General features: G+C 35.0%; 1 pseudogene; it reads right to left on the bottom strand.

Moving 5' to 3' along the window:
• Positions 1–137,958: 137,958 nt before the first annotated feature.
• LOC100402481 (putative ribosome biogenesis protein RLP24 pseudogene) lies at positions 137,959–138,457 on the bottom strand (annotated as a pseudogene).
• Positions 138,458–144,179: the final 5,722 nt, after the last annotated feature.

Here is a 144,179-nt window from a genome sequence, read left to right as displayed (position 1 = left end):
TATCCCTCCCCACCTCCCCCTCCCACTTGCCCTCCCCTTTTCCCCCCAATAGACCCCTGTGTTTAGTACTCCCCTTTCTGTGTCCGTGTGTTCTCATTTGTCATCACCCGCCTATGAGTGAAAATATGCGGTGTTTCATTTTCTGTTCTTGCGTCAGTTTGTAGGGACATGGATGAATCTGGAGAACATCATCCTCAGCAAACTGAGTTTTTTTTTTTTATTCACTATTTTGTAGGTTCTTCCTATGTACCTTTCAAAACATAATTGCTTTCCCTGATTTCAGAAGCAATACATTTTCATTGCAGAAAATTTGGTATGTAGGAAAATCTCAAAAAATGAAATAAAACCATCCATAATCTTATTACCTAGAGATAAACCACAGTTAACATTTTGATTAAACTCTTCCATTTTCTGCCTATGTGTTTCCTTCTCTTTTTTCTATCTCTCTTACCCTTTCTCTGTAACATTTTTCTTTTTATAAAGTTAGGATAACAGTGTAGTTACTATTTGCCGTCATTCTTTTTCAAATAGTAATAACATATTCTTCAGTCTTAAATATTAAAACCATAATTTTTAATGATTTCTTGCATTGTGTCTTTTATGTACTATAATTCTCTAATGTTTAATATTGTTTAAACATGGTGTTGCGATGACCCTGTATATATTTTTTTGTGAGTATACTTATATTTTTCTTATGGTATGTGGAATGGCTAAAGAAAATGGATTCTATCATTTTAAGATTCTTATTAAATCTCAGCTGTTAAACCTAATTTGTCCTCAAAAAAGTGTGCAACCATTTATATTCCACAGTAAAGATTAGTGCTGTTAGCCCTATCAGATTGTCTATCTGTATAACAATTCACCATTTTCAAAACATATTTACATTTTATACTCAAATATTCTCACAACCCAGAAAGACTGATAATGTAGTTATTGCCACTTCCAAGTTATTTCTGAGGAAATGGAAGCCTAATAATATCCCTTAAAATAATTTTAATATTTAGTATTTGTTGAGCTCTCTGTTTTTCCAGAAATAGAAAGCAGAGAAAGCACTTATGTGTAGTACTTTACTATAAGAAAGTATGTTTGCCAGGAATATGGGGATCACAAATACAGAGCTCAATAATATTAGTTAAATTATTTAAAGAAATATTGCTAAACACCTATTTACCAAAAAAGAATATATCATTCCAAAACTAGCAAAATAAATATGAGTTGGCAGCACATGTCTTCATTATTAAGACATAAAGACAAAAATGAAAATAATAAAGTACTTAAATCTGTAAAATACATTGAAAAAAAAATAGCAACTCCTCTTGCTTAGGCCTAGAGAGTTAAAGATAACAAAAGCTCAAATTAACAAAATAATAAAAGTATTATATTACTTTAATGCTCTTTTAAGTGGTTTTTTTGAAGAGAATAGTAAAATAAACCCTTTAAAATTATTTTTTAAATTAGAATATCTACAAAATAAACAAGATTAGCAGTGAGTAAATATAAATCATTACGAAATGAAAAATAAAGCCATTAAGAACAGTATTATATCTGTGACTATGAAAGCAACTGTTAGGAAATATATAATTTTCTGGGAAAATATAAATAGAACATTATTATATCTTAACTATGGAAGCAATTATTAGAAAATTTATAAATTTCTAGAAAAACATAAATTATATAAAATTAACCCAAGGAGAAATTTTTAAAAACTTAAAAATTACCAGAAGAAATAAAATATTGGGAAAGAGATAAAATATCTAGGATAGAAAAGCATTAGAATAAATAGGTTCACTGTTGAATTTTATTTAAACTCCTTAATTCAGTAATAATGTCAATTATAGTTGGCAAGGTGGCAGAATAGAAACAACTCCAGTCAGCAGCTCCCAGTGAGATCAATGCAGAAGGCAGGCGATTTCTGTATTTCCAACTAAGGTACCCAGCTCATCTCACTGGGACTGGTTAGACAGGGCAGCCTACAGAGAATGAGCCAAAGCATGCTGGGATCTAGCCAAAGGAAGCCCAGAGGGATTGTGCCATGACAAGCAATGCGGTGTACCTTGTCCCAGGTACTATGCTTTTCCCATGGTCTTTGCAACTTACAAACCAGGAGATTCCCTCTGGTGCCTAAGCCACCAGGGCCTTGGGTTTTGAGCATGAAACTGGACAGCCATTTTGGCAGACATGGAGCTATCTGCAGGAGTTACTGAACAACCTGCTTCTGAATGACTACTGAATAAACAACAAAATGAAGGCAGAAATAAATATATTCTTTGGAACCAAGGAGAACAAAGACTTAAAGTACCGGCATCTCTGAGACACAGCTAAAGCATTGTTTAGAAGAAAATTTATATCACTAAATGCCCACAAGAGGAAACAGGAAATATCTGAAATTGACACCCTAACATCACAATTTAAAAAACTAGAGAAGCAAGAAGAAACAAATTCAAAAGCTAGTGGAACACAAGAAATAACTAAGATCAGAGCAGAACTGAAAGATTAGAGACACGAAAATCCTTTCAAAAAATCAATGAATCCAGGGATTTTTTTTCCTTAAAGATCAGCAAAATAGATAGCCCACTGGCCAGCCTAATAAAGAATAAAAGAGAGAAGAATCAAATAGACTTAAAAAAGTAATAAAGGGGATATCACCCCTGCTCCCACAGAAATGCAAACTACTATCAGTGAATACTATAAATACCTCTACACAAATAAACTAGAAAATCTAGAAAAAATGGATGAATTCCTGGACACATACACCCTCCCAAGTCTAAACCAGGAATAAGTAGAATCCCTGAATAGACCAATAATTAGTTCTGAACTTCAGGCAGTAATTAATAGCCTACCAACCCAAAAGAGTCTAGAACCAGATGGATTCACTGCCAAATTTTACTAGAGGTACAAAGAAGGGCTGGTACCATTTCTTTTGAAACTATTCCAAACAATAGAAAAAGAGGGACACCTTCCTAACTCATTTTGGTATGCTGAGGTCAGCATCATCCTGATACCAAAACCTGGCAGAGACAAAACAAAAAATCAAAATTTCAGGCAATTTTCCTGATGAACATCAATATAAAAATCCTCAATAAAATGCCAGAAAACTAAATCCAGCAGCACATCAAAAAGCTTAACCATCGTGAACAAGTCTGCTTCATCCCTGGGATGCAAGGCTGACATATGTAATTCAATAAGCGTAATCCATCACATAAACAAAACCAATGACAAAAACCACATGATTATCTCAATAGATGCAGAAAATACCTTCCTTCGATAAAATTAAACACACCTTCATGCTAAAAACTCTCAATAAACTGGGTATTGATGGAATGTATCTCAAAATAATAATGGCTATTTATGATAAACCCACAGCAAATATCAAACTGAATGGGCAGAAACTGGAAGCCTTCCTTTTGAAAACTGGCACAAGACAAGGATATCTTCTCTCGCCACTCCTATTCAATATAATATTGGAAGTTCTGGCCAGAGCAATTAGGCAAGAAAAATAAATAAAGTATATTTAGTTAGGAAGAGAGGACTTCAAATTGTCTGTTTGCAGATGACATGATTTTACATTTAGAAGACGCCATCATCTCAGCCCCAAATCTCCTTAAGCCGATAGGCAACTTCAGCAAAATCTCAGGATATAAAAATCAATGTACAAAAATCACAAGCATTTCTAAACACCAATAACAGGGAAACAGAGATTCAAATCATGAGTGAACTCCCATTCACAATTGCTACAAAGAGAATAAAATCCCTAGGAATACAACTTATAAGGGATGTGAGGAACCTCTTCAAGAACTACGAATGGCTGCTCAAGGAAATAACCGAGGACACAAACAGATGGAAAAACATTCCATGCTCATTGATAGGAAGAATCAATATGGTGAAAATGGCCATACTGCCCAAAGTAATTTATAGATTCAATGCTATTCCCATCAAACTACCATTGATCTTCTTCACAGAACTGGAAAAACCACCTTAAAGGTCATATGGAACCGAAAACAGACCGCATAACCAAGACAATCCTAAGCAAAAAAGAACAAAGCTGGAGGTATCATGCCACCTGACAAGGCTACACTAACCAAAACAGCATGGTACTGGTACCAAAACAGATATATAGACAAATGGAATAGAACAGAGGCCTCAGAAATAACACCACACATCTACAACCATCTGATCTTTGACACACCAGACAAAAACCAGCAATTGGGAAAGTATTCCCTATTTAATAAATAATGCTGGGAAAACCGGTTACCCACATGCAGAAAACAGAAACTGGACCCCTTCCTTATACCTTATACAAAAATTAACTAAAGATGGATTAAATACTTAAACGTAAGAACTAAATCCATAAAGGCCCTAGAAGAAAACCTAGGCAATACCATTTGGGACACAGGCATAGACAAAGACTTCAAGATGAAAACACTAAAAGCAATGGCAACAAAAGCCAGAATTGACAATTGGGATGTAATTAAACTAAAGAGCTTCAGCATAGCAAAATAAACTATTATCTGAGTGAACAGGCAACCTACAGAAAGGGAGAAAAATTTTGCAATCTATCCATCTGAACAAAGGGCTAATATCTAGAATCTACAAAAAACTTAAACAAATTTATTAAAAAAAAGCAAACAACCCTATCAATAAATGGAAAAAGGATATGAACAGACACTTCTCAAAAGACGACATTTATGCAGCCAACAAACACATGAGAAAAAGTTCATCATCACTGGTCATTAGAGAAATGCAAATCAAAACCACAATGAGATACCATCTCATGCCAGTTAGAATGGCTATCATTAAAAGTCAAGGAACAACAGATGCTGGAGAGAATGTGGAAAATAGGAACATTTTTAATACTGTGGATGTAAGGGTAAATTAGTTCAACCTTTGTGGAAGACAGTGTGCTGATTCCTCAAAAATCTGGAACCATAAAGACCATTTGGCCCAGCAATCCTATTACTGAGTATATGCCCAAAGGATTATAAATCATTCTACTATAAAGACTCATGCACACATGTTTATTGCAGCACTGTTCACAATAGCAAAGACTTAGAACCAACCCAAATACCCATCAATGATAAACTAGATAAAGAAAATGTGGCACGTATGCAACATGGAATACTATGCAGGCATAAAAAAGGATGAGTTCCTATCCTTTGCAGAAACATGGATGAAGCTGGAAACCATCATTCTCAGCAAAGTAACACAAAAACAGAAAACCAAACACCACATGTTCTCATTCATAAGTGGGAGTTGAACAGTAAGAACACATAGACACAGTGGGGGAATATCACACACAGGGTTCTGTCAGGGGGTGGGTGAATAAGGGAAGGATAGCATTAGGAGAAATACCTAATGCAGATGACAGGTTGATGGGTGCAGCCGACAACCTTGGCATGTGTATACCTATGTAGCAAACATGCCTGTTCTGTACATGTACCCTAGAACTTAAAGTATAATAAAATTAAAAAATAATAATGTCAATTACATTTAAATTATTTCATAACACGGAAATACAAGTACAACTCCTAAATTTGTTTTAGAAAGTCAACATAACATTTATATCTGAAAGAGAATAGAAAAATAAAACAAAATATCTTACTTTTGAATACAAAGATAAAATTCTAAATAAACTGTTTTTTCATGAAAGATATACAAATTTAGTGTTTAAAAATTACTTGACATGATCTATTTTACAAAAATATTAAAAGAGTTTATTCATATCTGTAGATATTAAAAATATACATAATATAATCAAAAGTTCAAATAAATACTGCAGTAATACTTAGAATATAATACAACCAAACCATTGAAACTTAATTTTTAGAAAACTATCAAAAATAACACATTATCCTACATACCAAATGACTAAAATAATTTCCACTTAAAGAGAAATAAATAATTCATAATCTCCACTGTTATTGTCAATATGGTCTTGGAGATTTTACAAAATAAAACATTTATAAAGTAAAAAAAACTCAATTTTGTAAATAAAGATATAACTTCCTCTTTTTTGTTGGTATGATTGTTTACCTACATAAGTCAAGAGACTCTAGTAAAAAGTTTTAGACTTAAAGAAAACATTTGATAACAAATTAGAAGGCAGTTTGAATTAACATAAGCATTCCAATTCAATAACCCTTTTTTTTTTGTTTAGAGATAAGCAAAATAAATCCAAATTAAAAAAAAATACTGCATATCTAATAGTGCCAAAGCTCTAATAAATTGAGAAATCATCTTCACAGTATAATATTGCTTCTATCACGACAGAATAAAAATACAATGATTACTAATTTAAATTGAGCTCTTACATTTCAAATAGCATTTTAAGCATATTATGTGTGTTTTCTCTTTAATTTTCAAAATAAACCATAGACTTGGTATAAGATAATCATGAATTATAATTTTAGCATTCCCAAATATTAGCTAATTGATAAAGAACAAATTATTTCAACTCTCTAAACCACCAATAGATTTTTGGAGGATTGAATACAATAGCATGCAAATACATTTCTTGAATAAATGATAGCTGCTATTTTTAGTAACCCTCTGAACAATCCATCCATAATATAGCAATTAGTTACCTTAAGTGTTTTTGCAAACAAGGATGGCTATAAGTAGAGTATTATAACCATCATTAATTTTATCAAAAAAGTTTTTGTCAATTGTAAAAGCTCTGAGTTAGAAAAAACAGAATTATCCTTATTTTATTTATAATAATTCTAATGGCTAAAGAGTTTAAATTACTTAACTATAACAAAGCCAATATATCCTGCTCTATTTATTACATACTTTTTACTTTAAGGTTAATATTTTTAAATTTTGAATATGACATTTTAAACATCTATGAGACTAAAAGTAAAATAATGTATTTTTAGTAAATGCATCCAATAATTAATTATAGTAATATAATCTTCAATGGACTTTCAATTACTAACTTAGGAAGATATGTATTGTTGGGAGCAGCAGCAAAGGAGAAAGGACTTACAGAGTGCCTACATAAATCGGTTATGAGTAACAAACTGGGAACAACAAACCATGGCAAACTGCAGGAGGCCTCTGGGGAGGCAAACTTCTCCATGCCTCATGTTCAGGTTCATGGTGACCTAAGCTCTGTTACCATAAACATTGTGCTCAAGGACATAAAACCCCTTTGTAGCACTATGATGTAGCCAGGCTTGTAGGCTCCTTGTGAAGCCCCACATTCCATCAGCTGCACATAGATAATAGGCTAAAGATAACCACATGTTCTTGTTTTGTGAAACTCCCAAACCACCACTGTTATCAATCTTTAGAATGACACACCAGTTTCGGCTCACTGATTCACTTCACCATCACATCTTCCTCTTCCCACCATTACTCCACCCCTGCCCTATAGATCAAAGTGATTGTAACCAATAAATAATGTGAGAGACCAGAACTCAGGGCCTTCACTGCCTCCAGTAATAAGTCATGGCCCCCCGACCCCACTTTCACTCTTAATCTTTTTCTCAATCCTTTGTTGCCACTGAACTCAGGGTACCCAAGGGTGAGGTGGGGGCTGGTTTCCAACAATATATTAAATAATAATAATATATTAAATAATAATTAGCTATGATAACATGTGCCAAAATTTTGCAGTCTACTTATGCTCTTCAAATATAATTGAAAGATGAGAGTGTTTTTTAGAAAAGCAAATTCTGAAGGAGTTTATTTTACCAAATTGCCAATGTGTACAGGTAGATAATTTCCCAAGACTATTACAAATTGTGAGACCTCACATAAATACTACAGTGAAATATAGGCAACAGAGAGTTAGCAAGGAATGGTTCTGTTTCTACCCACATTTAAGAAGAGAGTAAGAGTTCGGTTTTCTTTGAAAGTTATTCTTTATTCACAGGTTACCTCTCATTTGATATAATTTACCAAGTATTATGAATAGTGTCACCTTTAAGTTCTAATTTAATTTTACAAATTAAAATTAGGTCAAATGTTATACCTGATACAAACAGTATAACAAATGAGCTGAGAAATCTTTAAAATGAAAATAAATTTTATTAATTACAACATCTGTTTCAAAAGAAAATGTCTAGTTTTTACAGCCAAATATACTCAAAGAAATACAATTATACAAGACAGAAAGCTTTGAATGTAATTAAAAACTAATGCAATTTACAAGTAAATAAAGTTTCAGCACACTTTAATTGGAAGGATGGGATCTCTGTAGCTACTTCTGAGCACATCTCTTTAATTATGCTCATTTTCCTCCTTTCTAGATACAGTGAAATGATCTCTCATCATCTCTAAGCCCATCTGCTCAAGCTTTATTTTGTGACTCCAGTAAGCTAAGTGGGAAACAAAACTAATACAATTAAATTGATCAATTTTAACAGTGTAAATCTGGTCACTGTAGTTATTAGATTTTTTTTTTTCAATTACATCCTAAGGGGAAAAGGGAATGTATTTTACTTCTTGAAATAGATAATCTTACATAGAATGAAAATACATCAAATTAGTGAAATTACATTATTCTGCTTATGTGAACAGATGGAAATCTATAGATTCTAACCTATATAAACTTTAAAAACTCATTTACACTAAAGCATAGACCACCTAATTTGTGTGGGTGGGGAAGGCATCAAGTTTGACAGTTTAAAATTTTAGCCTTACATGTGTTTATGAACATTATATTTACTGTGGTATTACTTTAGAATTATACTTTCTTTTGACTCAAAACACAGTAATTTATTTACATCTAATTATTCAAGTCAGCAATTAGGGCTGGTTTCAGCTTGACTTAGTCGGGTCTCTTTAGTCAGAAGCAAGGTTACAAGAGACAAGAGTGTACCAGATTTCCTGAGGCCTAGGCTCAGACTGGAACACCGTCACTTCTGCATTCTCCAGAACAAAGAAAATCACTAGAGCAGCATAGAGTCAAGGAATAGGAAATCAATCAACTATACCTCTTCATAAGAATATCTACAAATTAAGTGGAAAAGGAACACAAATACAAGGAGAGGAATTACCAGGGCCATTTTTGATAAACAACATACCACAGATAGGTATTAAATATTGTAATAATACATGCCCATAATAAAAATTTCAAACAATACAGAACAACATTTCTTAAACTAACACTCTTAGCATTCTACATTCATAGATTTGTTTTCAACAAGCATATCAAAACTTTGAGAACTGAATCAATAAATAAAAAATTACACAAGTTGCAGAATGATTATTTGAATGGTACACATCGGGGACAAATCTAAAGAGCACTGCATACATTTGAAAAATCAGGTAACAATGAAACCAAAGCCCACATAAGGTGTGTTCAAAATTTTGACTGATAAGTCAACCAGATTGATTGCCTGCTTAACATTATGCAATGTTATGCACAGGACTTAGACAAGGCCCGAAGTATTAAAATGTATTGCTGAAAATAACCAGTTTACAATATACAATCACTTGGCATACAAAGAAACACACACACACAAATGAACTAACACCAAAATGTCACCCAGATAATCTATTCAATAAAGACTTTAAAGTGTGTATTAAAATGCTCAAATAAATGATTGTAAACATTCTGTTTTAAATGCAAAAAAATTAAATGGGTCAGTGTGTTAGCCCATTTTCAAACTGCTATGAAGAAAAACCTGAGATTAGGTAATTTTTAAAGAAAAAGAGGTTTAACGGACTCACAGTTCCACATGGCTGGAGAGCCCTCACAATCACAGTGGAAGGCAAAGGAAGAGCAAAGGCATATCTTACATGGTGGCAGGCAAGAGAACATGTACAAGGGAATTATCCTTTATAAAACCATCAACTCTTGTGAGACTTATTCATTATCATGAGAACAGCATGAGAAAAACCCACCCTTATGATTCAATTACCTCCCACAGGGTCTCTCCCACAACACATGGGATTGTGGGAACTACAATTCAAGATAAGATTTGGGTGAGGACACAGCCAAACCATATCACTCAGCAAAGAAACAGATTAGAGAAGAAGCAAATATAAACAGTAGGATTAAACTATTCAATAAATAAAGTAAAAGTCTCATTGGATGGTTTCAATAGAAGAATGGAGATGGCCATAGAAAGAGGCAATAGACACTTGACATAGAGCAATGGAATGTGTTTAAACTAATTGGGAGAAAATGATTAAAAAATGATAATTAGAGCAGAATTAAGTAACATGGAGACTAAAAAATATATATATAGAAAAGATCGATAAAACTAAGAGCTAGTTGTTGGAAAGATAAATAAAATCAACAAAGCTGGCTGGGTGCAGTGGCTCACACCTGTTATCCCAGTGCTTTAGGAGGCTGAGGTTGCGGATCACAAGCTCACGAGTTGAAGACCAGGCTGACCAACATGGTGAAAACCCATCTCTATTAAAAATACAAAAATTAGCCAAGTGTGGTGGAGAGCACCTGTAATCCTAGCTACTCAGGAGGCTGAGGGAGGAAAATCACTTGAACCTGGGAGGGGGAGGTTGCAGGGAGCCAAGATCATGCCACTGCAGTCAAGCCTGGGCAAAAGAGCAAAACTCCATCTCAACAACAACAACAACAACAAGCTTTAGCTTAGACTAACTTAGAAAAAAAGACAAATGATTCAAATAATAAAACTAGAAATAAAAGAGTAGACATTGCAACTGACAGTATGGATTTATAAAGAATCAGAAGAGACTGGTTTGAAAAATCATATAACATTAGATAACTTAGAAGAAATGGGAGAATTCCTAAAAATATGTAACATACCAAAATTGAATCACAAAGAAATAGAAAATCTGAGCAGAATAATATGGAGTAAAAAGATTGAATTACTAATAAAAAGTATCCTATCAAATAAAAGCCCAGGGCTGCATGGTTTTGCTGCTGTGTTCTACCAAACATTTAGAGGTCTAATACCAATCCATATCAAACTTTTCCAAAAACTGAAGAGGAGAGAACACTTCCAAATTCATTTACAAGGCCAGTATTACCCTCATACCAAAAACTTGCAAGGATACTACAAAAAACAAAATTAGAAGCCAATGTCCCAGATGAACATACATGTAAAACTCCTCAACAAAATCCTAACAAATTGAATTCAAAAGTATATTAAAAGTATCACTGCCCATTCTACTCTCATCTAGTAAGATTGATCCCAGAAATGCAAGAATGATCCAACAATGCAAATGTGTAAATGTGATACACCACAGTAACAGAATGAAGGCCAGAAATTATATGACCATCTCAGCAGATATAGAAAAAGCATCTAACATAATTCTACATCCTTTCATAATAAAAACTCTAAAAAAGGTGGGTATAGAAGGAATGTACCTCAACACAATAAAGGCCACATATTAAAAACTGACAGCTAACACCATACTCTAATGTGAAAGTTGAAAGCCTTTCCTCTAAAATCCAGAAAAACACAAGGATGTTCACATTCACTACTTCTACTTAACATGGTACTGGAATTCTAGCTAGGGCAACTGGCAAGAGAAATTAAAAAAAAAACAGCCAAAATGGAAAGAAGGAAATTACATTATTCCTGTTTATAAACATATTATATAAGGAAAACTCAACTCCAATAAAACCTGTTAGAATTGATTAACAAATTCAGGAAAGTTACAAGATACAAACATCAACATAGAAAAATCAGTAGTGGTTCTGTATATACTAATGACATACTATCTGCAGAGAAGAATGAAGAAAATAGTATTATTTACATGACTACCAAAAAATTGCTTGGTAATAACTTTAACCAAACATGTGAAAGACCTGTACACTGAAATCTATAAAACATTATTGAAGGTAATGAAAGAAATTGCAAATGAATGGAAAGATAACTTTTTCCTCACAGATTGGAAGAATTAATACTATTAAAATCTGCAAACTCCCCAAAATGATCTACAGATTTAATGCAATCTTTATATCAAAATTCCAATGACATTTATCACAGAAATTTAAAGAAATTATAAAATCTGTGTTGAACTACAAAAGGCCGTAAATAGCAAGAACAGTTTTGAGCAAACAGAACAAAGCTAGAGGCTCCAGAAATCCTAAACTCAAAATATAGTATAAAGGTATAGCAAATAAAACAGTGTGATACTGGCATAAAAACAGACACATAGACTCAAGGAACAGAATTGAGAGCCAAGAAATAAATTCACACATTTATGACCAATTGATCTTCAACAAAGGTAAAAAAGACACACATTTGGGAAAAGACAGGCTCTTCAATAATTTGTGTTAGGACTGCTGAATAGCCACATACAGGAGAATGAAGTAGACATGTCTCGTATAACATACAAAAATCAACTGAAAATATATGAAAGATACTAATGTAAGCCTGAAACTGTAAAACTACTCGAAGAAAACATAGTGGAAATGTTCCATGACACTGGTTTGGGCAATTATTTATACATACATATACTCAAAAGCACAGGAACTAAAAGCAAAAATGGACAAAAGGAATTATATCAAACTAAAAAATTTCTTCTCAGTCAAGGAAAGAACCCACAGAGTAGAAAGATAGCCTACAGAATGGGACAAAACATTTCATAACCATAAATTTGATAAGAAGATAATATCTAAAATATATAAGGAACTCAATGCAATAGTAAGAAAACATAGCTCATTTAGAAAGAGACATAAAATTTGGATAGATATGCTTCAAAAGAATATATACGAATGGTCAACTAAATAAAACAATGCTCAGCATCATTAATCATCAGAGAAAAGCAAACTAAAATCACTATGAGATATCACCTCATACCAGTTAAAATAGATGTGATGAAAGATAAATGTTGGTGAGGATGTGGGGAAATGGAACATCGTACACTGGTGGTGGTATTGTAAACTAGTACAGCGGTTCTGGAAAATGGTATCAAAGTTCCTTAAAAAAAAATGTAATTGCCACATTATTCAGCAATTCCACTACTGGGCATATATTCAAAGAAAATAAAATTAGTAGCCAGGCGCGGTGGCTCACTCCTATAATCCCAGCACTTTGGAAGGCCGAAGCGGGTGGATCAGGAGGTCAAGAGATCGAGACCATCCGGGTCAACATGGTGAAACCCCGTCTCTCCTAAAAATACAAAAAATTAGCTGGGCACGGTGGGGCGTGCCTGTAATCCCAGCTACTCAGGAGGCTGAGGCAGGAGAATTGCCTGAACCCAGGAGGCGGAGGTTGCCGTGAGCCGAGATCACGCCATTGCACTCCAGCCTGGGTAACAAGAGCAAAACTCCATCTCAAAAAAAGAAAAAAAAAGAAAAGAAAAGAAAGTTAGTATAATCCCAGCAGTTTGAGAGGCCAAGACAGGCAGATCTTTTGAGCTTAAGAGTTCAAGACCAGCCTGGGCAAAATGGCAAAACCCCATTCCCCCCCCACACACAAATAAAAATAAAATACAAAAATTAGCTGGGTGTGGTGGTGCTTGCCTGTAGAACCAGCTACTTAGGAGGCTGAGACAGGAGCATCCACTGAGCCTAAGAGGTCAAGGCTGCAGTGAGCAGTGATTGTGCATTGTGCTCCAGCCTGGGAGACGGAGTGAGACCCTGACTCAAAATAAGATAAAATAAAATATTGAATAGATGACTTTACCCCTCCCTGTTCATTGCAGCATTATTCACAATAGTCAAGATATGGAATTAACACAAATGTACATCAGTGGATGAATAATAGATAAAGGAAGTAAGGCATATATTCAAAATAGCATGTATTCCAAATTCAGCTGTAAAAAGGAAGGAAATATTGTTATTTGCAAAAAAAAAAAAAAAATGGATAAACCTGGAAGACATTATACTAGGTGAAACAAGCCAGGCACAAAAAAACAAATATCACATGATTGCACTTCTAGACCTAAAAACGTTTAACATGTAGAAGGAGAGAGTAGAATCATGGTCACCCGAGGATAGGGGTGGCATTGAGTTGGTAAGATATTGGTCCAAGTATTCAAAAATTCAGTCAGATAGGAGGAATAAGGTCCAGATATATACTGTACAACATAGTGACTATTGTCAATAACAATACATTATATTCTTAAAAATTGTTAAAGGCAGATTTAGAGTGTTTTCACCAAAAAACAATGTATTGTCATGCATGTGTTAATTAGTTGATGTAGTCATTCTTCAATGTACATATATTTCAAAATAATATGCTGTACATAATATATAACATTTTAATTTGGCAATTTAAAATAAATTAATGTAAAATAATTAAATATAAAGAAAGCTGAATTGACAATATGGGCCTTCATTTTTGCCATATTGACAATAATGAATGCCCTTCTTAGACACAAAAATTGGAGGGCAAAAAGAAATATCATATTTTGAAAGTGGTAAATGAAGATATCTATCAACTCAGAATTCTCCATTCATCGAAAATTTTCTTAAGCAGTAAAAGTAAATTAACAACTTTCTCAGATGAAAGAAAAATAAAATTATAGCCAACAGACCTGATTTAAAAGAATTGATAAAGCGTATCCCTAATATAGAAGGAAATGATACAAGAAAACCAGGAAAATTAAGGATGAAGGGAAATAAGGCAAATAGTAAATAAACTATGTAACTATGTACATAAAATAGACTATTCTTTTCCTCTTGAAATCTTCAATACATGTTTAACATTTGAAACAAAAGTTGAAACACTTTCTGATGGTGATTTAAAAATATGTACATACAATACACATGACACATATAGCATTAGGGGACAAGGTAAATACATGCCTATGATGGTAACAGTTTTATATTCTTTTTGTACCTAAGTACAAAAAGATTGATTTTTAAATAGCTTATGGAGAGTTTTTAAATTTTATAAACCCTAGAGTAACAACTAAAAACTATACAAAAATATATATTTAAAATTACAATATATAAATTAAAGTAGAAGAAAAAAGAATAAAAAACAATGAAATGATAATACATATTCACACCATAATTATTTCATGCATAAATAATCTAAAAACATCAATTAAAAGACAGAACTTGTCAAAATGCATTTAAAAAAAAAAATACATGATACCACTATATACTACCAACAAGAAATTCATAACCGTTTAGTAACATAGGGAAACAAAAAGCAAAAGATATACCATAGTAACACCATTCAGTAGTAAGCATGAGTGGCTATATTAAGACAAAGTAAATGTCAGAGCAAAAAAAATAAAATATTCCTTTTTATTAGGTAATTTATATTTCTTAAATTACTAAGAGTAGCTATAATATGTTACAGAATCTACTATTTAAATTATATCTCAACAAATATTTTACTGGTTATTGTTAAATATTTATTTTTTATATTTTTTATTTCTTGTATTTCTTTGTCAACTAGTTATCTCTAAGACCATTGACAAGAACACTACTAATTAACTACCAAAAATTAATGTCTCAGCCCTCAACACAGATTATTACAAAAAAAAGCTGAATTACTCTTCTATCATAGAGTAGCATAAAATGATAGAAATCTAATGAGATAAACACAAAGCATTAATAAAACCATTAATCAGTTCCAGTAGACTTTTGGTGGAGTTTTCTAAGTATAGAATCACATTTTCAGTGAAGAGAGAGAGTTTGACTTCTTTTCCCATGTGGACATATATATTTCTTTTTCTTGCCTTTCTTGATCTCGCTAGCACTTTCATTACTATGTTATATAGGAGTGGTAAGAGTGGGTATCCTTGCATTGTTCCAGCTCTCAAGGTGAACAATTTCAGCTTTTGCCCATTCACTATGATGTTGACTGTCAGTTTTTCATAGATGGTTTCTATTATTTTGAGGTATGTACCTTTGATGTCTAGTCTGTTGAGGGTTTTTATCATGAAGGGATGTTGAATTTTGTTGAAAGCTTTGTTTTTAGTTTATTGCAGTAATTTTTTTGTTTTTAATTTTCTTTATGTAGTGAATCACATTTGTTGATTTGCATATGTTGAACCAACCTTCTATCCAAGAAATAATGCCTACTTTATCATGTTGAATTAACTTTTTTTTAATTATACTTTAAGTTCTGGGGTACATATGCAGAATGTACAGGTTACATAGGTATACACATGCCTTGGTGGTTTGCTGCATCCATCCCCCCGTCATCTACATTAGGTATTTCTCTAAATGTTATCCCTCCCCAATCCCCCCACACCCTGCTATTTCTTTCCTAGCCCCCATCCACCGATAGTTCCAGTGTGTGATGTTCCCCTCCCTGTATCCATGTATTTCTCATGGTTCAACACACACTTATGAGTGAGAACATGCAGTGTTTAATTTTCTGTTCTTGTGTCAGTTTGCTGAGAATGATGGTTTCCAGATTCATCCATGTCCCTGCAAAGGACATAAACTCAACCTTTTTTATGGTTGAATTGCATTCTATGGTGTATATGTGCCAAATTTTCCTTATCCAGTCTATTATTGATGAGTATTTGGGTTAGTTTCAAGTCTTTGCTATTGTAAACATTGCTGCAATAAACATACGTGTGCATGTGTCTTTATAGTAGAATGTTTTATAATCCTCTGGGTATATACCCAGTAATGGGATTGCTGGGTCAAGTGGTATTTCTATTTCTAGGTCCTTGAGGAATTGCCACACTCTCTTCCACAATGGTTGAACTAATTTGCAACAGTGTTAGTGGTTAATTAAAAGTTAATTAACTTTTAATTTATGTATGGTAGAATTCGACTATGAATCTTTCTGGTCCAGACCTTTTATAGGTTAGAAGGTTTCTTATTACTGATTCAATTTCAGATCTTAAAATTGGCTTATTAAAAGGTTTCAATCTCTTTCTGATTCGATCTTGAGTGACTGTGTGTTTCCAAGAATTTATTTATTTTCTTTTTCTCCCCCCCTCCACTTTTTTTTTTTGAAAGTCTCACTCTGTTGCACAAGCTGGAGTGCAGTGGAGTGATCTTGGCTCACTGCAATCTTCGCCTCCCAGGTTCAAGTGATTCTCCTGCCTCAGCCTCCTGAGTGGCTGAGATTACAGGCGCCTGTTACCACGCCCAGGTAATTTTGTTATATTTAGTAGAGATGGGGCTTCACCATGTTGGCCAGGCTGGTCTTGAACTCCTAATTTCAGGTTGTCTGCCTTCCTCAACCACCCAAAGTGGTGGGATTACAGGTGTGAGCCACTGCACCTGGCCTTCTCTAGATATTCTAACTTGTGCACAGAGTTGTTCATAGTATTCTTTGAGGATCTTTAGTATTTCTGTGGATCACTTGTAATATCATCTTTGTCATTTCTGACTGTTTATTTGGCTCTTTCCTTTTTTACTTTGTTAATCTAGCTAGTGGTCTATTATACTTATTTATTATTTTGAAAGACAAATGGTTGGTTTTATTAAACTTTTTAACTGATGTTTGCATCTCAATTTCAGAATATAAAATCAATGTATGAAAATCAGTAGCATTTTTGTACACCAATAACATCCTGGCTGAGAGTCAAACTAAAAACACAAGCCCATTTACAATAGCCTCAATGAACATGGAATACCTAAGAATATAGCTAAGCCGGGAGGTAAAAATTCTCTTCAAGAAGAACTACCAAACACTTCAGAAAGAATTCAGAGACAATACAAACAAATTGTAAACACATTCCATGCTAATGATTAGGAAGAATCAGTACTATTAAAATGGCCATACTACCCAAAGCAATTTATAGATTAAATGCTATTCTTATCAAAATACCAATGTCATTTTTCACAGAATTAGGGAAAAATATTCTATAATTCATACAAAATCAAAGGAGATCCTGAATAGCCGAAGTAATTTCAAACACGAAAAAGCAATGCCAGAAGAATCACTACCTGACTTCAAACAATATGACAAAGCTGCAGTAACCAAAACAGCATGGTACTGGTATAAACACAGATACATAAACCAACAGAACAGGTGATATGACCCAGAAATAAAGCTGCATACCTACAACCATCTGATTTCCATAAGGCCGACAGAATCAAGCCAGGGAAAAGAATTCCCTATTCAATATGTTGTGCTGGGATAAATGGTTAGCCATATGCAAAGTGAAACTAGAACCTTATCTTTCACAATATATAAAAATTAACTCAAGATGGATAAATGATTTAAATGGATAACTTCAATCTATAAAAACCCTAGAAGAAAACCTAGGAAACACTCTTCTCTACATTAGCCTTGTCAAAGATTTTATGGCTGAGTTTCCAAAAGCAATTGCAACAAACAAAAATTGACAAATGGGACCTAATTAAACTAAAGAGCTTCTATACAGCAACAGAAACTGTCAGTAAACAGACAACCTATAGAATGGGAGAAAATGTATGTAAACTATGCATCCAACAAAGGTCTAATATCCAAAATCTGTAAGAAACTTAAGCATAAAACAAATAACCTCATTAAAATGTAGGCAAAATATATGAACAGACACTCAAAAGAAGATATGCAAGCAACAAACACATTTAAAAATGCTTATTATCCCTTATCTTCAGAGGAATATGACAAAAATCACAAGGAGATACCATCTCACAGCAGCCAGAATGGCTAATATTAAAGTCAAGTTCAGGTGCCATGGCTCATGCCTGTAATCCCAGCACTCTGGGAGACTGAGGTGGATGAATTACCTGAGGTTGGGAATTTCACCAGCCTGGCCAACATAGTGAAACCCATCTCCACTAAAAATACAAAAAATTGGCTGGGCAAAGTGGAGGACACCTGTAATTCCAGCTACTAGAGGCTGAGGTAGGATCATCACTTGAACCTGGGAGGGGGAGGTTGCACAAGCTGAGATGGTGTCACTGCCCTCCAGCCTTGGTGATAGAGTGAGACTGCCTCAAAAAAAAAAAAAAAAAAGTCAAAATATGCATGTTGTCACATAAAGGCTGAATATTCAAGGATATACAACATATAAGACATACTCATATATTGCTTTAAGATGAAAAACTGATGTGTTTTAAATTTTGTCATTTTAAGTTTTGTAACTTTAAAAGCTTTATTTAATCAATTTAAAAGCTTTAATCAATAAAACAAAAACAAATTTTTTTATTCTTCAACAAGGCTTAGTAAGAAAGTAATTTAATAGGCAAAAGAGATAACCTTGTTCAAGGTTGGTCTTATCTTTTGATCCACAAACATTGCTAATATCTTCAACTGGCATACTTTTGCACAAATAAACCACAATTCAGAACTGATTAGTACTGCAATTAGGAAGGCAAATTACTGTAAGTTGTTCTTTGCATAATATAAACAGATGGCAGATGTGTTACACACAATGTTTTTGTAAAAAGAAATACCTAATTAGTCTCTTAATAATTAACATCCTTTCATTAGATATCTAATGAGTAAAATTAATATAAATGTACCTAATACTGCATAGATTCTCATAATACAAAACAGAGAAGGTAGATATTGAAATTATATGTAAAATCAAGTATATGCCATACAAAATATATACTATTTGTCATACAAGCCAGGATAAAGAACAAGTGCTTACAATACAGACATTAGTAAAAACAGAGCTTTTAATATTTCAGATCTAGAAAAAATAATATTTCCTGTGATATCGAACTGTTCAGGGCAGCAGTTATTCAATTGGTTTATTTAATTCCATGTGTTTCTGAAAATCATACAAATTTCTTAAAAACCATTTCTAATTAAAAATTCCATTTTAACTAAAAAGAGACACTTGTATTTCTTTTCATAATTTATAAAGTAAACCTATGATGAAGACGAAAGGCTTTAAAAAATTATATAATTTTTCTTCATTTAAAAAAGAACATAAAATTGTATAATTCAATTATTTCTTACAGACATTATTATATTTCATCACATTCAAGCATTAAATATTTTTTCCTGCATATCTGAGTCAATTTGTGATATAGTTTGTTTTAGGTTTTCTAATCTACCAAACCTGAGTGTTTTTATAATGAAATATAGAAAGGTCTTTTTGACCAACTAATTTGTAATGTGAGAAATATAAAAATGTGTGATAAAATGTTTTTTCAATGTATCTCTCAATTAATTAGTATTAACTAATTAAAATGCAACTGAATACAACTTTTTTTTTTTTTAATTTTTATTGGATTTTAGATTTTGGGGTACATGAGCAGAGCATGCAAGACAGTTGCGTAGGTACACACATGGCAGTGTGCTTTGCTTTTCTTCTCCCCTTCACCCACATTTGGCATTTCTCCCCAGGCTATCCCTCCCCACCTCCCCCTCCCACTGGCCCTCCCCTTTTCCCCCCAATAGATCCCAGTGTTTAGTACTCCCCTTTCTGTGTCCATGTGTTCTCATTTTTCATCACCCACCTATGAGTGAGAATATGCGGTGTTTCATTTTCTGTTCTTGTGTCAGTTTGCTGAGGATGATGTTCTCCAGATTCATCCATGTCCCTACAAATGACACAAACTTATCATTTCTGATTGCTGCATAATATTCCATGGTGTATATGTGCCAAATTTTTCCAATCCAGTCTATTATCAATGGGCATTTGGGTTGGTTCCAGGTCTTTGCTATTGTAAACAGTGCTGCAATGAACATTCGTGTACATGTGTCCTTATAGTAGAACGATTTATAGACTTTTGAATATATACCCAGTAATGGGATTGCTGGGTCAAATGGAATTTCTATTTCTAAGGCCTTGAGGAATCACCACACTGTATTCCACAATGGTTGAACTAATTTACACTCCCACCAACAGTGTAAAAGTGTTCCTTTTTCTCCACATCCTCTCCAGCATCTGTTGTCTCCAGATTTTTTAATGATCGCCATTCTAACTGGCGTGAGATGGTATCTCAGTGTGGTTTTGATTTGCATCTCTCTGATGACCAGTGACGATGAGCATTTTTTCATATGATTGTTGGCCTCATATATGTCTTCTTTTGTAAAGTATCTGTTCATATCCTTTGCCCACTTTTGAATGGGCTTGTTTGTTTTTTTCCTGTAAATCTGTTTGAGTTCTTTGTAAATTCTGGATATCAGCCCTTTGTCAGATGGGTAGACTGCAAAAATTTTTTCCCATTCTGTTGGTTGCCAATTCACTCTAGTGACTGTTTCTTTTGCCGTGCAGAAGCTGTGGAGTTTCATTAGGTCCCATTTGTCTATTTTGGCTTTTGTTACCAATGCTTTTGGTGTTTTGTTCATGAAGTCCTTGCCTACTCCTATGTCCTGGATGGTTTTGCCTAGATTTCCTTCTAGTGTTTTTATGGTGCCAGGTCTTATGTTTAAGTCTTTAATCCATCTGGAGTTAATTTTAGTGTAAGGTGTCAGGAAGGGGTCCAGTTTCTGCTTTCTGCACATGGCTAGCCAGTTTTCCCAACACCATTTGTTAAACAGGGAATCCTTTCCCCATTGCTTGTTTTTGTCAGGTTTTCAAAGACTGTATAGTTATATGTATGTTGTGTTGCCTCCAGTGCCTCTGTTTTGTTCCATTGGTCTATATCTCTGTTTTGGTACCAGTACCATGCTGTTTTGATTACTGTAGCCTTGTAGTATAGTTTGAAATCCGGTAGTGTGATGCCCCCCGCTGTGTTCTTTTTGCTTAGAATTGACTTGGCTATGCGGGCTCTCTTTTGGTTCCATATGAAGTTCATGGTGGTTTTTTCCAGTTCTGTGAAGAGAGTCGATGGTAGCTTGATAGAGATAGCATTGATTCTGTAAATTACTTTGGGCAGTATAGCCATTTTCACAATATTAATTCTTCCTAACCATGAACATGGAATGTTTCTCCATCTGTTTGTGTCCTCTCTGATTTCGTTGAGCAGTGGTTTGTAGTTCTCCTTGAAGAGGTCTCTTACGTTCCTTGTGAGTTGTATTCCAAGGTATTTTATTCTTTTTGTAGCATTTGCGAATGGCAGTTCGCTCTTGATTTGGCTTTCTTTAAGTCTGTTATTGGTGTAGACGAATGCTTGTGATTTTTGCACATTGATTTTATATCCTGAGACTTTGCTGAAGTTGCTTATCAGTTTCAGGAGTTTTTGGGCTGAGGCGATGGGGTCTTCTAGGTATACTATCATGTCGTCTGCAAATAGAGACAATTTGGCTTCCACCTGTCCTATTTGAATACCCTTTATTTCTTTTTCTTGCCTGATTGCTCTGGCTAGAACTTCCAGTGCTATATTGAATAGTAGTGGTGAGAGAGGGCATCCTTGTCTAGTGCCAGATTTCAAAGGGAATGCTTCCAGTTTTTGCCCATTCAGTATGATATTGGCTGTTGGTTTGTCGTAAATAGCTTTTATTACTTTGAGATACGTTCCATCGATACCGAGTTTATTGAGGGTTTTTAGCATAAAGGGCCATTGAATTTTGTCAAATGCCTTCTCTGCATCAATTGAGATAACCAGGAGGAAGCTGAAACTATGAATAGACCAATAACAAGATCTGAAGTTGAGGCAGCAATTAAGAGCCTACCACACAAAAAAAGCCCAGGTCCAGACGGGTTCACAGCCGAATTCTACCAGACACACAAGGAGGAGCTGGTACCATTCCTTCTAAAACTATTTCAAACAATCCAAAAAGAGGGAATCCTTCCCAAATCATTTTATGAGACCAACATCATCCTGATACCAAAACCCGGCAGAGACCCAACGAGAAAAGAAAACTTCAGGCCAATATCCATGATGAACATAGATGCAAAAATCTTCAATAAAATATTGGCAAGCCGATTGCAACAGCAAATCAAAAAACTTATTCATCATGATCAAGTAGGATTCATCCCAGGGATGCAAGGCTGGTTCAACATACGCAAGTCTATCAACGTAATTCACCACATAAACAGAACCAAAAACAAAATCCACATGATTAACTGAATACAACTTTAAAAATGTTTTGGGAGTTATAAAGTATTTTTAATACAAAGGCAAAATAATAAACTCAAATACAAAAATAAAACACATTAACATATTTACCTTAGACCTATTTAAAGAAATAAAATATCACAAATGATTGAAAGTTTTCCTAATCATTTCATTGTTCCATGTCCCCTTCCTCTGCCCTGATCAATACATCTTCTTCCAATGAATCGTTGTAAGCATATATATAGATCTATAGGCAATGCAGAGTGTTTTATTTTTCACAATAATAAATTGTGTCAAAATTAAATTCTTGTAATTTTCATTCTTTTTCATCAGCATACTGCTGTTAAGATTTATCTGTATTAACAAACATACCTGATTTATCCATTTTGACTGTATTAAAGAAATAAATTATGGTAAAACAGTAGTATTTCTTTACACATTTCATTATATTTGGATATTTGTTTCAAAATAGGTTCCATTAAACATATATTGAAATGAAAATGCATCCATACATGTATTTGTACATAAATTCAGGCTTATCCCTTTGGGGTATATACCTCTGACTTCTGTTTTATACAATATATGTTCATCTTTACCATCACAAGTCTTGCCAAAAAATTTTCCAGAGAAATCCAATTATTTTATACATGTTGTAAATAATGTGTTAAGATTTCCTTTCAATGGACTCGTTAATAATTGTTACTGTATGATTATCTAATTTGTACAAAATTGAGGCCTGTGAAATAGTATCTCATTGAGAATAGGTCAATTTTTTTTTTTTTGAGATGGAGTCTCACACAGCTGCCCAGGCTGGAGTGTGGTGGCACAGTCTCAGCTCACTGCGACCACTGTCTATCGGGTTTAAGCAATTCTCCAGTCTCAGCCTCCCAAGTAGCTGGGATTACAGGCATCTGCCCTCATACCTGATTAATTTTTGTATTTTAGTTGAGAATAGGTTTTACCATGTTGGCTAGACTGGTCTTGAACTCCTAACCTCAGGTAATTTGCCTGCCTCAGCCTCCCAAAGTGCTAGAATTACAGGTGTGAGTCACCATGCCCCAGAGAATAGGCCAATTTTTATATTTTTATTTTACATATTGCTTTATCTTTTAAAATATTTATTATATTTTTATATTGTTACATATATGAGATATGCAGCTTATTTCTTGTTTCCTAGAGTGTGATGCTATGTAATTTGAAATTTCTAATTCAACCTTTCAATAGATAAAGATAATTGTTTTTATAATAATAGTTTTCAAACTAGCATAAGCCTTTAGGAAAATCATGAAATAACATACTTTTAATCAAAGTACCCTATCAGTCAGAGTTTTGTATAACTTTATTCTGCAAAATAAAGATATCTTATCCTTAGGTGCTTAATTTGAACATATTATTAAAAGAATGATAAAGCAGAATATTTAATGAAAGTCTGATTTGTTTCAAGGTCAATTTTTAATTCATGTCTTATCTGTAGGCATTTTTCTTCTGTTGTTCAAGGGAAGGAATCACATATTGCAGCTTATTTTCTAGCTTACCTCATCTCTTCTACAATCTTCCTGCCTAAAAATAAAGTCCAGAGAAGCACAAGATCCATGTGTGGCAGAAAGTAAAGAATCATGTGAGGCCCTGTTGACATGGCATTAGAATCAGTGTACTTCTCCTTCAAGTGAATGACTTTGATATTTTTGCATTGCAATATTACTTCGTATTCAAAGAAGAAACCTCAAAATTTCCATAGCACTCATTCCCTTTGAAATACAGTGATAAGAGATTAAAATATGAAGTGCAGATTATACCAGAATGATTCTATCAGAGAGGCATAAAATGATCTTCTTGCTACTACAAGCTGCTAGATTAATTTTATGCATATATAAATCCATCAGGGTTCTCCAGAGAAACATGACTAATAGGATTCATATACACAAACACATATAAACAAACTGACACATAGAGAGAGGTGAGACAGAGAGAGAATATTTTAAGGATTTGGCTCATGTGATTTGGGAGATGGCCAATCTGAAAACTGCCAGGTAGTTCAGCAGGCTGGAGACACAGGGAAGAGTTGATATTACAGTCTCTGGTCCAAGTGGTGACTGGACTTAGAGGAAAGAGCCAAGACGGCCAACTACATGCAGCCAGGAAGAGTTTCTCCTACTAAGAGAGACCATACCATCAAGTAGACTGGCATACTCCAAACAGGTCTTTGGAAAGAAGGCACTGAGAATTAATGAAGGGAGAATGCAGATCCTGGATTGAAAGGGGAGGAATCTAGATGCCCTGCATGGAATTAGTGAGCACCAGGACTCATTCCTGCCTTAAACAGCTCTTGAGAAAGGGGTGAGTGAAATAGGCATGGAGTGGCCTAGTCTTGTCAGTGACCTCTGGAATCCTTGCTGCAGGAGAGTACATGACCCCCACAGATATTTGAACTGGCAGAGAGATCTGCTTAGACAGTTGGCAGAGACAGAATTCCAGGCTGCACAGAGTCCAGAGGGTTTGGCAGGGGAATGGCTATAGTGGAAAATAGCCATTGATGCCGCTTGATTCCTCAATGCTCACTATGCCCCTCTATGGATCTTTAGCCTTTGTTGCCTGCTATACCTGGGCAGAGCAAGGCTATCTTGCCCATGGGAAGATGCTAATCTGATATGAGCACTACCCTCTCTGCCAGCTTATCCCAGAGTCACTGCCTGGCCATGCCTCCTTGCAGTGTGCCCTCAGCTGCCCAGCAGAGAAGCTTGCCATGACCATAGCTCTTTTGCCAACAGACGCCACCTAAGGGTCAGAGAGTTGGTGCAGACAGTCCTCAGCAGGTGAAAAACCACCCACAGCCCTTCCTTGCAAACATATAATTGCCCAAAGCCTCACCCTGCTGCTTCACCAGTGCACACTCACTTGCAGCTTCTCTTTGCTCCTTCAATGTATTTGCACATACCCACTACCCACTGCACCCCCACTGAAGAACTTTTGCTGGCATCCATCATTGGAGTGTTATGGTCGGTGGATTATGAACACCTTGGCCCCTTCAGTACAGTTGGTCCTTAATCTTGAGAAGCCAGGGGAAAAAGTTGCGAGCCTGGTCCCAGCTGCCTAGGGTGAGAACATGACACCCAGGAGGGCTGAGATGAGCCTTGGCCTCCTGAAATCATACAGAAACAAAGCCAACTTAAATACAGTCAAGCCCCCCAAAGGGCCAAAGAATATGAATAAAAATGCCCTATGCAAAGGACAGCAATTTCAAAGACTAAAGGAGCATCAGCTCACATAGGTGAGAAAGAATCAGTGCAAGAACTCTAGCAACTCTAAAAGCCAGAATGTCTCCTTACCTCCAAACAACAACTGTACTAGCTTTCCAGCAATGATTCTTAATCAGACAGAAATGACTTAAATGACTGATATAGAATTTATAATCTAGATATAAATGAATTTAGAGACTCAAGATGAAGTTGAAACCCAATCCAAGTAATCTAAGGAATCTTAGATTATATTTCATTTTCAGAAAGAAACAGAAATAGAAACTTTCAGAAATAAAAATGTCTATTTTCAGATATACATTTTCAGAAAGAACCAATGTGATCTAAAGCTGAAAAAACTCACCACCAGAATTTTATAATGCAATCGGAAGTGATAAAAGAAGAACAGGGCAATCTGAGGAAAGAATGTAAGAGCTCAAAGACTAGCTCTTTGAATCAACTCAGACAAAAATAAAAAAATATTAATGAAGAAAACCTCTGAGAACTTAGATTATGGAAACACACAAATCTTTGATTCACTAATATCCCAGAAAGGGAAGATGAGAGAGCAAGCAAGTTTTAAAATAGATTTAAAAATATTGTCCACAGAAATTTTCTCAAACTCACCAAAAAGGTCAACGCACAAATTCAGGATTTTCAGAGAACTTCGGCAAGATAATATACAAGAAAAGCATCAGCAAGACATATGGTTATCAGACTCTACAATGTTAATGTGAAATAAAAAATTTAAAGCCAGCTAGAGAAAAGGGGCAGATCATGTATGAAAGGAACTGCATCAGGCTAATGGTGGACAGTTCAGCAGAAACTTTACAAGCCAGAAGAGACTGGGGGCCTATATTTAACATTAAAGGAAAGAAATTTCAACCAAGAATATTATATTCAGCTAAATTAAGCTTTACAGGCAAAGGAAAAATAAAATCCTATTCAGACAAGTAAATGCTAAGGGATTTTTTTTTTTCTGCCAGACCTGCCTTATAAGAGGTCCTTAAGGGAGTGGTAAACATGAAAACAAAAGACTCTTGCCTATCACCACAAAAACACACTTAAGTACATAGCCCACTGACACTTTACAACAACAATACAGTCTGCATAATTGCCAGCTAAAATATGATGACAGGATTAAAAACTCATATAATATTGACCTTGCACATAAATGAGATAGATGTTTCAAGTAAAAAGGCACAGAGTGTCAAGTTGAATAAGGAAGAAAAATCCAACTCTATGCTGTGTTCAAGAGATTCATCTCACATGCAATGACAACCATAGGATCAAAGTAAAGGGATGGAAAAAGATCTATCAAGCAAATGGAAAATAAAAGGGAACAGAGGTTGCTATTATTATGTCAGAAGAAAAAGGATTTAAACCAACAATTATAAAAAAGGACAAAGAAGAGCATTATAAGATGATAAATGGTTCAACTTAACAAGGTGACTAATTATCCTGAATTAAATGCACTAAATAAATACTGGAGCACCAACATTCATAAAATAGTTCTTAGAGATCTATTGCAAGACACAGATAATCACACAACTATTGTGGGAGACTTCAACACCCATAGACAGATCATCGAAGCAGAATACTAACAGAAATATTTGGGGCCTACATTTGACACTTGACCATATAAACCTAACATACATCATAGAACACTCCACCCAATAACAACAGAAAATACATTAATCTCATCGGCATATGGCATATGCTCTAAGATTGACCAAATGCTCAGCCACAAAGGAATTTCTTATAAGTCCCCCCTAAAAATGGATATGACAACTACACTCTCAGACCACAGTGCAATAAAAATAGAAATCCATACCAACAAGATCTCTCAAAACCATATAATTACATGGAAATTAAGCAACCTGCTCCTGAAAGACAAATGAAATTAAAGTAGAAATTAAGAAATTCTTTTAAACTAATGAAAACAAATGTACAACATAACAGAACCTCTGGGAAGCAACTAAAGCAGGGTTAAGAAGAAAGTCTAGTGAGTCTTTGCACATGAGGTGGGTCTCCTGAATACAGCACACCAATGGGTCTTAACTTTTTATCCAACTTGCCAGTCTGTGTCAAGATTTACCAAGCAAATGGAGAGGAAAAAAAAAAAAAAAAAGCAGGGGTTACAATCCTAGTCTCTAATAAAATGGACTTTAAACCAACAAAGATCAAAAGAAACAAAGAAGGGCATTACATAATGGTAAAGGAGTCAATGCAACAAGAAGAGGTAGCCATCCTAAATATATATACACCCAATACAGGAGCACCCAGATACATAACACAAGTTATTAACTACCTACAAAGAGATTTAAACTTCCACACAATAGTGGGAGACTTTAAAACTCCACTGTCAATATTAGACAGATGAATGAGACAGAAAATTAACAAGGATATCCAGGACTTAAATGCAGATCTGGACCAAGCAGACATAACAGACATCTACAGAACTCTCCACCCCAAATCCACAGAATATACATTATTCTCAGTACCACATCACACCTACTCTAAAACAGACCACATAATTGGAAGCAAATCCCTCCTTAGCCAATGGAAAAGAACGGAAATAATAACATACAGTCTCTCAGACCACAGTGTAATCAAATTAGAACCCAGGATTAAGAAACTCACTCAAAACTGCACAACTACATGGAAGCTGAATAAACAATGAAATGAAGGCAGAAATAAAGATGTTCTTCAAAACCAATGAGAACAAAGACAATGTACCAGAATCTCTGGGACACATTTAAAGTAGTGTCTAGAGGGAAATTTATAGCACTAAACGACCACATGAGAAAAGAGGAAAGATTTGAAATCAACATACTATCATCAAAATTGAAAGAGCTAGAGGAACAAGACCAAAAAACTCAAAAGCTAGCAGAAGACAAGAAACAACTAAGATAAGAGGAGAACTGAAGGAGACATAGATATTAAAAAACCTTCAAAAAATAAACACAGGAGCTGGTTTTTTGAAAAGATCAACAAAATAGACAAACTGCTAACCAGACTAATAAAAAGGAAAAGAGAGAATAGTCAAATAGATTCAATAAAAAAATGGTAAAGGGCTATCACCATCGATTCCACAGAAATACAAACTACCATCAGAAATTACTACAAACAACTCTATGCACATAAACAAGTAAATCTGGAAGAAATAGATAAACAGCTGGACACGTACACCCTCACAAGACTAAACCAGGAAGAAGTTGAATCCCTGAAGAGACCAATAACAAGGTCTGAAGTTGAGGCAGCAATTAATAGCCTACCAACCAAATGAAGTCCAGGTCCAGATAGGTTCACAGCTGAATTCTACCAGAAGAGGAGCTGGAACCATTCCTTCTGAAACTATTACAAACAATACAAAAAGAGTGAATCTTCCCTAACTCATTTTATGAGACCAACATCATCCTGATACTAAACCCTGGCATAGATACCACCAAAAAGAAAACTTCAGGCCAATATCCATGATGAACATCGATGCAAAAATATTCAATAAAATACTGGCCAACTGAATGCAAAAACACATCAAAAAGCTTATCCATAATGATCAAGTAGGCTTCATCCTCGGGTGCAAGGCTCATTCAACATACACAAATCTATAAACCTAATCCATCACATAAATAGAACCAAAGACAAAAACCACATGATCATCTCAATAGATGCAGAGAAGTCCTTCCAAAAAATTCAACAGTCATTTATGCTAAAAACTCTCAATAAACTAGGTATCAATGGAACATATCTCAAAATAATAAAGCTATCTCTGACAAACTGACAACAAATATCATACTGATTGGGCAAAAACTGGAAGCATTCCCTTTGAAAACTGGCACTAGATAAGGGTGCCCTCTCTCACCACTCCTATTCAACATAGTATTGAAAGTTCCAGCCAGAGAAATCAGGCAAGAAAAGAAAATAAAGGGTATTCCATTAGGAAAAGAGGAAGGCAAATTGTCTCTATCTGCAGACAACATGATTCTATATTTAGAAGACCCCATCATCTCAGCCCAAAATCTCACTAAACTGATAAGCAACTTCAGCAGTCTTAGGATTAAAAATCAATGTGCAAAAATCACAAGAATTCTTATATACCAATAACAGACAAACAGAGAACCATATCATGAGTGAACTCCCATTCACAATTGCTACAAAGAGAATAAAATACTTAGGAATACAAGTAACAAAGGGTGTGAAGGACCTCTTCAAGGAGAATTACAAACCACTGCTCAAGGAAATAAGAGGACACAAACAGATGGAAAACATTCCATGCTCCAGTTAGGAAGAATCAATATGGTGAAAATGGCCATACTTCCCAAAGTAATTTATAGATTCAATGCTATTCCCATCAAGCTACCATTGACTTTCTTCACAGAATTGGAAAAAACCACCTTAAACTTCATATGGAAGTTTAAGAGCCCACATAGCAAAGACAATCCTAAGCAAAAAGAACAAAACTGGAGTCATCACACTACCAGACTACAACCTACACTTCAAGGCTAAAATAATCAAAACAGCTTGGTACTGGTACCAAAACAGAGATATAGACCAATGGATCAGAACAGAGGCCTCAGAAGTAATGCCACACGTCAACCACCAACTGATCTTTGACAAACCTCACAAAAACAAACAATAGGGAAAGGATTCCCTGTTTAATAAATGGTGTTGGGAAAACTGGCTAGCCATGTGCAGAAAGCAAAAACTGGACCCCTTCCTTATATCTTACACTAAAATTAACTCCAGATGGATCAAAGATTTAAACATAAGACCTAACCACATAAAAACCCTAGAAGAAGTTATAGGCAGTACCATTCAGGACATAGGCATAGGCAAGGACTTCATGACTAAAACATCAAAAGCAATGGCAACAAAAGCCAAAATAGACAAGTGGGACCTAATTAAACTCAAAAGTTTCTGCACAGCAAAGAAACAATCACTAGAGTGAACTGGCAATCAACAGAATGGTAAAAAGTATTTGCAAGCTACCCATCTGACAAAGAGCTAATATCCAGAATCTGCAAAGAACTAAAGCAGATTTACAAGAAAACAAAAAAAAAAAACCATCAAAAAGTGGGTGAAGGATATGAACAGTCACTTTTCAAAAGAAGACATTTATGAGGCCAACAAACATATGAAAAAATGCTCATTATCACTGCTTATTAGAGAAATACAAATCAAAACCACACTGAGATACCATCTCATGCCTGTTAGAATGGTGATCATTAAAAAATCTGGAGACAACAGATGCTGGAGAGGTTGTGGAGAAATAGGAACACGTTTACACTGTTGGTGGGAGTGTAAATTTATTCAACTGTTATGGAAGACAGTGTGGCAATCCCAAGATCTAAAGTTAGAAATTCCATTTGACCCAGCAATCCCATTACTGGGTATATACCCAAAGAATTATAAATTGTTCTATTATAAAGACACATGCACACATATGTTCATTGCGGCACTGTTTACAATAGCAAAGACTTCAAACCAACCCAAATGCCCATGAAGGAGTGAATGGATAAAGAAAATGTGGCACATATACACCATGGAATACTATGCAGCCATAAAAAAAGATGAGTTCGTGTTGGATGAAGACAGCAAACTACCATGGCATGTGTGTACCTATTCAACTATTCTGCAGGATGTGCCCATGTATCCCAGAGCTTAAAGTACAATAAAAAAAAGAAGAAAGTCTATAGTATCAAATGCCAATTTATATTAAAAAGCCAAAAAGGTCAAAATTAACAAACTAACATAAACTAACACCAAAGCTAGCTGAAAAAACAAATAACCATTATCTGAGCTGAACTGAATGCAACTGAAATGTGAAGACCTGTATAAAAGCTCAACAAAATTAAAAGCTGTTACTTTCAAAGAGTAAATAAGATTCATAGACAGCTAGCTAGACTAATTAAAGAAAAGTGAGAAGGGCCGGGTGCGGTGGCTCAAGCCTGTAATCCCAGCACTTTGGGAGGCCGAGGCCGGTGGATCACAAGGTAAAGAGATTGAGACCATCCCGGTCAACATGGTGAAACCCCGTCTCTACTAAAAATAGAAAAAATTAGCTGGGCGTGGTGACGCATGCCTGTAATCCTGGTTACTCGGGAGGCTGAGGCAGGAGAATTGCCTGAACCCAGGAGGCGGAGGTTGCAGTGAGCCCAGATCGCGCCATTGCACTCCAGCCTGGGTAACAAGAGCGAAAACTCCATCTCCAAAAAAAAAAAAAAAAAAAAAAAAAAGAAAGAAAAAGAAAAGAGAGAAGATTCAAATAAACACAATCAGAAATGAGAAAGGTAACCTTACCATCTACCCCACAGTAATACAAAAACCCTTAGAGACTATTATGAGCCCTTGTATTCAAACTAGAAAACCTAGAAGAAATGGACAAATTTCTAGAAACACACATCTTCCCAAGATTAAACCAGGAAGAAATTCAGTACTTCAACTGACCAAGATTAAGTTCCAAAATTGAATTTGCAATAAAAACCCTACCAACCAGGAAAAGTCCTGGACAAAATGGATTCACAGTCAAATTCTAACAAATGTAAAGAAGAACAAGGAGCCATCCCATTGAAACCATTCCAAAAATTCAAGGAGGCAGGACTCCTCCCTAGCTTATTCTGTGAAGGTAGCATAATTTTGATAGCAAAACCTAGCAGAGATACAACCACAAAAGAAAACTTCACACCAATATCCCTGATGAACATAGATTTAAAAATCCTCAACAAAGTACTTGCAAATCTAATATAGCAACACATCAAAATGCTATTTTTTGATGATCAAGTAGGCTTTATTCCTGTGATGAAAAGTTGTTTCAACATATACAAATCAATAAATATGATTCATCACACGAACAGAAGTAAAAACAAAAACCATGCAATCATTGTAATAGATGATAAAAAATTTATTGATAAAATTCAACATTTCTTCATATCAATAAATAAGATTCATCATACAAGCAGAATTAAAAACAAAAAAAACCACACAATCATTGTAATAGATGCTGAAAAGGTTATTGATAAAATTCAACATTTCTTCATATTAAAAACCCTCACCAAACTAGACATTGAAAGAAAATACCTCGAAATTGTAAGAGCCATCTATCATACACAGCCAATATTATGCTAAACAGAGAAAGAAATAAAAAAACATCCAACAGGGAGAGAGGCAGTAAAACTATCTCTCTTTACATATTATATAATTCTCTACTTAGAAAACCCGATAGCCTCTGTGCAAAGGCTCTTATAACCGATTAACAACTTCAATAAAATTTTAGGATACAAAAATCAGTGGACAAAGTCAGTAGCACTTCTATACAATGATAAAGTCCAAGCTGAGAGCCAAATCAAAGGATACAATTACATTCCCAAAAGCTGCAAAATGAATGAGACACTGAGCAATACAGCTAACCAGGGAAGTGAAAGATGTCTACAATGAGAATTCTGAAACAATGCTGTAAGATTTCAGAGACAACACAAACAAATAAAAAACATTCCACGCTCTTGTTTAGGAGGAATCAATATTGTTAAAATGGCTGTACTACCCAAAGCAACTTATAGATTCAGTACTGTTCCCATTAAACTACCAATGTCATTCTTCACAGAATTAAAAAAAGTACCTATTCAAAAATTCATATGCAAGCATAAAATTTCCTGAATAGCTAAAACAATTCTAAGCAAAAAGAACAAAGCTAGAGGCATCACACTGCCAGTCTTCAAGCAATACTATATGGCTACAGTAGCCAAAACAGCATGGTACTGCTACAAAAACAAACACATAGACCATTGAAACGGGTTAGAGAACCCAGACATAAAACCACGTAAATACAGCCATTTCATCTTTGACAAAGTTGACAACAGCTAACAATAAAGGACTCCTATTCAATAAAAGATGCTGGTATAGCTGGCTAGCCATATGCAGAAGATTGAAACTGGACCCCGTTCTAACATCACATACAAAACTCAACTCAAAATTAATTAAAGACAAAACATAAAACCTAAAACTATAAGAACCCTAGATGGAAATGTAGGAAATGCCATTCTGGACATAGGCCTTGGCAAAAATTTTATGATGAAGACTCTAAAAGCAATCTGTAACAAAAGCAAAAGTTGACAAGTGGAGCTTAATTAAACTAAAGAACTGTACAGCAAAAGAAACTATTAACAGAGTAAACAGATAACATATAGAATGGGGAAAATATTTGCAAACTATGCTTCTGACAAATATCTAATATTTGGAATCTATAAGAAACGTAAACAAGTTTACAGGTAAAAAACAATCCCATTAAAAGTGAAGCAAAGGACAAAGACAGTTTTTGAAAGAAGACATACACATGGCCAACATGTATACAAAAAGAGCCTCAGCATCACTAATTATTAGAGAAATACAGATCAAAACCACAATGAGGTACCATCTCACACCAGTCAAAATGGCTGTTACTTAAATATCAAAAAATTACAGAGAGAAGTGAAGTTGCAGAGAAAAGAGAACACATACACTGCCAGTCGGATCAGTGTATGTGTATTATTTGGTTCGGTCACTGTGAAAAACAGTTCAGAGATTTCTTAAAGAACTTAAAACAGAACTGCAATTCAATCTAGCAATCCCATTACTGGGTATATACCCAAAGGAATACAAATTATTCTATTATACTATAAAGACACATGCACGTGTGTATTTATCACAGCACTCTTCAGGATAGCAAAGACAAGGAATCAACTTCAATGCCCATCAACAGTAGACCGAATTTTTTAAAAATGTGGTGCATATAAACTATGGAATACTATGGAGCTATAAAAAAAGAATGAGATCATGTCCTTTGCACCAACAGAAATGGAGCTGAATCAATGCAGAAACATAAAACAAAATATCACATGCTCTTACCACCACAAAAACAAATTAGTAGGAGCTATACATGGAATACACATGGACACTAAATGGGAAAAAGTAGTCTAATATTCACTTTTGGGTTGAGGGCAAGAGGTCGGTGAGAATTTAAAAACTGCCTATTAGGTAGTGTGCTCACTACCTAGGTGACACAGGCCATATCTCAGTGACATGTAATTTACACATGTAACAAACCTGTACATATTCTCCCTGAACCTAAAATAAAAGTTGGAAGAAAACAATGCTATTTGAAGGAAAAATTCCTTCTTTTTTGGGAAAGTCAGTCTTTAATCTTAAGGCCTTCAACTTATTAGACAATGCCCATCAACATTAGGGAGAGGAATCTGCTTTAGTCAAATCTACTCATTTAAATGTTAACTACATTGAAAAAAAAATCTTGATAGAAATATCTGGAATGATACTTGACCAAAAATTGAATAACATGGCCTATCAAATTGACACATAAAAATAATCATCACAGGGATTTTCAATAAAATTCCATAGAAGAAATACTATATGATATTTTCACTCTAATATTTGTAAAACTATATTTATAAAAATAATTGAAGAATTTGATAAACTTTAGTCCTCACAGACCTTGTTTCGGAGATTTTTTTTTTTTTTAATTCTAGGCTGTTCAAGATTTTTCTTATTTTGTGGAATGGGGTGTTGTAAGATGCTGGAGAGCCTCAGGAGGGTGTCAAAAAAGTGCACCTAATGGAGTTAAATAACCAACATTTTATTCAAGATTTTTGCCAGAGGAGAGAGAGATTAAACTCAATTCTGCCGAAACAAAATTCAGGCGAGTTTTAAGCACTGCAATTAACTACTGAAAAAGTACTGGATGACATTAAGGTAGAGTGGTGGTTGAGGGGGAAGTTGATCAGTGTGATTATGCCATCAGTGTTTGCTAATGGTGCTAACTGACTAACTGAATTTAGGCTGCTACCCTTACAAAGACACTAAAAAATAAAGGCTCTTCCTTCTTTTCTTTTTTTTTCTTTTCTTTCTCTTTGCTTTCTTTGCTTTTCTTTCTTCCTTTTTCCTTCTTTTTAAAATCAACTTTTATTTTAAGTTTTGGGTTACATATGCAAGATGTACAAGATTGTTACATAGGTAAATGCATGAGGCACTCTCTTTCTTATGAAAACATTTCATAGTGATGACTGAAAATCCTTGAGAAAGACAATCCTGGCTTGTAAAACTTGCAGAAGGCTGCAAGATTTACATCTTAAAGAGGCAGAGAAAAAAATTGCAATTACAATTTTTCCAAAATAAATGCTTTAAGAAAAGGAAGATGGGGGGTATAGGAAGATATCAGTCTAAAGTTTAATCAAGCTGACAAGAAGCTTAAGACTGCCACAGTCAGGGGTATGTCACAGTGGCACAAGACAGTGAAAAAAAAAACCAGGAAGACAGCCAGTTTATGTCTATTGTGTGTTTATCATTCAGCACTGTGCTACATTTGGGAAATGACTCCATTTCAACAGTCTTATAACACACATACTTCAGGTATGTAGCCCCCAAAATTGCTACCAAAAATGATACCAATGTGTAAAATAAGATTGATTACTGTAAGATTTTTTTTAAGTAAATTTTTCTTTTGGACATATAAGTATCTGGATTAATTAGATGATTGAATGTACCTAAGATCTAAGTCCCAAGGGTAAAGATAAGGCCTGGTAACAAATTTATTTAAAAAATAAACAAAAATTTTAAAATCAACCCTGAAATAGTATTCTCTATATGCCCAATGTAAATGGCCAATAAATCTCCAAAACAGTTTTTAAATGATTCTTACCTTAGCCATGACATTTTTTACATTATTATTGGTGCTTTATTGATCTAATGTAACAAAAATAAAGTTGTGCCACATGTATCTAAATAAGAATGTACTTGCTAACTATTTTTAGGGAATTTATTCATAGGATATTTCTAAAGAAAAGATAAATAAGCTATTGTTTATTAAAGTATTGTGGCAAAATAACAATACATACATAACTGGAAATAAATAAACACATTTTTCTCATTGTAAAATTAATTTCATGGAACATTATGTAAATACTAGAAATGATAAATATGAAAACTAGGTATATATTATAGAACATGATGTAATAATAATGTGTTAAAAATTCAAGCTTCACCACTTGTATTTGTGACTAAACCTGTTAAGGATGAGGGTGATTGTCATATTTTGTACAAAATTTTGAAATAATATTTTAAGGATTCGTTTTTAGTATCACAGTCATTAGTATTACTACAGAATACTGTTGCATGAACTCTACATTTTATTTAGCTTTTCATTTAAGAAAAAAATTGGAAAACAGTTGCATGGCACTCCCTTCAGGGGTGGGAGATACTTAACTATTATGGAGGCAATGTGTCAAGAAACTCTAAGGCCTTTTACTTTCTAGACATATAAGAACTGCAAAAGGCCTTTAATTCAATAAAAATGTTTTATATCTATTAAATACTGTGGTGGTTAATATTAAATATTAACTTGATTGAAGGATGCAAAATATTGTTCCTGGGTTGTCAGGAGGCAACAGATGCTGGAGAGGATGTGGAGAAACAGGAAAAATTTTACACTGTTGTTGGGAGTGTAAATCAGTTCAGCCATTGTGGAAGACAGTGTGGTGATTCCTCAAGGATCTAGAACTAGAAATACTCTTTGACCCAGCAATCCCATTACTGGGTATATATCCAAAGAATTATACATCATTCTATTATAAGGACACATGCCCACTTATGTTCATTGCACCACTGTTTACAATAGCAAAGACTTGGAACCAACCCAAATGCCCATCAATGATAGACTAGATAAGGAAAATGTGGCATATATACCCTGTGGAATACTATGCACTCATAAAAATGGATGAGTTTATGTCCTTTGCAGGGGCATGGATAAAGCTGGCAACCATCATTCTCAGCAAACTGACACAAGAACAGAAAACCAAACACCTCATGTTCTCACTCATAAGTGGTTGTTGAACAATGAAAACACATGGACACAGGGAGGGGAACATCACACATCTGGGACTGTTGGGGGGTGGGGAAACTAGGGGAGGGTTTAGGAGAGCAATGAGCCAGTGGTGGGGGCATTGGGGAGGGAGAACATTAGGAGAAATACCTAATGTAGATGACAGGGGGATGGATGCTGCAAACTACCATGGCATGTGTATACCTATATAACAATCCTGCACAATCTGCATATGTACCATAGAACCTAAAGTATAATAAAAATAAACAAACAGAAATAAAATTCTGTGGTGCTGCCACCCAGAAAAAAATAAGGAAAACAGTATAGAAGCTCATCAAAGATTAAAAATAGAACTACCATATCATCCAGAAATTCCAATTCTGAATATATATCTAAAGAAAATGAAATCAGTATGCAGAAGGAATATCTTCACTTTCATGCTCATTGCAGCATTATTCACACGGGCCATGATATGGATCCAACCTAAGTATTCATCCACAGATAATGGATTTAAAAATGTGGCATGTATACACAATAGAATACCATTCAGCCTCAAAAAGAAATCCAGATATTTGTAACAACATAAACTAACATTAAGGATATTATATGAGACAAAACAGCCAGGCACACAAAGACGAACACTGCATAATCTCACTTATATGTTGCATCTAAAAAAGTTGAATTCATACTAGTAGGGAGGTTACCAGGGGCTGTGGTGGGGATAGGTGTGGGGAAGCATTATTCAAAAGATACAAAAGTTCACTTACATGGGAGGTGTAAATTCAAAAGATCTATGGTACATCATGATTACTATAGTTAATAACAATGAATTTTATTTTTGAAAATTGGAAAAAGGGTAGGTTTTGAGTATTCACATCACAAGAAAACAGTGTGAAATAAAATACGTTAATTAGCTCGTTAGCCATTCTATAATGTACACATATTTCAAAACCACATTTTACATGAAAATATATACAATTTGCATTTGTCAATTAAAAAATGAATTAAATGTGAAAAAGGACACATGGATTCCTAAGGGATAATTTTTAACTACACTGCAGCTGTAGAAAAGAATAATTGAATACGATCTTATTATGTCAAATAATTATTAGACCAAAATTTCCTACTAAAATTATAGCTTGATAATGGAACAGATTTCTAAGGCATTAAAGCCTCAAAGCTCACTAATAAGTTACCTAAAAGTAAGCTACTCTAAATTTATAAATAACCTGCTACACAGAAGAATTAACAGAAAGCTTCAAAATCACTATTTATTAATTTTATGTTTGCTAACAAGTTTATCAGCTGAGACAATTAAATGGCAATTTAAAACTTAAGCTCTGTTATACTGACATAATGTAGTTAGCCTTGTCATAAGGCACACCTATAAGCCTCAGAGTATTGAAATTCATTCACAAGGCTGACATTTACATGCCTTTGAAAATATTAAAATTCCTCTCAGTGTTCTTAATTCATCTTTTTTTTTAACACAGTAAAAAATATGTGCTTTCTAAATTGAAAGTACCCTGGCTTGAGAGAAGTTTAGTTATTCCATTCATTCTTCCAAGATTTTCTTTTAGAAATCCAATTTAAACAAATGTTTCAGATGATTAATTTCTTAAGCTTGTTATCTCTAATATTTGAACTAATTGGCAGTTATTAACCATAAAACACATACCATTTTGCCACCTAATATCACTAACAAAATATAATTAAAATATGGCCCACTGTGTCACTCGTGCCTGTAATCATAGCACTTTGGGTGCCTGAGTCAGGTGGATAACCAGAGGTCAGGAGTTCGAGGCCAGCCTGGCCAACATGCTGAAACCCCTTCTCTACAAAAAAAAATTCAAAAATTAGCCGGGCATGATAGCACACACCTGTAGTCCCAGAAACTAGGGAGGTTGAGGCAGGAGAATCACTTGAACCTGGGAGGTGGAGGTTACAAGGAGCTGAGATTGTGCCCCTGCACCTCAGGCTGAACTAGAGAGTGAGATCCTGTCTCAAATTAAAATACATGTATATAAACAAAATAAAATTTTATTGAAATAGATTTTCTTCCTTTTTGGGAAGTGGTGGGGATTTATTTTCATATCAGAATTTCTTAGAGACCTGAAAATATAAGTTATCAATTTTCAAAGTATCTTTTTTTATAACTGCATTCCATTTCTTTATAAATGTGTGCATATTTACAGGGTACACAAAATATTATGTTACATGCATATAATGTGTAGTAATAAAATCCAGGTATTCAGGGTGTCCATCACCGAACTACAAGACATTTTTAAATATAGTCATTCTATCAAACATTGAATTTATTCCTGATACGGTTTGGCTGTGTATTTAAATTTTATTTTTAATTCCCACATGTCGTAGGAGGGACTCAGTGGGAGGAAATTGAATCATGGGGGCACATCTTTCCTGTGCTATTCTTGTGATAATGAGTAAGTCTCACAGATCCATTCCCTTGCCTTCTGCCAAGATTGTGAGGCCTCCCCACCCACATGGAACCGTAAGTCTATTAAGCCTCTCTTTCTTTTGCAAATTGTCCAGTTTTGGTATCTCTTTATCAGCAGCATGAGAACGGACTAATATAATTTCTTCTATATTACTGTATGTTTGTACCCATTAGCCATTTCTTTTTATCCTCCCCCACCCCACTCCCTCTTCCCAATGTATAGTCTCTGTTTTTTACTCTCTACCTCCACGTGATCAAATTTTTTAGCTCCCACATATAAATGAGAACATGTAATATTTGTCTTTTTGTGACTGGTTTATTTCACTTAAAAGAATGACCTCCAGTTTCATCCATGTTGCCGCAAAGGACATGATTCCATTTTTGTATGACTGAATAGTATTTCATTGTGTGTACACACCACATTTTAATTTTCCATTAATTTGTCGATGGATGCTTAGGTTGACTCCATAGCTTTTATATTGTGAATAGTGCCATAATAAATGTGTAAGGTTAGTCCAATTATTTCTTTGATATACTAATTGATTTTTTTTCTTTCAGTAGATACTCAGTACTGAGGTTGCTGAACTGAATGGTAATTCTATTTTAAGATTTTTGGAAAATCTTCATACTGTTTTCCATACTGGCTGTACTAGTACATGTTCCCAGCAACACTGTGTAAGAGTTTCCTTTTCTCTTCATCTTTGCCCACTGATTTGTTACTTTTTGTTTTTTTAGTAATAGCAATTCATAATGTCATTTTCTAAGTTATATTACCTTTCTCCACCAAATACATTTACTGTAAAAAAATAATTGGTAGAAGCATCTACTGTTAGTTGACTGTTTGTGGAAAATAAACAATGCCAAACTCAAGTTAAAGTAGTAGGACAAATCTTATGCAATAATGTATTATTGCAATAGAAAAAAGAGCACAGCATGAACCCAAATGAATTTAAATTTGTACAGGGGTGACTCTATGTTTTTTAACTAACTTATTTTTATTTGTATTGACACATAATAGATGTACATATGATATTTTGATACATTCATATAGTGTGTAATCAGAGTAATTGGGATATCCATCACCTTAAACATTTATTTTTTCTTCATGCCGGGAACTTTCACATTATTCTCCACTAGCTATTTTAAAATATACAATAGATTATTATTTACTATAATCATCCTACTGATTTATTAAACCCTAGGTATTATTTATTCTATTTACCTGTATTTTTGTACATAGAATCCTCAAAGGAGAATGAGAGAATAGGGAGAGAGTTGAGTGAGGACTCAGTAGAATCAAACTTTTAGAAATTACAAAAACTGGAACGGTTGAGGGTTGCACCATGTAAAACCAGTCTGAGTTTGCTGGCTGATAGTCATCAAAGTTACATCCTTGCTCTCTCACAAAGGCTGACAGACAGGGGCCCTATCTTCAGGTGGCAGCTGAAACAAATGGCAAATTCCTTCAGTAACCTTGAGTTTTTCTCATGCAGTTACTTTTGGATCAGCCTCAGGGTATGGTCTTGAGGAGTTAGAAACTATGTCGGTACTTTGCTAAAGACTTTACAGGCCAAGGTTGAAACCTAGTTGACAACAGGGCTCAAAGGAGCCTGACAAGAATTTGGTCAAGGAGAGGATCATTTTGAGACGTAAATTTTAAAATGGAAATAGAATGTGGCCTAATCCTCATATTAAAACTATATATACAGAAGGTAACATGAACCTCTTAAGCTTCTATTTTCTTTCAACATTAAATTTAGAAATTATATGGCCAGGTGCAGTGGCTCACATCTGTAATCCCAGCACTTTGGGAGGCCAAGGCAAGAGGATCATTTGAGATCAGAAGTTCGAGACCAGCCTGGCCAACATGGGGAAACCTCATGTATACTAAAAATACAACGATTAGCCAGGCATGGTGGTGAACTCCTGAAGTACTAGCTATCAGGAGGCTGTGGTAGGAGAATCATTTGAACCCGAGAGGCAGAGGCTACAGTGAGCCAAGATTGCACCACTGTACTTCAGCCTAGACAACAAAATGAGACTCCATCTCAGAAAAAACCTAGTAATTATCATTTAATGTCAGTAATTTGACATGAAAAATGTCATATTTTCTAAAATGAAAATGGGTATATATTGTTTATTCTGTTAACAAATATATATTGGAGCATTCAATATGCACCAAACTACATGACTGAGATGTATCATTGAACAAAAGGAATAGTGCCATGCTTCATGAGCTTATATGAACCAAAATAAAAAGTGTAAATATTATTTAAAAATACTTCCAGAATATTGAAATTCATATATCAATAGAGAAAAACACTGATATATGTTCCTAGAATATTAGGCCTATACAACATTATTACATGGAAATATTAATAAAAATATATTAAAGAATGTTTCCAATTATCAGGAAAGAATCCAATTAATGCTTAACTTTCTAGGTTTTGTTCATTGCCTGTCTGTAATCAGTTAAAACAAATAAGGACAATAACTAGTAAATTGTTAAATCTGCCAATTACAATATACATATAAATTCAGCACAAATGTTTCTTACAGCTAAGAAAAAGGCAAGAAAATATGAGCAGTTAATATAAGCATTAATTTCATTGTAATTGAAATAACTAAATTTCAGAATATTCAATTTTGTGTTCAAGACAAAGTTATATCTCATTAAACACAAGAAGATCTGGCTGGGTGAAGTGGCTTGTGCTTGCCAGGTAGTCCTAGCTACACAGGAAACTGAGGTGGGAGAATGCTTCAAGCCCAAGAGTTTGAAACAAGCCTGGGCAACATAGCAAGATCCCATCTCCAAACAAAGCAAAACCCCAAATAACCAAGATGATCTTAACAGGTATCCATCTCCAAAGTGCTTACCTATATTTTGCCTTTCATACATTCTGATCAACGTATCAAAGTACAGCTAACATTTCAGGACACATTTCAGAGAAAAATAATTTTTTTGCCACAGATTTGTGTGCAAATGACAAAAAAAATTATTTTTTTTCTCTTTCTCTCATACTGTGGTTCATCTTACTCAGTAAAGTACGGAAACATTTTTGTTAGATATCATCATTTGCAAAAGCATTTTGTTTTATTACCAATTTTCAGTATGCTTTTAAATTTTTGAAGTTCTTATTTTTATAAAAACTGACTCCATGTAAAATGTATCAAAAATTTTTATATTGCACATCATTGCATCTAGAAAAAGTCTTGTAAAAATTATTTAATAAATTGTGTATAAAATGTAGTTTCATAAGTATTTATCAAAGCATAAGAATTCTAACTTATCAAAAACTGAGTGTTAGTTAAAATAACTTAGATACCTACATATAGTAGAACTTAGGAAATCATTAAGACATGAATATTTTAAAATAGTGAAGCTATTCATAGTATATTAATGGGTCAATGATAAGTATTCACAGTAAAGTAAAAAAAAAGAAAATAAATTTCCTCAGTTTTATAACAAAATCCATGAAAAGCCTCCAACTAATATAATACTTAAAGTGAAAGGCTATTTTCTGATGAGACTGGAAAGGCAAGGACAACTACTAATACCACATTCATTCACCACTTCCCTGGAAGTCTTAGCTACTACTATCATAGAAAAAAAGAAATGAAATGAATAAAAATTGGAAAGAAAAATAGGAATTAATTCTCTTTTTTTAAATGACATGATTACATAGAAAATTACTAAGAAGTTCTTAAAAATTTACTAGGATTAAAAGAAAAATAATTTACTATAACTAGTAAGTAAATTTAGAAGGATTGGAAGTTTAGCGAAGTCAGGTTTCAAAAAGTCAATTGCATTTCTGTATCAAGTCAAAACTAATCAAAAAATAAAACATAAAATAACTGCAGCAATATCATAAAATATAACATACTTCAGAATTAGTTAGGCAAACCACATACAAGAACTCTACAACTAAAATAATAAAATATTCCTGATATAAATTATTAAAAACTTCATATATTGAGACATGCATTGTTCATGGGTCAGGAATCTTATGCGTATTACCTCCAAATTTGTCTAAAGTTTCAATGAAATTATTACATAGTACTTCAGCAGTCATTTTGAAGTAATTAATAATTTACTTCTAAAATACACATGGAAATACAAAAGAACCGTAGTCCCCAATATAACAGTTCTAAAAAGAACAAAATTTGAGAATGTTTTGGCAATTTATTCCTGCCTGACATGCCAATACTATGTACCTAACCAATAACTTCAGACTCAATCTAAGATGGCTTATTTAATCCCCCATCTGGCATTTTGGTTGGGGGTGCCTGGAAAATCTGAGATGGATTGACTATCTCTCTTTCTACATAAAACTTCATGATGTGCTTGAGCTTTTTCATGCCCTGATATGATGTCTGAATAGACATCTGCTTTTTTGAAAAATTTTAACATTTATTTCTACATTCACTCAATGTTTGTCATTAAAGAGAGAAAGAAATATTTTAATCATACTGGGATTTTCAAACCTTCCAGTATTTAGTACCAATTATTCATTCAACAAATACATTTAACATCCCTACTACATGCTATACAAAATCAGACATTTAAATGTCCATAGAATTGATTTCTTTACATCAAAATATTTTGAATTTGATATTATAGATGATTGAAAGTTATTGGCTTACAGAAAATATGCAGCAATCAGTATCTGATCTTTTGAAAGGAGTAGGCTGTGGTTGTTTGCACCTCTCTGGTGCCCTCTCTCACCATTCCTGTTCAATATAGTATTGGAAGTTCTAGACAGAGCAATTAGGCAAGAAAAAGAAATAAAGGGTATTCAATCAGGAAAAGAGAGGTCAAATTGTCTCTATTTGCAGACGACATGATTGTATATTTAGAAGACCCTATCATCTCAGCCCAAAATCTCCTTAAGATGATAAGCAACTTCAGCAAAGTCTCAGGATACAAAAATCAATGAACAAAAATCACAAGCATTCCTATATCTCAGTAATAGAGAACTAAATCATGAGCGAAATCCCATTCACAATTGCTACAAAGAGAATAAAATACCTAGGAAAACCACTAACAGAGGACGTGAAGGACCTCTTCAAGAAAAACTACAAACCACTGCTCAAGGAAATAAGAGAGAACACAAACAGATGGAAAAACATTCCATGCCCTTGGTTAAGAAGAATCAGTATGGTGAAAATGGCCATGCTGCCCAAAGTAATTTATGGAGTCAAGCTACCATTGACCTTCTTCACAGAACTGGAAAAAAACACCTTAAATGTTGTATGGAACCAGAAAGATACCACATAGCCAAGACAATTCTAAGCAAAAAGAACAAAGCTGGAGGCGTCATGCTACCTGACTTGAAAGTATACTTTAAGGCTACAGTAATCAAAACAGCATGGTACTGGTACCAAAACAGAGATATAGACCAACGGAACAAAACAGAGGCTTCAGAAGTAATGCCTCACATCTACAACCATATGATCTTTAACAAACCTGACAAAAACAAACAACAGGGAATGGATTCCCTGTTTAATAAATGGTGTTGGAAAAACTGGCTAGCCATGTGCAGAAAGCAGAAACTGGACCCCTTCCTTACACCTTATAGAAAAATTAACTCCAGATGGATTAAAAATTTAAACATAAGACCTAACAGCATAAAACCCTAGAAGAAAAACTAGGTAATACCTTTCAGGACATAGACATAGACAAAGGCTTCATGACTAAAACACTAAAAGCAATGGCAACAAAACCCAAAATAGACAAATAGGATCTAATTGAAATTAAGAGCTTCAGCACAGCAAAGTAAACTATCATTAGAGTGAACCAGCAACCAACAGAATGAGAAAAAAATTTTTGCAAGCTACCCATCTGATGAAAGGCTAATATCCAGAATCTAAAAAGAAAGAAAACAAATTTACAAGAAAAAAACAACCCTATCAAAAAGTGGGCAAAGGATATGAACAGGCACTTTTCAAAAGAAGACATTTATGAGGCCAACAAGTACATGAAAAAATGCTCATCACACTGGTCATTAGAAAAATGCAAATCAAAACCACATTAAGATATCATCTCACACCAGTCAGAATGGTGATCATTAAAAAATCTGGAGACAATAGATGCAGGAGAGGATGTGGAGAAATAGGAATGGTTTTACACTGTTGGTGGGAGTATAAATTAGTTCAATCACTGTGGAACAGAGTGTGACAATTCCTCAAAAATCTAGAACTAGAAATACCATTTAACCCAGCAATCCCATTGTTGGGTATATTCCCAAAGCATCATAAATCATTCTATTATAAACACACATGCACAAGTATGTTTATTGCAGCACTGTTTGCAATAGAAGACTCCAACCCAAATGTTCATCAAGGATAGACTGGATAAAGAAAATATGGCACATATTCACCATGGAATACTATGTAGCCATAAAAAAGGATAAGTTTATATCCTTTGCAGGGACATGGATGAATCCGGAAACCATCATTCTCAGCAAGCTGACAGAAAAACAAACACAGAGTGTTCTCACTCATAAGTGGGTGTTGAACAATGAGAACACATAGACACAGAGAGGGGAACATCACACACTAGGGTCTTTTGGGGGGTGGGAGGCTAAGGGAGGGATAGCAGGGGGTTGGGGAGATTGTAGAGGGATAACATTAGGAGATATACCTAATGTATGTGACGGTGGGGGATGGCAATGGCAAACTACCATGGCATACATATATCTATGTAACAATCCTGCAAGATCTGCACATGTACCCCAGAACTTAAAGTATAATAACAACAAAAGTAGAAGAAGAAAAAGAGACACCCAGGGCCTTTTCACACAGAAGAAGCCATGGAGAGAAGGTGACCATTTGCAAACTAAGGAACTGGGCCTCAGCAATTACTAGCTCTGCTGACAACTTGATCTTGGACTGTCACCTTCCTCAACTGTGGGAAAATAAAATTCTGTTGCATAGACATCTTCTATAGCAGCTCAATTCTGCGAAAGCAAATGAGCCAAAAGACTAAGGTGTAAGCTGCAAGAGTTCTCATTATATAGACTCTGATGTTTCACAGCATCACTTTTGCAATACTCTCTTGATAACACAATGGTAGCCCAGATCCAAAGTGGAAAGAAACATATTAAGGTTTGAAGGTCAAACAGTAAGGTTGTCTTGGGTAGCAACCTTGAAGACTAACAATCTTACCTTTGGTCCTGAGTGAAGCATATTCTTTCCACACTGAAAATACAGACACCTCCTTCAATGACTTTCAAATACTATTACAATACTAGTTTAGGCTTATCGTGCATGATATGATTATATACATCAGGTCTAGGGTGAATTAAGCTTTCTCAAGTGTGGTTATGTAGGTGGATTGATTTTTTCAATCTGAACATTGATAAATACATGAAACATATTTTTTTGCTGTATTCATACCCAACTTACAATTTTGAGACAGGGAAAATAAAAGCACAATAGACATGGCCATGTCAGAAGGAGACTAAAGAGAGGCACATGGTATCCATTGGTCTGCCATTCTGAAATACAACCAGGCACAATATAGTTAGTTCCAGAATTAGTATTAATGGCTTTGCCGTATGAATGGTTATCACAGGTTCTGACTCTGCACTTTAGTCTATTGACTCTACACATGAAATCATCCTTTATTGTCAATTAGAAATGGTTCATGATTGCAGCTGAATTTTTTCTCAGCCACCCTGCTTGTTGAAGGTTAGAGGCTCTAAGGAATATTTCCATTTTGAACTGTATCTAAGTGGGCCGTGATTTTACCAATATAATTTTGTAAAACTTTGAGTTTTCTATACATCTTATTGGAAATCCACTCTATTAAAGTCACCCCCATGAATCTTTTTGACAGGACTTTTTTGTGTTGAGTGGCAGGGTGCTACATGTAAATGCCCTTAAGATCTGTATAAGCCTTCTTGTCTAGCAGAGGGATTCTAAAAGGCACAGTACTAGTACTCTCTCTTCACATTATTTTCACCAATGCTGAATTTCTAGTTGTTTCAGGAACATACCATACTATCTTTTGTATTGGGATATTTGGAAATGCTGTTATCTCTATTCTGAAAAATCTTTCTCAATCCCTGTATTACCCTTAAGTCTTCTATGGTTGCACCTCTTAGTCTCCATGTACCTTCATAAATGTTGTTAGATGTCCTTCCAATGTGCTTGTATAGAATTTGGCATTTATATGTGTCATTGTACATTTTATTACTTCTTCTTCTCATGATATAAATTATTTGAGGACTAAAGCTGTACCTTATTTACTATTATATACCAAAGACCTCACATGCTTTCCACAGATATTGTGTACAACATTTGTGCTGTGAAATTAATATTCTTGTATATAGTCTATTGAACTTCAAAAAAATTTGCCTCCTTCCAGCATTCTTGTATTTGATAAATAAGTGATGGTTATGCATATATTTTATATATGTACAGATTTTTACAATTTTACTTAGTCTTTGAATTTTCAAGTGCTTTTCACTTTTCCTTTTTCATCATATGATATGATGGTTTAACTCATCACTTTAGGGTTTTTTGCAAAATCCATTATATTTTCCTACAAATAATTCTCCAGGAATGCATACAGAATTCCAACTATGTTTTTGTTGCTTTCATTATTGTATTAGCCTGGTTTCACGCTGCTGATAAAGACATACCTGAGACCAGGTAATTTATAAAGAAAAAGATATTCAATGGACTCACGGCTCCACATGGCTAGAGTGGCCTCACAGCTCCACATGGCTGGAGAGGCCTCACAATCATGGCAGAATCCAAACAGCATGACTTACATGGCAGCAGACAAAAGAATGAGAACCAAGTGAAAGAGCTTTCCCCTTATAAACCCATCAGATCTTGTGAAACTTATTCACTACCACAAGAACAATATGGGGAAAACTGCCCCCCATGATTCAACCATTTCCCGCCAGGTCCCTCCTGTAATGTGGGAATTATGAGCACTACAATTAAATATAAGATTTGGGTGGCGACACAGCCAAACCACATCAATTATATAAAGTGCATAAACTCAGCCAATGAGAAAATTAATCTGAAGCCCCCCCAAATAAGAGATAAGATGAACATTAACAGATAGTGTTAGTCTAATATATTAATTTCCCAGATTTATACATTGTCAATGAATTATTATTAGACTCATGCTTTTGCTTGATAGACTCTTTCAGAAGCCATGTAGATTTCAATAGCCATGTTCAATTAAGGTAGCTATGGAAAAATATTCTTGAGATTAGCTCACATTTTAAAGAGTTTTTTGATTTGTTTCCATTATTCTTCACTATATATTACTTTGCACATTTTAAGCCATTCTTCTTTGTCTGTGCCCCTGAAGAAAGTAGTTATCTTATTCCTCATTTCATCCTTTTACAGTGTACATATTGAACACTTTTTACCTTGGCACATCAATCAATTCTCAAGGTTCTTCAATCACTTCACTCAAAATATTCACTCAACTTTCCCCAGTTAGCTCATAAATTTTTGATTACACAGTGTCCAAATTTAAATGCAGAAATGAAAACATGGTCCTACAGGAGTACTGCAGACTACAATTTCTTGCCATGACTATGCTCAATAGGATAGGAGCATCTTCAATTACTCCCAATATATGAAGGCTTCAAGAGAGGTGATTTAAAGGTTAAAATTCAATCAAATAATTTATAACTGCTTTTTAATTGGTAAAAAATTTTCATTTTTATATCTTGCCTAATTTAATTTTTTTTTGATGTCTTGTTTTGCAATAACGAAGTGAACTTATTTTATTAGAATCTAGTCCTCATTTCTAACTTTTCTAAATTCATTAATAGAAAAAAGTCACTGTTTCTCAAATTAATATATATTTATATTATCAAAGAAATTGTGTCAGCATAGATAATTCCCAAGTTGTCTGTTGTTGTTGTTGTTGTTGTTTTAAACAATTTTCTTCTCTTTCTATTCCTTTGGAAACTGGTCTGCATGAATGATGAATTAGATGCCTATGGTTTCTGACTTCTGATTAGTTTGGCCAAAGGAGAACTCAGGAAGGAGTTAAAATAAAATAAGATCAGGTTATTTATTCCCTTGATTCTGTCCTTATAGAGTTAACTATTAAAAGCTAGTGTCTCTTGACTGAACGTCACTCCTGTTACTAGAAGAAGTCTCTACAGAGAGATAAACTTTCAGAATGGTGGAGGGAGGATCTCAGTGAACTTGTTCTCCCTCTAAAACAATTAAAATGTGGGCAAATCAACTAAAATAAACCATTTTAATATTCTGACAATTAACACAACTGCATAAATGTAGGAAAATAATCTATCCAAAAGATCCTACTGAAGCAGCAGTGTCTGTAATGTTTTCCCATTCCCCTTCCTTTTCCAGTTCAGTGGTACAGTAAACAAAAGCTAGAAATATAGCAAAAAAGAAAGACAGACAGAGAGAAATATATTGAGAGTGAGAGAAAGATCTCTAAACACTCTTAGACCTCTGTTAAAAGCACCATCCCCAGAGGACTACCAACATTTTGTCTACATTTGAAGTTCACTGGAAAATATATCTTCTTAGAGTACAGTGGTTTTTTGATTTTATTTTGAATTCTTCTCTAAAGGAGTAGAGTCTAACACTGGGACATTACCCATAAAACAGCAAACCACTGGTCATATCTCATATATGTAAAGTTGTGATTTTAGTTGGGCCAAACAAGAGCCTGCACTATCTTTAAAAGGAAATCCTGGAGAACAAATGCATAGGATACTATGAAAAGTGTCTAGTTATTCCTAGGAATCTAAAGGATTATATGTTTGTGCAAGCCAGTGAACATGCCGAGAAAGACCTGAAAGAGAAGACCGCACCAGCAGATCACTGTTAATTGGCCCTGAAGCTCTGCAGAAGAAAGTGAAAGCTAAGTTCTTCTTGTAAACTGCCTTAAGTCTGAAGGCACACCTTATCACTCAGGTCATCTTTTCAAAGAGTGCAATACACCTAGACAATGAAATTTAAAAAAAAAATCTCCAAGTACTCATCAGCTCACACTAAATTACACTGCATAAGGCATGGCACCTGAGAAGTCAAGCTTAAAATTAAAAAAATAAAAATTAAAAATTAAACAATAAAGCCAACAGAGAACTCAGGGATAAAAGACTGCAAAGAATACAGAATCTACAAATTTGTTGCAAGAATTATACTAAATAATCAGTAAATATTTTAAAAAGAAAAGTTAACCCAGCAACAAATAACAAAAATGAAAAAAAAAAAGTAATAATACAGACCTAGATCAGGGTGGGGCATGAGGGTGGAGGAATTTGATGCCAACTCATGATGATTCAGTATATAAAATGTCCAATTTTCAACAAAAAATGAAGTCCAATGTGACAACAAAGTATGAGTCGGGGGCTTAGATCTTTGAATCATTAATGGTCCCGTCACCCACCACCACTAGGCATCCCTGGGGTGGTTCTCAGCTGCCTTCTCCCCTAATCCAACTCAGTGTCCCTGTAAGGATGTACAAAAAAATTTTTCTACATCTTCTGTAAAAGATCTTCATTGCTTATTAAAAACTATGTTTTCATAATATAATCATTTTAGATTCAGGAAAATAAGCAAGTTATCATTCATTTATAACTTATTGAAAACTTTTCCAAACCAATTGTACCTATGTGACTACCAAATTGTATATGCTCAAAAATTAAATTAAGTTATCAAATAATACATTAATAATCACTGAGTTTTTCATCTCAATTGTTAGCTGAAATCACATTGCAAAAGTGAATAAATGCATGCAAAGGCTATGATAAACAAATTTTTAAATCAAAAAATGCAAATAAATCATGAAGTGCAAAGAGATAAAGTGTAATCAGGGTTTCTAAATATGTAGTAAACACTAGTCAAATGAGTGGTATCATATAAGCAGATGTATACAAAAAAGATAGGCAATGATACTTATTAGAAATATAAAATAAAGTCAGGAAGGAATGTGACTATGTCTTAAACATAACTTCTACCTTAGTTTAATTTTATAGAGCTTGCTGCTTTGGGTGACCTAAAAGTAACCAGCAATGCCTTTGGCATACATGCTATATATTGGCAATGGTTTATATACACTAATTTGGAAGGAAAGAATAAAAACAATAGATAAAACATTTAGATGATTTTATACAGAAAACTACTGGTATTTACCTATTAACTGTTTATATGCTATGAGGGCAAGTAAATAAGTAATGTATGTTAAAATTTGTTTTCTCCCATAATATAAAAAAAGAAGTTGAGGTATTTTTTTATACCCAAAATATGCTAGAATTCACTACTCTTCATTTTTATAATTTTATTAGAAAACAAATCCTCACTCTGATTTTAGATTCAAGAGACTTTCGGTAATAAAACTTGTCAGAATGGCATTAATATTCTTGTGGTATTTTTATTGCTATATCTCATTTAACATGTCCAGTAATGAATCTTTTTTATTATAACACATATCTATTTTTTTAAATGCATTCTCTTGGTATAACAGGTTTGAAGTTGCTTTTATTTACTTTTCATAGTAGAGGGAGCATTTTAGTATATCATAAAAAATATATAAGTAAATGAAACTGTAGACATGAATTATAGATTCTTCTGCCATTTTGTACCTCTTTTCTTTGCTCTACTTAGAATTTTTTATAGTTTGGTGAAATAAACAGAAGATAACTTCGATGAAAGTAATTGAAGCATACAATAGTTACCAGGTAGGAGAACATGTGTTCACCCAGTACTAGCTATGGTCAAGTGGTGAATTATGTGGTTGGTCTAGCATTTTATTACATTCCTCATTGTGTTCAGATATCTAGAGGGCAGGGCTTTATATCATTGCATATTAGAATAATTTAATCCTAACATACACATAAATATAAGTTCTACCTTTAGGAGTATATTTTAATCCACTCTCTAAAAATTAATATTTAAAAGAAATTTGTAAACTACTACTACATGCAAGACTTTCAAAGGATGTTACTGTTTGACATTTTTCCAATAGAAGATAAATATTTCTTTTTTTCTGGTGAAAAGACATATATTTTAATGTATTTATAGTTAGCCAGCTGGACTCAGCTTAGATTATCCCAATTTTGTTGGTGACATCCAAAGCACTGTAATCAGGAGCCAGTGGAACATATGCCTTCTTCTCTCCATCAGACCAAATCAGGGTGTTGACCTTGGCCACATCAATGTCATAGAGTTTCTTCATAGCCTGTTTGATCCAGTGCTTGTTGGCGTTAATGTCCACAATGAACACAAGTGTGTTATTGTCTTCTGTCTTCTTCATGGCAGACTCAGTGGTCAGCAGAAACTTGATGACAGCATAGTGGTCAAGTTTGTTTCTCCTGGGGGCACTATTCTGAGGATATTTGGGCTGCCTCTGGAGTCATAGTGTCTTGGACCACCAGAGGTGGATGACATGAAACTTCCTTTTTTTGTAACTGTTGACACCCTTCAACACTACCTACTTGATTTGACCTTCAAAGTCTTCCCTTTGGCTCTGGCTTTAGGAATGGCAGGAGCTTCCTTCTTCTCCTCTGATGCCATCTTGTGAAAAGGGTCTCTGAGGTCCATTTTCATGGGCTAACAGTGTTCAAAGATAAATATTTCAATTGAGGTAATATAAGTCTAATAAATACATGGCAGAAAAGAATGCACAAAGAGAAAAATGATTGAAAAGTGACAGTAGAAAAGGCTATGCAAAAGTAAAAATAATTAAATGTATATGAAACAAAAGTTTTGCCAAAAAAAATAAAAATAATGATTGAAAAATCATGAATTTTTGAGTAATAAATGTATATTACTTAAAACAGTATAATATATCCACTATAAGTTTCTTTTATTCTAAGATATAAGGCTAATTTTTCTGAAATAAACATGAAACATTCTTTCCTCCTCCATGAAATCAAACAAAATATGCAATTCAGCACAGTTGTGCCTGGTGAAGGCACACACTTTCCAAGATGTTTATCACTACTGAGAATGGTGAAAATGTAGAAATTGTGGACTTCATAATTCAATTTTCTCTATGTAAATGTTATAAATCTTAATTTATTTGTGAATGGAAAGAAGTGTAAGAAAAGGGGCCTCTTTTTGAATTTCTATGTGATTAAGATTGGCATGGTGGTCAGCGCCTGTAATCCCAGCTACTTGAGAGGCTGAGTCAGGAGAATTGCTTGAACTCGGGAGATGGAGGCTACAGTAAGCTGAAATGGTACCACTGCACTCCAGCCAGGGTGACAGAGTGAGACTAGGTCTCAAAAAATTGTAATAATAAGAAATGCATTTATTAATAAACCATGGGTCAAAGAAAATATCACAATGTAAAGTATAAAATAATTTGAACTCAAGGAAAAAATCTACATATGAAAATATATGGGGTGAAATTAAAGTTGTACTTTAAAGGAAAACACTTACTAGAAAAGTAATCACCAGCACTGAGGTCCTCTTAGAAACTAGGAGAAAATATCAGGTAAGCAGCAAGTGCTTTTAAGTTTACTGAACATGATAGCTCAGTATTGGTTAAAAATTTTAATTCCTGTATGGAAAAAAACTTTGTAGTAAAGAGGAGCAGGTATTAATACATCTATTATTAATTCTGCTAAATACAATAGCAGTTGAGATGGTATTTATCAATTTTTAAATTTTCTCATATCTTCATATCAATTATAAAGTATTTTATCCCTATGTCATCTCCAGTTTTATTTAAAAATAAACATATGAAATAATTTTAAAGGTAAAAGGTTCTGTTTATGAATTGATAATGTTTTCAGAAACTAGTTAAAACGGTTTTCTTGTTTATTAGTTATATTTAGCACACTGGGAAATAATCAGGAATAACAATTACATAAAATAAAAGGAGCTGCTAAAATAATTAAGAAAACAACTGAGTTTTTTCTACTGAGATGATATTCAGATTTATACAACAGTAATTTTCTGCCTAGCTATGGTTGTCAAGGACTTGATCCTGATCAAATAAGACTTTAAAATAATTCTAGAGGAAAAATAATTTAAAAGCCAAATATGACACTTTAATAACATTGTGGGTGGATCACTTGAGGCTAGGAGTTTGAGACCAGCCTCGCCAACATGACAAAACCCTGTCTGTACTAAAAATATAAAAATTAGCCAGCGTGGTGGTGGATGCCTATAATCCCAGCTACTAGGTGACTGAGGCATGAGAATTGCTTGAACCAGGAGGTGGAGGTTGCAGTGAGCCGAGAAAGCACCACTGCACTCCAGCCTGGGTGACAGAGTGAGACTCTATCTGAAAAAATATATAATTTAAATTTAAAAAATAAATAGTGTTTATGTTACTAAAAAGAAAAATTATTTGGTATCTGCTTTTCAACAGATTATTGTGATATTACTTTTAATTAAAAATGAAGTTTCCTCCAGTGACTATTCCTGGTCTGCTATACCCAATGACCCATTTAGCAAGACCTAAAAATTAGAGAAGAGATCACTAAAAAAACAAACAGGATAATGAAAAAACAAAAACAGCAAACCCACAGTCAGTAAAACAGAGTGCTGGAGGAAATGCACAGCAGTGTACAAGTTTAAAAGAAATGCAATCAGAGCAAAATATATGACTTTCTAGATTAAAAATTAGCTATTATTTTTTAGTCAGTAGTATAATACATAGAGGAAAGAAATGTCTGGCCTCTCTGGGAAATGGGCTGTTGAAGACAAAGGGATGAATAGAATATTCTTGTACACATAGCACTTGGTCCTATGTGGGATATCTGAGTCTCAATTGGAAAATAGAGAGGGTGTCCAAGCATAACAAAAGCTTCATGCATGGTTTGGAAGACTGGGTTGGGTATGAAGGTCATCTATGTGAAAAAAGGGAGTGGGATGAGCAGCCTGCACTGGTTGTTGAAGCTGTGATGGAGAGTGAGGGACAGGGTTTCAAAGTGGGGTGATGAAGATTTGCCAGAAGATGCATCAGTGGTGATGGGAGATTGGTACATTCTCATTCTAATGAAGTACATTAACTATAAGGGAAGCCAAGTTTCTCAGTATAGAAGAAGGCAGTCAAAAATATGGAGCAAGCAAAACAAAACATGGTGGCATAACATTGGAAGTATTGGTATATATCTACTGCTTTCCAAAGAAATAGATAAATGTATACATTTTAGACATGATGTGTGTAAGCGTGTATATACACAATACACATGTATACATAACTTTCTAAGTTCTGTCCAATGAGAAGGTTTGAAAGCAGAACATTTTATAAAAGGACTACGTCTAGCACTCAGGTATTGGCTTCTGAATGCCATTCTCTAGAAAAATAGCCAGGGCAAATTCTAGGCATTGAATAGATGACAGACACTACCTTCCACCACTTTTGACTCAAATTCTACATAATAAATTATAAAATAAGAAAATTCAGAAAAGTTCTATTTTTTTCCTAATATGACTACGTTTCTTCTTTGCTGAAAAGTGAATAAAACTAAGTTATTTAAAAAGAAAAATGTTCCTAATACTGTTGATGCACTGAGGACATACTTGGCCTGAGCATTGGATAATTCATCTCATAAATAGGGATTAACCGGTTGTCTCATTCTTCACCTTGTAAAAGCTGTTTATTTTCATGAGATGATCTATTTTGCAATGCATTTGTCCTCTGTAAGCCTGCTCTAGGAAGGGAAACCATAGTAGGTTTACATTTGTGACCATAAGTGTAAGGTGAATTAGGAACAAAGCTGCCATTTATCCAAGGGCAGGACAAGGCCCAGCAAAGACTACAATGTAGAGATACAACTCTTTTGTGGGCCTTCTCCTCATGGTAATAATATATTGATGAAATGAGTCACACATAAGTGATTACATTAATTAGGTACAGAATGATGTATAGCAAAAGGAGGAGATCTGGCTGTGTATAATGAATGAAATCACAGCTCTTTGGCCATAGGTGATATAAAAATGTACTGAAGTTTCAACAGAGAACTTCTCAGAACTTTACTCTGTGGATCTGTCTCCCTCTGCACCACAAACGTAGTTAGTGCATACATCCTAGGTGTAAATACATCAATGAGGCTTCCCTTGTGCTATCTAGAGGCATTGTAATATAGGCAGAAGCCCAAAGCCTGGATGACAGAAAAATAAACAATACATCCTCCAGGTGACTGTGATGAATTGGCTTGAGCTGTTAATGACTGTAGCTGCTTACTCCATTGATTGATTTTTCTCTTCTCTACCACAAAGGGGGACTGAGTGTTCTCCAAGGCATAAAGATTTGTAAAGACCTCATGAGAATGATGATAAGGATAGTGACAATAACTACAACTAGCATTAAGTTGTCAGTAGCAATACTGAACATTTCATGTAGTTTAATGTAATCCTCAAATCAATTACATGTCATCCATATCATCATTATAACCTTTGGAAAAGGCACAAATAAGGCTCAGAAATGTGAAGATCATGCTTGTAATAACAGGTTTAGTAATCAGTGGATGCTTAATAGTAACCTTGATCAACATTTGTGAATGTTAAACATTTAATTAATAATAACAGATGGGCTTTGTAGTTTGTAATGGGAGGCAGAAGGACATTTTCCTCCTATCTCTCAAAACAAGTCTGCAAACAGCTGTCTTTTCTGAATGTCTTCCTGATTTTGACTAAACTTACACTGAAGCCATTACAGTATGCAAAGGTAAGTTAAACTAAACAAAACAAAACAAAAAAACAGGTTTTTTCCAAAGGTACCAGAAAATAATATGCCTGGATTTCTTATAAATAATCTGCTTTTTCTGAATCAAAAGCTTAAAATTGCCTCACATAAGTATACAGCAAACTATGCCCTGATAATACAGATACAGCCTTGGGCTTTAAAGAGCTGCCCATGGTTGAAAAATTCTTGATCTATACTAGAGTGAGTTTATTCTTGTTTTAGTGAATGTATATAAATAAACAAACACTAGCCCATCTGTTTGGTTTACCATTTACCATTTGCAGCATATCTGCAGTTTGGAAGTCTAATCAATATAACCTTAGAATCATGCAGAGTCATCTTCCCCAGACTGAGCTTTACCCTCAGAACAACAACAACCAAAATGAGTAAGAGAAAAAAATGAGAATTTGGTTTATAAACACCAGTACATTTAAGGGCTTTGATCAGTGTGCAGTGGAAGTAAATTACCACCACAGGAAAATCCAGCATTTTCAAAAGAATGCTTCTTAGAATTTGTCTGCATTCATCAATATGCACATTCATTGTATTGGATAATCTCAGAGTTAGGGCTTATTATTTTAAGAATAGTTCTGGCAGTATTCTGGGATGTCAATTATGTAGGGGTTAAAACAAACCACAAAGCAAGACGTTCTGATTGCCCTTAAAATTTCTGTTTTTGTGCTTTTCTTCTCAGTTTCCAGCTATATCATTTAGAGGATATCCTCAGACTGGTTGAATCTAAAGACGAAAACAAGTGGGAAAATAGCTCGGAATTTGTTTACATGTAGACTTTGTCTGCTATTATTTTTTTCCTTCAAAAAACTGACTCCTTCAAAACAAGATACATGAATCCTAGCTTGCTTCCACACTCTGGAAGACAATAAGAGTTTTGTTTTGTTTTTGATGGCAAATATGAAAACACTGTTGTCTTAATGACATAAAAAGACTGCATTAGAGAGAGTTCCAAGATGGCTGATCGCTAACAGCTTGGGATTGTAGCTCCCAGTGAAAGCGCTGAGAAGAGAGGATGCCACACTTTCAGATGAATTTTTGCCACTCACGGATGAGAAGATTCCCAGTGGAGGAGCCCCACGGGTCACCAGCGTGACTCTTGTGGCCAGTGCAGCAGTTTTGCTGGAGCCTCGGCGTGACAGCTCTTGGTGCAGAGTAAATGAGACTGGTTCCCCTTCTGACCGACGTTTGGAGCTCCAGGAAGGCAGTCCCTATTACCAATTCAAGAAGGAAGCCAGACTGGAGATTCCCAGGCAGAAGAGCCCCATCAGTCTTAACGCCGCTGTATTGGCTGGCGCAGTGGGTTGCTCAGATTCCAGCACTGGGAATCAATAAATTGGACGTCCACTCAGAAACCTAATTAGAAAGGCGGTAATTGTAAAGATGACAGATGGATAAATTTATAATGAAGGGAAGAAACCAGCCTAAAAAGTCTGAGAATACCCAAAATCAAAATGCCTCTCCCTCTACAGGGGATTACAGTTCCTCATCAGCAACAGAACAAGGCCTGATGGAGAAGGACTCTGGTCCATTAACAGAAGTAGGCTTCAGAAGGTGGATGATAAGAAACTTCTGGGAGTTTAAAAAATCTTGTTCTAACCCAATGTAAAGAAACTAAGAACTTTGAAAAAAGGTTTGATGAAATGCTAACAAGAATAGACAATATAGAGAGGAATATAAATGAATTAACGGAGTTGAAACACACAACACAAAAACTTAGCAAAATATGCACAAGTTTGAATAGCCGAATTGATCAAGCAGAAGAAAAGATATCAGAGGTCGAAGACCAACTTAATGAAATAAAACAAGAAGACAAAAATAGAGAAAAAAGAATAAAAAGGAATGAGCAAAATCTCCAAGAAATATGGGACTATGTGAAAAGACCCAATTTACGTTTGATAGGTGTATCTGAATATGATGCAGAGAATGAATCCAAGCTGGAAAATACTCTTCAGGATATTATTCAGGAAAACTTTCCCAACCTAGCAAAGCAGGACAATATTCAACCCCAGGTAATACAGAGAACACCACAAAGATATTCCTCAAGAAGAGCAACCCCAAGGCACATAATCGTTAGATTCACCAGGATTGAAATGAAGGAGAAAATACTAAGGGCAGCCAGAGAGAAAGGTCAGGTTACCCACAAAGGGAAGCCTATCAGACTTACAGCAGATCTCTCAGCAGAAACCCTACAAGCCAGAAGAGATTGGGGGCCAATATTCAACATTCTTAAAGAACAGAACTTTCAGCCCAGAATTTCATATCCAGCCAAACTAAGCTTCACAGCTGAAGGAAAAATAAAATCTTTTATGAACAAGCAAGTACTCAGAGATTTTATTACCACCAGGCCTGCTTTACAAGAGCATTTGAAAGACGCATTACACATAGAAAGGAACAACCAGTATTAGCCTTTCTAAAAATATACCAAAAAGTAAAGAGCATCAACATAAAGAAGAATTTACATCAACGAATGGACAAAACAGCCAGTTAATATCAAATGGCAGTAATCCTAAATTTAAATTGACTAAATCCCCCAATCAAAAGATACAGCCAAAACCCAACGGTATGCTACATCCAGACCCATTTCACATGCAAGGATACATAAAGACTCAAAACAAAGGGATGGGGAAACATTTACCAACCAAATGGAGAGCAAAAATAAATAAATAAATAAAAAGCAGGAGTTGCAATTCTCACATCAGATAAAATAGATTTTAAAGCAGCGAAGATATAGTGGTAAAAGGATCATCCAACAATAAGAGCTAATGATCCTAACAGCCAGATACATAAGACCTATAAAGAGACTTAGACTCCCTAGACTCCCACACAATAATAGTGGGAGACTTCAACATCAATATTAGATAGATCAACAAGACATAAAATTAATAAGGATATCCAGGACTTGAACTCAGATCTGGAACAATTAAACTTAATAAACATTTATAGAGCTCTCCACTTTAAATACAAAAAAATATACATTCTTGTCAGTACCACATCACACCTACTCATAGGTTTAAATGAAATATTGATCGGCCATTATTAAGCACGATTATTGGCATAAAAGAGGCTTTCAATACCCATTTTTAGAATAAAGCAACATTCCCGTTCTCTCTCCCTCCTTTTCTTCCTTTTTCTTCCTCTCCTTCACTCCTTTTTTATTCTTCTCTCCTTTCTTAAAAAAAAAAAAAAGACTGCATTTACTCACATGAAATTATTTACATAAAAATTTCTAGGGAAATTAGAGTAGAAATTAATGTTTCCAATATTATGTCCCCATTTAGATCATCGACTCTAGGTCTGAGAAACCCTAATGCAGTCTAAGAATCCTGTTCTACAGAGCAGTTGACCAAAGAAGAGCCTTCAGGAATAAACAAAGTGGTTGAAAATGAAGCAGATTTTGATAAGAACATAAATGAGTAGCATCAGAAAACTGAGCCTACTATATATTACACATAATAAAAATTTCTTCTACACAGAGAGCTATCTTTCACCCACTCAGTAACGTATGACTAGCCTCAAATGTCCAAAACGCCAGGAAAGAAAACTAATAAAAGGTGAGAAGAAAATGAAGCGGAATAACAACAGCATTTGGAACATAAAAGCATAGGCAGTAAAATTTTGTTCTTAGTATACAAGAGAGATTTAAGAAGTCATGCTGCTATAAGTGCCTAGCAGCATCATTGTCAGCAGAATGAACCTCAACCCAGGAAGATGAGGACTACATGAGGAGGAAAGAGTGATTTACAGTCAGATGTGGACATGTTGGATGCACTGCACTCAATTTTCCATGTGTTTTGGTTAGCCATGAAATATATATTAAGCCATTACTATCATTATTTTTTTCAGGTTATTTGTTTAAAAATTAAAAGTTAAAGAAATTCATACCAGTGTCGCTTAAGCCAAAACACCAGGACCTACTATCTCATCATGGTCATGTAGCCCAGGTAGAAAATACTTTAATTTTCTTTAGTAGGCCATGAATTAAGAACTCTCTTAGGAATTACTCCTGGTTTGGGTCCACTTATAGGGTACACATATGTGTGTTTGTGTGTGTGTGTATACCATATAACAACATTTTGGTCAATGAAAGACAACATATGCAACAGTGGTCCCATAAGATTATAATAGAGTTGGACTTCTGCCAAGATGGCTGAATAGAAACAGCTCTGGAGCGTAGTTCCCAGAAGGTGAGTGATCTCCACACTTCCAACCAAGGTACCAGGTTCATCTCAATGGGACTGGTTGGACAGTGGGTATAGAAGAAAGAGGGCAAACAGAGGAAGGGTGGGGCACTGCCTTACCCAGGAAGTATACCAGGCCAGAGGGCACTCCCTTCTACCCATCGGAGGCCATCAGGGAGGTTTCTAGCCTCTCCAGAGCTCTGGTTCGGATGCAATCCTTCTCCTATGGTCTTTGCAGTCCACAGAGCAGGAGATTCCCACATGCCAACAGGTGCCATGGGTTTTGAGGATAAATATGGGCAGCCAATTAAGCCAGCACTGCAAGTTACCAGCACAAATCTGAGCAGCTGTTTTGACTGGCACCTGGAGTGCCTGCAAGACAAAGTCACCCATACCCCTGAGAAAAAGGGGGCTGAAGGCCGGGAGCCAGGTGATCTGGCTCTGTGGGTCCCACCCCCACAGAGATCAGCAAACCAAACCCCTTTTTCACAGCCAGCACAGCAGTTAGAGCTGGACCCTGGATGGTCAAGCTCCATGGGGTGAGGGGGGTCTGCCATTACCAAGGCAGCTCTAACCTTACCTGTGTAAATAAAAGCACAAAGAAGTTTACACAGCAGCTGGGGAGAGCTGACAGCAGCTCAATAACACCTCTGCAGGCAGACTGTGACTAGAATCCCTCTTTGCAGGGCAGGGCATCTCTGGAAAAAGTCAGCAGCCTGTCAGGGACTTATAAATAAAGCCACACCTTCCTGGGACAGAGCACCTGGAAAAAGGAGTGGTTGTGAGTTCTGCTGTGGCAGACATAAATATCCCTGCCCAGCAGCTCTGAAGGGAACAACAGAGCTCCCAGCATAACACTTGAGCTCTGACAAGGGTCAGACTGTCCCCTCAAGTGGCTCCTTGACCCCTGTATATCCAAAGAGTCACCTCATACAGGAGAACTCTGGCTGACATGTGGCAGGTACCTTTCTGAGATGAATCTACCAGAGGAAAGAACAGGCAGCAATCCTTGCTGTTCTGCAGTCCCAGCAGGTGATTCCCAGTCAAGCAGGGTCAGAAGCAGCAGTCCTGCAGCAGAGGGGCCTAACTATTAGAAGGACAACTAAAAAACAGGAAGAAATAATCTAAACATCAACAACAAGGACAGCCATTCAGAGACCCCATTCGAAAGTCACCAATTTCAAAGACCAAAGGTAGATAAATCCATGAAGATGGGAAGAAACCAGTGCAAAAATGATGAAAACACAAAAAATCAGAACACCTCTCCTCCCCCAAGGGATCACAACTCCTCTCTAGCAAGGGGACGAAACTGGATGGAGAATGAGTTTGATGAATTGACAGAAGCATCTTCAGAAGGTGGGTAATAACAAACTTCTCTGAGTTAAGGAGCATAATCTAACCCAATGCAAAGAAAAGAAGAACCTTGAGAAAAGGTTTGACATACTGCTAACTAGAATAACCAGCTCAGAGAAGAACATGAATGACGTGATGAAGCTGAAAAACACAGCACGAGAACTTCATGAAGCATACACAAGTTTCAATAGCTGAATTGATCAAGCAGAAGAAAGGATATCAGAGATTGAAGATCAACTCAATGAAATAAAATGAGAAGGCAAGATTAGAGAAAAACAGTGAAAAGAAATGAGCAAAGCCTCCAGGAAATATGGGATTATGTGAAAAGACCTAATCTACGTTTGATTGGTGTACCTTAATGTGACAGGGTGAATGAACCCAAGCTGGAGAATGCTCTTAAGGATAATTCAGGAGAACTTCCTCAACGTAGCAAGACAGGCCAACATTCAAGTCCAGGATACAGAGAACACCACAAAGATATTCCTCAAGAAGAGCAACCCCAAGACACATAATTGTCAGATTCACCAGGATTGAAATGAATAAAAAATGCTAAGGGCAGCCAGAAAGAAAGGTTGTGTTACCCACAAAGAGAAGCCCATCAGACTCACACAGATATCCTGGCAGAAACCCTACAAGCCAGAACAGAGTAGGGGCTAATATTCAACAAGAACTTTCAACCCAGAATTTCATATTCAGCCAAACTAAGCTTCGTAAGTGAAGGAGAAATAAAATTCTTTATGGACAAGCAATTGCTGAGGGATTTCATCACCACAGGGCCTGCCTTGCAAGAACTCCTGAAGGAAGCATTAAACATGGAAAGGAACAACCAGTACCAGACACTGCAAAAACATACCAAATGGTAAATACCATTGACACAATGAAGAAAGTGTGTCAACTAATGGGCAAAACAACTGCTAGTATCAAAATGGGAGGATCAAATTCACACATAACAATATTAACCTTAAAGATAAATGAGCTAAATGCCCCAATCAAAAGACACAGACTGGCAAATTCGAAAAAAAATCAAGATCCATCAGTGTGCTATATTTAGGAGACGAATCTCACATGCAAAGACACACATAGACTCAAAATAAAGGGATGGAATAAGATTTACCAAGCCAATGGAGAGCAAAAAAAAAAAAAAAAAAAAAAAGCAGAGTTTGCAATCCTAGTCTCTGATAATACAGACTTTAAACCAACAAAGATCAAAAGAGACAAATCCTTTTACAGAATGGTAAAAGGATTAATGCAACAGGAAGAGCTAACTGTCCTAAATATATATGTAGCCAATGCAGGAGCACACAGATACATAAAGAAGTTCTTAACGACCTACAAAGAGACTTAGACTCCCACACAATAATAGTGGGAGACTTTAACACTCCACTGTCAATATTAGACAGATCAATGAGACAGAAAATTAACAAGGATATCCAGGACTTGAACTCAGATATGGACAAAGCAGACCTAATATACATCCACAGAACTCTCTACCCCGAATCCAAGAATATAGATTCTTCTCAGCACCACATCACACTTACTCTAAAATTGACCACCTAAATGGGAGTAAATCACTCCTCAGCAAATGCAAAAGAAGGGAAATCATAACAAATAGTCTCTAAGACCACAAATTAGAACTCAAAACTAAGAAACTCATGCAAAACCACACAACTACATGAAAACTGAACAACCTGCTTAATAAATTCAGCATAGTTGAAATGTACCTCAACACAACAAAGGGCATATATAAAAAGCTTATGACAGGTAGGTGCCGTGGCTCATGCCTGTAATCCCAGCACTTTGGGAGGCTGAGGTGGGTGCATCACCTGAAGTCAGGAGTTTGAGACCAGCCTAGCCAACATGGCGAAATCTCCTCTCTACTAAAAATACAAAAAACAAGCTGGATGTAGTGGCGAGTGCCTGTAATCCCAGCTACTTAGGAGGCTGAGACAGGGGAAATGCTTGAATCTGGAAGGCGGAGGTTGCAGTGGGCCAAGATCGTACCATTGCACTCCAGCCTGGGCAACAAAAGTAAAACTGCATCTCAAAAGAGAAAAACAAAGAAAAGAAAAAAGAGAAGAAAAGAAAAGAAAGAAAGCCAAGCCAAGCCTATGACTAACATTATAAGATGAAAAGCTGAAAGCTTTTTATGTAAGATTAGGAATAAGACAGGGATACCCACTTTCACCACTACTATTTGACGTAAGAGGCTGAGGCATGAGAATCACCTGAACCCGGGAAGCAGAGGTTGCAGTGAGCCAAGATTTGCCACTGTACTCCAGCCTGGGTGACAGAACAAGACTCCAACTCAAAATAGAAAAGAAAAGAAAAAGAGGTCTACAATGAAAAGAAAACAATTAGCAGAATGAAGAGACAACCCACAGATTGGGAAAAAACATTTGCAAACCACACACCTCATAAGGGATTAATATCCAATATATAAGGAACTCTACTCCATAGCAAGAAAACAAATAACTGAATCAGAAAATGGGCAAAAGTTCTGAATAGACATTTTTCAAAAGAAGACCTGTAAATAGCCAGCAGCTATATAAAAATAGCTAATTACTGATTACCAGAAAAATGCTAATTAAAAACACAAGAAGATATCACCTTACACCTGTTAGAATGACTATTAACAAAAAGAGGAAAACTAATGTTGTTGAGAAGGTAGGAAAAATGAAACCTTTATGCACTGTTGGTAGAAATATAAATTAAAACAGCCATTATTGGAAACAGTATGGAAGTCCTTCAGAAAACTAAAAATGGAATTAACATATAAATTCTGGGTATATATCAAAAAGAATTGAAATAGGTATGCTGAAGAGCTATGTGTACTCCCATGTTCATTACCTCATTATTCACAGTAGCTAACATATGGAGGCAATCCAGGTGTACATCATAAATGGATAGAGGCCTGGCCCAGTGGCTCACACCTGTAATCCCAGCACTTTGTGAGGCCAAGAGAGGAGAATCACTTGAACACAGAAGGCGGAGGTTGCGGTGAATTGAGATCACATCACCGCACTCCTTTCAGCCTAGGCAACAGTAAGACTCCGTCTTAAATAAATAAATTGTAGTGTTCATACACAGTGAAACACTGTTCAGCCTTAAAAAAAGGTGGGGGACCTTGTCATTTTTAATAATGTGAATGAGTCTGGAGAACATTATGTTAAGTGAAATGAGGCACAGAGATACAAACAATGCATGATCTCACGTATAGATGGAATCTAGAAATGTTGAACTCACAGAAGCACAGAATAGAATGATGGTTGCCAGACAGAGGTAAAAAAGATGTTTTTCCTACTGAAACTATTTCAAACAATAGAAACAAAGGGAATCCTCCCTAACTCATTTGATGAAGCCAGCATCATCCTGATACCAAAACCTGGCAGAGACAAAACAAATAAAGAAAAGTTTAGGCCGATATCTGTGATGAATATCAATCCAAAAAATTTTCAATAAAATGCTGGCAAACCAAATCCAGCAGCACATCAAAAAGTTTATCCACCACAATTAATTCAGCTTTATCCCTGAGCTGCAAGCATGGTTCAACAGACACAAATCAATAAACATGGTTGATCATATAAACAGAACCAATGACAAAGGCATGGGCAAAAACTTTATGTCAATAACACCAAAAGCAATGGCAACAAAAGCCAAAATAGACAAATGGGATCTAATTAAACTAAAGAGCTTCTGTGTGGCAAAAGAAACTATCATTCACATTAACAGGCAACCTAGAGAATAGGAGAAAAATTCTGCAATCTATCCATCTGACAAATAGCAAATATCCAGACTCTATAAAGAACTTAAACAAATTTACAAGAAAAAAACAACCCCATCAAAGTGGGCAAAGGATATGAACAGACACTTCTCAAAAGGAGACATTTATGCAACCAACAAATATATGAAAAAATGCTCATTATCACTGGTCATTCAGAAATACAAATCAAAACCACAGTAAAATGCCATCTCATGCCAGTTAGAATGGTGATCATTTAAAAAGCCAGGAAACAACAGATGCTTGAGAGCATGTGGAGAAACAGGAAAACTTTTACACTGTTAGTGGGAGTGTAAATCAGTTCAACCATTGTGGAAGACAGCATGGCAATTCCTCAAACATCTAGAACTAGAAACACCATTTGACCCAACAATCTCATTACTAGGTATATACCCAAAGGATTATAAATCATTTTACTGTAAAGACCCATGCACACAAGTGTTTATTGCTGCACTGTTCACAATAGCAAATACTTAGAATCAATTTGAATGTACATCAATTATGGACTGGTTAAACAAAATGTAGGACATATAAGCCATGGAATATTATGCATCCATAAAAATGGATGGGTTCATTTCCTTTGCAAGGACATGGATAAAGCTGGAAACCATCATTCCCAACAAGTAACACAAGATCAGAAAACCAAACACCACATTTTCTCACTCCTAAGTGGGAGTGGAACAATGAGAACACATGGGCACAGAGAGGGGAACATCACATGCCAGGATCTGTCAGAGTGGCAGGGGAGATCCGTATACAAATTTGTATAACAAGATTACAAAACATTGCTGAAAGAAATCAAAGATAACAGAAACAAATAGAAAAATCATCCATGTACATGAATAGAAAGAATCAATATTGTTAAAATGGCCATACTGCCCAAAGCAATTTGCAGATCCAATGCTATTGCTGTCAAACAACCAATGACATTTTTCTCAGAATTTAAAAAAATATTATTCTAAAATTCATGTGAAATAACAAACAAAAAAGAGTTTGAATAGATAAAGAAATCCTAAGCAAAAACTAAAAACAGAAAGCAAAGTTGGAAGTATCATACTACTCAACTTCCAACTATTCTACAAGTTTATAATAACCAAAACAGCATGGTATTAATACAAAACTGGATACATCAACCAATGGAACATTGGATCTTCAACAAAGTCAAAAATATCAAGCAAAGGGGAAGGACTCCCTAATCAGTGGTGCTGGGATAACTGGCTAGTTATATGCAGAAGATTAAAAATAATCTTTTCACCATATACAAATAAACAACTCAAGATAGATTGAAGACTTAAATGTAACATCTAAAACTATAGAAAACCTAGGAAATACCATTCTGTACATAGGACCTGGCAAAAAATTTATGATGAAGACTCCAATAGCAATTGCAATAAAAATGGGACTTAATTAAACTAAAGAGCTTCTGCACAGCAGAAGAAACTATCAACAGAGTAAACAGATAATAGAAAGTGAGAAAATATTTGCAAACTATGCAACTGACAAACGTCTAGTATCCAGACGCTACATGAAATTTAAGCAAATCAACTAACAATACACAAACAACCCTATTAGAAAATCAACAAAGAGGCCGGGCATGGTGGCTCAAGCCTTTAATCCCAGAACTTTGGGAGGCTGAGGCAGGTGGATCACGAGGTCAAGAGATCGAGACCATCCTGGTCAACATGGTGAAACCCCATCCCTACTAAAAATACAAAAAATTAGCTGGGCATGGTGGCGCGTGCTGCAATCCCAGCTACTCAGGAGGCTGAGGCAGGAGAATTGCCTGAACCCTGGAGGCGGAGGTTGTGGTGAGCCGAGATGGCGCCATTGCACTCCAGCCTGGGTAACAAGAGTGAAACTCTGTCTCAAAAAAAAAAAAAAAAAGAAAATCAACAAAGAATATTAACAGATACTTCTGAAAAGAATACATACAGGCAGCCAACAAGCATATGAAAGTGTGTTCAGTATGACTAATATTAGAGAAATGCAAATCAGAGATACCATCTCACACAAAGGAGAATGACTGTTATTAACAATTCAACAATAACATGTTGCCAAGGTTGCATAGAAAAGGGAAGGCTTATGCACTGCTAGTGGAATTTGGACACTTGGGAAATGATTTCAGAGATGTTTCAAAGGATTTTAAAAAGAACTACTATTTGACCCAGCAATCCCATTACTGGGTATATACCCAAAGGAATATAAATCTTTTGGCCATAAAGACACATACACACATATGTTCATCAAGCACTTTTCACAATAGCAAAGACGTGGAATCAAACTAGGTCCCCATTAATATTGTGTGGGATAAAGAAAAAGAAAATGTGATACATATACCTAATGGAATACTATGAAGCCATAAAAAGAATGAAATTATGTTCTTTGCAGCAACATGAATGTAGCCAGTGGCCATTATCTTTAGTAAATTAATATGGAAACAGAAACTAACTACTGTGTGTACTCAGTGTTTAGTTTCTACTTATAAAGGAACACAAAGAAGGGAAGGATAGACACTGGGGACTACTTGAGGGTGGAGAATAGGAGGATGGTGAGAATAAAAAGAAAACTACCTATTGCATATTATGCTCATTACCTGGGTGACAAAATAATCTGTATACCAACAACCAACAGCATGCATTTACCCATGTAAAAAACCTGCACATATACCCTCTAAATAAAAGTTGAAAAATAAAACAGAAAACAATTATATGTCTAAATATTGTTCATAAACAATTGAAAAGTAAAATATCATTTATAACAGCATCAGAAATTTGAAATGCTTCAGATAATTTGGCAAAAGATAGAAAAGAATTTTATATTGAAAACTACAAGATGTTGCTGACAGAAAGTAAAGCAGATCTAAAGATGTAGAAAGATATATGGTATATTCATGAATTGGAAGACACCATATTGTTAACATGTCAATTCTCCACAAACTGATCTACAGATTTAACATAAGCCCGTTCAAAACTGTTAGAAGGCAGTTTTTCAGAAATTGACAAACTGGTTCTAAAATTCACATGGAAATGGCAAGGACTTAGCATGGCCAAAATAATTTTGAAAAAGAACAAAGTTGGAGGACAAATACTACCTAACTGCAAGATTTATTATAGAGTTACAGTAATCATGACAGAATGATAACGACAGCATTAAAATAAACACATATTTCAATGAAACTCAAAAGAGTACAGAAAAAGATCCACACATAAATGAACAATTAACTTTTGACAAAGACCCAAAAGTAATTAGGTATACAACAAATAGCATTTCAACAAATTATGCTAGTACAGTTGGATAGCAATATGCAGATACAATTACTTTAATTTATACCTCATGCCATATTCAACATTTTAATCTAAATGAATCATAGAACTAAATGCAAACATATTTATAAAACTTCAAAAAAATGGATTATACAAAGATTTGTAAGTAACAGCAAGCCATGACAGATTTTTGAACAGTTCATTATACTATGACCAAAGCTATCTATACAAATGGTCATAGAAGCTTTAATTTTAGAAGATAAAATTGAAAGCAACCCATATGTTCTTCGACAAGTGAGTGAACAAACAATTGTAGAGTATTAATATAATGAATTACTATTAAGCAATATATGCATCTGAACTATCAATACACATAACAATTTGTATTAACCTCAAATTATGTTAAATAAGAGAAGTCAGGGAAATAAAAGTAGTCCACACTACAACATTCTAAGAAAATCAAACTATCATACATAAGCAAAAAATAGAGATGTGGTTGGCTGGAAACAAAAGGATGGAGTCAGAGAGGAATAAGAATGAAGGGGAACAAGAAAACTCTTGGGAGTGATAAATGTGTTTATTATCTTGGTTCTATATTTAAGTCAAAACCTATTGAATAGTACACTTTAAGTATAAGAGGTTTCTTTATTGTATGTCAATTTTCCCTCAATAGAGGTGTTTAAAGTATACAAAGTACATCGTCAAAATGTATTCTTTGATACCAAATTCAGTGGTAACATCTATATCTTGTTTTAATTGTCAAGTCTGTAGCATTTGATAGACCTCTTTTTTTTTCTCTTTGAGAAAAGGAATTTAAAATTCTGTCATCATTCCTTTTCTTTCTCTCATCACTCTTTACCTGTCACTTTTGCAGGTTTCTCTATCTCTGCTTAAATATCTCTGCTCATCTTTTCTCTTTTGGAACACGTTTTGCAGCTCATCTTATTTAGCCCAATGACTTAAACCTCCCTAACACATCCAAATGCAAACCTCCAGCCTCTGTTCCTTTGAAGTATGTCAGATTCAGATGTTTCTCATTAGACAATATTCATACTGGGCTTCTGAGAGATTATGTTTAGAATGGAAGTCTCAATTTTACCCTTATTTTATTCTTCCCCCAGTTTTCACCATTTCAGTAAATGGTACCACCATCTACCCCTTATGCTTAAAGATAAAATTGTACTTACTATGCCTGATTCTGTCCTTTTTCTCCCAGCTTCTGTCCAATATAACAGGGAGACACACTAGATTTATCTTCAATGTACAAGTGAGTCAAATTATTTTTTACCATTTTTACCAAAAATATTATTGACTAAGCCACTATCACCTCTTAAATAGGCCATTGCAATACTTCTCTTACCCTCAAATAGACCATTTGCCTTACTGTAGGGTAATATTTAAAATTGAAAATGAGACTTTTATTACTTGTATATGTAAAACTCATCTATGTTTGCTCATTATTCTTATGACAAAAATCCCAATTTTTTATAACCTAAATGGCTCTACATGATTCTAATGTCACATTCTGTCTCTTTTCTCCTGGGATCCAGGTACCCTGGCCTATCTTCGATGCCTTATGCATCTGAGTTTGGTAAGGACTAGAATTACTTCTGAATTCTTTTTCAATTCATACAAAAATTACTTTAACAAAATAAGGGCCTAAGTCTGAAATATATACCATTTCAGTTCTCAATGATAAGTATATTTCTGTCAGCTTCACAACAGTAAAGAAACATAATACAAACTTGACTAAACGGTCTTTTTTTTTCCTTTTTTTAAATTGCATTTTAGGTTTTGGGGTACATGTGAAGAACATGCAAGATAGTTGCATAGGTACACATGTGGCAGTGTGATTTGCTGCCTTCCTCCCCTTCAGCTATATCTGGCATTTCTCCCCATGCTATCCCTCCCCAGCTCCCCACCCCCCTGCTGTCCCTCCCCTATTCCCCCCAACAGACCCCAGTGTGTAGTGCTCCCCTCCCTATGTCCACGTGTTCTCATTGTTCAACACCCGCCTGTGAGTGAGAACATGTGGTATTTCATTTTCTGTTCTTGTGTTAGTTTGCTGGGAATGATGTCCTCCAGGTTCATCCATGTCCCTACAAAGGACACGAACTCATCGTTTTTGATTGCTGCATAATATTCCATGGTGTATATGTGCCACATTTTCCCTGACCTAAACGCTCTTAAGCAAAACCAGTCCTGCCGTGCTGATTGGAATTGCCTTAAGGCTGCAATACATTCATCATTAAATGTTTTCAAGCCTCAATAGCTCTAAACTGTCGCATGCAGAATTAGTCACTTTTTCACCTAAACCTCCATAAAACTTTGTAATTGACATTTTCAAACCATTTGCCTATTAAGTAAAGTATTTGGTTAAGCGTCACCCTGGTCATCTGGACTATGAGTTGCTCAAGAATAGGATCCTCTATTCTACAGAACAAAGATCACCTTTTGTACAACTTCCCATCACTTCACAAATATTGTCAACCCCAATTGCCTCCTACTTTTTTGACCAATTTATTCTTAATTACTATCCAGAAATTGTCTTCTAAGAGTAATGCTTGATAAACAGCTAGCATTCAATATATTTGTTGAACTAATTATTTATATTTGAGGTATTGGTGATAATTTCTTGTGGTAGACTGAGATGTCAAGATCAATGAGACTGAGACGAACCTCATACCCCTGACTCCCTACAGTCTGCAAATAGTACTTAGTGCATCTAGAATACTCCACATGTCCCAGTAAGCAGACATAGAAATGCTGAGAGAACCAGTTGACCAGTGAAATTCTGTGATTGAGAAGAGGTGTAATGAGTGAGATCTTTACAACAGGGAGCAAGTACTGTGGGCTGTGGACTTTAGCCATGGAAACTTGCAAAAGGCCCGGTAAGAGTAGTGTCATTGTGTTGGGCCCCAGCATAGTGTGTGGGCTAAACTAACCTGCACGTATCAGAGGACATCAAAAATCAGAAAGGAGCCTGCCTATCCAAGGGCCCAGCTCCTTCTCACTGTAGTCAGGTAAGTCACTCTCCAGGGGAGGAGAGAAGGAGGGTAAAAAAGTCTGCAAGACTATTTTCTTCCAAGAGACAAAGTTAAAAAGACAGTGTTCGAATGGAAGTTGAATCAGTTTTAACTAAGTGCCTTTTCATTCTCCAATCTCCTTTCCTTCCCAGTAACCCTACTGTGTAGTGTCTTATGAGAAAAACTAAATCAGTTATGGAAAATAAAACACCATAATCTTGGATTCTTTAATAATTCTGAACAGTATATATTTCCATGTTAAACTAAAGTGAGAAGGCTAAACCTCTCAACTCCTCTAACAATTGTGCACAGTGCTGCTAAAAAGAGTATTATTCAACGTAAATGTAATCACAAATGTCACGTTAGAACAGTTTAGGCAATATGAATGTCATTTCCTATGATTAGACACTTAAGTATAATTCTTACAGAGTTGGACTTAATATGGCTGCTTTTCTTGACTCCTGTTCACCAACAAAGATTATGTTTTACATATTGCCTATCCTTGTGTTAGTACTTGGCACTCTTTAAGAGTTGGTCAAAACAAATAACAAGTCCAGCCATCTGCTGCTTTAAAAGAGGAGGACTATATTGCATTTAACTAAGAGTTGTTACAAAGAAATTGCTAAGCATCTTGGGGCCCCAGATGACCATGTGATAGCAAGTATGCCAAAGTACAGAGAAAATGGGCAACGCAAACAAAGAGAGCGAGAGACTGACTGACTGATTCACCATCAAGTCTCCTTGGAAACTGAATTTGGAAATCTTAAATTCAATTCCAGTTGCAAAAACTTCATCCATAAACGGGGTGCCTTAGATTGCAAATAAATCTATTGAGTTTGTAGGTCAAGCAAAAACTCCACAAGCAAGCCATGATTTAGTCTTAGTAGATTGCATATGTTTAGGGATGTTTTCATTTCTTCCTGGTCATCCAATTTCTTGGTGGATAATTGTTCACAGTAGTCTTAAACTTTTCGGTACTTCCATATTATCAGTTGTGATGTTTCCTCTTCCTGACTTCTGATTTTCCTTGAGACTTTTTTCTTTTTTCTAAGTTCGTATAGCTAGTAATTTTATCTTTTTAAAAAAACACTTCATTTTATTAATCTTTTGCTTTTTAATTTTTTTAACTTCATTTCTGCTCTCACTTTGTTATTTCCTTTTTTCTGCTAAATTTAGACTTTGTTCTCCTTTTCCTAGTTCCTTGTTGTGTAACATTAGATTATTTGATATCTTTCTTCTTTATGATGTTAGCTTTTATTGTTATAAACTTTCCTCTTAGAACTGCTTTTGCTGCATCAGCCAAATTTTTTGTATGTTCTGTTTCCATTTTCATTTGTTTCAAGATATTACAAACTTTTCTTTAATTTCTCCTTTAACCACATGCTTGTTTAGGAGCATATTGTTTAATTTCTACATATTTGTGAATTTTCCAAGATTCTTCATGTGATTGATTTCTACTTTTATGCCATGTGGTCAGAAGAGATACTTCATATGATTTCAATCTAATTATTTCCTTAAGAACTACATTTTGGCATAGCATATGATTCATCTTGGAAAATGTTCTGTGTGCACTTGAGAAGAATGTGACTGTGTTGCTGGTGGGTGGAATGTTCTGTATATGTTTGTCAGGTTTAAAGTATACTTTAAAGTATAGTAGTTTAAAGTATACTTTAAGCTCAGTTTCCAAATTGATATCCTGCCCAGACACATCTTGAAAGCTAGGTAACTGGGTAAGTTCCTTCAAAGAATAAAAGACCTATATATATATTTTTTTAATTGTGAGAGTTTCACTTTTGTTGCCCAGGCTGGAGTGCAGTGGCACAATATCAGCTCACGGCAACCTCCATCTCCTGGGTTCAAGCGATTCTCCTGCCTCAGATACTCAGATAGCTGGGATTACAGGCACGTGCCACCACACATGGCTAATTTTGCATTTTTAGTGGAGATGGGGTTTCTCCATGTTGGTCAAGCTGGTCTCAAACTCTCGAACTTAGGTGATCCCATGCCTCAGCCTCCTAAAGTGCTGGGATTAAAGGAGTGAGCCACTATGGCTGGCCTAAAAGACCTAATTCTTTAGAAGCATAGCAAACAAATGAGATATGAAGTAAATTAGAAAATTTAGTTGTCATGTTTTTCCATGCTTGTGTACTACCTATCTGGCTTAAAGCTAAATCTTGAAGTGTGGATTATAGAAGCAGGCAAGTAAAAAGATAATTTGGGCTATAGCTCAATTCCCTAGAGCTAACAAAAGAAAGTTTCAGGTTTCTAAAGCAAGCTTAGCCTTTATCTTGATGACCTCCCACAGTGTACTGGACATACGTTTCAACATTATCAGAATAGGTGATGAGATAAACTTGAGAAAAGTTAGAATATCTCCAAGACCTTGGAGATATTGTGAAAAGTTTCTATAATTTCTCCCTTTGTGATTAAAGAATATTCATAGTTATTAAATGTATTGGTTGGTAAACCTGTAAAAGACTGAAGTCAGGACAAAGAGGTAACAATGTCCATGGACTTCCTGACTGTACATACATGGGTAGTTATGGGCTTCAGCAATGAGTCCCGGTAAAATGTCCTCAAAGGCCAGATGAGAATAGCCACCTTCTGATGAAAAGCAATCAAGATTGGCCATTTAATTCAGCAGCAGGAAGGACCAAAGTGATCTCAAAGCCCTTACTCTATCATCTTAAATATTTATCCATCTCTCTTCACATCCAGATACCCTTTCAAGGAGAAATGGTTTGGGAGGATGATGGAAAGATATCTGAAAAACAATCTTTTTCCTCAAAGAGAATGAGTCATCTAAAAAAGACCATATTAAGGGAAAGGGACTGAGGTACAATTAATTGGTCAGTGTAAAACTGTTTCCATTGTTTTCCTAAACATCCCATATATTGAGAACTTAGGACGATTACATAAGTAATAAAAATAAACTAAAAGCTACAATTTCTTTATTTCTGGCTTTGTTTCAGTAAGTTGTGACTTCTATATAATTAAAGGTCTGATATCAGATATTGTCTAAGAAAACAAAAGGAACTCTGAGGTATGGCAGGTTTCTCTGCTTGTAAGCACAGCTGATACCCACTCACATTCAGCAAGGCTAGGGAACTTCCATCTCCTTGTCAGCATAAACACTCTATCAAAGAAGTAGGCCTAGTGTAGATCACTTAGGTAATTCATTTAGATATAATTTTTTGACATTAAGGAAACTTTCCATAATCATATATACACAGGTATTTCAGACTCAAATTTAGGTTAGTTATCAATACTTAATTTTTTTATTTTTTATTTTTTTAATTTTTTATTGGATTATAGGTTTGGGGTACATGAGCAGAGCATGCAAGACAGTTGCGTAGGTACACACATGGCAGTGTGCTTTGCTTTTCTTCTCCCCTTCACCCACATTTGGCATTTCTCCCCAGGCTATCCCTCCCCACCTCCCCCTCCCACTGGCCCTCCCCTTTTCCCCCCAATAGACCCCAGTGTTTAGTACTCCCCTTTCAGTGTCCATGTGTTCTCATTTTTCATCACCCACCTATGAGTGAGAATATGCGGCGTTTCATTTTCTGTTCTTGTGTCAGTTTGCTGAGGATGATGTTCTCCAGATTCATCCATGTCCCTACAAACGACACAAACTCATCATTTCTGATTGCTGCATAATATTCCATGGTGTATATGTGCCACATTTTTCCAATCCAGTCTATTATCAATGGGCATTTGGGTTGATTCCAGGTCTTTGCTATTGTAAACAGTGCTGCAATGAACATTCGTGTACATGTGTCCTTATAGTAGAATGATTGATAGTCTTTTGGATATATACCCAGTAATGGGATTGCTGGGTCAAATGGAATTTCTATTTCTAAGGCCTTGAGGAATCGCCACACTGTCTTCCACAATGGTTGAACTAATTTACACTCCCACCAACAGTGTAAAAGTGTTCCTTTTTCTCCACATCCTCTCCAGCATCCGTTGTCTCCAGATTTTTTAATGATCGCCATTCTAACTGGCGTGAGATGGTATCTCAATGTGGTTTTGATTTGCATCTCTCTGATGAACAGTGACGATGAGCATTTTTTCATATGATTGTTGGCCTCATATATGTCTTCTTTTGTAAAGTGTCTGTTCATATCCTTTGCCCACTTTTGAATGGGCTTGTTTGTTTTTTTCCTGTAAATCCATTTGAGTTCTTTGTAAATTCTGGATATCAGCCCTTTGTCTGATAGGTAAACTGCAAAAATTTTTTCCCATTCTGTTGGTTGCCGATCCACTCTAGTGACTGTTTCTTTTGCCGTGCAGAAGCTGTGGAGTTTGATTAGGTCCCATTTGTCTATTTTGGCTTTTGTTGCCACTGCTTTTGGTGTTTTGTTCATGAAGTCCTTGCCTACTCCTATGTCCTGGATAGTTTTGCCTAGATTTCCTTCTAGGGTTTTTATGGTGCCAGGTCTTATGTTTAAGTCTTTAATCCATCTGGAGTTAATTTTAGTGTAAGGTGTCAGGAAGGGGTCCAGTTTCTGCTTTCTGCACATGGCTAGCCAGTTTTCCCAACACCATTTGTTAAACATGGAATCCTTTCCCCATTGCTTGTTTTTGTCAGGTTTATCAAAGATTGTATAGTTGTATGTATGTTGTGTTGCCTCCGATGCCTCTGTTTTGTTCCATTGGTCTATATCTCTGTTTTGGTACTAGTACCATGCTGTTTTGATTACTGTAGCCTTGTAGTATAGTTTGAAATCTGGTAGTGTGATGCCCCCCACCGTGTTCTTTTTGCTTAGAATTGACTTGGCTATGCGGGCTCTCTTTTGGTTCCATATGAAGTTCATGGTGGTTTTTTCCAGTTCTGTGAAGAAAGTCAATGGTAGCTTGATGGGGATAGCATTGATTCTGTAAATTACTTTGGGCAGTATAGCCATTTTCACAATATTAATTCTTCCTAACCGTGAACATGGAATGTTTCTCCATCTGTTTGTGTCCTCTCTGATTTCGTTGAGCAGTGGTTTGTAGTTCTCCTTGAAGAGGTCTCTTACGTTCCTTGTGAGTTGTATTCCAAGGTATTTTATTCTTTTTGTAGCAATTGCGAATGGCAGTTCGCTCTTGATTTGGCTTTCTTTAAGTCTGTTGTTGGTGTAGACGAATGCTTGTGATTTTTGCACATTGATTTTATATCCTGAGACTTTACTGAAGTTGCTTATCAGTTTCAGGAGTTTTTGGGCTGAGGCGATGGGGTCTTCTAGGTATACTATCATGTCGTCTGCAAATAGAGACAATTTGGCTTCCACCTTTCCTATTTGAATACCCGTTATTTCTTTTTCTTGCCTGATTGCTCTGGCTAGAACTTCCAGTACTATATTGAATAGGAGTGGTGAGAGAGGGCATCCTTGTCTAGTGCCAGATTTCAAAGGGAATGCTTCCAGTTTTTGCCCATTCAGTATGATATTGGCTGTTGGTTTGTCATAAATAGCTTTTATTACTTTGAGATACGTTCCATCGATACCGAGTTTATTGAGGGTTTTTAGCATAAAGGGCTGTTGAATTTTGTGAAATGCCTTCTCTGCGTCAATTGAGATAATCATGTGGTTTTTGTTTTTGGTTCTGTTTATGTGGTGAATTACGTTGATAGACTTGCATATGTTGAACCAGCCTTGCATCCCTGGGATGAATCCTACTTGATCATGATGAATAAGTTTTTTGATTTGCTGTTGCAATCAGCTTGCCAATATTTTATTGAAGATTTTTGCATCTATGTTCATCATGGATATTGGCCTGAAGTTTTCTTTTGTCTTTGGGTCTCTGCCGGGTTTTGGTATCAGGATGATGTTGGTCTCATAAAATGATTTGGGAAGGATTCCCTCTTTTTGGATTGTTTGAAATCGTTTTAGAAGGAATGGTACCAGCTCCTCCTTGTGTGTCTGGTAGAATTCGGCTGTGAACCCGTCTGGACCTGGGCTTGTTTTGTGTGGTAGGCTCTTAATTGCTGCCTCAACTTCAGACCTTGTTATTGGTCTATTCATAGTTTCAGCTTCCTCCTGGTTTAGGCTTGGGAGGACGCAGGAGTCCAGGAATTTATCCATTGTCTTAATTTATTCAGAAAAACTGTGTTGAATCTGTACTATATATAGAATTATTGAAAAATGTTTCTTTCATTCCTTTCAATCAAAAGATGACTGAATCTTTGGAGAATTACAAAATATTACAGGGCAGGAGCTCTCCCATATGAAAGCAGAAAGCCAGGACTAACTTCCGTGAGTCTTCCACTTTAGGAATGGGTACCTTCACACACCTGTGCTTTGACAGTCCTAGAAATGCTCATTTGTCAGCAATTAACATCTGTTAACTAGACTGAGACAATACACTCATTTTTCTTCCAACTTTCTATTCCCCATTATGGAAACATTAAAGAAAGACTTCATTTAAGACCTGAACGCCTAATATACAAACACATATATATATAATATATATATTTTATATTTAAATTTTATGTATAGAATTTTATACATATATTTTATGTTTGTGTATGTGTGTGTATATATAATTATATTTTCTTCACAACATTACATGGAAAGCAGGTAGTTTTAATAGTACTGTACAATTCTTCCCAGAAATAAGAAAAAGAATATGTAATAGCCATAAATTCTCCACCAAAGCTAAGAACTCTAAGGGATTATACTTTTCTTTCTGACTTTAAAATTTCTATTACACTTAAGAGCATATTCCTTTGTATCCCAAATAGAATAATAGAAAAGTGTGCTTGGCCATCACATATTTTTACAATGTCCTCTCTGAGGAAGTTAGTACGGAAATCAAATGTCTTGCTGATCCCAACTCCCATTGACTTGTCTATCTCTCAGTTGTTCTACAGGGGCTAGAATAAAAGCCGTGAGAAAAAAATCCCTGTGGATACACTCCCACCCCAACTTCCATCTAATATGCCTCATTAGTTCAGGGCTAACAGCTGTATCCCTATAGAATCTCATCTCTAGAATACACCAAGAAATATTGTAGGCAAAGTTACATACAAAATAATGGAAGCATAAAATCTAGTTATTGATTCCGTATATTGCAAAATTTTTTTACTTATCAAAACCTCAAAGAATCATCAATACTGAAGATAAAATGCATCCATGAGTTTGTAACTACATGTTTATTTATTTAGAGTAAGCAAATAAAAAAATATCACTTATCTAAAGTAAAACCATCTCTAAACTCAAGAAAATCTATATATCCTCAGCAAAGACCAATTATATGCAAATACATAATGACTTACCCATAATAGTTGCTAAATAAACGCTTATTGGATGAATACAAAATAAAAATAAAATAATTATAATAAATGTCCATATATATGTTGCAATTTGAAAATCCATATGTAAACAGGCTATTCTAAATTATAAGCATGGTCTTTAAAAGTATATATTAAAATATCATGCCATTACATTTTTAATATAATGTATGCAAAGTGTCTCAAAGTGCTATACATACCCTACTTGTAAGATTTGAGATGATTATAGCTAGTACATCTAAATTTTTTATTTCATTAATTTTCTGTATATGATGTGTAACAGCAAAAATATAATCAGCCTGTTAAACCTTACGATTTCTGATATGATATTGTTTAGGCAAAAGCTAACCAGCTTTCAGGGTGAAATCCAAAAGTGTTCCAAAGAAAATATTTTATTTATACATAATATAAATTAAAATATTAGCAGACATCATTTCCAAAAACTTCCAAAGAGTATATATATTGAATGCAAAATAAAACAGAAACATGTTACATTTTTAGCAATGTCAGCTTCTTCTTCAAGCCAGCTCATAGATAAATGAACCATGTTTAGATGTTAGAGAGGAATAAAAAAAGGAGTATGAGTAAACATTTCAACTTGGATCTACTGATTCTTTTCCAGAATTGTAAGACATGATTAGATATACACATTGTCAATTACTTTTTATGTAGCTCCAACATTCAGTGATGAACTCAGCTGTTATGCTCAATACTCCTTGAATATTGTCACACTTAAATTCTGGGAGACAAATACACCTTTGAGGATGAAAGAAACTTAATATGTAGAACATTCACAGACCTAGAACTATGTGACCCTCCCTTTGACTAATTCTGATTTACACCCTTTACCTGTAATAAAACTATAATCATAAATATAGTGGTTAGTTGAGTTCTGTGAGTCATTTTAGCAAATTATCAAACATAAGGGTGGTTTGAAATTTTGAACCTTTGAACTTATACCTGGTGTCTGAGGTGAGGTCAATCTTGCAGAAGACTATGCCCTAAGCCTTGATTTTGGCAAACTCATTGGAACACTCACAACTCAAGGGCTTGTTTTGGGCTGCTTCTCTGGTTTTGGACACAAAATAGCCCCAGACCAGAAATATTCAAGAGCTAATATTTCTTATTGTTAAAAGAACTCAAATGTCTATCTCATACACTAATAAAAGTTACATAATTGCTGTGAACTGGCCTGAAAGTGTGCCAGATGAATTAAACTTAATGAATACTTTGTCACTGATAATACTTAGCAATGATTGCTTTGTCAATATAATTAATTAAATATATATAACCTTTGAAAAAAATTATTTATTTTTCCCATCAGCAAAGACAATTCTTAGAAAATTCAGAGACCTCTCCAAGAGTCACATACAACACTTCTGGTACAAATAGGAATAGGAAAAAATTTTTAAAAGGTCAATTCTAAATGTAGCAATACAAAAAAAAAATCATAAGCCAGTATTTTAGTTTCTTTTATTGCTGAAAAATGTAAATCTGTGTAATCTGGCATTTTTCTGCGATAAAGATGCTAGTGTTTTTCACTGTGTAGAATCATACTTCATCTGTTATCATAATACATGAAAAGTTAGTCTGCCTACTTATGCATCATTCAGAGAGTGACCTGTAATCTCATGGCTTTTCTGATAGAGTTTGTAATGATGATACACAATGGTTTTCTTGGCAAGAAGTGCTCTCATTTCTGTGTATATTTGAAATAACATGTGAAGCATCTATTTATAGCAATATAAGTAGTGACAGTGTTAATGTTCTGGGACTAATTTACACTTTTTTTCAAAATAATGAGGATTATAATTTAAGAACACTAAGAATTATTTTCTACTTTCAAATGGTCTACCAGCATTTTTTTTTCATTTCCATAATTTTATTTAATTTCCAGAGGAAAAAAAATCACGTGTTTTTTAAAAGGTCTTTTCTTTGGTACAGCATTTAAATACACAGCTTTTTATATATTAATGCATACTTTTAATATTACCTATATTATCCCAAATAAATTTTCATGCTTTCCCTATCCTTTGAAAAAGTTATTGTAAAATTGAAGGGTCAGATCCAACTTCTGAAATGAAATAGTTAGGCACTTGGTGAACTGCTCTCTAACAAAAATGACAATGTCACCAGCCAGCTAAGATATTAAGAGTGAGGAAATCAACATTTCACTTGATGTGAAATGTTTTACATCAAAGGCATATTACTGGAAATTCACATTTAAAATAATTAATTATTGATCCTTCCTAACACCATACACAGAAATTAACTCAAAGCAGATCATAGCTTTAAGTGTACAAATTAAAACTATAAAATTCCTAGGAGAAAATATTTATGCAGAAAAATGTTCATGGGCTAGATCATACAGTTTTTATTTTTTTTAATTCTTATTTTTTTATTGCATTTTAGGTTTTGGGGTACATGTGCAGAGCATGCAATACAGTTGCATAGGAACACACATGGCAGTGTGTTTTGTTTGCTTTCACCCCTTCACCCACATTTGGCGTTTCTCCCCAGGCTATCCCTCCCCACCTCCCCCTCCCACTGGCCCTCCCCTTTTCCCCCCAATAGACCCCAGTGTTTAGTACTCCCCTCTCTGTGTCCATGTGTTCTCATTTTTCATCACCCGCCTATGAGTGAGAATATGCGGTGTTTCCTTTTCTCTTCTTGTGTCAGTTTGCTGAGAATGATGTTTTCCAGATTCATCCATGTCCCTACAAATGACACAAACTCATCATTTCTGATTGCTGCATAATATTCCATGGTGTATATGTGCCACATTTTCCCAATCCAGTCTATCATCAATGGGCATTTGGGTTGATTCCAGGTCTTTGCTATTGTAAACAGTGCTGCAATAAACATTTGTGTGCATGTGTCCTTATAGTAGAATGTATAGTCCTTTGGGTATATACCCAGTAATGGGATTGCTGGGTCAAATGGAATTTCTATTTCTAAGGCCTTGAGGAATCGCCACACTGTCTTCCACAATGGTTGGACTAATTTACACTCCCACCAACAGTGTAAAAGTGTTCCTTTTTCTTCACATCCTCTCCAGCATCCGTTGTCTCCAGATTTTTTAATGATTGCCATTCTAACTGGAGTGAGATGGTATCTCAATGTGGTTTTGATTTGCATCTCTCTGATGAACAGTGACGATGAGCATTTTTTCATATGATTGTTGGCCTCATATATGTCTTCTTTCATAAAGTGTCTGTTCATATCCTTTGCCCACTTTTGAATGGGCTTGTTTGTTTTTTTCCTGTAAATCTGTTTGAGTTCTTTGTAAATTCTGGATATCAGCCCTTTGTCAGATGGGTAAACTGCAAAAATTTTTTCCCATTCTGTTGGTTGCCGATCCACTCTAGTGACTGTTTCTTTTGCCGTGCAGAAGCTGTGGAGTTTGATTAGGTCCCATTTGTCTATTTTGGCTTTTGTTGCCAATGCTTTTGGTGTTTTGTTCATGAAGTCCTTGCCTACTCCTATGTCCTGGATAGTTTTGCCTAGATTTCCTTCTAGGGTTTTTATGGTGCCAGGTCTTATGTTTAAGTCTTTAATCCATCTGGAGTTAATTTTAGTGTAAGGTGTCAGGAAGGGGTCCAGTTTCTGCTTTCTGCACATGGCTAGCCAGTTTTCCCAACACCATTTGTTAAATAGGGAATCCTTTCCCCATTGCTTGTTTTTGTCAGGTTTATCAAAGATGTATAGTTGTAGATATGTTGTGTTGCCTCTGGTGCCTCTGTTTTGGTCCAATGGTCTATATCTCTATTTTGGTACCAGTACCATGCTGTTTTGATTACTGTAGCCTTGTAGTATAGTTTGAAATCCGGTAGTGTGATGCCCCCCGCTGTGTTCTTTTTGCTTAGAATTGATTTGGCTATGCAGGCTCTCTTTTGGTTCCATATGAAGTTCATGGTGGTTTTTTCCAGTTCTGTGAAGAAAGTCAATGGTACCTTGATGGGGATAGCGTTGATTCTGTAAATTACTTTGGGCAGTATAGCCATTTTCATGATATTAATTCTTCCTAAACATGAACATGGAATGTTTCTCCATCTGTTTGTGTCGTCTCTGATTTCGTTGAGCAGTGGTTTGTAGTTCTCCTTGAAGAGGTCTCTTACGTTCCTTGTGAGTTGTATTCCAAGGTATTTTATTCTTTTTGTAGCAATTGTGAATGGCAGTTCGTTCTTGATTTGGCTTTCTTTAAGTCTGTTACAGTTTTTAGATATAACACCAAAAGCACAACCTTAAAAGAAATAAACAATAGGACCTCATCAAATTAAAACTTTTGTGCTTCAAAGGATGCTATCAAGAAAATGAAAAGACAGCCCATATGTAGCTCACCCAAATTAAAAATGGGCAAAGGATTTGAAAGATATTTCTTAGAAGAAGACATACAAATGGCCTATAAGAATAAAACAAGATGCTTAACATTATGTATGGCAAGATACAATTTCACACTCACCAGGATGTCTAAATTTAAGACAATAACAAAGATTCATGAGAATGTGGAAAAACTGGATCCCATATCCATTACTGGTAGAAATGCAAAGTGCTTCAGTCATTTTGGAAAATAGTTTGGCAGGTTTTTAAGTTTTAATAATAGTCACCATATGACCCAACAATTCCACTCCTATGTATATTCCCAAGGTAAATAAAAACATGCCCACAAAATCTTGCACATGAATCATCATAGCAGCATTATTCATATAGTCACAAAGTAAAAGATCACATTTCCATCAGCAGACAGGAATAAATAAACAAAGTGTCATATATTCATATAATGAAATATTATTCAGAAATAAGAAGAATCAAGAATTTATACATGGAGCAACACAGGAAAACCTTGAAAACATTTACACTAAGTGAAAGAAGTCAGTCACAAAACACTACATATTATGTGATTCCATTTATGTGAAATGTCTAAAACAGGCAAATCTATAGACAGAAACATCAGAAGTTGCCTGGGGCTGAGGTGGGAAGGTGGCAGCAAAGAAGGAATGGAGAATGGCTCCTAATGGGTATGGGGTTTTTGGAGAGAGAGGGTAATAAAATGATTTGAAAATTAGATTGTGGTGATGGTTGCAAATCCTGCAAATATATTAAACAAAACTGAAATGTACACTTTAAATAAGGAAATTATATGCTGTGTGTGAAATATCTCATTTTTTAAAAAATGAATGACTACACAGTAGTAAATATTTTGTATTCTCTGACAAATTTTTCTTAATAAATCTTAAAGCTATAACTTCTGCAATCTTAACCTCAATATCTTAAAAAATGTTTTGGCAGTGTGTCAAAGAGAGTCAAAGTTTGTAGTTGTAAGTAACAGTGAACACAACTCCAAAAGGCTTAGCCAACAGAAGAATTTATAATCCTACATAAGCAGAAATCTAGACTAGTGCAGTATTTAAGGTTGATTAGTGATATTTTAATTCGAATCCCAAAGTACCTTCTGTTTTATCCAGTCTGTCTTTATTAACATGCTGTCTTCAGCTTCTCTCCTAACCCTAGACAGTTGCTAAAATCTCATATACCCACATGCTCACCTGTCAAAGACAAGCTGAAAAAAAGGGATTGCTTAAAAGACTCTTTACAAAACTTTATAAACCTCAAATAAACCCTTCCAAGAGCCTTCTGGTAGACTTCCTGCCCTCATAATAATTATCTACAATGGCATTACATGCCTCATTGGGGTGGATTTTGTTTAATGTAGGGGTGCACACTGAACAAAATTCACTCTATTGGGCTGCAGAGGGGGCTGCTCTTCTGCAGAACATGAAGTGTGGAAACCAAAGAAACCCAGAGAGTTCATTAGCTCAAGAAAAATAAATAGCTGTTCATTTTAATAGGGAAGAATGATTATCTGCTATATAAAGTCATTTCATTCTTTATTCTATCTTTTAAAATGTACCCTATTTTAGTTCCTTCCCACTTGAATCTATTGATTTCTAAAACTGCAGTATATTTGCCTTATGCAGAAAACCATGTTCACTATCTCCAGCCATTCACTCCTGTAAATTATTTTCTCTACTCTCTAATGACAGCAAGTGGTTTTATGATTGTTCTTAAATAAAAAATGACTTAGAAATTATAGTAGTAAGTTAAAGACCACTTTATTCAACTGCAAAGTTTTGCAGTCAGGAGACCAATGTAAACAAGGAATAATAAAAAGGAGAGCAATTAAGAAAAGGAGAAGAGGAAATAGAAAAAAAAAGTAGATAAAAGAAGAGAAAGGAGGTAGAAGGAATAGAGCAATCAGAAGAGAAGATGGTCAAATGGTAATTCGACTTTTCATTCTTTAAGGAATACTGTGTTCCGCGGTGGTTGTACTAGTTTACATTCCCACCACTAGTGTAGAAGGGTTCCATGTTCACCACATCCAGGACACATCTACTATTTTTCGATTTTGTTTTTTATTATGGCCATACTTGCAGGGGTAAGGTGATATTGCATTGTGGTTTTCATTTGCATTTCCCGGATCATTAGTGATGTTGAGTATTTTTTCATGTGTTTGTTGGCCATTTGTGTATTTTCTTTTGAGAATTGTCTATTGGCCCACTTTTTGATGGAACTGTTTTTTCTTGCTGATTTGTTTAAGTTTGTTGTAGATTTTGGATATTAGCTCTTTGTCAGATGTATAGATTGTGAAGATTTGCTTCCTACTCTGTGGGTTGTCTACTCTGCTGACTGTTCCCTTTGCTGTGCAAAAGCTATTTCATTTAATTAACTCCCAGCAATTTATTGTTTTTATTGCATTTGCTTTTGGGTTCTTGATCATGAAATACTTGCCTAAGCCAATGTCTAGAAGGGTTTTTCCAATATTATCTTCTTGAATTTTTATAGAGATGTGGATCCAGTTTCATTCTCCTACATGTGGCTAGCTGATTATTCCAGCACCATTTTTTGAAAAGCATGTTCTTTTCTCACTTTGTGCTTTTTTTTTCTTTGTCAAAGATCAGTTGGCCATAAGTATTTGGTTTTTGTTCTGGGTTCTGTATTCTGTTCCATTTGTCTATGTGCCTATATTTATACCAGTACCATGCTGTTTTGGCGACTATGGCCTTATAGTATAGTTTGAAATCAGGTACTGTGGTGCTTCCAGATTTGTTCTTTTTGCTTAGCCTTGCTTTGGAAATGCAGGATTTTTTATTTCATATTAAATATAGAATTCTTTTTCCCAATTCTGTGAAGAATGATGGTGGTGAAAATTACACTGAATTTTGAGATCAATTTTGGCATTAACCTTTCTGATACCGCTATCTATAAATATCAGAAATGAACAAATAAATAAATGAGTGGCAAATTTTTAGAGTCAAGTTTCATGTTGAAGTGAAAATTTACAAATAAGCCAAAGAAGAAAGCTGGAGTGATTTATGTGGTGATGGACTACAGTTGAGGACATCAGTATGAACTCATGTTTAATTTCATAAAGATACAAGTAGTTACATAAAACAATATTTATAGATATGGCTATATTCATGGGTTATTAATGCATATATTACTCATCTCTGCCAGCTGAGAGGGCCTAAAAACAATGACACCCGGTAGTAATAAGCAGAATTGTGCTCAGATCTAGAGTCCTAATACTGTTCTCCAATAAAATAAGCCAAAGCTCCTTTGAGAAATGTCTGATTCAAAATAGATGAACTGGAAAAATCTTGTTGTGAGAAAAAGTATTCACACACTCACAAACACACACATACATACACAATTATGGAGTTAGTCAAAAGGACACAGGAGTCAATTGAAAGATCTGCTGATGGCCAAAGCCAAAACAAGTCAAGCAAAGGAAAAGAAAAAAGAATAAAATAGTATTGAGTTATAACCCAAAATATGAAATAAATATCTATGTACATACTGACAAAAAATTCATTAAAAAAATGGAAGCAAGAATATGCAAAGCCCCTGTGCAGAAGAATTCCAAATAGCTAATGAAGACACTGTGTTCTCCAATGGTGAGAGCATAACTCCTCATTTCTTAAATCTAGGCTGCATGTAGTATGTATCCTTCAAAGAATACAGTATAAAATTGGAGATGAGTAGAGTAATATTACTCTGGAAAATTGCAGTGGAAAAACCTGGCAACTGATACCTGAGGCAGGTGATCAAGGTCAGTATCAGCAATAATACAAAGATAGTAGATACTCAAGATTATGAAAATGACACTTTATGTCTACAATATTTCTTGGTAAAACCTACAACTCTAGTCTAATCATAAGGAAAACAGTAAAATTTCAACAAATGGCATCACACAAAAATACCTCATTGTCAGTTTTCATATATCTTACATCTTTTTTTTTCCTTGAGATGGAGTTTTACTCTCGTTGCCCAGGCTGGAGAACAATGGTGTGATCTCGGCTCACCGTAACCTCCGCCTCCCGGGTTCAAGTGATTCTTCTATCTCAGCCTCCTGAGTAGCTGGGATTATAGGCATGAATTACCATACCTGGCTTATTTTTTATTTTTAGTAGAGATGGGGTGTCTCCATGTTATTCAGGCTGATCTCAAACTCCCGATCTCAGGTGATCTGCCTGCCTCAGCCTCCCAAAGTGCTGGGATTACAGACATGAGCCACCGCACCCAGCCTCTTTCATCTCTTTTTATCTGAAACAGTACCTTAGTTTTCTTGTTTTTCACAAAGTTGATATTTTTGAAAGCTTTCATGTATTTTATTGACTATTCCTTAAATTGAGTTTGCTTGATTTGATGTTTTCTCATATATTCATGTTACAAGTTTTTCTAAGAGATGCTATAGAAATAATAGTTTTTTTCAAGTGCATCATATTCATAGGCAAATATCCGCCTTGCTTCTTTATTGGTGAGGTTAAATTTGATCACTTTGATATTATTTGCCAGATTTTTTTTTCCCACCGTAAAGTTAATCTTTTTCCCTTTGTATGTAGTACATAACTTATGTGGAAATAACATTAAGATACTATAAACATTCTTCTTCTAATTAAAATTTCATCCACTATTTTTAACATCCATTGATGATTATTACCTGAAACAACTATTAATGTGATGGTTACCAAATGGTAAGTTTAAAAGATTTCATCAGCCCTTCTATAACTTTTAATTTGCAGTCCATGTACCCCTAATTAAAGTAGGTAAAAATAATAGAATAGTTGATATATGTAGATAATTCACTTATCAAAGGTTTTTAAAAGCATTTTAAGATAGAGTACAAATATGTATGTTAAATTATATTGAAAATAACTTTTTGTGTGTTGCTACAGAAGCTATTTTTTAAATTAAGCATTTTCTATATTTTGTTTAGATCTTTAGCATATTTTTTGATGTTGACTAAATAAATGTTTTAAGCCATTTTTTAACTTTAATCAAGATCACTCTTCTGTCACAAAATACAATTACAGTGTGAATAGAAATCATTTTGCAATATGATTCCAAGCAGATTATGAATTTGTACGCAGTGGAATGGAACAAGTTGAAAAGTAAATCAATATACTCGAATTTACTTCAGTAGCATTTTACAGCATTTGCCAGACAGTGTATCATATGATAGTTAAAGTGAATCTCTATACAACCTGAAAGAATGAACTCCCAGAATGCAATGATATTAAATAGAAATACTTATCTTACATTGCTCTTATAATGGAATGGGCTTAGTCTATTTAATGTATGTCTTTATAAACAGCTTATTGTTGAAGCAATATAACGTTTTAAGATAAAAGAAACCACACAAGCATTTAAAAAGTGGAAATATATCATGTCTTGGCCTTTTGGCTAAGATCAAGTATAAAAAATGGAAATCTTACTAAATCATAAGCAAAAACAGGAACAGCCTTAAAGAAACTGTACTAAAGTTATACCTGAAAAGAGAACTATGACCAGTAATGGCAATTTCTCAGAGAATATCTTTCTATAATACTGACATGAATGAAAGACAACTGGAGTCCAACAGCCTTTGGTTTTTTCATATAGTCAACATATAAAAACAGAAGCCTATTGCATTAATTCTAGGCTATTGCATTTTTTATGAAAAAGAATGAGCCTATTTGAGAATTTGAGAACAAAGATTCAATTTGAATTATACCACCGTATATTTCATTCAGGTGATAGCATATCATGATCGTCTGCCAGATGTTCTCAGGAATGCTTCCACTTTCTAGTATGTCCTTGTCTAGGCGATTGTCTTCTCAATATCTGGGTATTTGAAGGTAACAATCATCTACTGCTTTACTGACGGTATTACATGGGGACGAGGGAAGTGGTAAAAGGCAGGTGGAGCAACAGATTTTCACTCAGTAATTGTTTCCCTCCAGAGATTTTTTGAGCCTACTGGCAGAAGAAACCTCTCTCTTTGCACTTGGAATGGTATTAATGTAATTTCCCCCCTCTCTTCTTACCTATTTTAATCTATCTTTCACGCTACTAGATAACAAGATTCTAGAATTTTAAAATCTTAAATAATTCAATCTTTTGCTACAATTATAGGTGAAAATTTTAGATTTCTTATTGTAGAATTCTCAAATCTTAGTAAGCTAACTGAGTTTTAAATGAGTCTACAAACATTCTCTGTTATATTCACTTTTTACTATTTCTCATTATTCTTCAGTTTTTAAATTGGCACATCAAATTTTAAAACCAGGATATTGAATGATTAATAAAAAATTCAAATTCATTGTGAATGAAATCGTACCTGAGTGAGGAAAGGTACTGTAACTTTTTAGAAAAACCTCCAAAGTATCTATATTCTTTATCCCAATTTTTAACTGCTACACATTTCTGTAATATCATATTCTGCAATGTGAATATATAATACATAGTTACATTATCAGTACTGCTGCTAAGTAAATCATTAGCCTGAGAAGGATGTATTATTTTTACTACATAGCAAACTTAGAATTCTGCTGAATAGGCAGCTTGTGGTGGCTCACACCTGCAATCCCATCACTTTGGGAGGCCAAGGTGGGCAGATCACCTGAGGTCAGGAGTTGGAGACCAGCCTGGCCAACATGATGAAAACCCATCTTTCCTTAAAATACTAAAATTAGCTGGGCATGGTGGCACGTGCCTGTAATCCCAGCTACTCGGGAAGCTGAGGCAGGAGACTTGCTTGAACCAGGGAGTCAGAGGTTGTAGTGAGCCAAGATCACACCATGGTACTCCAGCCTGGGGACAGAGGGAAACTCCATCTCAAATAATAATAATAATAAAATAAAATAAAAATTCTGCTGAATAAACAGGAATACAGAGCAAGTATAGTGGTAACTGCTGCTATTACATGAGTTCTCACCACATCGTTTTGATAATTAATTTTCATGTCAATTCTATGAGGTAGGTATTATTATAGCCAATTTACAGATGTGGGATATGAAGCTTGAAGTATTCTTATTGAAGATGATTCAGCCAGTCACCAAGATGGATAAAAATCAAATGCACTTTTCTTTAATCACAGCCTGTGACTTTTCTACTGCACAATACTGTATCTATATCATTACAAAATAAGTGCCTTTTTCTATGTGTTCCCTTTATTTGTTCCAAGTATGTATTTTTATAACTTTACCTTAATTCTATGCTCATTAAATAAAAACGATATATGTCATATTACTTTTATATTCTGTTCCTTAGGGAGAATCAGCATGGTTTCTGGCCATAACAAATGGTAGAAGGGCCTCACATTAAGTCATAATATACTCCAAAATGTCAAAAGGAAGTTTGCATGTTAAAATTTATATATCCAAGAGTGAAAAATGCTGACAAATCCTGTACATAATAGGACATCGCACATGGCAGAGGATGACATAAGCTATATAACCGGCAATGATAAAAATTGTATTAGTTCTAAGACAATGTAAAAATTATAAATTCTTAATCTATCTGGAAACTAAAAACTAAAATTAATTCACTCTGTGAGAAAAATTTGCCACAAATCTTCATGGCAGGATGTGTTCTTTGCCTTGCCCCATTTTTTATGGTATAAATCACTTTAGAAGTCTATTTTAAATCTGCGTTTATTTAAATAGATTTTGTAAAGTTAAATCATTTGGAGTGATGCAAATTCCATTTAGAGCAAAATCTCTTTCAAAACATAAGCAGTAAACTATTCTACAGATGATGCAGGGTTTTATAATTTTTTTAAAAACTGTACATTTGCTCAATTATATATAAAGCAATTGTGGATCACCAAAACATGGAAAGTCATAAAACTTACAAACTAAGTTCTTACAAAATAAAGAAATATTGGCATTTAAAAGTTGCATTCAAAAAAGACTTGGAGAGACAAACTCTCACAGTTGTTATGCCATTTTAATGAAAGCTAGCATCTTAACTGTGATTTTAAAAAAATATTTATTGTAAGTTATGTGGGGGGAGACTCAAAAAAGCTGTGGAACTAGAAAAGTTTTACAAAAGAGAGAGGTCTTTCCATTAAGTGATCAGAAATAGGAAAGGAAATATGGCTCCTCCTTAAGTGAAATCAAAGCCTGCTAAAAAATGCTACCTGAAAAGGATTTTAAAAGGTTTCTTTTTTTTGTATTGCATTTTAGGTTTTGGGGTACATGTGCAGAACGTGCAAGATATTTGCATAGGTACACACATGGCAGTGTGTCTTGCTGCCTTCCTCCCCTTCACCCACATTTGGCATTTCTCCCCAGGCTATCTTTTTCCCAAAGCTTTTAGAGGGCATAACAAGGATTTTCACAATTTAAAAAGAAGACTAAATTAGTGCCAAAAGAAAATTAAGACAGTTTTGTCAATTATGTACATGTGCACATGACACATGACATTATTTTAAATTCCATTCTAATTAGCTTATTCTATAAAGAAGCTAACTTAGTGTTGCTAATTGTGTATGGTCACGTTTTGACCTCAAGACAAATTTGGGAAAAGAAGAAGAAGACCTATGCACTGCAAACTACAAATTATTGCTGAGAGAAAATGAAGAGAACCTAGACAAATAGAATGATATACTGTGCTCCTGGTTCAGAAAACTGAATAATGTTAAGATGAATAATGAATAACTCTACAGATCAGTTCTTCAAAATTGATCTATAGAGTTAATAGGATCCCAATCAAAATCCCAGCTTCTTGGTAGAAATTGATAAGCTAACTCTAAATTTTATATAAAAATGAAAGGATCTAAAAATGTGAAGATAACAGTGATAAAAAAGTTGGTGAATTTATACTACCTGATTACACAAATTATTTTAAAACAAAAATCTTGCATGGTATTGGCATCAACACAGACAATAAAATAGAAAATGAAGCCTAAAATAAATGGACACATATATGGTTAATTGATTTCTAAAACATGCAAAAACAATTTAATGGAAAAAAAATATTTCATTAGCCGGGCATAGTGGTACATGCCTGTAATCCCAGCTACATGGGAGGCTGGAGCCCAGGAGGTGGAGACTGCAGTGAGCCAAGATTGTGCCACTGTACTCCAGCCTGGGTGACAGAGCAAGACCCTGTCTCAAAAATAAATAAAATAAAATATAAAAAATAAAAAGCTATTTCTAGTTTATCACTTTCACTATAAAATTTTGCTTTATTAAAAAACTAATAAATAGCCATTAATCATAAAAAATAAAAATAAAAAATCATTTAAAAAAAATGTTAATGGAACAATTCTTTTTTTTTTTTTTTTGAGACTAGAGTTTCACTCTTGTTACCCAGGCTGGAGTGCAATGGCGCAATCTCAGCTCACCGCAACCTCTGCCTCCTGGGTTCAGGCAATTCTCCTGCCTCAGCCTCCTGAGTAGCTGGCATTACAGGAACACGCCACCATGCCCAGATAATTTTTTGTATTTTTAGTAGAGGCAGGGTTTCACCATGTTGACCAGGATGGTCTCGATCTCTTGACCTTGTGATCCACCCACCTGGGCCTCCCAAAGTGCTGGGATTACAGGCTTGAGCCACCGCACCCGGCCATTACTGGAACAATTCAATATCCATATTAAAACCAAAATTATGTCCCATAAAATAAAATAATTAACCCAAAATGAATCATAGATGTAAATGTAAAAAGTAAAACTGTAAAATTTCTTGAAGAAAACATTGGTGAAAACCTTTGAGATGTTGAATTAGGTAAAGATTTCTCAGCTATAACAGGAAAAAGCATGACTCATTTTTTTAAAATGATAGCACTTCACCAAAATTAAGAATATCTTCTCTTTCGAAAACACTATTAAGAAAATAAAAATAAAGGCCAAACTGGGGAAATACAGTCACAAATAACATCATCTGAAAAAGTACTTGTATTTAGAAAACATTTTTTTAAACACTCAAAACATAAGCACAAACAAATCTATTAAGAAACTGGCAAAATATTCAGTGGTTCATGCCTGTAATCCCAGCAATTTGGGAGGCCAGCTGGTGGATCATGAAATCAGGAGACTGAGACCATCCTGGCCTACATGGGGAAACCCTGTCTCTACTAAAATACAAAAAATTAGCTGGGCATGGTGGCACGCATCTGTAGTCCCAGCTACTCAGGAGGCTGAGGCAGGGGAATCACTTAAACCTGGGAGCTGGAGGTGCAGTGAGTCCAGATTGCGCCCCTACACTCCAGCCTGGTGACAAAGCAAGACAGCAAGACTCCAACTCAAAGAAAAAAAAAAAAAAAAAAAAAAAAAAATATATATATATATATATATATATATACACAAAACATTTGAACAGACACTTCACCAAAGTAGATATAGTAACCACACAAAAAGGATTTTAAGTTTAATATCATTAGTCATTAGTTATATATAAATTAAAATCATAGTAAGATACCACTACACATCTTTCCAAATGGCCACAATTATCAAGAAAGCATACCAAATGGTGAGAATGTAGAGCAACTGAAGCTCTCAAACACTGCTTCTTGGAAATATAAAATGTTGCAATCACTTTGGGAAAAAATTTAGCTTTTTTATTTCAAAGTTAAATATGGTGTATGTCCCGGATATTTTACTCCTAGATACATATACCTAAAAATAAATGAAAAACTATCTTCATACCAACAATTATACATATGGTTCTTACATGCTATTGCTGAAAACTGTATATAATCCAAATGTCCAAAATCAGCTGAATCAATAAATGGATTATGGCATATTCATAAAAGGGAATAATATTCAGCTATAAATGGAATGAACTAAGGATGCATGCAGCAACATAGAGGACTCTCAGAATAATAATGCTGAGTGAAAAAGGCAGACAAAAGATGGTAGGATGTAGGATTTAATTCATATAAATTTATGGAAAATATAAAGTAATCTACAATGACAAAAAGCTGTTCAGTGATTATCTTCGGTAGGCTGAATGGAATGGTGTGATTACAAAGCACAAGGAAACTTTGCCGTAATAGATATGTTGATTATTTTGATTATGGTGATGGCTTCATGAGCATATAACTAGGGCAAACGTACCAAATTGTGTACTTTAAATATGGACAGTTTGTCATACGTGAATTATACATCAATTAAGTTGTAAAAATAGTTACAAAATCAAAAGGTATGTCTCTGCACTTGTTTACATATATATTTACTTATTTTAATTTAATTTGTAAGGCCAAAATATGTAGAATTGCCCACTTGTCTGACTTTTCTCTCTACTAAATAAAAATAAATACTACTTACTCATACTTTTCAATTTACATTGTTCATTGAGTGTCAAAATTTACATGAAAAGATAAATGGTAAATTTTACATTACAGAGTACAGTAAATCTTCAAGTATTATGCTCTCCAATTATACTGTAATGACAAAATGATAAGTGTAGAAGTGATAACTATCTCAATGCCTGTGCCGCTGTTTGTTCTCATAGCTTTCTCTCTCTTAGTAGAAAAAATAATGCATGAACTTTAAGCAAACCTCTCACTTCTATGAAATTCAAATTTGATTTCAAAAATTTTTTAAAAGATGGCCCCTTAAAATGCTGCAGGCCACATATATAAACAAAGCATAGCTGGAACTTGTGAAACATAGCATAGAATGTCTATTCCACAAGACTCTTAAATTTGAAAAATGTACATGAGCTGTGTAATAAAAACTTCTCACTTCCTAAATATCATGACTTAAGATTTCTTCTTTTCTGAAAATACTAAGTACATTTTATTAACATATGTCTAAAGGGGATGCTAGAACATGAGGTAAACTGAAGCCTATTATAGTCATCTACTTATGTATTTGCAAAAGCATCATAGCTGTTATAAAATAAATAAATTTTTCTTAGGAAATTAATTTTAAAAGTGGAGAATCACTTTTTAAGAAAGTTATGCTGTATTGATTTACATTGTTAATATACCTAATTCTACAACTACAGATTTTACGTAGTAGTCAAGACACAAGTGGAATTTTCATTTTAACAATAAAATCCCCTAAGGCAACAGTATTCAGAAATAAAAATGATTACAGAAAGCCCATTCTACTTTCCATTGACTATATTCCTCTTCTCCTCAAATCAGCCATCCCTTGAAATAAAAAAAGGAAAAAAAATATATAAACTGAGCATGACATTATAGAAGATAAACAGTAGGAAAACATGTAATTACCAGAGCGGCACATCATGACCTTTTCCACATCATAGCATACATAGGAAAAGATAATATTTGTAGGGCACACTGCAGTAAGTTGAGAATGATTATGGCTAGAGGGAATTCTACCAATTTCAGCCTCCTAAGACCCAATCAGAGCATGTCAAGGGCAACAGAGAGCAAAATCTCAGACATATCCATCACTCATTTGCGGTACAACAACTGTGTACCACAGTGACTAAGTGAGAGGATTTCTATGTTCATCCACAACAGAAAAATGGAAAAAGAAATATTGAATTTTCTGTGTCTTACACCTTAGAATAAGTAGATTGATTTTCCCCAAGTTTCCCCAATACTTGTGAGCCATATGATAACATTACTTCCAACAGACCTCATATTTATAAATATTTATATTCCTGAAAAGGTACTATGTGTTAAAAATGTTATAAATTAAGTTTATTTTTCCCATTACACCTATTTTATCAGAGACTTTATTATGACCAAGATCAAGATCTCTAATAATTCAGTACAATGCCACAGCAACCATTTAATTTACTTATTTTATATAAAAGACCTACGATCCCCATATATCTTTGTTTAAAGTGGTTGTAAATCAATTAGACAAGACAGTATGTAACTAATACCCTGAAATCACACATAATACGTATGTGCCTCTATAATTCCTGTTTTAATATCAGAAATGGGATAAAACTGCTTTGGGAAGCAAAGAATACTGGCCACATTTACCCTTTTAGCTAAAACCAAAGAAAAAATATAATATATTAAGTAATGGTTTTCAAGATACATCAGTGATTCCCAGATAAATAGGAAAGAAAATAGTCCCCACGACTGTCCAAATTTGCTGCCTGGTGAGCATATCCTAATCACAGGACAAGGAAGAAGAATCTTGGGCAGTAATTTCCCTCAGATGAGCAGATGGATCTGAAAGTCCATCTGAAGAGGCCAAGGTGGCCAAAATTCATGAGTAGGGTATCAAAAAGGATAGAGTTACAAAGACAAAGTCATCTAGAAATCTACAGGAGATCAGCACAGGAATAGGAGGAAGCTGCCTAATATCTAAGAAAGAACCACCTGAAAGTATTAAGGGAGCCAATCTCCTAGCCAGTGTGGAAAAAACCTCATAATTCAGGTGTATCAAGTGAAGGACTCAGAACTGCTTCAAAATTAGCCCCACATAAAACTTTGTCCTGGCCTCACCTAACAAAACTTAAAAGTAAGACCCCAAATGATCAAAATGTTTCCAAGTAACTTAACTGCATCACATAACAAAGCCCAGATATATTTATAGAAGTACAAACACATCCAGCCCCTAAGAAGATAAAATCTACAAAGTCTGGCATCCAATAAAAAATTAATAGCCATGCAAGTAAGAAAATCTGACCCATAATGAGACTGACCCAAGCAGGCAAAATCAGCCCAGTTTACAGACTGACCATCATCAAAACTGAAAACATCTGCTGTTCAGAAAAACATTGGTACAGGAATGAAAAACAAGGTATAGACTGGGAAAAACATTTCCAAGCTATATATCTGATAAAGAATTTCTATCTATAATGCATAAAAAACTCTCAAAGCACAATAATAACACAAGTTAAAAATGGTCAAAATATTAAAGCACATACATAAGTAGGTAATGAATCACAAAATCCATGTGAAAATAACCACACTATCATTAATTAGGGAAATGTGAATTGAAACTATAATAAAATATCAGTATGTATTAGGCTGGAACTCTCAAACATTGTGAAATAAACAACAGTACAATGCCTTTAAAATGTTTTGGCAGTTTCTGAAAAAGAAAAACATACACCTAAGACATGAACCAGTCATTCTACGTCAGGGCATTTACCCAGGAGAAATAAAGCAACTCTCCACAACAAGACTTGTACATGAATGTTTAAGCACCTGTATTTATAATTGCCAGAAACTAGAAATAATCCAAATGCCCATTTGGATAAACAAATTCTGATATAAACGAAATACTACTTCTCCGCAAAAGGAACTGATTATGTGGATGAATTTCAAAATTATTATGGTTAGGGAAAGTAGCCAAACAAACAAAAGAAAACACATACTCTATAATTTCATCTATGTAAAATTCTGGCAAATACTGAATAACCTATAGTGACAGAAAACAGATCAATAGTTATCTGGGATGGGAAAGAACAGAAATGAATTAGAACAAGTGATTATAAAATGTCGAAGGCAAATTTTGGGTGTGATTTGTTCAGTATTTTGATTATGGAGATAGTTTTACAGATATATAAATATGTTAAAGCTTATTAAATTGTACATTTTATGTAATCGCTATTATTGTATGTCAATTAAACCTCAATACAGCTCTTAAGCTTTTTAAAATCAAACCACTAGGAAACATTAATTTCAAGATTTGAATATTACTGTATTAGAAATTGTACTAGAATAAAAACCCTTGTGTTTTCCATACCTTGACTAACTTCTTCCCAGGGAAAAGGAGTCATTTGTTTGTCGGTGAACTTCAGAGAAGAAAATCCTACTCAGCTCCTTCTGGATTCCCTCTTCCCAGATCTGCCTCTCTCAGAGAGTATTCACTCTGGCCTTCCCTGTGCTGTGCAGCAACAGACCTGGGCTGGTAAGAAAAATACATAACTCATATTATTTGTAATAAAATTTACTCTCATTAATTTATTTAACAAATATTTTCAAGTACTCATTATGTGTCAGACATCATTCCAAGCTTGAGAGATAGTAGAGACATTGTATTCTGCTTTCATTAATCGATTTTAATTGCAAATGTGATTGATTGAATTACTGGACTCAGTACTTCAGCATTTATTTCTCCCTTATTTTCCTTCCATTATTTAGAAAAAGAAATAGTAATAAAAAAATTGCATACCATCATTTTTTAGTTCCTCCGACTAGAGCCCTCCATTTGTACTCTTGCCCTGGCCTATGCCAGTGTTAATGGAAGAGTTGCTCTCAAACTTCCTTGTGAAACCAATTAAGCTGATTGTCTTGTTAAAACACAATTACCATACCTAGAGTACTTGATTCAACAGATCTGGAGTGGAATGCAAGAATTTGCATTTTTAACAAGTTCCCAGGTGATACTAATGCTGCTGATCATGGAACCATACCTTGAGAGCCACAGTGATAGCAGCAAGTCTACCCATGCTCCTAAGAATTTAAGGCAAAGCTGAAGCTCATGAAAGAAAACCACATTGAGAAACCATCTCACAGCAGTTAGACTGACGATCATTAAAAAATCTGGAGACAATAGATGCTGGAGAGGATATGGAGAAATAGAGACACTTTACACTGTTGGTGGAAGTATAAATTAGTTCAACCATTGTCGAAGACAGTGTGGTGATTCCTCAAGGATCTAGAACTAGAAATACCATTTGACCCAGCAATCCCATTACTGGCCACCTACCCAAAGAATTATACATCATTCTATTATAAAGACACGTGCACACGTATGTTCATTGCAGCACTGTTTACAACAGCAAAGACTTGGAACCAAGCTAAATGCCCATCGATGATAGACCGGACAAGGAAAATGTGGCACATATATACCATGGAATGCTATGCACCCATCAAAAAGTATGAGTTTATGTCCTTTGCAGGGACATGGATGAAGCTGGAAACCCTCATTCTTAGCAAACTGACACAAGAACAGAAAATCTAACACTGCTCATAGGCAGGTGAGGAACAATGAGAACACATGGACATAGAGAGGGAAACATCACACATGGGGGCCTGTTGTGGGTGTGGTGAGATTAGGGGACGGATAGCAGGGGGTAGGTGGATTGGGGAGGGATAGCATTAGGAGAAATACTTAATGTAGGTGATGGGGCAGGGCGGGGCTGGGGAGATGGATGCAGCAAACCACTATGGCATGTGTATACCTATGTAACAATCCTGCAAGATCTGCACATATACACCAGAACTTAAAGTATAATTAAAAGAAAAAGACTTTGATTGCTATCAGAACTGACCCTACTCCTCCAGACTCTCTCCTATTGGAGCACTTTTCTAAAAATACCTTGATAACTCGTGGATTGTATTTTCCTAAAGGGAGGTTAGTTCTTTAAATATTTACTACCTACAAAGGTCATTATTCCTGAGTCCAACATATTTTTTCTACATCTCTCAACAATTTTCAGCTTAGAATATTTCCACCCTTCCTTCTCTTCATTATTTACCAATGATTGTTATACCATCAGCAAAGTAAAAGATCTTATGGGCGTACGTGGTGATAAGATAATATAGAACCAGACTGAGTTATAAAGATTTCCAGAAAGTACACCAGTAATGAAGGTCGTTTGGGTGTACCTCCAGCATGGAAAATAAACGATTGTGGTGTGAAATATTGATATTACCCTAGAATCAAATCATCCTAACTTGGGTACTGTCTGTATTTATAAATACGAGTTTTGTTTGAGGATCTAATATCTGAGTGAGATCTGTTCAAGATTAAGAAAGCAAAAGAAGGGTCAGAACTTGACTGAGTGTATGCAGACAGACAGAGGAGGGTAACTTGCTGTCTCTCACATTAGCCTCAACCACACACCCAGGCTAATGAGTCAAATATCACAGTAAGAGAAGCCAAAGACAAGCTGCTAAGCTGGTTGAACTGTGATGTAGTTGCGAAATTTCCTATTTGAATTTATACTGCAAATGTGTGGCATTCCTTCTTTTAATCCGCACGTATCCACCTGGCTCCTCCCGTCCCAGTTGAGAAAGTTTAGTGTTGTTCTTAAGCACCTGGCCATAATTTGCCATAATTCTTCCCAGTGTTCTGAAGCTGGCCTTCTGCATTGAATTTTGATTATTCTTGTATCATCTGGGTTTCCCTTAAAATGGACCTATTTCTCTTTACCAACTATTTTCTCTGGAAAGTAGACAAAACAAAGCAATCATGGTCATGACAAACTCATTTACCAATGGAGGACCGGCTGACTGGTGTCACTGTGGCAGAACTGAACTTTAGTAATCAATAATATGTTTTATCAGATGTTCCTCCATGAATTAAGATGACAAGTCTGTCACTTTCAAAATTGCTATATCATGAATTTATCATCATTAAATAAAACAATTGTGTTGCAAATATACTACTAAGTTTTAATATTTAAATGTGTGTGTGTGTATGTGTGTGTATCCAGGAATCTGTTAATACTAAACTTAGGTAGCTAAAAATGCTTTTTAAAATTCAAAACAATGTGCCATTACTCAATCGGCTAAAAAGAGAAATCTTGTTTCAGGATGGAATAAAGATAAAACAAAAATGTGAATGACAACCTAACTATTCCAAGCTGAGAAATAAGGGAAAAGAAGTATTTTAAACTAAATATAATTCTCTCTCTCTCTTTCACTCTCTCTCTCCATATATACATATGTGTGTGTGTGTGCATGTATGTGCATGTTTTGTGTATGATATATATGTGCACAAAAAATAAGTATTTGAAACCATCAAGTTTAAATTTATTTTCATATACTTTATAAACTAAAAATTTAAATTACTAATACTATAAAAGCATTTTCTTAATAAAAAAATATTAATATTACAAATGATAATTTTTTACATTCCAAAAATTCAACCTAACATATTCAGTTTGCCCAAGTTTTCTGATGAAAGGTAGAGATTATTAAACAGTGCTCCAACAACAAAAATTGTAGTAATATAAAACATTTCTGTGTACTAATATATCTTTATATATTTTTGTATGTACTAATATATGTGTCTAGGGAAATCTACTAGAATAGTAAATAATTATTAGCCATTTGAATTACCACTGGAATTACCAAATTACTGATTTCTTATTACTAATTCGCCAATAAAGATTTGTAAAGTACAACTTCCCGATACAAAGCTTGCTGCATAACTTACGATTGCAAACACCTAGAACAGGCCTGTGTTCATCTGCTAAAATGGATGCTGGCTTCCTAGCAAGCTATTACTACTTAGCCAATGCTATGCCTCTGCCAGAGTCAGTGCTAGGATCTCCACAAGAATTAATCTAGGAACCAGCTGGCATAATCAGGGACTTTGTGACTTCTTTGTTAATACACTAAAGGCTAGAGGTAAAAAGCTTCCTGGATTCAAGATATTTAATTTATTGGACACCACAGTGTTGTTAATGATGAGAGTGTATAATCTAAATCAAGGTTTGAGAAATCAAGTTTTTAAGTTGGAGGTGAATTTTATTTTCATTGTTTTCCCCTCTCCTGGACTGCCACATCTGCAGCCCATTCTCTTGCTAAGCTAAGCTTTGTCCTTTTTAGGTCTGTGTTCACTAAGTTGGCAATTCATGGAAGTCTTCCTTATGATTATACTTGTGTAGTGGGATTTCCATATAGTTTCCATAAGTTTTCCATACTAAAGAGCTAGAGAAGACCATTAAAAGTCACTGGGGTAAAAGTTTTTCAGGAAAAATTAATGCTTCAACAGGGACTTGATAATTAGCCTCAAATTCTACTAAATAGACTTCTTGTAGCCTTACCAAAGTTAGTAATGACTAGACATAGATTAGTAATTTGTAATTTTTCTAATTATACAGTACATTCATCATATTCACAAAGGCATCCTCATATCCAACCACAAAAAGCCAACATAAAACAAAAGCCTTTCAAAAAAGACCTTTACATTGCGAAAATAGGTGTCAAATTCAGTAAGTACTAATACCAAATTTTTTTATTAATTAACAAAACATGCCTATTTTTGTATAAACAAGGTAGAAATAATCATAATGTCTTAGTCATCTTATCCTGCTTTACAACACACTATACAAATAGAGTGGCTTAAACAATGTGTACGTCTCACAATTCTGGAGGCTGGGAAGTTCCACCATCTGGCAGCAGACAATTTGGTGTCTGCTGACATCAGAAGTGTGAGTGCAAGAAGGGATGGTATACAGAAAATTGATGCTGAAAGATACATTAATATAAATCTTAATAGCATAGACACGAGTTAAAATGTTTAATATTGGGCATAAAATATAGAATTAAAATTGAAGATAAATAAAATTTCTACTTGTGATATTAGAAAAACGAAGAGCAAACTCACAGTAAGCAGAGGATTAAAGCTATCACTAAAAAATAATGAGTTGGAAAATAAAAATAAATTGGGATAGGATAGATGATGCCAAGATATGGTATGTTGAAAGGACTAATAAAGAATTAATATTTTCATATTTCATTCAGAAAAATACATATGAAACTAGAAAATAAATATTTATAAGAGATTAACAATAAAAGAAAATTGTGAGATAGCCAATGTCAATTGTTTGAAAATGAAGTGCTCTTGTTTGAATGTGTATCCCCTCAAAAGTTTGTACCAAAGACAAGTTGGTTCATCATTAGAAAATTCATTAGTATAGTTTATCTTATTTATATATTAAAAGAGAAAAAAAGCAAAAAATTCCCTAAATATTTAGTTTTAAATACTGAATATAGAATCTGATCACATTTTAAATGAAAATTTTTAGTAAATTGTAAATTTAAGAAAACTTATTTAATCTAATTAAGACTACCAGTGAAAGTTCGTAAACCATCATAATACACAATGGCGGAAAGTTAGAAGCATTTTCTTTTACTTTATTTATTTTACTTTAAGTGCTGGGATCGTGCAGGATTATTACATAGGCATACACATGCCATGGTGGTTTGCTGCCTCCATACCCCCATCTCCTACATTAGGTATTTCTCCTAATGCTATCCCTCCCCAATCTCCCTACCCCCTGCTACTCCTCCCTTAGTCCCCATACCCCCCAACAGGCCCCAATGTGTGATGTTCCCCTCCCTGTGTCCATGTGTTCTTATTGTTTCAGCACCCACTTATGAGTGAGAGTATGTGGTGCTTGATTTTCTGTTCTTGCATCAGTTTGCTGAGAATGATGGTTTCCAGCTTCATCCATGTTCCTGCAAAGGACATGAACTCATTGGTTTTTATGGCCTTTTTTATGGCTGCATAGTATTCCATGGTGTGCAGTGTCCCAGAGATTCTGGTACATTATATCTTCGTTCTTGTTGGCTTCGAAGAACATCTTTATTTCTGCCTTCACTTCATTATTTATCCAATAGTCATTAAGGAGCAGGTTGTTCAGTTTCCATGTAGTTCTGTGGTGTTGCATGAGTTTTTTAGTCCTGAGTTCTCATTTCATGGCACTGTGCTCTGAGAGACTGGTTGTTATTATTTATGTTCTTTTGCATTTGCAGAGGAGTGACTTACTTTCAATTATGTGGTCAATTTTAGAGTAAGTGGGAAGTGGTGCTGAGAAGAATGTATATTCTGTAGATTTGGGGTGGAGAGTTCTGTAGATGTCTATTAGGTCCACTTGGTCCAGATCTGAGTTCAAGTCCTGGATATCTTGTTAATTTTCTGTCTTGTTGATCTAATATTGATAGTGGAGTTTTAAAGTCTCCCACTATTATTGTGTGAGAGTCTAAGTCTCTTTGTAGGTCATTAAGAACTTGCTTTATGTATCTGGGTGCTCCTGTATTGGGTGCACGTATATTTAGGATAGTTAGCTCTTTCTGTTGCATTGATCCTTTTACCATTATGTAGTGCCCTTCTTAGTCTCTTTTGATCTTTGTTGGTTTAAAGTTTGTTTTATCAAAGACTGGGATTGCAAATCCTGTTTTTTTGTTTGTTTGTTTGTTTGTTTTTTTGCTCTACATTTGCTTGTTAAATCTTCCTCCATCCCTTTATTTTGAGTCTATGTGTGCCTTTGCATGTGAGATTGGTCTCCGGAATACAGTACACTCATGGGTTTTGACTGTTAATCTAATTTGTCAGTCTGTGTCTTTTGATTGGGGCATTTACCTCATTTACATTTAAGGTTAATATTGTTATGTATGAATTTGATCCTGCCATTTGATACTAGCTGGTTGTTTCGCCCATTAGTTGAGGCAGTTTCTTCATCGTGTTGATGGTCTTTGCCATTTGGTACATTTTTGGAGTGGCTGGTACTGGTTGTTCCTTCCTATGTTTAGTGCTTCCTTCAGAGCTCTTGTGAGGCAGGCCTGGTAGTGACAAATCTCTCAGGAATTGCTTGTCTGTAAAGGATTTTAATTCTCCTTCAGTTATGAAACTTAGATTGGCTAGATATCAAATTCTGGGTTGAAAGTTCTTTTCTTTAAGGATGTTGAATATTGGCCCCCACTCTCTTCTGACTTGTAGAATTTATGCTGAGAGATCTGCTGTGAGTGTGATGGGCTTTTAGAAGCATTTTCTTAAACTAAGTCTAGAACAAATTTTTTTCTTTTACTACTTTTGCTCAATATTGTACATGAAGTCCTAATCTACATAAAAAGTAATAAAAGGAAATTAAACATATAACTATTAAAATAAAAAGTCATTTGAAGATGATATGACATATCTTCCATACAAAATATAATTCACAGATAAATTATTAAATATGTATAAGGGAGCTAAGCAGTTACCTAAAATAAGATGAAGTTTTAAAATTTTCTATATACTTCTAGGAAACAACTAGAAAATAAGTTTATAAATACAATTTGTAATGAGGATAAAAATGTAAAGCACATATGAAGAAATGAAGATATATGTAAGCATTTTAAGGAAAAATGAAGGAAGTTTATTACATAATATCAGAAAGACCCAAAAAGTGGAGATATACCATGCTGTTGGATAGTTAGTTGAAAAATAATGAAAATGCCTAAATTTTCCCAAATTTATCAACAAGCATTTTTTTTTGTGAAGCTTTGTAAGCTAATTCTAAAATGTATATGAAAGAGCAAAGGAAAGTCAAACATTGCTAAAAAAACAAAGAACATATTAAATATTTCACCTTTCTATTATTTTTAAAGCCCTTATTTATCATATCTCAAATTGTATAGAGCTACTTTATACTCTACTTGTGCTAATATCAAATTCTCCTACTTAATATATTGTAATATGCAAATGTTTTATAATAATCTCAAATGGTTCTGGTTATTATTAGGTGTATTAGTCTAAACAAAATTCAGCATATTTTGATCTTTTTTTTTCAAAAAATTCTATTTGTGTTGAATTGTAATGATGAATTAATAGATTATTGATAATTGACATTTTTATGACATTAAATCTTTCCTCTTAAATATGAAGTATCCATTTCTATTGAAAATATTTAATGCATTTTAGTAGTAAGTTTTAAATATATCTTTATATGTCTTATACATTTTTCTTATGTATATTCATAGTTTTTACTTTAAACTTTTTTTCACTCCAGAAAAAAAAAAAGATTTTGGCCATTGGAATATTTGTTTTGTTCACAGTCCCCTTACTGAATAGTTTTATTTTTTATCGTCTTGTTTCATTGACTCTCAAGGTTTTTCTAGGTAGAAAAATATATGATCAAGAAATAATGACATTTTACCTTCTCAGTTCTAATTGCTTATTTTTTTTTGTACCTGGGAATATTTAGTACCTTGGAATACCTAATGTTATAGAATGAATGCATCTTTGTGCTCATCCTGATTTTAGTGAGTAAATCTTTTAATTTTCATTATTATCATGCTTCTGCCTTTTTGTGGAAATATTTTTCTTTGCAGTATTAAGCAGGTCTACATTTGTTCTTTTTTAAGTTATTTACCAGAAATGAATTTGGCATTTTGTCTAATTCTATTCATAATTTCTGAATTATTTCAACTTTTCTTGAGGGGTTTTTCTCACTATTGCATCATAAAGGAAAACATAAGCATTTCCTGAGTTTGATTTCTTTCTTACTGATTACACATTTCATAAATGTTTTAGTATGAGGTAAAGTCAGCCTTTATCAGAAAATGGCTTTATTCTGCTTTTATGTTTCACTTGTAATTTAGCAGGTTAAGAATTATAGATAGGTAAATATTTTCTCTCATTACTTAGAGAACATTCCCTTGTCTTTTGGCATTTATCTTTGCTAATTTGAAATGTACAGTCCGTTTAATAATTATCCTTCATAAATGGTGTCTCCTTCCTCACTGCATTTAAGATTATCCCTTTTTATGTCCTGCATATCATGTCAAATTTTTTTTCTGAATTTTTAAATTTTTTTATTTTAAAATATTTCACTGACAAAGGTGGTATACATTAATAAAGACATTTTATATTCAAGGTATATGTGAGGATTTGATATACATTGTATAAGTATTACAATGAAATTAATTAATTAGCACATGCATCACCAGTCATGATGTGCAATAGATACCCAGAACCTGTTCATCTAATAATTAAAAGGTTGTGCCTTTTGATCAGTATCTTCCCATTTTCCGTGTGTGTGTGTGTGTGTGTGAGTGTGTTACATTCTAACGATTTTCAAAGGTTCATTTTATGAACTTAATTTTTCTTTATCCTGCCTAATGTACTGTTTAACCCTGTGAGTGTTTAGTTTTTATAAACTACATTTTTTAATAAATTATATTTTAGTTAATTTTATACCTGCTTATGGTTTTTTAAATTCAATTTAGTTATTTTCTCTTATTTAATTTTATACCTGCCCTTCTTATTTATCTTAATAATTTTAAATTTTCTTGAGTCTCTTGGGATGTTGTTTTACCTACAGCTCTCAAGGTGCTTATTCTCTATCATAGGTACTTGAAAACCTTCCTAGTTATAAATTTCCTCCTACAATTTGCATTTTTAATTATGATCTCTTCCTCAGTGAAGAGGTTTTTTTCGTTTGTTTTTGTTTTTTCTATTGGCATTCAATGTCCTCCGGGTTGTGAAAAATGTTCCCACAGCATTTAACATTTGCTTATGCCCTGCTCATGGCAAATTCACTGGAAGCATTTTGTTTTCATTTTATAGGTTTACAGTTCCCAAACCATGAAACATTAAATATTAAAAACTCACATCCCGCCGGGCACGGTGGCTCTCGCCTGTAATCCCAGCACTTTGGGAGGCCGAGGCGGGTGGATCACGAGGTCAAGAGATCGAGACCATCCTGGTCAACATGGTGAAACCCTGCCTCTACTAAAAATACAAAAAATTAGCTGGGCATGGTGGCGCGTGCCTGTAATCCCAGCTACTCAGGAGGCTGAGGCAGGAGAATTGCCTGAACCCGGGAGGCGGAGGTTGCGCTAAGCCGAGATTGCGCCATTGCACTCCAGCCTGGGTAACAAGAGTGAAACTCCGTCTCAAAAAAAACAAAAAACAAAAAACAAAAAAACTCGCATCCCATATTAAAGTGTGATAGCCACCTAGGTTTATTCATTCTTGAGTGTGACATTCTTGTGAGTAGATTGAAAATGCCCTATAAATGCTTTATTCATTCACTCTTTAAGATGGGGAGTTTATTTTCCCTTTCTGTGAATCAGGGCTGGTGCTTGAATCAGGGCTTGGCTTCTTCAGCCAAGAAGATGTAGCTGAAATCGCCCTGTGCCTGTGGTTGGATCAATGCACAAGAAAGTTTGGAAGCTTCTCCCTGTGCAATTTTGGCCACTTCACAATACCAAGTAAAAAGTTGGCTATTCTTCTGGAGACACGGAGTGAGGAGATCTCATGGAGAGACAGAGTGAGGAGTTCACGTGGACAGGCAGAGGTCCTGAGGCTGTATGTGTCAGACAGCTATAGACCTAGAGGCAGTGTTAATATACTAGGCTCCCATAGTAAAGTTCCGGTTTGTTGGGCGGCCTTAAACAATGGAAATTGACTCCTTCACAGTTCTGGATATAGAAGTCTAAAATTAAGGCAACATTAGGAAAATGTTCTCTCTGAGACTCCAGGTAAAATATTTCTTGCCTCTTCCTAGTTTCTGGCAGTGGCTGTGAAACTTTGGCACTCGTTCGTCTGCAGTCTCCTCACACCGTTCTCTGACTTCATTGTCACATGACATTCTCCCCATCTCTGTCTATTCTTGTAAAGTTGCCAGTCAGATTGGATTAAGGATCCACCCTACTTCAGTATGACCTGCTCTTAACTAATTACACCTGCAACAGCCCAGTTTCCAAGTGAGGTCACATTCTGGAGCACTGGAGGTTAGCATTTCAACATACCATTTTGGAGGATACAATTTAACCCGTAACAGTGTGCTCTCTAACCCTCCAAAATTCATGTCCTTCTTATATACAAATTACACTTATCCCATCACTGGAAACTTTAACTCATTACAACACAACTAAGTCCAAAATTTCATCTAAACATTATCAATTCAAAGAGTCCTAAATATCATCACCTTATCATTAGGTAAAAGGGTTCTTTCCTGGATAATCACATCTCTATTCCTGGCTTCTGCTGAAAGGGCTGATTGAATCCATGACTTACATGCTAATCATTTTAGCAAATGGTTGCCCAGTCACTTCCTTGGCTCTGCTGCCAGAGCACACTATTTGAAGAAGCTAAACATTTCCCAAATTATCAACTGCTGGTTACCTCTTGAGTAACAAACCATTCCCTAATTTCTTCTTATATTTTTCTAAAGACACAAGAAATCATGTTGCATTCTCCATACTTTGCTTGGAAATTTTCTCAGCTAAATATCCAAATGCATTGCCTACAAGTTGTGCTATCCACCTAACAGAAGAACATAATTCTGCCAAGTCCTCTGCTACTTTACAACAAGAATCACTTTTCTTCCATTGTCCAATAACATATCCCTCATTTCCATTTGAAACTTGACCAAAAACACCTTTTACAGTCTTATTTTTCATAATATGTGGCTTGTGGTGATCTATGTATTCTTTTTTTTTTTCTATTTTTTTCTACTTCTTAAGACTGTTTTTAATTTTTTTATTTCAATAGGTTTCAGAGAAACAGGTGGTGTTTGGTTACATGAACAAATTCTATACTGGTGATTCCTGAGTTTTGGTGCACCCATCATCCAAACAGTGTACCCTGTACCCAGTGTGTAGTCTTTTTTTTTTTTTTTTTAGGTGGCGTCTCACTCTGTCACCCAGGCTGGAGTGTAGTAGTGCAATCTCGGCTCACTGCAACCTCTGTCTCCCAGGTTTAAGTGATTCTCTTGCCTCAGCCTTCTGAGTAGCTTGGATTACAGGTGTGTGCCACCACATCCAGCTATTTTTTGTAATTTTAGTAGAGTTTCATGTGTTGGTCAGGCTGGTCTCGAACTCCTGATCTCATAATCCACCCACCTCAATTTCCCAAAGTGCTGGGATTACAGGTGTGAGCCACCGCGTCTGGGGACCCAATGTGTAGTCTTTTGTGCCTCACCACTCTCCATCCTTTCCCCAAGTCCCCAGAGTCCAATGTCTCATTCTTATGCCTTTGCAGATCTATGTATTCTTTAAAATGATAGAAGCTTTCTCTACAGCTTTCCCCACTTCTTAATGAGCCCTCACAGGATTCACTTGTATGGTCCACATTCCTACCAACAATCTCTTCAGGGCAATCTAGGTTTTTTACTACCAAACGCCTCAAAATAATTCCAACATCCTACCAATTACTTATTTCAAAGCCACTTTTATATTTTAGTTATTACATCAGTGCCTGTCATTCCAGTGCCAACATCTTTATTAATTTCCTAACCCTTCCATGACAAAGTACCACAAACTGGGTGACTTAACTCAAGAGAAATTTATTTTTTTGCCGTTCTGGAAACTAGCAATTTGAAATCAAGGTGTCAGCAGAGCCATGCTCCCTCTGAAACTCTGGAGAGAATGTTTACTTGTCACTAAGTGGAGGCCCCAGTCCTTGTGTTCTCTAACTTGCAGCTGAGGAACTACGATCTCTGCTTCTATCGGCAGATGGCATTCTCCAGGTGTGTTTCCATATCCACACATTTCCTTCTATTTATCAGGACCTTACCCATCTCAGACTCAAGACCCAAATGTTATAGAAAAGGGATTCTTAATTTAGTCTCTCAGCCTGTTCCCAAAATTTGAAAGAAATCTATGTTGACTATGAAAAGCTATTAGGTAAAGACCACCAGAAACAAATCCATAGTCTGACAAGATCAGGTTTATTGGCTCAGTGCAGCAAGGGACAGTAGTCCAGAGGAATTACGGAATGCTACTTGACAAAAAGAAGGAGAGGTGTCCTTTTATGAGGCTTCGGTTAATTCTGAATAACCTGGGTGAGAACCAAAGAGAAGTAGGGATCAGTATAAAATGGTTGTTATTTCTGAGAAAAGATCAGGATACATGGGGATAAGCTATGGATTGAGTATTAGAAAGTGGTAGAGGCCAGCTCAGCAACTGAGTATCCCCAGTAATAAATGGGTATAGAAAAATGAATTTGGTGGCATCATTGATAATAAAGCAATAATCATTCAAAGAGGGGGTTGTTTTGGCATTCTCCAGCTGCGATACAACTCGCCTAGGGGAAAAATAATGTTTCCTGTTAGCTTTGCAGCTGGCTTTATCTGTGTCTGTTCTCCCAGACTGATTAATTACAGGGCTGTGTTCTTTTTTTGCAGTCTAAGTTGATTTTTCTCTCTTAGTCGGGAAACATTTTTACTCTTTCATGACCAAAATTCAATATGGTATGCATTGTTTCCCACCATCCTGAATTTTGTCCAACAATCACTGCATTTGTCAGTTTCTTCATAGATAATGCTTCTTTAGAGCTGTTTTCATAGAAGAGTTCTGTTTTATCTCTTCTTACCTTTGTTGTTTGCTTTGGTTGGTTTTGAGGGGAGAGTGAGTTAAGAAATATTATACTCCCCTATACTTCACTAAATGAAGAAATTATTTTAAGCCAGCACAAGTTTATAAAATGTAATCCTAGTAACATTTATTTACTACAAGATGACTTTGATAGAATGCAACATGATATGACCAGTTAAAAATAAGACTAAATCCTAAACTGCATAATGGAACACCTAGTTATTTTGTCAACATATATGTGTAATTTTTGGTCAACGTATTAGATTATGTCTATATACAAATAACACTTGTTTGGGAAATAATTTAATCAATTAATCAGTTATTTTAATGTAATCTGTGTTTTCCCAGAATAGGAAAACGTTAGTGTGCTATTCCCTTGCCTAAGAAGAGCCCCCTTACTCAAGGAAAATTTTAAACAAAAGTGAATATCAAATGTTTTCAGTTATAGGGTAATCTCAAGGGGACCCATGCAGATTATTTTCAAGATGTTTGTGTATCACAAAAGAATAAGATGAAATTTGACTTTATAAAGCACAGTTTAAAGACAATGCAGCCTAATACTTCAATACAAATGCTGGATCAACAGCAATTTAATTGTCAAGGGATCCTTAAGACTAAGGGAAATTATGAATGTTTACCAAAAGATTGAATAATTTTAATGCAGATCAAGAAAACTCACATGTCCTTAAAAGTATAATGAGGTTGCTAGCTGCAATACACTTCCTTTCATTTATACCTGTGAACTTCATGTTCAGGTACATTCATAAAACAAATATTTTTCAAAATTTAATATAAATTTCTTTGAATTGGCATCTTGTTTCTGGAAAATGCTATGGTTGTCACATGTGTTTTTCACAAAAGCAATTACTGTGAGTACATTTTACAAGTGAAAAATATAAAAAGGTATAGTCACAACATGATTTGAATGTTTATTTACACAAAATTAAAATAGCAGTAGTAACAAGCAAAACTATCCTGTAAATTAAACAAAGTTAAGGCCAGCCCATGGAGATACTTAGTCGGGGGAATATGTATGCTCTTAAAAATAGAAGCCTCTCACCACCAAAAAAAAAAAAAAAAAAAAAAAAAAGCCCATCTTTTAAAAAGAGTTGAGCTAAACATAGAAAAGAGAAGGCATGACCAATAAAAGGGTGGGTGAGAAGAGGGAATTATGGAAAGAAACTGTATTTTTTAAACTGTGTATTACCAAGGCTAACATACATATAACACCAGATATAGGACTTGTTATGATTGCATCATTGGGATGAACTTTTTCAAGCAGAATTCTAAAATAATTTTTGATGGAGAAATTTGTTTATAATAACATATAAACTCAACTGGAATCCACCAGTAGTTTTTAAAAAATGAAATAATCCTTTAAGGATATAAAGAATTCCAAAATTTTTTAAAGCTCTAAAAAATTAGAAATCTGATGGAATATATTAAACTTTATCAAAATATCTCTTATGTCAGTTTAACAACAACGTTATTTTCCAGTTTTAAACTATTTATGTTGTTACCAATATGATGAAATGTTCCTCTTTACTAAGGGTACTATGCTTAGCCCCCTGAATTCTAATATTAGTGTGTGTTCCTGATATATTTTCCCATCGTTTTACTTTTAACCAAACAACTATTTAAATGTATTTCTTGTAAACATTACAGTCTTCAAAAGGCTTTATCTCTTTAAAGACAGACATTCTGAGGATTATCATGGAGAGTTTGGGGTTTATGTTCTGAGCTGGAATGTAATCATAGATCTTTTGACAGAGTGGTCAGCTTTTACTCATACAGGGAAACAACATACATTGGGGCCTATCCAGGTGTAGAGGGTGAGAAGAGAAAGAGGATTAGGAAAAATAAGTAAAGGGTACTAATCTTAATACCTAGGTGATGAAATAATTGTACAACAAATCCCCATGACACAGGTTTATCTATATAACAAAACTGCACATGTACTCCTGCACTTAAAAGTTAAAAAAAAAAAGTGAACACCATAGTTTTTACTTAATGCAGTGGATAGCAGTGGACTCAACCACACCCAGTAGTCAACCTGTTTCCTTAATTTAAAATATTCTTGCCATTTTGAATCTTCTCTGGGAAACAAACAGTTATAAAATCTGATTCCATTTAAAGAAAGAATTAGGTCTCACTCTGACCTTTCCTGCTTCCTTCAAACATTCCAGGACTTGGCCTCAGTCATTCTTGATCATTTTTCAGACAAGGAAATGCTGGCATGGAGAGATCAATTGACATATATGAGCTAATAAGTCAGACTCCAAAGTAAAAATTGCACTCCCTACTCCCAATCCAGGACAATTTCCTTCACAGCTATTACATTTCTCTTCTATTCCACCTTAAACATGTCAGAGTCCTGTTACTGAAACATCCCATTGCCCTTCCCCAAACCTGGAAACACACATACAAACCTGCACACATTTACCATTATTGTTTTTTGCACTAAGCTAGAAAAGTGCAGCTATCTATGTCACTCCAGACATAATCACCATTCTTAGTAAAATGGATCTCCAAGCTTGGTCTTGCTCGTGTATTCTTGAAAATGGAGGAGAAATTCAACTTTCAGTTTTCCTAATTGTTTTCCACAGGTCAGAGCCCAAAATTCTTATATCAGGTAGACATTTGTGTGTGGATTTATTTTTGTGATAGAGAGAGTGAGTGAGAGAGAGGGAGACAGTTGATTGTTTTCTGATAAATTGGTGTTTGAATGTAAATACACTCCTAAAGTGAGATATAAAATACTTTTGTCATCATTGCTGGATAGTAGGCACTCTGCTTGTTCATGCTGAAGATACAAGGTTAGCAGTACATAGTTTTCTCAAATAACTTAACTTCTAATATTGACATTGTTAGGCAATTATAGAGAAAACTCAATTTAAAACAGAAGATAAAGTCTTTGATTAATAAGTGTACTCAAAGGCAAACAATGCCAGGAGCATGAGGAATGGCTTTATGAAGAATCATCATTGCATGCTTTTATCCACAGAGTAATATTGGAGGATATACAAAAGGGAGGTGACTATCATTCCCACCTTATAAATGACAGTGCTTTAAACTCAGAAAATCCAGTTGCTTAGCCCATGTTCATCCATCTAAAGAGTAATGGAATCATTTTTCCAACTCAGGTTATCAAAATTCAAATACTGACTATGTGTTCTCCTTTAGAGCACTACCTTCTATTCCTAACCAGCTAAAGGGCTTAAACTAAATTATTTTTTAAAATATCCTATGATTACTGCATCCTCTGGAGAAAAAGAATATTTTTATAGTTATGATCCTATGTCAGTTATTAAGTCCATTCAAGTTGTGACATTTGTCATATGCTGAAATAATTTTAGAAGTTTCCATGGGTAAATTATACAGGAAGCAAATAGGAATTGTGCATTCCACAAAGAAACTATGAAATCATTTTTCCTAGGCAATCTACGACTCAGAAAACTATATCTAAATGTGTCATTTTGGAATATTGACATTAGATAAATAATAAGCAGTGCAGGAAGGAATCCAGTAGAAGGCAAATGGCCATGTGACATTTTTGTGTGTTTTTTCTTTTAATTTAGTGCTTTATTTGGAGCTCTTTATATCAGTTGTAATAAGAAACTGGTGCTGCTGCTTCATGTGTGGGTGATTATGGGGGATGATGGCTGTCAAAAGTAGAAGATGCCCACAAGATGTCTGAAAATATAAAACTGCTTTTTGCAAAGTGATTGCTAGGGTTTATCTGCCAGCACAGACTGTCAGGTTGATAGTCACTAAAATTGGAATGAGACAGTCGTTTTGAAATGTAGTATTGAAAACAAGCCTTTAATTTTTAACTAACTACATTAACTGAATTTTCCAAATATTTTCAAAGTAGAAATGTGAAAATTGCTGATCAAACATAACACTGCTTGTATTCCTCATTATTCAATTATCAGCACATAAGCACTTATTCACTTTGCTACTACTTAAAATATCACAAAACTGCCTTGTGCTTGATTGTGACATGTTAATACTTTATTTCATTAGTCATTTACTCACGCAGATGTTGTTTAGATTTCTAAAAAAATTATCTAGATATACTGAGCCAGGAGAATAGGGGCTGGACACAGGGAACCTAAGGACTTCCTAGAGCTAAATTAAATGGAGAAACCCCAAGCTTCTAAACCCACATAAATGACTGTGTGACTCGACTTGACCTATGGCAAGTAACATCCTCTCCTTTTGCATAGGGTGTATACCAAGTAATGAACTCTGTAACCTCACTTCATCCTCCTCATTTGCATAGGGTATACACTAAGGAAATAGCTTTATAACTTTACTTCACCCTCTTCACTTACATAAGGTATACACCAGGTTAACAAATGGAAACCTCTAGAGGCTATTTAAACCACAGAAAAATCTGTAACCAGGCTCTTCAACATGCTCTGGCTGGTTCCCCCTCCATGGAGTACACTTTTTCAATAAATCTCTGCTTTTGGTGCTTCATACTTTTCCTTTGTGCATTTTGTCCAGTTCTTTTTTCAAGATACCAAGAACCTGGACAGTCTCCACCAGTAACAATACTAAGCTATCAATATTGTGGTAAAATTAATATGTATTCACAAAAATTCGGAAATAATCACAGTAAATTTTATACTTATACAGGGAGATCAATGAATGTCATAAATAATTATCTGACTGAAACTATGTAGAACTTACAAGACTACTAAAATTTTCTTTGTGATTCCAATGGTATCTAAAATAAATAGGCAAGTATAAAGTAATTTGTAGGAAGCACTATCACCCTACATTCCTGTAAAAAAAATAGAGATTTTCAAAAACTTAATATGATGACCATCTGAAAATAATCTTATAGTTCCAAAATCATCTTCGTTGACTCCTTGCTCCACATCCAGGGCACACTGATGCAAGGGGTATGCTCCCAATGCCTTGGGCAGCTCTCCTCGATGGCTTTGCAGGGTACAGCCTCAGTGGCTGCTCTTAAGAGTTGGAGGTGAGTGCCTGTGGCTTTTTCAGGTGCAGAGTGCAAGATGCTGTTGGATGTACTATCCTGTGGTTAGGAGGGCAGTGGCCCCCTTTGCACAGCTCACTAGGCAGTGCCCCAGAAGGGAGTCTGTGGGGGGGTTCCAACCCCACTTCAGCATAGTTCAGTCCAAGACTCAAAAACAGGGAAGCCAAGAGTGCAGACCTTAGTTTGAGACCTAAAACCTGAGAGCTCCCCAGAGGCCACTGGTGTGACTTCCAGAGTATAAAGTCTGAGGAACTCTGGCGTCTGACGTCCAAGGGCAGGAGGAGAAGAAGCAAGTGTCTGGCACAAAAAAAGAGAGAGAGTGAAAGGCCCAGCAAGCTGCTTATACCTTCTTCTACCTACTTTGTTCTAGCCACAGTGGCAGCTGACTAGATGTAAGTGGAACTGTAGCAGGAAACATCTTCTTCTTTTGCATAGGGTGTACCCAAGTAAATGACTTTGTAAACTCACTTCATCCTCTTCATTTGCATAGAGTATACACTAAGTAAATAACTTTGTAACTTTACTTTCACTGATGAACGGTATCCACCAACATTGGGGGCAGGTATTCCTCTGTCATTCTGCTAACTCAACTGTCAATCTCCTCGGGCAAACCCCCTTATAGATACATGCAGAAACAATACTTGATCAGCCATCTAGGCATTCCTCAATCCGGTCAAGTAGACACCTGGTATTAACTATCACAGTGACCATCTGTGTTTTCCACAGTGTTTTCCAATCAATTCAACCAATTCTCCAGTGCTCCAACACCAACTGGGTATCCAACAATTCAATTCAATACTAACACTAATCATAATTACTGGAGATCCACAGGAATGTCCTTGGATGCCAGCTGCAAATGGGGTACAGTTCGACCCAGCTGATGACAAATTTAGGGGTTCCCACAACCTAAACTTCCATTCAAGTTCAATAATGTTCTAGAATGACTCACACTCAGAAAGTGCTATACGTACTATTACAGCTTTATTATAAGGGATACAACTCTGGAACAGCCAAATGGCAGAGTTACATAGAGCATGGACGGGGTGGTGCAGAGCTTCCATGCCATCTTTGAGTGGACCACCCCCACAACACATCAGGAGCTTCCAATGTTCACCAACCCGGAAGCTCTCTGAATCCCATTATTCAAATGATTTTATAACCCAATCTCCAATGCCTTCCCTATCCCTGGAAGATAAAGAGGAGCTGAAACTTCAAACACTCTAGTCCTGTGATAGCCTTTTCTGATGACCAGCCTCCATTTTGAAGCTCTCTAGGGGTCCCTCAACCATGAGTCATCTCATTAGCATACAAAAGACATACTTATTTCTCAGGTAATTCAAACTGTAGGAGCTCTGTACCAGAAACCTGAGCCAAAGACCTAATACATATATTGTTCTTATACCATATCACCCTTAACCATTTAATCCTCCAAGACTTCATGGAAACCACAAATCCAATTATTATTACCAAACAATGCTAACAGATTGGCATGTCCTGCCTCTGAAAAATCTCAAGAACCCAAAGATAAAGTATTATTGCTATTTAATTAATCTATTTTATAACATTGCCCAAACATCACTATCATGTTCCAAGTAACTTTAGGAATAAGAATGTGGTCAATCTGGATGTCCTGAGATTAACCTGTAATATTTCTTATGTTATCTGAAGATAATCTATTCCCCTTTCTAGTAGAAGGAAAAGCTTTATTAAACAGATCAAAACTAAAACTACAATTCTCCATCAATATCAGTGACAAAGAACAACAGTACAATTAGAATGCATATTTTTCATGACCCATCAGCTGGTAGAGTGAATGAGAAGTAGAGTACCATGAGGAGAGAGCTGAAAAAAAATATATAAAATGTCGTGTTTAATTTCCCATGTGCACTTACCAAAATGTGCCCTCATAGACACATGGACAACTTAATACATGTGATAAAAGGAAAAAGCAATGAAAGCACTAAGAATAGTTATTTACGTATGTACATACACGTGTATATTTTTAGAAATAGTAGCAAAACCGATATCAAGGGAGAATACTAAGCTAGATATTGTAATATTATAAGAGACTCCTAGAAACCACTTAATCTTATCAGAACTAACTGATTTGATAATTGTGAAACATTTATTTCTTGCGGGCTAAGAGCAAGGTCTGCTACATATAAAAGGCATGGTTTTAAGGAAAATAAGGCCTGTTTAAAGTTTTTGCAGATGACAAAGAGCTACCCAAAATATCTTTAACATCAGCCTGTCTTAGAACCTAGACATTTATACCATAATTATTCTTCTCTTTTTCTTCTTCTTCTTCTCCTTTTTCTCCTCCCCTTCCTTCCTTTTTCCCTTCTTTTGCTCTGTAGTATTAAACATGGCTCTTAAACTCCACGTATCACCTAAGAGGGGTACTCGATTATGCCAAATCAGTAATTAACAGCCTCAAGTACTTTAATACTTATCATAAAAGAGGAAGAAAATAGTAGCTTGGTAAATTTAGATACAGATGATCAAACAGAATGTCAATAGCATAAGATTGCCAAGTCAAAACCCCTTCACGACAGAACTAGAAGTAATAGGAAAAAAAAGATGAGTACGGAAGATGAACTTTATTCCTTTCCTTTTATCAGACATATCGGGTATTTGCAAGATACAGAAGAATCAAAATGGCTGACTAGATGCAGGTAGTTTGTGCTTCCTCAACAGAGAAGAGTCAGAATGGTAAGTAAATATTCACATTTAAAGCAGGTCATCTGGGAGAGAATGCTGGGATTGAACAGATAAGAGACAAGAAGTGCCAGAAGTATGAAGAGGGTTTGAGTTATCTTATCCAGCCAGGAATTGATTGAAAGCCAGGAGAAGCTCCTGGACATGTGCAAACTTAGGAGAGGAATCCTCAAAGCTGTGAAATGGGCTTTATTGATATGGGCTTCAAGAGAAATCTTCAACCCACTGGGCCATGTGCCTGACATATGGAGCTGCTTAAAGACTGTGCAGAGACTGCTCCAGAAGGGGAATCCACATAGAATCCCACAGGCATCCGAGCTCGGAGCAGCCTCAACTGGGAGCCATTTCAAGTCCTCAGATACCAGGGATCTACAGACAGGGCTGCAGCCACTGCACTACTCTAAGAAGGGAGAGGAAGAATGGTCACACATACACCTCTGGGATGTACTTGCAGCCGTGCTACAAGCTGCTGTTGAGACTGAGATGGAAGTGAATCACACTCCACACAGCTTTTCGCTCACACAGCTTGCCTAGTGGTGCTCTACTCTCTCTGATTCCAGTCACCATTTTGAGAGTTTAATGCTGAGCTGCACTCTATCCTTGCCCTGAGTTTGGGCTGAGGTGGCTACACTGTCAAGGCCAAGCACTGACAGGAAACCAGGCAATTCCATGCATATTTAAGACAATAACCACTACCTCTCAACAGGCTGGTTGTGAGACTGAGGCTTGAACAGGCTTTATCTCCCACAGCTTCTTGTCCATGCTCCTTGCCTGAGAGGAAACCTAATCCTTCCAGTCATAAGCCCATGGATGGCATCACTTTGGAAGTTTAAAAACTTCTTTGGCAACCTGGCAGCAGTGACCACAACAGGCATTTTAGTCTCTGGCTAGAGATTGGAGTTCTTGCTCTGGAATGGGGGCAGTCAACAAAAATAAACAGTGGAGAAAGGATACCCTATTCAATCAATGGCACTGGGAAAACTGACTAACCACATGCAGAAGAATGAAACAGATTTACCTGTGACCACATAAAAAAATAAACTCTAGATGGATAAATATTTAAATGTAAGACCTGAAACTATTAAAATCCTGAAAGAAAACCTAGGAAATTATTTTCTAAATATTGGTTCAGGCAAAAAAAATTGTGACTACATCTTCAAAAGCAAATGCAGCAAAAACAAAAATTGACAATTGGAACCTAAACTAGAGATTCTGCACAGCACAAGGAACTATCAGAAGATTAAACAGACAACCTATAGAATGGAAGAAAATATTTGCAAACTATGCATTAACAAATAACTGTCATCTACAATCTATAAGGACCTTACACAAATTAATGGGGAAAATACAGTTTCATTAAAAAGTGAGCAAAGAATATGAACAGATGTTTCCCAAAAGGAGACATATAAGCAGCAAACATATGAAAAAATACTCAACATTACTAATTATCAGAGATGCAAATAAAAACCATAATGAGATACAATCTCACGCTAGTCAGACATACAATTTATCTATATAACAAACCTATATGTTTCCCCGAAGCTAAAAGTTAAAAAATAAATAAATAGAATTACAAACACTGCCTCTGCCATCCCCACTAAAAAAAACAACAGATATCAGTGAGATTTCAGAGAAAAGAGAACTGTTGAGGTGAACATATATTGTTTCAGCCCCTATGGAAAGCAGTTTGGAGATTTCTCAAGAACTAAAATAGAATTACCATTTGACCCAGCAATTCCAATACTGGGCAAAAGGATAACAAACTGTTCTACCAAAAAGTTACCTACATTTGGATCTTTATCATAGCACTATTCACAATAGTAAAGAAATGGAACCCACCCAGGTGTCCATAAAGGGTACACTGAATAAAGAGAATGTGGTACATACAAACCATGAAATACTATGTAGCCGTAAAAAAGAATGAAATAATGTTCCTGGATGCAGCTGGATGCCATTATCCTAAGCAAATCGTTGTAAAAACACAACACCTAATATCACATATATAAGTGGGTGCTAAACACTGAGTACACATAGACACAAAGTTGGGAACAATCAACACTGCGGATTTCTAAAGGGGATAGGGAGGAAAAGGAGTCAAGTGTTGAAAAACTACCTATTGGGTAAAACGTTCACTAATTGGGCAAAAGTAGCCTTAGAATTCCAAACCTCAGCATCAGGCAATATACCCATGTAACAAACCTGCACATTTACTCCTTGGATCCAGGGTAAAATAACAAAATGAACTGAAATGAAATGAAATATATGGTCCTATCCAAATCTGAGAATAAAATATGGTGGAATTTTCCAAACCAAAATAAATTCTTAGTTTACCGTAGGTATTCTTGTGCAGCAGACACTTTTGGTCACTTTCCCATATATATCTGCTCCCTCTCTCCTTTCTAACAGAACAATGATTTTGTTCATGTATACCCGCTCCTCCTGACATCTCTGAGAAGTCTAGAATAATCTTCAGCCCCAGGGAGTGAATCTTAAATTTTATAAATCAATCTCAGTGATTCTATTACCCTACACAATTGATCTAAGCGTAGATATGTGATGCAATTCTATTCAATGTAGCCTCAGAGTGTTAAGACTACTGAGGGATCCTGGGAAAGGTATTCTCACAGAACCCGATATTGTCTCTTTATTCTGACACTTTCATCTAGGTATGCCAACTGGAAGAGTTGCAGTCTGAAATGTGGGCTGAAGACAAAGCCATTGTGGTGAGAATTGTAAAAAGGAAAGGTGATTACTTCATTGTGCCATTGACTAAACCAATCTTAGAACAGCTCTGACTGCCCTTCTTGTTATATGGGAGAATAAATTCCTTTGTTGTTGAAAACACTTTCTGTTGATTTTCTGTTACCTGTAGCCACTGACCTCTACATTGGCAAAGCCCAAGTCCCCTTTTCAGCTCTACTCTTGACTAGAGCATATGGAAGCTTTGACACATTTACTTATTTCTCCCTTACTGAAGTACTTAGTTTTTGTGAAACTAGTGTCTCCTATTTTTTTTTTCTCCTTCAATAAGAAACAGTTATAGTTCTCCTTTGTGCAGTCACTAAAATTTAGAATTCCTTAGGATTTCTCTTGGGTCTCTCTTTTTTTTTTTTTTCTTTCAACCTACAGTTGCTTCATACTTGATATTTTTCCTTTGACATTTGATACCCTCTATGAGCTGATTAACTTCAGCTAATTTAGTACAGAACTATTCTCTGTGTTCCTGGTATATATTTTGACCATCTCGTTGAGACATCCTCTGATATTCCACAGGTTTATTAAACTGAAAATGCCCAAAACTGAGTCATTGATATTTTTTTTCTTTTTTATTGCCTTTTAGGTTTTGAGGTACATGTGCAGAACATGCAAAATAGTTGTATAGGTACACACGGGGCAGTGTGTTTTGCTGCCTTCCTGCCCTTCACCCACATTTGGCATTTCTCCTGACACTAAACTGCTTTTCCTTTACACAGACACCAAACACAATTGCAGTTACCGGTTGGTTACATTAGACACTTAGGAGTCATCCTTGACTCACGTTCCACATTCAATATGTCTCTCACGTGTCTACTTCTCTTCATTTCCATTACTGTCTTCTTGGCTGAGGGCAGCAATACCTTTAGTATCCTAAATACAACAGTTGCCTAACTGCGGTCTTCACTTTTCTCTTTCTATGATCCATCTCCTATGCAGCAGCCAGAGTATTATTTTAAAAATCAAATAGATTCCCTATTAACAGCCTCTCTCTTCCATGCTATTTCTCTACTTAGACCTAAATCCAAAGGGTTTGAAGGAGCTGAGATGATCACAGTCTGAACTAGCTGACCTCTCCAGTATTATCTCATGTGATTCTCTGACCCATTCACTATGCTCTAAATACACTGGCATCCTTTCATACCCTTAAAAAAGACACATCTTTCCTCTCCCAACTATTTCACAGAGTTAATTCCTGCTCATTTTTCAGGTTTCAGCCTGAATATTACTTCAAATGATGACTGCCAGAACCACCCAAAAACCTTTATTGTCTCTTATGAACTGCTGTAATTAATTTTATAGCACATAGCAAGACTTCAACAAACATGTATATATATACACATATACATATATATATAAATTACATGCATGAATATGCATATATATATTTATTTATACACACACATACACACACACACACAGTATATCCTACTAGAGCATAAAATCTAAAATAACAGGCCAGTGCCTGTTTTGTCCATCTAGCGAATGGCAGAGAACTTGGAATCCAGTCAAAGAAAGAATTTTTCAAAAAGTTCTGGACAATTGACGAGGTCACAGTCAGGAAAAAATGTAGGTGGATACTGCTAGCTTGACATATCTAGACCACTACCATGGCTCTAATAAACAAGGCTGGCCTAGGCTAATGCTAAAGCAGAGACAGACAGCTTTTACAACATTTCCATATTGTCTTGATACTAATATTCTTAATCATCCATTGTGGTTAGATATAGAACTCATTAGATATCCCCAAGCAGAATAGAATAAGTAGCACTTATCTCTTATGGAAAATATCTTATTCTTTAAAGCCATCATAACATTATAATGAAATAAATTGTTACTTAATACTGATTTGCTGTGAATTAAATGAAATTATTGATTATAACAGATTATTTTAATGCTGCCAGTGGAAAGAAACACAGTGTAGTGGAAATATGACATTTACAGTCTATCAGAGCTAAATTTGAAACTGATTCCTGATAATTACTAGTTATAGATTTGGGAGAAGTTTATCTATCTTTTTATACTTTTTAAAAATTTATATAAATAGGAATACATTTATGTCTGATAGGGATTTTCATGGTGTTTATAAAAGGATGTGTGGGACAGTAAATTTCTCAGGTCCTAGCACAGAATGGGAAGTTACAATGTTGCAGATGATAAAAACTGTGATACAATTTTATTGTATTTTTAGTGTTATCTGTTAATGAAGAAGCTAATGTGTGCAAGGTTTTCCAGAAAGGGCAGAGTTAGAGATATTAAGAATCATTCATGCAGACATGAAATTTGCGCTAGAAGGAAAAGCCAGGAGAACAAGATGGAGAATGTAGTGGTTTATGGCTAAGTTAATTTCAAAGCTGATTCCATTGATCCATTTATTGAAAAAAAAATTATCACCTCACACATTTAGGAATGTCAATGAATGTATCAATAGTTTACCCAAGTTTACCTTCTATCATATCGTTACTTTTTATTATACTGCAATACATATGAAACAATATTTTGCTTCCATTTCTAAGGCCTAATGAGCCATATAGATGCTAAGTCATGCTCAAATCTATTGGCAAGTGGCTTTACAAAGAATAATGCTGTAACTCATCTATGCATAAACAAGAATTACAATGACCTGGAAAGTTGAATTCAAAAGACCAAAATGAGCAGCAAAGACTGTTTCATACTGAGCCATATGAAAAGTGATCTCATCCATTTGACTTGTTTAAGTCTTAGTTCTGTCTTTGAAATTAAACAGTAATAATTTTCATTTTACCATTTCTGAAATTATTTTAGAAATGGCACCAAATGATCCATAGAAAGAATGCTATTTATAATACCTATATAAAGGGAAGTATCAGAGTTTAAATACACATTTATTTTTCTACCCATGCTCCATCACATACATTATTGATGGGCCACATCGATGTTATCAAATAAAAAATATAACAAAATATTTCTCTTTCTTTATCTGTCTCTCAATTCAATTATTAAACCTCTAACTCCAAACCTCAAAAATTGCTCCAAATTATCTTTATTTGTCAAGTTCTGTATAAACCATGCTTAGCAATAAGTTCTCCATGCTCCATTTTCCACCCTCAATAATGTTCACTAGAAAAATAATCCCATAAACATTCTGACTACTCTACTAAATTGTTTGCTTCTGTATGAATTCTTAGCCTTGAAAAATAAACCTTTGTTTTGATAACCATAGAAAGTCTAAAGTAAATCCTGTTAACCATAAATAGAGACAAATCTTTTTCCCCCTCATTCTGCTATAGTACATTTTATCTTTGGAGATATTTTCTTTAAGAATCTTTATATAAAGTTTAGCCTCATAAAAAAAAAATTGAAAATTTGACTCCATCAAAAATGATCCATGTCATGAATTTTAACATTTGTATAATGGAAAAAATACAAACACATACACAAAAAGAAGAAAATATGCACAGCAAATTATGCCTAATGGTAGTTAAACTAAATATTGTTACACAAATCTTATGATGCCTTGAGACAAGCTCGTATTTTGAGTATCCAATTGGGATTTTATAATTATACATAAAACTTTAACTAGTGTGTTACTTAAATCAGTCACTACAAACTTTAAGCACCTGTTGTTTCTGCTAACCTATAAGAGACTCTTATTAATGTTTGCCCTGTCTTAAGCATAGTTTTAATACTAAAGTAATAACCTCTCAATCTCCACCATTTCTCTGTTTCTCTCCCCACTTCCATCTCTCACTTAAGCACATTATTCACATTTTAGTTTGTGTGTGGGGGGGTTGGCAGTTCATAGAATATTGGAAATATAGGACATGAGGAAAAAAGTCACAAGAAAGATAATAATTAAATGACATCAGGTGCCAAACTCTATAAGAATATGCTGCCTCTCCTTATCACATATATTTCACAAAGCCACAAAATCCATCTTTACACAGATCATGTTTACAGCTCAGTTGGATATAATAGGAATTAGCTACAGCTCACTAAATACTTCATCACATTATCTGATTGCATTTAAATTGTTTTTAGGTAATTCAAGGAACCGATTATTTGCAGGGAGCTCTGGGAATAGCAACACTTTCTCTCAACAAGAAGTCAGTGTACCCTGTTCATCTATTTTTAAAGTTAAATCTCTTTCATAGCCAGTGTGAAATTTTTAATACAGTCTGATTTGCTGTTAAAGATTTTGCACAATGCTGCATAATTCCACTTAACACTCAAGCTAGGAAAAGACCTGAATGCTAACCTGCACTCCAACACCAATAACTGTTTCAGGCTGTACACAAGTTAATTTCAGATGCCAAAATGAGTTTCATTATCTCCCTCCCCTAGTTTTTTTAAATAGTCTTTGAAAATTATGGAATGATAACTATTATGTGTTTTCTTCAGGGCTAGATGACTTCAATAAAGCAAAGCGGAAACTATCTCAAAAATACTCTTCCTCAAACAATATAAGAGGTACATATTCAATCAGCAGCAGTAATGCCCATATAAAATGGGTAAGTGTAATTTGTCTTCATTATTTCATTAAACAATTTTTGCTCAATTATGATGCCATCCAGTGTGAGGCATCATTTCTCAATGAGCTTCATACAAAATAAGAAATCAGCTGAAAGTAATAGATTTCACAAAAAAATAGACATGGCATAGTCAAATAAACTTGGAACATGCTAGGAAAGCTTAGTTGAACAAAACCAGTTTTCCTTTTAAGATTTTTTCATAGATTTCAGTATATTAATTTAAATTACAAACCTCCTAGAATGAGAAGGTGCATACATAGTTTCTCGAAGCAGTTAAAAGAGGAAATGCAGAGACTACAGACCGAGACAAACATGGGCACAGATATAGCATGCTCTACATGTTTGAGTAATGAAAAATCTTTCTGATCCTTAGTTTCCTCATCTGCCATATGATAGAGTGAAAAAGAGATGGTCTCCAGAGATGAACACACCAATGCCCAAATCCCAGGGCTGTCACTTAATTGCTGTGAGTCACAGCCAATTTATTACAAACTCTCCGTATTGCGGAGTCTCCTTTTAAAAAATAAAGAACATAACAATAATATTTATCACCAGATTTGTTGTAAGAATTACAGTGCTTAATAGTTTTAAAGTGCCTAAGCAACAGATGTTCACTAAGTATGATTTTGTTTCTCTCAGTTCCCTTCTGTCTCATACCCAAACCCATTGATGGGATATTTGAGCCTGCAAGCCTCAAGTTGGAATTAGATCCTCAATTATATATATATATTGATATTAATAAATAAGATGATTAAATCAATCTTATTACCATAACCTTCACCTTGCTTACCTATCATTTTTATGGCAGGACATTTGAAATTTAGTCTCTTAGTTACTTTGAAATATATTACACATTATTATATTTCTTTGTATCATCAATAGAATAAAACTTTTAAAATAATAGCATTTTTAGTAGCATCAGAAACATTAAGTGCTAAAAAATAGATCTAACAAAACTTATGCACCAGGAATATATAAAACTTTACTGGGATAAATTAAAGGCTATCTGAATAAAGGAAGAGAAATGTCTGTAGATAGAAAGACTTCTCCAATTGATATATAAATTCAATGTTATCTCAATACAATTCTACAAATTATTTCTTTTTATAGAAAGAAATATAAATATAAAAAATTAATAGATATATAAATAGGCTCAAAATAGCCAAGAGCGAAGTTAGAAACATCTACCATACCAAGAATTTTTATAAAACTACAGCAATTAAGGCAATGTATTGGTACAAGATATAAACAGACCAATTGGACTGAATAGTCCAGAGCTAGAACCACAGAGAAAAGGATACTTGATTTTGACAAAATTGGCACTATAGAGCAGTGGTGAAAAGAAATAATAAAGACATTTTACTAGTTGAGTAGAAAAAAGAAGACAAAGCCATTTTTTATGTGGGCAAGAAATTTGAATAGGCACTTCACCAAATAGGAAAGAGCAAAACGGTCAATAGCTTTTTAAAAGTTGCTCAACATTGTTATTGCTCAGGGAAATATGAATTAAAGTATCAATAGAATACTGGCATGGTTAGAATGAAGACACAAACACACACCCTGATGACATCGTATGAGAGCATGGATGTTGAATAACTGAAACCTCATATGCCATTGATGAAAATAGAAATGTAAATTGGTACAATCACTTTTGAAAACTGTTTTATATGATATCCTGAATTTGAACATGATCCAACATTTTCACTCCTAGATATATAACAAACAGAAAGTTTTACATGACCCAGAAGATGTGTACAATAATGTTTATAGCAGCATTATTCATAATAACTCCAGACAAAAACAATACTAATGTCTGCCAGCAGTTGAAAGGTTAAATAAATTGTAGTTTGCTATGAAATATCATTATATGATAGAATACTAAACAGAAGTAAACTTAATAAACATCAGATGCCTCAATCAAATCAATGAACTCAAAAGAAAAGAAATATTTGAGAGAAAGAAATGCACACAAAGATGTATGCTGCATGATTTATTTTGTATGATGCTTTTGAAAACAGGCAATTTACAATGCTTGAAATCAAAGTAGTGATTACCTTTGGGAAGGAGAGCAAGGTTGTGAAGGAAAGGGCATCTCTTGTGCAGGTATCTTAATTTCTTGATCTGCGTAGTGTTCACTTTGTGATAATTTATTAGGTTGTAAGATGTGTGCAGTTTTCTGTGTATATGTTATATCTTAATAACGAAAATATCTTATTTAGAAATCTCAATATTATCATGTCTCTCCACAGCATGAAATCTTTGAATGGCTCCACCATGTCTTAAGGATAAAATATAGACTTCATGAAGCCCTTGGAGTTGATTTCTTACCCTCATTTTCCACCCTTGTCATTGAGATAACTGGTTTTTCAAACACAAAACTGCAGTTTCACAAATTCTCTTTTTTATGACTTTGCCCTTGACAGACAGTTTGGAATTTATAAAATAGCCCTTCCTTGTCCACTTAACTAATTCTACTCACTCGTAAAGTACCACCTCCTACTGAAAGCCATATAAGAACCCCTAGCCTATGTTAGTTTCTCTCATTTGTGTTCTATAGGACTCTGTCATGCCTCAGAAACAACTTTTATAACTATTTGAAATATCAGTTCTACAGGTCTACCTTTTCCTAGAAGTTAGTAATACATATTCCCTAAGCCTTATGGAAACACAATTCTTGCCACACAGTAAACACTTTATAGATATTACCAAATTAAATTGTCTGCCTGGCAAATGGTTGGAAAACAGCTTAGGTTGTAAACAGTCAGCTTGTTTATGCATATTCTCCATTTGTGATGTACTTGGAAAGAGCTTCATAGGGGAAGCTTAACTGAAAGTTTTACTTCAACAAATATTAAATTCACACTGTACAGTGATTGAAAGTAAAGGCAACTTTTTCTAGTTTCCTCAATTTGATTCCTAGTCCTCCTTTCCTGGGTAGGTCTAAAAGAGTTTTAATGAAATCAACAATGTTTTATATTAGGCATTAGATAATATATATCTTATTACTCAAAATTGATAATACAAAATTTTAAAGCTGAAATGCAATTAGGTTTATGTATATTTTGAATGCTTTTAAATATTTTAGCACAAATAAATGTCACCCAAATCGACACTTTTTAAAATCAAGGTCTTAATTTTTTCATAATTTTGGTCAGGACATATTTCACATGACTATATATGATAAACATTATTGAATAAACTTAAAAGCTCTTACATTTAATTACTGTCACAATAAGGTATCCAAAATGCTATTTCAACATTTAAAGAACAGCAGATTTAGAAAGACTAGCAACAGGCTACAAGCAATAGCTCCCATCTGCAGTACCAGTTCTTCAGAGGCTGAGGCAGGAGGAGGATTACTTGAGTACAGGAGTTTGAGAACAATCCAAGCAAAATAGTGAGAATCCTGCCTCTTCAACAAATTTAAATATTATCCTAGTGTGGTAGTGCATGGCTGTAGTCCTAGCAAGACACTAAGGCAGGAAGATCACTTGAGCTAAGAGTTCAAAGTTGTAGTAAGCTATGAACATGCCTCTGCACGCTAGCCTCAGTAGAGTGAGAACTTGTCCCTAATAGTAATAATAATAAGAATAACATATTTTTTAAAAGACCATCAAAAAAGAACCTCACTACAAGTAACATGATGAAACTCTTTCCTCATATAACCAATGGCAATGATACTGCCTATCAAAGAGCAAAGCAAAGATGTTCAACAGTATCTGCATCTTTTACAAAACTGTGATTTAACAGAACTCAAGTATCTTTAATGCCATGCAAACACAAACACATAAAGCCTTTCTCTAGAGATCCAAAATACTTTTTTTGCAGCAGCACCAGCAGCATCCTATAGTTGGTAAACAGAAAAAGTATTTTAAGAATAATTGGTTATTTGTCCTTCTAACAATGTTTTTATTCCCAAATGTGCAAGCTAGGACTGTTTTATTTCCTGTAGAGAAGTCTTATACAAAAAGATAAGTTTCATCTGAAGGCTGTAGAGCTCCCTCAAAACCTAAAGACTATCAGGTATGGAAGGGGAAGTAGATAAGCCTCAGGATGACACACATGTGAATCTAAATGACACTGGATGCACAGAAATGGGCTCTTATCTCTGCTTTTTGCACATATATTTTTATTCTATTTCTTTGTACAGACTGTTTTTTTCTACACACCATTGCATTTGGTGGACAGTATCTGTTTGAAGTTCTTGAAATTATCACAGTTACACTTACACAAAATGCTGACACACTCCTCTGTGTGTGTGTGTATATACAACATATATCATAGACACATTTACAAACACCCACTAAGGCAATAAAATCTGACTGGACTTATTTGGGTCAGGTCCACAATTTTGGACAAAGAACCAATAATTAGATGACTAAGACGACTTAGTAAAAGCATAGCTTCTGTGTGTCTCCCCCAGACCTGTGAGTCTATAAGGTGTATGTTTATCTAAAAGACAAAATGGAAAATTGAAAGTCTAATCAAAAATGCTAATAAATGTCTATTAAATCAAGAATAAAAGCTTTAAAAAATCCACATCCTTAAATTTTTAATCTATCTTGAATTAATTTTTGTATAAGGTATAAACAAGGGCTCCACTATCAGCTTTCTGTATATGGCTAGCCGGTTTTCCCAACACCATTTATTAAAGAGGGAATTCTTTCCCCATTGCTTGCTTTTGTCAGGTTTGTCAAAGATCAGATGGTTGTAGGTGTGTGGCATTATTTCTGAGACCTTTGTTCTGTTACACTGGTCTCTGTCTCTCTTTTGGTGCCAGTATTGTTCTGTTTTGATTACTGCAGACTTGTAGTATAATTCAAAGTCAGGTAGCGTGATGCCTCCAGCTTTGTATTTTTTGCTTAGAATTGTCTTGTCTATGTGGGCTCTTTTTTGTTCCATATGAAATTTTAGGTGGTTGTTTTCAATTTTGTGAATAAAGTCAGTGGTAACTTGATGGGGAAAGCACTGAATCTATAGATTACTTTAAGCAGTATGGCAATTTTCACAATATTGATTCTTCCTAACCATGAGTGTGGAATGTCTTTCCATTTGTTTGTGTCCTCTCTTATTTCCTTGGGCAGTGGTTTGTAGTTCTCCTTGAAGAGGTCCTTCACATCTCTTGTAAGTTTTATGCCTAGATATTTAATTCTCTTTGTAGCAATTGTGAATGGGAGTTCACTTATGAATTGGCTATTTGTCTGTTTTTGGTATATGGGACTGCTTGTGATTTTTGCACATTGATTTTGTATCCTGAGACTTTGCTGAAGTTGCTTATCAGCTGAAGGAGATTTCGGACTGAGATAATGGGGTCTTCTAAATATACAATCATGTTACCTGCAAATAGAGACAACTTGACTTCCTCTTTACCTATCAGAATACACTTTATTTCTTTTTCTTGCTTGACTGTCATGTCCAGAACTTCCAATACTACATCGAATAGGAGTGATGAGAGAGGGCATCCTTGTCTTGTGCTGCTTTTCAAAGGGAATGCTTCCAGTTTTTGCCCACTCAGTATGATATTGGCTGTGGGTTTGTGGTAAATCGTTCTTATTATTTTGAGATACATTCCATCGATATCCAGTTTATTGAGAGTTTTTAGCACAATGGGCTGTTGAATTTTGTCAAAATCCTTCTCGGCATCTATTGAGATAATTATGTGGTTTTCTTCTATGCTTCTGTTTATGTGGTGGATTATATTTATTGATTTGAGTATGTTGAACCAGCCTTGCATCCCAGGGATGAAGCCAACTTGATCATGATGGATAAGCTTTTTGATGTGCTGTTAGATTCAGTTTGTCAGTATTTTATTGAGGATTTTTGCATCAATGTTCATCATGGATATTGGTCTGAAATTTTCTTTTTTAATTATGTCTCTGCCAAGTTTTGGTATCAGGATGATGTTGATCTCGTAAAATGAGTTAGGAAGGATTCCCTCTTTTTGTAGTGTTTGGAATAGTTTCAGAAGGAATTGTACCAGCTCCTTTTTGTACCTCTGGTAGAATTCAACTGTGAAACCATCTGGCCCTAGACTTCTTTTGGTTGGTAGACTATTAATTGCTGCCTCAATTTCAGATATTTTTACTGGTCTAACCAGGGATTCAACTTCTTCCTGGTTTAGTCTTGGGAGGAGGTAAGTTTGGGAGGATTTCTTCTAGATTTTCTGGTTTATTTGTGTAAGGTGTTTATAGTATTCTGTGATGGTAGTATTTCTATGGGATCAGTGGTGATATCACCATTCCCATTTTTAATGCATCTATTCGATTATTCTGTCTTTTCTTATTAGTCTGGCTAGCGGTCTATCTATTTTGTTGATCTTTTCAAAAAAACCAGCTCCTAGATTCATTGATGTTTTGAAGGAGTTTTTTTGTGTGTGTGTCTCTATGTCCTTTAGTTCTGCTCTGATCTTAGTTATTTATTGTCTTCTGCTGGCTTTTAAATTTGTTTGTTCTTGCTTTTCTAGTTTTTTTTTTTGTTTTTTTTTTTTTACTTTTGGCATTAGGGTGTTGATTTTAGATCTTTCATGCTTTCTCTTTGGGGCATTTAGTGCTATAAATTTCCTTCTATACACTGCTTTAAATGTGTCCAAGAAATTCTGGTAAGTTGTGTCTTCATTCTCAATGGTTTCAAAAAACGTCTTTATTTATTCAGAAGTCATTCGAAGCAGGTTGTTCGGTTTCCATGTAGTTGTGCGCTTTTGAGTGAGTTTCTTAATCCTGAGTTCTAATTTGATTGCACTGTGGTCTGAGAGACTGTTATTATTTCCATTCTTTTGCATTTGCTGAGAAGTGTTTTACTTCCAATTATGTGGTCAATTTTAGAATAGCTGCAATGTGGTGCAGAGAAGAATGTATATTCTGTTGATTTGGATGGATTCTCAAATCCATCTCCCTCAGGAGTTCTAAAGAAGAGTTTTTAAGGGGATCATGGAGCGCCAGGGGATGAAAAATTGGAGTCATTGATTGGAGAGGGCAAGGGAGATAAAATCATCAGGATGTGGAAAGCACATTATTTGGTGAGTCAGCTCCTTGGGGGTCCTTCAGATCTGCTGGTGTTAGTGGGATGCTTTAGACTAGCTGATGTTAGTATGCAGGAGCTGAAAGAATATCTCAAAGGGAAAATAACATTTCATAGTGTTCAACTTTTTATTACAGGACAGTTAAGGGAACTGTAATCTAAGGTCTATGTGATTCTAGGATAATAGGCACCAGACAACTCTGATAAAGCAGACGAGAGCAAGTTACCCTTATGATTAATGATGAATGTACTGCAAGCTTGGTTTATTCTTGTTTCTCCCCGCTCTGTTCTTCACTGATTAATTTTGTAAAGTATATAGGAACAGTTTTAATACTATATTTCTTTAATGTAGAAACGGCAGATTCTTTGTCTCTGATCATCTTACAGGTACTCTTTGGCCTGAAACTAATTCAGAAAGATTCCCAATCTCAAATAACAAATGTTTCATTGTCCTAAAACAATTAAGTAGTAATTATAATGTGAAGTAGTGTTTAAAACCTTTAAGCTTTACTTCACTGATATCACATTCAATTTAATTTAAAGAAATTATAATTCTTTCATAGTCAAAACTTCATTTTACAATATCTGAAAATTGCAAAAGTTCAAAAGTCAGTACCACTTTTTAAAAAATATTTGCCTAAATTTTTTAGACTGAACTAAGATGTCTGCACTCTTTCAAGGACAGTGAAAAGACGCTGAAAAAAGAAGACAACAGGGTGACTATAGTCAATAATAACTGTACATTTTAAAATAATGTAAAGAGTATAATTGAATTGTTTGCAACTCAATGAATAAATGCTTGAGGGGATGGATATCCTATTCTTCATGATCTTATTTCACCTTGCATACCTACATCAAAACATTTCATGCCTCCTATAAACATATACAACTATATACCCCTCAAATTTTTTTAAATAGGGAAAAAAACACAAGAAGAAATCCAAACAAATGTATAGTTACTACAGAATTAATCATAATGAAGCATTGAAATATTGAAAGTGGATATTAATAACACAAATTCTATTGCTAATTGGCCAAAACTAATAGACAAATTGGTCCTTCAACTTACAGGTTGAAGAATCTGTCATTCAAATACTGAACACATTTTATATTATTTCTGTTAATAAAGTGAAACATTAATGTAAGCATTCACTAGTTTGAGTGTGTGGTGAAGTAGATTTATTTAATAATAGATTATTTTAAAAGATTTGCAATACAGTGAAAGTACATGAAGGGATCTCAGGCAGGGTGTTATTTTACAATCTATTGATCACATTAATAGATACAGAGTGGCACCGAATCTAAGTGAGTAAAAAAAACTAAGACAAGTTATCACACTTTGGGAAATGTATGGGTTTTCTGGTTTCTGTGTTCTACTTCTAAAATAGTTTTACTTTATGTGCAAATACTAAGCAGTGTTCTACCCATAAATTTTATTTTCCAAAAACAATTAGGAGCATTTTTTTAAAAGAAAACCACACAATAAATTTTAAAAGGCACCAAGATTCCTCCACTTAATCATTGCTAGGCTAGAAAAATGAAGCTTTTTCTGCTAAGAATCACAAATTAAACTGAGAATTCTTTAAAGCAGAAACTATAAAGTTTAGTGCCATTTCAAGCAAAGATTATTCAGTTCTCATCTCCAGCATCCACAGTTACCTATCAGAACAGTTAAAGCAGTTCAAAATAGTCCAGCATAATTAGGCTTCATCAAATAAGGTTATTATTTTCTTCTAAGATGCTCATGAATCAAAACAGGAAATACTGAAATCAAAGTAAAAGATACTAATTGAAGATACCTGTCATGCAAATTGTTAGTTTCTTATTATATTCCCCCTTCTATAACACCAAAAAAGGAAATATTTTACTGCAAAGGATATTTTATTTTATATATCACTAGTCATGAATTTGTGTCATTAGTTATTTCATAAATGCCTCCTGGTGCCATTATCCAAATAATTTGACCATTATATGCCACAATTCATTCCTGTATTTACATCAGTATGTCTATTAGTGAAAGTTTAGCATTGAGAAGCAAGCTAACATTCATAATATCTGATGTTTAATAGATAGCAATGTAGGAGAAATGTGTTTAATCACCTTTTCAGTGACCACATGTAAAAAATAGACAAATAATTTAGAAGTTTTAAGTCTCCAAAGGACATTTTCAAATGTACATATAGAAATGTGAGATTTATATATATTTATATATATATATATATATATTTATATATATATATATAATTGCACTTTAGGTTCTGGAGTACATTTGCAAAACATGCAGGATTATTGCATAGGTACATACATGGCAATGTGGTTTGCTGCCTCCATCCCCCGGTCACCTATATCTGGCATTTCTCCCCATGTTTTTCCTCCCCAACCTCCCTAACCCCAGCTGTCCCTCCCCTATTCCCCTCAACAGACCCCAGTGTGTGATGCTCCCCTCCCTGTGTTCATGTGTTCCCATTGTTCAACAACTGCCTATGAGTGAGAACATGCAGTGTTTGATTTTCTGTTCTTGTGTCAGTTTGCACAGAATGATGGTTTCTATATTCATCCATGTCCCTACAAAGGGCACAAATTCATCATTTTTTATGGCTGCATAGTATTCCAGGGTGTATATGTGCCACATTTTCCTTGTCCAGTCTGTCATCGATGGGCATTTGGGTTGGTTCCAGGTCTTTGCTATTGTAAACAGTGCCACAGTGAACATACATGTACATGTGTCTGTGTAACAGAATGATTTATAATCCTTTGGATATATACCCAGTAATGGAATTGCTGGGTCAAACAGAATTTCTATTTTGAGGTCCTTGAGGAAGTGCCACACTGTCTTCCACAATGGTTGAACTAATTTACACTCCCACCAACAGTGTAAAAGTATTTCTATTTCTCCACATCCTCTCCAGCATCTGTTGTCTCCAGATTTTTTAATGATCATCATTCTAACTGGCATGAGATAGTATCTCAATTTGGTTTTGATTTGCATTTCTCTAATGACCAGCGATGATGAGCATTTTTTCATATGTTTGTTAGCCTCATATATGTCTTCGTTTGAAAGGTCTGTTCATACCCTTAGTGATATTAAGAAACATCTTCCAGGTCCATATCCTATGGTAATTGCTGTACCATTTTCTCTTACAGATGCTTTCCTTTGCCTGCAAGTGGGGCTCGGATAAGACGGATGTTTTGCTTGACTTTTTTGATCTCCTGAACTTTCGGTGGCTCTTTATTTTTCTTCAATCAGTTCTTTATAAATTTAGCTTGACGTTTCTGTTTGATCTCTTCAACTCTCTTCATTGCATCAGTAGTTTTTTTCCCATAGCTCTTGCTGGTATTTCATAGGTTCATGTCTATGATTTTCAAAATCAAATGAATTATTCACTGTAAGCTCCCTACCAACTACTTTCTAGAAGGCTTTGGTCCACCTGCACTTGCAAGTATTGTGTTTCTTTTTAAAGTTTTTATGACGTTTGTATTTACAAAATCTGAACACCTTGCAGTCTTACAAACAAGCATTATGCAGTGACCAGTGTCCAGGGTACATGGGCCCTGAACAGAAATACCATTTCCAAATAGGCATATTGAACCCATGTGGTTCCCATCAACCAAACATCAAGCTTGAGTGAAAGTTGAAATTTAAGTTTTGAGTTTACATTACAACCAATAATTCTTCATTCTGGGATCTATTGAAAGGATCTAGAATCTGACTCTTAATAATATCATTTTTTAAAAATCAAATAATTTTGTAATATTCTCTTCTTTCATGATTATATTTGAATATAACATTTAATAAATATACATAATAAATATCTTTTATTGAGAAGAAATGTATATATTTTATATATTTATATGTATTTATATTTAATATATTATTTATATATTTAACTTCATAGATCATTTGATAATGCTTACAGAGACACATATCCTATGTTATATAACAGGGTACTTATTTCAATCCAAAATATTTAGATCATGAATATAGTTCATTACCCTTATTTCTTACTTTTTTACACATTTATGAAGCTAAAGAAATTTCTAGAAACACAGATGATACCTGGGTAGATGGAGGGATAGATGAATGAATAGATGCTCTAGTACTTGCACTGTTCCCAAGTGTTTTGTCTTAGCTTAAAGGAAAAGAAAAAATATAGATAGAGGCAGATTTTAATTTTTAAAGAAACGGTTGGAAATAAATGAATGTGAAGGAAGTTTACATCAAAGATATTTGACACATAATCTCATACAAAAGGCAGGGGTAATTAAGCAACATTCTTTGATACAGAAGACTACTCCCTCCTACTCATTACTGTTTTTTTTTTTAAATCTGTTTTTTGGTTTCTGATTTCTAGTATAACTAAGGAATTGAATTTCTAGTCATATTTAATTTTAATCCGAACCGTGACTGATGGCTAAATAGTTACAGTATTGAATCATGCAACACCAGGTATCTATATTCTGCCCCAAAGCAAACTACACAAACAACATAGAGTATTCTGTCTAGAAAGGCCCACTCTATATTTAGAAAGATATCCAGACTTAGTATTTTGCTTCTTTTACAATATGAGATCACTTTTTTAACCTGTTATTTTCTTCTCTTGGCAGTATTCCTTAATGAAAAACAGTGAATTATGTACATGAATTTATAGCAGCTTAAGTGAAAGGAGAAGTTATTTAAAACATGTGACCATGCATCCTGAAATGGTTTCTAACCTTTACATTTGGAGAACACGCTAAAAGATGGCATTTGCGAAGGTTTCCTAGGATGTTACTAACATTAACTATTCAAGATTTTCTCTGTGCCCTATTTAATAAAAAGTGACTTTTTTCTTATTTGTAGCAAGGAAAAAATGGTCTTACTCGCAATATAAACCTAAAAGCTGGTCTCACATCTGTGTCTTATGATCTCACCTCTCAAAATTAAACAGTCTCTCACACTGAGTCTCTCTTGTGACACCAGGAGGTACAACCAGCTACACATGGCCTCCTATTCTCATATGCTGCTTGGGCTAATATTAAGGTTCAGTAGTTGCTGCCACAGAGGTTACAAAGGAGAAAGACATCATTTGATTCTATGCTCCTAAATCTGCTTTTCTCCATGGAATCTTCTTTTTTCTCACCTGGCCCGCTGTTGCCCAGACCACAGAGTCACCAGAAAACTTGTCTGGAACATGAGAGAACTGAAGAATCCAAATGGAAGATGGGCAAGGTCTATCCTATAGAGAGTTGTGCATTCTCGTTCCCCTGTTATTTGGTATTTGGAAGGCAATACACAACATGATTGTTCATTGAACAGGCTATGGAGTCAGAAAGAAGTGGCCTCGGATCTCAGTTTGAATAGGTACTATGACCTTTGGCAAGTTATTGAACATAAAGCTCATTTTGTCTATGTTTTCTCATCAGTAAAATGGAGATATTGAAAACTGTTTCAGAGAATAGTTACTAGGACAATTTAAATAATGCATATGAATTTGTTACCCAGTCTCTGGCATAGAGTCTCCAAATGACAGCTATACTAATTTTTAAAAGGACAAAGTAAGTGTAGATATATCTTAGTAACAATGATCTTAGGAAGTGTTCATTACTCAGCTGTATGTCTGTGCTTAATTCCCTGTGTCAAATTCTGCTTTTTATTAAAATTGTAAGCCATTTATGGAGCATTTAATATGTCTGTTGTTTAATTTTGAAAAATGAATATTACCTTTGTAAAATAGTCTGGTCGAGAATTTACCTTTGTAAAATAGTCTGGTCGAGAATTTACGTTACAATACACTTAACATGGAGACTTCTGCTGTACTTAGAATGTCTTCATCAAGTTATTAAAAAGATGTAAGGCTTAGGGAAATTTATATCTGATATTCAATCACCAGATTTTTCTTTTTTACAATAAGGACTCTATATATTTAAGGCGTACAACTTGATGTTTTGATATTATTATATACATTGTGAAATAATCACCATAATCAAGCTCATTAACATATCTATCAACTCAGATAACATTTTCTTTTCTTCTCTATTTTTCTGTGTGGTAAAAATACTTAAGGTTTACTCTCTTGGAAAATTTTAAGTATTCAATACAATACTGCTAACTATAGTCACCATGCTGTACATTAGAGCTACAGAACTCTCTCATATTGTATAACTGTAGACTCACTATTAGCAAAAAGACAAAGATAACTGCTGGTAATGATATGGAGGAAAGAAAAATTTGTATACTTTTGCTGGAAATGTAAATTGGTATAGCAATCACGGAAAACAGCCTGGATATTCCCTCAAAAATTAAAAATAGAAATAATATACCATCCTGCAATCCCTTCTCTGGGTGTATATCCAATAAAAAATAACATCTGCATTTCAAAGAGATATCTGCCCCTCCATGTTCACTGCAACATTATTCACAAAAGCCAAGTTATGAAAGCAACCTAAATGTTCATCGATAGATGAGTGGATATAAACACATACATGGCCAGGTGTGGTGGCTCATGTCTGCAATCCCCACACTTTGGGAGGCCAGCACAAGCAGATAATGAGGTCAGCAGTTCGAGACTAGCCCAGCCAACATAGTGAAAACCCCTCTTTACTAAAGACACAAAAAATTAGCTGGGCTTGGTGGTGCACCTGTAATCCCAGCTACTCAGGAGCTAAGGCAGGGGAATCACTTGAAACCAGGTGGCAGAGGTTGCAGTGAGCCGACATCATGCCAGTACACTCCAGCCTGGGTGACAGAGCAAGACTTCATCTCAAACACATGCACACGCACACACACACACACACACACCCCACAAATATTATTCACACTTTAAAAAGAATGAATTCCTGCCATTTGCAACAATATGATATATCTTGAGGACATAACACTAAGTAAAATAAAGCAGACACAGAAAAACAATCTCACATGTATGTACTGCAGCAACATCTTACACTGAAAAAGAGATGAGGAAGGAAGGCATCTAGGCAGGCAGTTAGGGTAGATCCTTGGTAGGATTCTTTCCAATGGAAGAGCAGCCTGAAAAATCAAGCTGCAAGTACAGATAAGGAAGTAAGCTCTACCATAAATACACCTTTGTCCATTCAGTATGATATCGGCTATGGGTTTGTCATAAATAGCTCTTACTGTTTTGAGATATGTCCCATGAATACCTAGATTATTGAGAGTTCTTAGCATGAAGTGATGTTCAACTTTATCAAAGGCCTTTTCTGCATCTATTGAGATAATCATGTGGCTTTTGTCACTAGTTCTGTTTATGTGATGGATTGATGTTTACTAATTTGTGTATGTTGAACCAGCCTTCCATCCCAGGGATGAAGCTGACTTGTTCCTGGTAGATAAGCTTTTTGATGTGCTGCTGGATTCAGTTTGTCAGTATTTTATTGAGGATTTTTGCATCAATGTTCATCAGAGATATTGGCCTGAAATTTTCTTTTTTTGTGTGTAACTACCAGGTTTTGGTATCAGGATGATACTGACCTCATAAAATGAGTTGGGGAAAGTCCCTTTTTTCCTATTGTTTGGAACAGCTTCAGAATGAATGGTCCCAGATCCTCTTTGTACCTCTGGTAGAATTCAGCTGTGAATCCATCTGGTCCTGGGCTTTTTTTGGTTGGTAGCCTATTTATTGCTGCCTCAATTTCAGAAACATTTCCTTTGAAAACCAGTACAAGACATGGATGCCCTCTCCTACCATTCCTATTTGACATAGTATTGAAAGTTCTAGCCAGGGCAATCAGGAAACAGAAATAAATAAAGGGTATTTAAATATGAAAAAAGGAAGTCAACTTGTCTCTGTTTGCAGATGAGATGATTGTATATTTAGAAAATCTCATCATCTCAGCCCAAAATCTCCTTAAGCTGATAAGCAACTTTGGCAAAGTCTCAGGATACAAAATCAATGTGCAAAAATCACAAACATTCCTACCTATACACCAGTAATAGACAGTCAAAACCTGAGTGAAATCTCTTTCACTATTGCTACAAAAAGATTAAAATACCTAGGAATAAAACTTACAAGGAATGTGAAGTACCTCTTGAAAGAAGACAACAAACCACTGCTCAAGCAAATAAGAGGACACAAAGAGATGGGAAAACATTCCATGCTCATGGTTAGGAAGAATCAATATCATGAAAATGGCCATATCACTCAAAGTAATTTATAGATTCAATGCTATCCCAATCGAGCTATCATTGACTTTTTTCACAAAATTAGAAAAAAACTACTTTAAATTTCCTATGGAAACAAAAAGAGCCTTTATAGCAAAGATAATCCCAAGCAAAAAGAATAAAGCTGGTGGCATCACACTACCTGACTTCAAACTATACTACAAGGCTACAGTAACAAAAGCAGCATGAGACTGGTACCAAAACAGATATATAGACCAATGGAACAGAATAGAGGCCTCAGAAATAATACACTACATCTACAACCATCTGATCTTCGACAAACCTGACAAAAACAAGCAATGGGAAAAGTATTCCCTATTTAATAAATGGTGTTGGGAAAACTGGCTAGCCATATGCAGAAAACTGAAACTGGACCTCTTTCTTATACTTTATATGAAAATTAACTCAAGATGGGTTAAAAACTTAAATGTAAGACCTAAAACCATAAAAACCTTAGGAGAAAACCCAGGAAACACCATTCAGGACATAGGCATGGGCAAATACTTCATGACTAAAACACTAAAAGCAATGGCAACAAAAGCCAAAATTGACAAATGGGATCTAATTAAACTAAAGAGCTTCTGCACAGCAAAAGAAACTATCACTAGGATGAACAGGTAACCTACAGAATGGGAGAAAATTTAGACAATCTATCAATCTGACAAAGGGCTTATATCCAGTATCTACAAAGAACTTAAACACATTTACAAGAAAAAAACAAACAAGGCCAAAAAAAACTGGATGAAGGAGGCCGGGCGCGGTGGCTCAAGCCTGTAATTCCAGCACTTTGAGAGGCCGAGGTGGTGGATCACGAGGTCAACAGATTGAGACCAGCCTGGTCAACATGGTGAAACCCTGTCTCTACTAAAAATACAAAAAATTAGCTGGGCATGGTGGCACGTGCCTGTAATCCCAGCTACTCAGGAGGCTGAGGCAGGAGAATTGCCTGAACCCAGGAGGCGGAGGTTGTGGTGAGCCGAGCTCGCACCATTGCACTCCAGCCTGGGTAACAAGAGCAAAACTCCGTCTCAAAAAAAAAAAAAAAAAAAAAAACTGGATGAAGGTTATGAACAGAGACTTCTCAAAATGAGATATTTATGTGGCCAACAAATATATGAGAAAAAGCTCATCATCACTGGTCATTAGA

This window comes from Callithrix jacchus, chromosome 2 (genome assembly GCF_049354715.1).
Source record: "Callithrix jacchus isolate 240 chromosome 2, calJac240_pri, whole genome shotgun sequence".
NCBI lineage: Eukaryota > Metazoa > Chordata > Mammalia > Primates > Cebidae > Callithrix > Callithrix jacchus.
This window is presented reverse-complemented; position numbering and strand designations above follow the sequence as displayed.